This window comes from Macaca nemestrina, chromosome 18 (assembly GCF_043159975.1).
Source record: "Macaca nemestrina isolate mMacNem1 chromosome 18, mMacNem.hap1, whole genome shotgun sequence".
Classification (NCBI taxonomy): domain Eukaryota; kingdom Metazoa; phylum Chordata; class Mammalia; order Primates; family Cercopithecidae; genus Macaca; species Macaca nemestrina.
This window is the reverse complement of record NC_092142.1, coordinates 88,534,522-88,669,314: the sequence shown is the minus strand read 5'-3', so window position 1 is coordinate 88,669,314 and position 134,793 is coordinate 88,534,522. Positions and strand designations below refer to the sequence as shown.

General features: G+C 57.4%; 7 protein-coding genes and 1 long non-coding RNA gene across 45 annotated transcripts in view; 4 read left to right on the top strand and 4 right to left on the bottom strand.

The window, feature by feature from the left end:
- Positions 1-12,054, top strand: part of LOC105488872 (VPS9 domain containing 1) — a 13,573-nt gene extending 1,519 nt beyond the window's left edge. The window contains exons 2-15 of one of the 3 annotated variants that reach the window (XM_011753372.2): positions 362-437; positions 2,516-2,608; positions 2,715-2,877; positions 6,378-6,489; positions 6,574-6,636; positions 6,988-7,040; positions 7,118-7,205; positions 7,719-7,804; positions 8,125-8,549; positions 9,290-9,419; positions 9,729-9,937; positions 10,220-10,319; positions 10,638-10,742; positions 11,214-12,054. In XM_011753372.2, coding sequence (XP_011751674.2) covers positions 362-437; positions 2,516-2,608; positions 2,715-2,877; positions 6,378-6,489; positions 6,574-6,636; positions 6,988-7,040; positions 7,118-7,205; positions 7,719-7,804; positions 8,125-8,549; positions 9,290-9,419; positions 9,729-9,937; positions 10,220-10,319; positions 10,638-10,742; positions 11,214-11,307 — 1,797 coding nt within the window. In that variant the 3' untranslated portion in view covers positions 11,308-12,054. Of the gene's footprint in view, positions 1-361; positions 438-2,460; positions 2,609-2,714; positions 2,878-6,377; positions 6,490-6,573; positions 6,637-6,987; positions 7,041-7,117; positions 7,206-7,718; positions 7,805-8,124; positions 8,550-9,286; positions 9,420-9,728; positions 9,938-10,219; positions 10,320-10,637; positions 10,743-11,213 lie in introns of those variants that run through there. The other 2 variants (XM_011753371.2, XM_011753375.2) reach the window with 2 other exon arrangements.
- Positions 12,055-15,821: 3,767 nt separating this feature from the next.
- LOC105488868 (spermatogenesis associated 2 like) lies at positions 15,822-21,495 on the top strand. 2 transcript variants are annotated; one of them, XM_011753367.3, is made up of 3 exons: positions 15,822-16,442; positions 16,689-16,992; positions 19,594-21,495. In XM_011753367.3, exons 2-3 carry the CDS (start codon positions 16,690-16,692, stop codon positions 20,563-20,565), a joined length of 1,275 nt encoding a protein of 424 aa, XP_011751669.2. In that variant the 5' UTR covers positions 15,822-16,442; position 16,689; the 3' UTR covers positions 20,566-21,495. The 2 variants fall into 2 exon arrangements, with proteins under 2 accessions (XP_011751669.2, XP_011751667.2); XM_011753365.3 differs by having other exon boundaries at positions 15,827-16,305.
- A 2-nt stretch (positions 21,496-21,497) lies between these two features.
- Positions 21,498-58,808, bottom strand: LOC105488864 (cyclin dependent kinase 10). 31 transcript variants are annotated; one of them, XM_071085145.1, is made up of 15 exons: positions 47,232-48,604; positions 45,011-45,293; positions 43,749-43,955; positions 28,238-28,310; positions 26,938-27,009; positions 26,139-26,241; positions 25,800-25,881; positions 25,401-25,468; positions 24,417-24,469; positions 24,268-24,337; positions 23,511-23,570; positions 23,020-23,143; positions 22,823-22,944; positions 22,528-22,580; positions 21,498-22,267 (listed from the first exon to the last, which is right to left on the bottom strand). In XM_071085145.1, the coding sequence occupies exons 2-15, from the start codon at positions 45,128-45,130 to the stop codon at positions 22,170-22,172; spliced, it is 1,305 nt and encodes a 434-aa protein (XP_070941246.1). In that variant the 5' UTR covers positions 45,131-45,293; positions 47,232-48,604; the 3' UTR covers positions 21,498-22,169. The 31 variants fall into 31 exon arrangements, 11 of the variants coding, with proteins under 11 accessions (XP_070941246.1, XP_070941242.1, XP_070941244.1 ...); XM_071085141.1 differs by lacking the exon at positions 25,800-25,881 and having other exon boundaries at positions 22,805-22,944; positions 26,139-26,356; XM_071085143.1 differs by lacking the exon at positions 25,800-25,881 and having other exon boundaries at positions 26,139-26,356.
- On the top strand, positions 31,648-37,060 carry LOC105488865 (uncharacterized). The gene is made up of 2 exons (XR_011616721.1): positions 31,648-31,786; positions 36,517-37,060. It is a non-coding gene; the product is annotated as an uncharacterized lncRNA (long non-coding RNA).
- Positions 48,756-58,999, bottom strand: LOC105488866 (spermatogenesis associated 33). 2 transcript variants are annotated; one of them, XM_011753361.3, is made up of 3 exons: positions 58,897-58,999; positions 58,340-58,513; positions 48,756-48,987 (listed from the first exon to the last, which is right to left on the bottom strand). In XM_011753361.3, exons 2-3 carry the CDS (start codon positions 58,455-58,457, stop codon positions 48,776-48,778), a joined length of 330 nt encoding a protein of 109 aa, XP_011751663.1. In that variant the 5' UTR covers positions 58,458-58,513; positions 58,897-58,999; the 3' UTR covers positions 48,756-48,775. The 2 variants fall into 2 exon arrangements, with proteins under 2 accessions (XP_011751663.1, XP_011751662.1); XM_011753360.3 differs by having other exon boundaries at positions 58,815-58,972.
- A 25-nt stretch (positions 59,000-59,024) lies between these two features.
- Positions 59,025-71,126, top strand: LOC105488867 (charged multivesicular body protein 1A). Of its 2 annotated transcripts, none has more exons than XM_011753364.2 (7): positions 59,025-59,181; positions 62,565-62,584; positions 64,467-64,544; positions 67,094-67,240; positions 68,291-68,419; positions 68,902-69,089; positions 69,542-71,126. In XM_011753364.2, the coding sequence occupies exons 1-7, from the start codon at positions 59,175-59,177 to the stop codon at positions 69,561-69,563; spliced, it is 591 nt and encodes a 196-aa protein (XP_011751666.1). In that variant the 5' UTR covers positions 59,025-59,174; the 3' UTR covers positions 69,564-71,126. The 2 variants fall into 2 exon arrangements, 1 of the variants encoding a protein (XP_011751666.1); XR_011616720.1 differs by lacking the exons at positions 59,025-59,181; positions 62,565-62,584 and adding exons at positions 63,535-63,817; positions 63,932-64,052.
- Positions 71,127-76,384: 5,258 nt separating this feature from the next.
- LOC105488863 (dipeptidase 1) lies at positions 76,385-98,341 on the bottom strand. 3 transcript variants are annotated; one of them, XM_011753353.3, is made up of 11 exons: positions 98,239-98,341; positions 83,590-83,799; positions 78,793-78,925; positions 78,411-78,543; positions 78,125-78,275; positions 77,874-77,943; positions 77,429-77,605; positions 77,261-77,345; positions 77,106-77,181; positions 76,842-76,977; positions 76,385-76,764 (listed from the first exon to the last, which is right to left on the bottom strand). In XM_011753353.3, exons 2-11 carry the CDS (start codon positions 83,691-83,693, stop codon positions 76,603-76,605), a joined length of 1,227 nt encoding a protein of 408 aa, XP_011751655.2. In that variant the 5' UTR covers positions 83,694-83,799; positions 98,239-98,341; the 3' UTR covers positions 76,385-76,602. The 3 variants fall into 3 exon arrangements, with proteins under 3 accessions (XP_011751655.2, XP_011751656.2, XP_070941236.1); XM_011753354.3 differs by lacking the exon at positions 98,239-98,341 and adding an exon at positions 92,249-92,337; XM_071085135.1 differs by lacking the exon at positions 98,239-98,341 and adding an exon at positions 92,071-92,203.
- A 15,151-nt stretch (positions 98,342-113,492) lies between these two features.
- On the bottom strand, positions 113,493-134,139 carry LOC105488896 (copine 7). The gene is made up of 15 exons (XM_071085134.1): positions 133,919-134,139; positions 132,267-132,449; positions 126,520-126,594; positions 126,191-126,265; positions 125,529-125,612; positions 124,896-124,985; positions 124,661-124,759; positions 123,783-123,869; positions 123,428-123,487; positions 121,554-121,687; positions 120,388-120,442; positions 119,108-119,159; positions 118,907-119,040; positions 115,487-115,723; positions 113,493-114,209 (listed from the first exon to the last, which is right to left on the bottom strand). Exons 1-15 carry the CDS (start codon positions 134,090-134,092, stop codon positions 114,072-114,074), a joined length of 1,677 nt encoding a protein of 558 aa, XP_070941235.1. The 5' UTR covers positions 134,093-134,139; the 3' UTR covers positions 113,493-114,071.
- Between the last annotated feature and the right edge of the window lie 654 nt (positions 134,140-134,793).

Sequence of the window (134,793 nt, the reverse complement as noted above, 5' to 3'; positions counted from 1 at the left end):
AGTGAAAAATGACAGCAAACTGCTGAGGTCACTTCCCCAGGCCCACTGAATGAGAACATCAGTTCCTGTGGAGAGAAAGGCAGTGAGAGGAGAAAGTGAGGTCCAGCTCGTCCCTGGCTCGCTCTCTCTCTCAGGTTCTGATGTGTTTTCCAAGTCTGCAGAGCAGTGATGCTGCCTGTGCCCCAGGCAGAAAACCGTGTTCCGGCTGCAGCCAACCACTGCAGGCTCAGTGTCTCTGGTCTATCTCAGAGATAAGCAGGTGGTGGGTGTTCCTTGCTTATCCCACAAGGGGACCCGGAAGGAATGATGGAGTCACTTCCCTCCACAGGCCTGACCCCACTGTTCTCTTTCCTGGACACAGGAGGCATACACAGAATACCTGAGGACCATCCACTATATCTCCCAGGCGTTACTGGAAGAAGTGGAAACCACTAAAGGTACGGCTCAGCCGGCCGGGCGTGGTGGCTCATGCCTGTAATCCCACCACTGTGGGAAGCAGAGGCGGGCGGATCACCTGAGGTCAGGAGTTCGAGACCAGCCTGGCCAACGTGGCGAAGCCCCGTCTCTACTAAAAATACAAAAAGTAGCTGGCCGTGGTGGCGGGCACCTGTAATCACAGCTACTCGGGAGCCTGAGGCAGAAGAATCACTTGAACCCAGGAGGCGTAGGCTGCAGTGAGCCGAGATCACCCCATTGTACTCCAGCCTGGGCAACAAGAGCAAAACTCCTTTTCAAAAAAAAAAAAAAAAAAAAAGTCATGGCTAAGGCCTGCTGCTCCCTCCATGCTGGACAAATTGTGGGCGGCCTAGGCTGGGCGCGGTGGCTCACGCCTGTAATCCTACTACTTTGGGAGGCGAGGCAGGTGGATCACAAGGTCAACAGATCGAGACCATCCTGGCTAACACGGTCAAACCCTGTCTCTACTAAAAATACAAAAAAGCCGGGTGTGGTGGCGGGCACCTGTTGTCCCAGCTACTCGGCAAGCTGAGGCAGGAGAATGGCGTGAACCTGGGAGGCAGAGCTTGCAGTGAGCCAAGATCACACCACTGCACTCCAGCCTGGGTGACGGAGCCAAACTCCATCTCAAAACAAACAAACAAACAAAAAAAAAATTGTGGGCAGCCGAGCCATTGATGAGTGCCAGGCTTCAGGGGGGGCTCCTGTATCCTTCCAGCCTGACCATCTGTAGCAGGTGGACCGGCCCACACTCAGTGTGATATAGTGGCAGGAAGGGACGAGTGTTGTGGGTAAGAGGATGGAGATTGGGGTGTGGCAAGACACTGGCTCCAGTGAGTGGCACAGAGGTGGGGCAGCATTCCAACAGTGGGGTGTGCAGAGGCCCTGAAATAGGAGTGGGCGGGGTGGGGCTGTGTGCATGCCTTGGGTGGAACTGGGGCTGTTCTGGTGTGAAGGAAAACTTGAAGAGGCTTTGAGGGAGAGACCAGCCTGGAAGCGGAGCCTCAGGTGAGGACTGAGGATGGCGGTGGCCGGACCACCCAGGATGGGAGCAGTAAACGGTCTGGAGATGTGTCCTGAGGGTGGAACAGAATAGACTTGCAGGAGGCACATGGTGACAGGAGCAGACTGGCGAGGGGGGGAACAGAAAGTTCCATGATGAACACATTAAGTTTGAGGGGGCCACCAGCCACTGGATATAGCAGCACAGAGGTCAGGGGGAGCTAACAGTTGCCCCAGCTCCCTAGGGAACCAGTGAGCTCAGCTGAGCTCTGGCGCTCCAAGATTGAGGAGTTGGGTGGAGGAGTGGCAGAGGATCCCCTGGGGAGAGCAAAGTCCCAGAAGACAGAGGAACGCCTGTGGCCCACCACATCTGGCAAGGTGGGGATGGGTAAGGGCAGTTTCCGAAATCGGGGCCAGATAAGAAAATGGGAGTCTGTGAGAAGTTTTCTGTGAAAGGCAGCAGGGAGGTGGGTCAGGCGCTGGGGCAGTGGGTCCAGGGGTGAGTCACAGAGGCAGCTCCCATGTGTGCAGAAGGGCTGTGTGAGCAGGCCCGTGGTCACATGCAGAGGTGCTCCATGCCAAGCCTACAGGAAGGAAGGACTTTAGGGACACAGCCAGTGGGAGACGGGTGAGGCAGTTCCCCTCAGCACGTCCTTGTCTCTGTAAAACAGCCACTTCCCATTTAGGGTCTAGGCTCTGACAGGCCTTGATGAGGGACACACAGACTTAGCAGGCTCAGGAGGCAAAACCAGGGCAGATGATTAGAGATGAGTGGGTGGGGGGGCTTGCCCGGGGTCCACGGTGGGGCAGGGGGCTTGCCTGGAGTCCATGAGGGATAGTGGGCTTGCCCGGGGTCAGTGGGGAGTGGAAGGGGCAGTGGGCTTGCCCAGGGTCCATGGGGGGGCAGTGGGGGATGGGGGGGCAGTGGGCTTGCCCAGGGGCAGTGAGGGGTTGGGGGGCAGTGGGCTTGCCTGGCTTTTCCATTGCCTCATTTTATCTCAGCAATAGGTAACGGTGATAGAGCCAACTGTGACCAGCCTTCTTGTCCCTCCTCCAGAAGCTAGGGAGACTGTGCCCCCGGACACCTCCAAGATGCTGAAGCTAGCGCAGCAGTGTCTGGAGAGGGCCCAGTCAACGGCCACCAAGCTTGGTGGGTCTCCTGCAGTAGGCGGCTCTCCTGGGGCATCCCCCAAGCCTGCATCTCCTCTGTGGGATGTGGGCCCACCGCTTGACCTCTGGCTACCAATGGCTTGCAGGGAAAACACGCCTGAAGCCAACCATGCCTGCCGCTGCTCCCATCCCCCAGCCTGCCGGCAGACACCGCCGCGTCTACTCCGACGAGGGAGGGAAGCTCTCTCCTTTTCTGCCACCCGAGATCTTCCAGAAGCTTCAGGGGGCAGAGTCACAAAGCTCTAAGAAGTAAGATGGGCAAGACGGGAGTTGGGCTGAGCCTGGGATTGGGTTTTTGAGGCTGAGGAAAATGAGGTGATCACAGTGAATTTTTTAAAAATGAATCCCAGAATGGGAATATCCTCTTACCTGATACAGCCAAATGCAGGCTGGGCACGGTGGCTCATGCCTGTAATCCCAGCACTGTGGGAGGCCAAGGCGAGCAGATCACCTGAGGTCAGGAGTTCCTGACCAGCTTGGCCAACGTGGGGAAACCCTGTCTTTACTAAAAATACAAAAATTAGCCGGCTGTGGGGGCGTGCACCTGTAATCCCAGCTACTTGGGAGACTGAGTCAGGGGAATCACTTGAGTCTGGATGGTGGAGGTTGCAGTGAGCCGAGATCACGCCATTGCATTCCAGCCTGGGCAACAAGAGCAAAACGCCATCTCAAAAAAAAAAAAAAAATTAGGCATAGTGGTGTGCACCTGTAGTCCCAGCTACTAGGGAGGCTGAGGTGGGAGGGTGGGAGGCTCACTTGAGCCTGACAGGTTGAGGGTGCAGCCGTAATGGTGCCAGTGCACTCCAGCCTGGGCAACAAAACGAGACTCTAATAAAAAAAAAAAATTAGCTGGGAACAAGAATAAATTACATATATATGTCTAAGTACACGCATATGTACAAAAGTGAGCACACAAGTTTATAATAGCATAGCAGACATAGCTGAAGAGCAAATTCATGTATTGGAAAAAAGGTCAAAAGATATCCAGAATGAATCACAGAAACAAAAATTAAAGACAGAAAACAAGAGATGGAGCTGGGCGCGGTGGCTTACACCTGTAATCCCAGCACTTTGGGAGGCCAAGGCAGGCGGATCACAAGGTCAGGAGTTCGAGACCAGCCTGGCCAATATGGTGAAACCCCGTCTCTACTAAAAATACAAAAATTGGCCGGGCGCGGTGGCTCAAGCCTGTAATCCCAGCACTTTGGGAGGCCGAGACGGGCGGATCACGAGGTCAGGAGATCGAGACCATCTTGGCTAACACGGTAAAACCTCGTCTCTACTAAAAAAAAATACAAAAAACTAGCCGGGCGAGGTGGCGGGCGCCTGTAGTCCCAGCTACTTGGGAGGCTGAGGCAGGAGAATGGCCTAAACCCGGGAGGCGGAGCTTGCAGTGAGCTGAGATCCGGCCACTGCACCCCAGCCTGGGCGACAGAGCGAGATTCTGTCTCAAAAAAAAAAAAAAAAAAAAATTAGCCGGGCGTGGTGGCGGGTGCCTGTAGTCCCAGTTACTTGGGAGGCTGAGGCAGGAGAATCGCTTGAACCCAGGAGGCGGAGGTTGCCATGAACCTAGATCATACCAGTGCACTCCAGCCTGGGTGACAGAGTGAGACTATGTCACACACACACAAAAAGAGAGAGATGGAAAGCCTAACGTGTTCACTGGAGTTCCAGAAAGAAAATGGGAGAGAGGCATTATTAGACGTTAGAATGGCAGACAGTTGTCTAGAACATCATGATGAAAAATACAGACACAAATGCAAAAAGCCCAATGAATCCCAAGTGGGAGAGACAAGAAGGGCCCACTCTGTCCCTGCTGTGGTGGCGCCTGGCTTCCCAGTCACCTCGTTTCTGCAAGTGTGGCTTCAGGGCAGGGTGGCCAGGAGCCAGGCTCTGTCTTTCCTCCTCCTTGTCCCCACCACCACCCTCTACTGTCCCTGACAGTAGGAAGGTAAGAGGGACGGAAGCTTTCAAGGTGGAGTGGCTGTTAGGAACTGTCTAAAGGAGGCAGAACGCTTCTTCCTTTCACGGGTCACAGACTGTTCTAGCCGTTTGACCCATATAGTGCCTTTAAAGCAGGGGTGTCCAATCTGTTACCTTCCCTGGGCCGCGCTGGAAGAACTGTCTTAGGCCACACATAAAACACATTAACACTAACGATAGCCGATGAGTTTTAAAAAAAAATTGCAAGGCCGGGCTCAGTGGCTCATGCCTGTAATCCAGCACTTTGGAAAGCCAAGGCAGGCGGATTACCTGAGGTCACGAGTTCGAGATCAGCCTGGCCAACATGATGACGCCCCCATCTTTACTAGAAACTATAAAAATTAGCCGGGCGTGGTGGCACACACCTGTAATCCCAGCTACTTGGGAAGCTGAGGCAGGAGAATCACTTGAACCCAGGAGGCGGAGGTTTCAGTGAGCCGAGATTGTGCCACTGCACTGCAACCTGAGCAACAGAATGAGACTCTGTCTCAAAAAAACAAACCAAAAAAATTGCAAAAAAACAGGGTTTTTTTGTTTTTTTTTTTTGAGACACAGTCTCTGTCATCCAGGCTGGCATGCAGGCACGTGCTACCACGCCCGGCCAATTTTTGGTATTTTTAATAGAGACTGGGTTTCACCATGTTAGCCAGGATGGTCTCAATCTCCTGACCTCGTGATCTGCCCGCCTTGTCCTCCCAAAGTGCTGGGATTACAGGCATGAGCCACTGTGCCCAGCCCCCAGTGATGTTTTAAGGAAGTTTAGGAATTTGTGTTGGGCCACATTCAAAGTTATCCAGCCCTCGGGTTGTTGCACAAGCGTGCTTTAACAAGATTCATGGCCGGGCGCGGTGGCTCAAGCCTGTAGTCCCAGCACTTTGGGAGGCCGAGACGGGCGGATCACGAGGTCAGGAGATCGAGACCATCCTGGCTAACACGGTGAAACCCCGTCTCTACTAAAAAATACAAAAGACTAGCCGGGCGCGGTGGCTGGCGCCTGTAGTCCCAGCTACTCGGGAGGCTGAGGCAGGAGAATGGCGTGAACCCGGGAGGCGGAGCTTGCAGTGAGCTGAGATCCGGCCACTGCACTCCAGTCTGGGCGACAGAGCGAGACTCCATCTCAAAAAAAAAAAAAAAAAAAAAAAACAAGATTCATGCTGTTGCCAAACACGTATAACTGATCTCCATAGAAGTCCAGTGGTCCAGCTTCTCTTGAAAAGCCAAAAGTCCTGGCAATACCAAAACCTGTTTTTTTGTTGTTGTTGTTTTTAACGTTTTTTGTTTTGGTTTTGGTTTTTTGAGACAGAATCTTGCTCTATCACCCCGGCTCAAGTGCAGCGGCCAGATTTCGGTTCACTGCAACCTCGCCTCCCGGGATCAAGCAGTTCTGCCTCAGCCTCCCGAGTAGATGGGATTACAAGCGTGCACCATCAAGCCCACTAATTTTTGTATTTTTAGTGGAGATGGGCTTTCACCATGTTGGCCAGGCTGGTCTCGAACTCCTGACCTCAGGTGATCCGCCTGGCCTCAGCCTCCTAAAGTGCTGGGATTACAGGCAGGAGCCACTGCACCTGGCCAAAATCTGGGTTTGGGAAGAGGAAGCAAGAAGGGGCAGATGTTGCAGCCCAGGCCAGATAGCTCCCCTCCTCTTCCTCCTCACCTCCTGGCCTCAGAGCAATCCGGGAGGATGAGAGAGGCTCCTCTGGTGGCCAGACACCACTGGGCTTCCTGGGGTCTAGAGGTCTAGACAGCAGCTGTCACATTTCCAGAGAGCTGACGCCACTGGAGGAGGCCTCCCTGCAGAATCAGAAGCTGAAGGCTGCGTATGAGGCCCGAATGGCCCGGCTAGACCCCAGCCAGGCCATGCAGAAGACGTCCCTGGTGAGTGCGGGCTGCAGAGGGCCTGGGGGGGCGTCGGCGCGGGGTGTGGGGGGCGTCGGTCTTACTCCCTCCTTCCCCGCCCAGACCCTCTCTCTACAGCGGCAGATGATGGAGAACCTAGTGATCGCCAAAGCCCGGGAGGAGACAGCACCCTTTCTGACCACCCGAGGGGAAACTCGGTGTGGCTTTGAGCCAAGGGCAGAGAAGGGGACAGCGAGGGGGGCGGAGGTTCCAGGGTCGGGGTACAGGGCTGAGGGGCTTCCCGCTTTGCAGAGGCATGGCCTCAGGGGAAGGTCCTCACCCCCATCCCCCAGGCTCTCTGGCTCGGCTCTCCTGGCTTGAGCGCAGGCTACCTTCTGCCCCAGAAGCCTCACCTGGGGACAGCCCCTCATTGAGGGGGGGGTCCCTGTGACGTCTCGGCCTCTCGGAGTGTGGGACGGGGTTGGGAACCGAGGGCCCGCTCAGATCCGACGCTCGGCCCCTTGACTCTGCACCCAGCTCCAGAGAAAGATGGAGGAGCGCCGGCTGCGGCTCCAGGAGGCCGCCAACAGGTGGGATTCCTACCCGCCCCTGGGGCGGCGGCGGGGAGGGCCTGGCCCGGGGACCCACCACGTGCCTTTCTCCCCAGGAGGTTTTGCAGCCAGGTCGCCTTGACCCCGGAGGAACGGGAGCAGCGGGCCCTTTACGCCGCCGTCCTGGAGTACGAGCAGGACCACGTGCGTCCCCCTCCGGCCCAGGCTTTGTAGGAGGATCCCGGCGAGGGGGCGGGGCCAGAGCCGAGTGGGAGGGCCCAGTGAGGGGGCGGGGCCACAGTCGCGTGGGAGGGCCCAGTGAGGGGGCGGGGCCAGAGCAGAGTGGGAGGGCCCAGTGAGGGGGCGGGGCCAGAGTCGCGTGGGAGGGCCCAGTGAGGGGGCGGGGCCAGAGCAGAGTGGGAGGGCCCAGCGAGGGGCGGGACCAAGGCTGCGTGGGGGTGGGGTTTAGCGAGGGGGCCAGACCAGGGGTCGCGTGGGAGGGTCCCAGCGTGGGAGGTCCCAGCAAGGGAGCAGGGCCAGGTTCACCTAAGGTCTCCCTCAGGTGGGGGCGGGTGCGGGGCGCGGGGCGCTGGCGCTGGGTTTCTTGCACCCAGGACGGGCTCCCACAGTCTCTAGGGGTCGGCATTGGTGGGAGGTGAGGCGCGTCCGGTCGTGGCGGACCCACTGTGCTTTCCTTCAAGGCCACTTGTCCCATAGGACTGGCCGAAGCACTGGAAGGCCAAGCTCAAGAGGAGCCCGGGGGACCTGTCACTCGTGACCAGCCTGGTCTCACACCTGCTCAGGTAGCTGGGCCTTCAGGCCCCGCAGAGCCCCTGCGCACCGGCCTTGGGCGCCTCTCCCTGGTGCCAGGTGCGGGAGAGGGGCTGGACTGACCCAGGGACCCTGTGCCCCGGCCACGTGGACACCGCAGCTCCCTTTGCGCCGAGGGCGGTTCTCGGCTTCTCTAACCTCCCCAGCGCGGGCGGGGGCAGACTTTCCAGCATTCACGGTCAGGAGGTAACGCGAGTCACTTCTCTGAAACCGGGCGTAGCGCAGCGCAGCGCCTGTGGATGCCACGGGGAGGCCGGGGCCGGCCGCGTTCTCACGCCCTCCTCTCCCGCAGCCTCCCCGACCACCCGATCGCGCAGCTCCTGAGGCGGCTGCAGTGCGCCGTGTACAGCGCCCTGTACCCCGCCGTGAGCAGAGCAGCCGCGCCAGCCCCGGGCTGCTGCCCCCCGACCCCCAACCCCGGAAGCCGACGGCTGCGGCCCTCGCAGAGCCTCCATTGCATGCTGTCCCCGCCGGAGCCCAGCGCGGCCCCGCGGCCCCAGGACTGCCCCCCCACGCCCCCACTCCAGCCCGGCCCCGTGGGGCCTCCCTCGCCCCTGGGGGACACCGCATCTGGATTGCCGGACAAGGACAGCTCATTCGAGGACCTGGAGCAGTTCCTGGGGACGTCTGAGCGGCAGGGCCAGGGCCGTGGGGTGCAGCCGGAGCCCCAGCTGCAGCAGCTGAAGAGCGCGGTGGAGGAGATCCACAACGCCATCGGTGAGGCCAGGCCCTCGCTGGGAGAGCGGCCGCAGCTCTCCACCCCTGCTTGCTGGTCCATTTCAAACTTGTTTGGGGAAGGGTCTGTCGATCAGAGCCTCTGATCAGACTCATGTCCACCCAGCCTACGCCTCAGCCCTTCTCATTTTGGAAATAGACTGGTAGCGACGGGGTTTCACCATGTTGGTCAAGCTGGTCTCAAACTCATGACCTCAGGTGATCTGCCCACCTCGGCCTCCCAAAGTGCTGAGATTACAGGCGTGAGCCACCACGCCCGGCCTAGAGTTTTCTAAGAACCAGTGAGGGCCCCCGACAGCACCCCCAGCGGCGATCTCGCTGTGCTGCCCACACACTGAGGAACTTGGCCAGGGTCCCCACCCACAGGGGTTGATTCTAAAGTCTCCCCTGGTCCCTGCGGTTTTGGGTAAAGGCCCTTTTGAGAAAGGGATCGTTCTCCGGTGTTTTCTCAGGCTGCTGGCCCAACAGGGCAGCAGCCGTAGATGACAGTTTCTGGTCCCAGACTCCCTGCCCTGGGCCAGGAGGGTCAGGGGTGGGTGCAGGAGGCTTGAAGGCGGTGGAAAGAGGACCAGACAGGGCCCTCTCCCCTCTGCTCCTGGACACTGCCAGTTGGTCTGCCTCTCAGAGAGCTTGCTTGGGCGGAAGAAGGCCCCATGGCTTAGAGCCACTTGACCCGGCAGGGGAGGAACCTATGTGGACGTGTCTGGCTCTGTTCCCAGCAGACAGGCTGCTCTCGCTGACCCTTCTGGCCTTTGAAGGCCTAAACACAGCTGCCTCCAAGGACCGCTGCCTGGCATGCATTGAGGAGCCCTTTTTCTCCCCGCTGTGGCCTCTGCTACTGGCCCTGTACAGGTATGGGCCCAGCCGTACAACCACTCGTGTGGCCTGGTGTCTCCCAGGAGGCCTGCCCTGCTCCCTGGCACTGTCTGCTCCCCTCAATGCCCCCTAGCCTGTGGCTTTCCCTGAGGCCATCCTCAGGCGCTTCCAGTTTGCAGGTAGGACTGTGGGCACCCTCCCGTGCCTGGCATCTTGCGAACACTGGAGCTCTTTGCTTGGGATACATCGTCAGTTTTCTCCAGGCCTGAGCTCCAGCCACAGCCCTGCTTCTGTCCCTGGGGCAAGGTCCCTGGGGCAGCTTAGCCTGGTCTCTCTCTGCCCCAGGAGTGTGCACCGAGCCCGGGAGGCTGCCCTGAGCAGGAGCATGGAGCTCTACAGGAATGCACCCCCCACCGCCATTGGCATCCCCACCAAGCTCCTCCCCCAGAACCCTGAGGCCAAGGGGGCCATTGGCTACCCCTACTGCGCTGCGGCCCAGGAGCTTGGACTGCTGGTCCTGGAGAGCTGCCCCCAGAAGAAGCTGGAGTGCATAGGTCAGCAGGGGGAGGGGCAGGCTCCCATCCCAGTAGGTGACCTGGAGCCTGTGTCTTCATCACTGAGCTTCTCTTGTCACGTGCCGGTGGGGAGGGGGGAGACCAGGAAAAAAGTGGAGTCTGAGCAGTGTCCCCAGGGTCACCGCAGCTCTTCCCAGTCTCAGCAGTGTCCCCAGGGTCACCGCAGCTCTTCCCAGCCCTGCACACCAGGATGTGGGCGGGTGGGTGGGCGAGGTATCAGGGGTGGCTCAGGCTGCTCCTGAAACGCTGCCTGTGGTGCAGTGCGGACCCTGCGGGTCATCTGTGTCTGCGCGGAAGACTACTGCCCCACGCCGGAGGCCACACCCCAGGCCGGGTCCCAGCCCATCGCTGCAGCTGCCATGTGAGTCCCAGGAGGGTGAGGTGTGGCCAGGCAGGAAGGGCCATAGAAAGGCAATGGTCACAGGAGGGACTGTCTTCCTGCCCCTTAGCCTCGTGCCAGCCGGCTGCACTGTACAAGCAGGAGGGGCCGTGTGGGCCCAGCCCTGGCTCCGCAGTGCAGTTTAGGGACAGCCTCACCACACCCAGGGGGCTTCCTGTGCCTCGGGACAGGAAGGCACAGAGATTGCGGCCAGCACGGCCAGGATGGCTCCACAGCTGCTGGGTTTGTGGAGTGAGAGGCCCCTGGCCCCAACCCACGGCCACTGTGCCCTCCCCACAGTGGTGCCGACGACCTGCTGCCCATCCTGTCCTTCGTGGTGCTAAGGAGCGGCCTCCCTCAGCTGGTGTCAGAGTGCGCGGCCCTGGAGGAGTTCATCCATGAGGGGTAGAGTCCGGCGGGGGCAGGGCAGGGGTCTCTGTGGGAAAAGCAGGGACCTCATCCCTCAACCTAAACGGTGGTTGTCAGTGGCATCTGGGAGGGCAGTGTGTGGCTCCGTCACAGCCACGCCTTTGGACAGCCCCTGTGGGTCTACCTGCAGAGTGCCTGCTGCCACATGTCCCGTGCCTTCGCTTAGCTCAGCCTCTCCCCAACAGCAGGAGCTGGGGGCTGCCCCAAGCAACATCTGCCTGGGGAGGGGACAGTCAGGGGATCGAGGGGCATCCCTGGCTCTGCCGTCCAAGGACAAGCACAGAGTGGCTGGGAAAGGCCCCCTCTAGCCCAGCCGCCCTGACAGCCCCACCTGCACACCCTCAGCACCCAGATCCTGAACTGGGAGGGCAGACACTGCCGTCTGGAGGGCCGGGGTTGTCCCTCTGTTCCTCCAGATGACACCGGCTGCCCCTGCCATCCGTGCAGGTACCTAATCGGAGAGGAGGGCTACTGCCTGACATCACTGCAGAGTGCCCTGAGCTACGTGGAGCTGCTGCCCCAGGGAGGCCTGGCCAAGTAGTAGAGCCAGACCCCAGGGCCCCTGCAGGGCCCGGCCTCGCCTCCCAGGGCCATCTCTCCTGCACCTAGAGCCACGGGGTCTACTGAGGACCATCCTGGAGCCTCACGCTGCTCTGCACACGGCGGGGGCTTGTCCACTGTGGTGTACTCTCCGGCTCTTGCCCCTTCCCCACCTCACATCTAACCCTGGAGCTTGGGGTTGGCACCTCTGCCCCAATAGAGTGGGGCTGAATCAGCTCCAGGAGGAACCTGCTCACCTGTGCAGGCCTCAGAGAGGCCCCGAGAAGGGAAGCTGCGGGCTCCGGTGGGTGCGGGCTCAGCGATGAGCATCTGGCTGGGTTTGCTCAGCGCCTCACTGGGGCAGCTCCTGGGGAGCGTCAGGGAAGAGGGGTCCCTGAGCCAGCCAGCGGTGGAGACGGCAGTCCAGTTTCTGTCCCCTGTGACCCCTAGAAGGGGAGTTGTAGCCCCATGAACTAGTTTCTTGTCTGGATCAGGAACAAGGGCCGGCTGGTGCCTGGGGTGCACCTGGTGGGAGGCTGTGCTGTTCGCTGATGGGCGGGGACATCCCTGCAGGGTCCAGGGCTCTGAGCCCAGGACATTCCCTGCCCCTTGCTCACCTTGCCTGTGGGCTGTGAACATTCCGGGACCCTGGGCATCTTCTCCAGGTCCGTGCAGCCCAAGGGTCAGCCCTCTTTAACTGTCACATGCTGCCCCCACCCAGCCTGAAATAAAGAGGTCACTGCTGTGCTTTGCCGTGTGGCTCCCTGAATCCCCACCCCACTGGCCAGGCAGCACAACCACCCCTGCTGCCCATGGCAGAGGCCGCTGAGGATGTGGGGGAAGGAGCCACAGCCCAGCCCCAAACCAAGCCTGGCGCCACCTCTTGAGCATCTGTCAGCCTCCAAGACCCTCTGGATAGAAGCAGGATCCTCTTGGGGCTGTTCCTGGCCAGGCAGGTGTGGGTTTCACCCTCTTGGACAGGAGAGCTCCGCAGGGCATCAGTGGGTGGGAAGGAGGGAGGTGAGGCTGGGGTCCTAGGTCATCACTGGGGACCTAAGCCCAGAGCAGTCACCCGAGGGTCTTGGGAATCATCACCGTTCTGTGCATGGGGACACAAATGCTCTGAGGTGCACAGAAGGCCGCCGTGGACAGCATCTGCCGGGGGGTGTGGGCAGATCAGGATGTAGTGTTCCTCAAGAAAGGCACCGCCAGCAGCTTCAGATGACATGAGGAGGCAGGTGGCAGGGCTGGTGGGGTGGAGGTCCCAGCCCTCGATGCTACCAGAAGCTGGCTGTGGGGCAGTGTCGCTGTCCTCGGAAACAGTCTTAAAAGCAGTAGCTGTGGACGTCGCTCAGATGCTCTGTGCTTGCACCCTCAGGAGTGGCTGGTTTACCCCCGAGGACCCCGTGGGGAGACAGAAGAAGTGTCTCTGGGTGGGGGCAGAGCTGGAGCATCTGCCCCAGCCCTTGATGTGAACCCCAGCTGGCCATGGTGCCTTGGAGCTTGGGTAGGGTCCCTGCTCCGGCCTCAGTGTTGGGTGTCTAGAAGAGGGGATTTTAAAGCCTGCTTCATGGAATGGTGGAGATGAGCTGTGTCTTGAACAAATCCTGGCGTGGGAGCACCTGCTGGTTTGGCATCGGGCCACACCTGCAGCCTGAGCACTTTGGGGGCCGGGAACGTCCCGGCTCGGCCGTCTCCCTGGCACTGAGAGCCGGCAGACGTGTTCAGGTGCTGCTGCTTGCTGCGCAACTTTGCCCTCTCTGAGCTTGCGGCTCCCCCGTAAGACAGGAATGAATAATATAATTCCTTTTAGAAATCCTACAAATAAAGAAAAAACTAAGAGCCCCAATGAGAAAAACAGCAGAAGCTGGCCAGGCATCGTAGCTCACACCTGTAATCCCAGCACTTTGGGAGGCCAAGGTGGGCGGATCACGAGGTCAGGAGATCGAGACCATCCTGGCTAACAAGGTAAAACCATGTGTCTACTGAAAATAAAAAATTAGCGGGTCATGGTGGCAGGCGCCTGTAGTCCCAGCTACAGCTACTTGGGAGGCTGAGGCAGGAGAATGGTGTGAACCCAGGAGGCGGAGCTTGCAGTGAGCCGAGATCGCGCCTGCACTCCAGCCTGGGCGACAGAATCATGTCTCCCTAAATTCCAGTGTTGAGATCTGAACCCCCAGGACCTCAGTGGGACTGTGTTTGGAGACAGGCTGTCTACAGAGGTGATGATGTTAAAGTAGGTCACCAGGGTACCTGCTGTCTATAGTTGGTGCCAACTGTCGGCTGGGACCTCAGGGCTGTCAGAACAACAACCTGAGGACTGGATGGGTCTCCAGCAGCTGCCGAAACGACCACAAAATGGGTGCCTTACAACAGCAGAAATGTTCTCTCTCACCATTTTACAGGCCTGAAGTCAAAATCAAGCTGTCAGCAGGGCTGACTCCCTCTGGAGGCTTTAGGGTAGAATTCCTTTTGCCTCCAGCTTCTGGTGGCTCTAACACAGCTTGTGTTACCTTAGCTCACGCTCCCTCGTCCCATTTTGCCTCTGTCTTTAGGCGGTCTTCTCTCCAGTGTGTTCATATCTAAGTTTTCCTCTTCTCATAAGGACACCAGTCATATTGGATTGAGAGGCCATGCCAACCCAGAACAACCTCATCTTATCTTGATTCTGTCTGGAAAAGCTACTCCAAAAAAGTCCCAGGAATAGGCTCCAGGTGAATGTGAATTTGCAGGTGGAAGTTTGCAGCCCAAAACCTCCGCACACGGCTATGGCCTTCTCACTCTCGTGGCTGGGTTCTGAGGGTATGTGTTAGTCTGTCCTCATGCTGCTGTAAACAGCTGCCTGAGGCTGGGTAATTTATAAAGAAAAAAGGTTTAATTGACTCACAGTTCCACATGGCTGGGGAGGCCTCAAGAAACTCACAATCATGGCAGGAGACGTCTCCTCACAGAGCGACGGGAGAGACAACGAGTGCCAAGCAAAGGGGAGAACCCCTCATAAAACCATCAGATCTCGTTCCTTTCACTATCACGAGAACAGCATGGAGGAAGCTGCCCCCATGATTTAATTATCTCCACCTGGTCCTGCCCGTGACTTGTGGGATTACAATTCAAGATGAGATTTTGGGTGTGGACACAGCCAAACCTTATCAGAGGCTAAGTATCTCAACACAAGGCCGGGGTGTGACGTGTTTATGATCTAGCCTTGGAATTCACTCCAGCTCTATTCCATGGGTTGAGGCAGGTGCAAAAACCGGCCCAGGCCCATGGGAGGAGAGCTAGGCCCACTGCTGATGGATGGGCTGGTGCCACCAAATTCAGGGAGGACGAAGGCAGAGCAGTTACCTCCACCCTCCTCCGCATCAGAAGAAGAATAAAATAAAGGAGTTGAGGCTTACGAAGTTAGCTGCCCCGAGAACTGGTGTGGACTCATGGTGGCACTGGACACCAAGGCTGGGTTCAGTAAACTGTAAGTAAAAGAACTCCCTGTCAAGAGGTGGCCACCTACATAGGGAGATCCACCGACTCCATTACAATTTTTTTTTTTTTTTTTTTTTTTTTTTTTTTTGCAGACGGAGTCTCCTGTCACCCAGGCTGGAGTGTAGTGGCGCAATCTTGGCTCACTACAACCACAACCTCCGCCTCCCAGGTTCAAGTAATTCTCCTGCCTCAGCCTCCCAAGTAGCTGGGATAACAGACATGAGCCACCACGCCTGGCTAATTTTTTTATTTTTAATAGAGACGGGGTTTCACCATGTTAGCCAGGCTGGTCTCGAACTCCCGACCTCAGATGATCTGCCTGCCTCGGCCTCTCAAAGTGCTGGGATTACAGGCATGAGCCACCGCTCCACGATCACAATATTTCTAAGATGCCAGCAGGGAACTAACTGCCAAATAAAAATTCTAAGAAAAAGCGGGGACCTCGCCGCCCAAGCCCAGAGAAAGTTTCAACAAACTTGGGCCTTGGTTTTGGTGGCCTGGAGAGGTGAGGGACACAGACGTGAAGGAGCAGAGCCTGTCCAAAGCGGGGGTGTGGGGTGGGGGTGTCTCGGCTGGGACCTCCAAGGGTCTCCCTCATCGTCCTCTACTTCTGGGCAATGCGAGAAAGTGCCTTTAGCACAGAACAGAGGAACCCGAGCGAAGAAAACGTCCCCGGGAAGCCGTGGCCCAGATTTAGCCTGGATGGATCCGGGGCCCAGGTCAGCTTTTAGCTTAGAGAGGGGGCGGCTTCGCCCTGCCTCAGAGACCCGCCCAGACGATGCTCTCAAGGGCGGCAGATGGCAAGTGCAGGAGGAGGCCGGGAAGCGGAGCCAGCAGAAATAGAATCTGAGGTCCCCGCACCCACCTGAGGCTGCTGTTTCAGACGAGGCTGAAAGGCTTGTCCTTGCGCCCACCTTCCGCGCCGCGGGCCCCTCCCGCAAGGGGATGGCCCCGCCCGACAGGGGAGGCCCGCCCCCGGGTCCGGCCAATCCCCGCCAGGTAGTGCAGGTGGCCCCGCCCCACAGGACGGCTCTTCCCAGGATCCAGCCAATCCCCGTCAGGTAATGCCTGCGGCCCCGCCCCACAGGGGACGAGCCCGCGCACCTGCTTCCTCGCGGCCGAGGCGCCCGGGGCTGCGTCCCCGTCTCGTGGGGAGGAGCGGCCCAGGCACAACGTTCACTGAGCGCCTGCCATGAGCCCGCAGCCCTCGACCCAGGGGCGTCGTGAACGATATCGGTCCCGTAAGGGGACGGGCGACGCGGTGACAGGAGGCTCTCGGGGTGCCTCGCGCAGGTGCTCGGCCGGGCGGGACGCCGCCGCCTCCCTTGCTTCCACCAGGCCCCGCCCAGGCGCACAGGCCCCGCCCTCCTAAATTAGCCAGAGGCGGGGCCTGTGCCAAGCCCCGCCCCTAGCGTCACGGCCGCGGACCCCGGGCGGAGCCGGCTCCCGGCGGAAGCGCGCGGCGCGCGGGGAGGCCCGAACTGAGCGGCGGCGGCTGGAGAGCGCTGGGGACAGACAGGTAGCGCCGTCGCCCGCGGGGTCCGCAGCTCTGTCTGCCGGGCGAAGGGGCTCTGGTCGGGAGAGGGCTCAACGGGCGGAAGCGCGTGTCTAGAGAAGGGTGCGGTCGATAACCGGGGGCGCCCCTGGAAGGCCGAGGTACCCGGGCTGGAGGGAGGGGCTGGAGGTGCGGGGGCGCCCGGCTGGAGGGACCTGGATCGCTGGGTGGGCGGACAGCTGATGGGGCCGAGGTCTCCAGGGTAGGGGGTGCCGAAGGTACCGGCGGCGCCCAGCCGGTGGGGGGGGTCTCCAGGCTCGAGGGGTCCTGGGGACGCTGGGTGGGGGCCCGGGGAGAGAGCGGCTGGCGGGGCGCGGCCGTAGGTCCCTGACCCCCGCCCCCCGCAGGATGGGCAGCAGCTCGCTGTCCGAGGACTACCGCCTGTGCCTGGAGCGCGAGCTGCGACGGGGCCGCGCGGGCGTGTGCGGGGACCCCTCGCTGCGCGCGGTGCTCTGGCAGATCCTGGTGGAGGACTTCGACCTGCACGGGGCGCTGCAGGACGACGCGCTGGCGCTGCTCACCGACGGGCTGTGGGGCCGCGCCGACCTGGCGCCCGCGCTACGCGGCCTGGCCCGCGCCTTCGAGCTGCTGGAACTGGCCGCGGTGCACCTGTACCTGCTGCCCTGGAGGAAGGAGTTCACCACCATCAAGGTAGGCGGAGGTCAGGAGGAGCGCGCCCCTCGTCCTGGCCTGCGGGTCGCGGGGCCGTCGACTGTGCGGGACCACGCCTTTCGGGGGAGAGGTATCCTCAGTGCCCGGTGGGCTTCTCAAGGCTCCGAGCGCTGAGGGGTCGTGGGCGTGTGGGGGCACCCACTCCTAGGGCTGAGATCATGGGGTGGGCGAGGGCAGGCTGGGTGCTCCCTACGGGGTCCTGCCCTGAGAGCTTGCGTCAGTGTCTTCCCTAAGAGGCCTCGCGGCTCCAGTTGCCATGGAAATATTAGGACAGGGGCACAGAAGGGATTTGAGGTCTCGTGGTCATCCTAGTTCCTCTAGGATATGGGCCAATCCCATTTGCAGAGGAGGACAGCAGATGGGTGCATCCCTGTGAAGTCTCAGGGCTGGCACAGACCTAGTGAACTCCTCGGCCTGGGGCCGGAGGCTGTGCCCAGGGCTGGAGGCTGTGCCCTATGGCTGGCCTGGCCCCTCTAGGTGAGCTCCTGGCGGCAGGAGGGGGCAGGGCCGCCGGGAGCTCTGAGCTAATTCGGAAGAGTAGGAAGCCGATGACGTTACTGCGCACGTGGGCGAGCTACGCCTCCGCCGGTTGCCATGGCAGCGGCCGTCTCTCCGCGGCTCCCCGGGGACACCTGCTGGTCGGAGGGGCCAGGACTCTCATTCATGAGGGAGACGGACAGGCCCGCCCTTGAGGCCTCCCAGCGGGGCAGGGCAGGGGAATAACCGGCTTCAGTGCTGGGCAGCCCTGGTTTGGACCTAGTCCTGCTGCCTCCTGGCCTCGAGGCCTTGGCCAAGTTAGCTAATCTCAGCCCCTTTCCTCCCCTGAGACAGGGACACAAGAACAGTCCAGTTCATGGGGCCAGAGGAATGAATCGAAGCCCCGAGCTGAGTGCTGCAGGCCCTGGGTGTTCCACACATGGGCCGTGTCATGCCATTAGATGCTGGGAGTGCCTGAGTTAGGGAATTTTAGTGAGGAGACGCCCGCAGTGATTGTCCTGAGGTTCCTTTAGTTCTTCACTTAACTGTAGGCTAGAAAGCGCTCACCCTGGGCCGGGCGCGGTGGCTCACGCCTGTAATCCCAGCACTTTGGGAGGCCGAGGTGGGCGGATCATGAGGCCAGGGGTTCGAGACCAGCCTGACCAACATGGTGAAACCCCATCTCTATTAAAAAATACAAAAATTAGCCGGGAGCGGTGGCTCACGCCTGTAATCCCAGCACTTTGGGAGGCTGAGACAGGCGGATCACGAGGTCAGGAGATCGAGACCATCCTGGCTAATACGGTGAAACCCCGTCTCTACTAAAAATATAAAAAGAAATTAGCCAGGCGTGGTGGCGGGCGCCTGTAGTCCCAGCTACTCGGGAGGCTGAGGCAGGAGAATGGCGGGAACCCGGAAGCCAGAGCTTGCAGTGAGCTGAGATCCGGCCACTGCACTCCAGCCTGGGCAACAGAGCGAGACTCCGTCTCAAAAAACAAAAAACAAAAAACAAAAATTAGCCGGGTGTGGTGGTGGCGCCTGTAACCCCAGCTACTCAGGAGGCTGAGGCAGGAGAATCACTTGAACCTGGGAGGTGGAGGTTGCAGTGAGCCAAGATAGTGCCATTGCACTCTAGCCTGGTGACAGAGCGAGACTTCGTCTCAAAGAAGAAAAAAAAGGAAGCACTCACCCTTCTGCTATCCCATGGCTGTCAGCCCAGTGCACAGACAGCCTCTGTAGGGCTCTGAAAACAGATGCTACACCCCCGTGGTGGAATACTACACAGCAGGGGAAATGAATGCTACAGCTTCCGTCCTGATCTTCTAGAATATAATGGAAAAGAACAAAGTTCAGAACAACACGTTTAAGAGGCTACCTGTCTAGCTTTGGTTAGAAACCTTACAAAGAAAAGAGGTGAAAAAAAACGGGGGTGGGCTACCTCATAAAAGGGGCAAACAAAATCTGTATGGGCAAATACATTCAAAACTAGATTAGGCCATCTCCACGGGTGAAGGGAGTGGTGGGAACCCAGAACAGTGGAATTTCTCAGTAAGCTCTTTAGTTTGTTCTGATTCGTGAGCCAGGTTAATGTATTAGTTGTTTTTTCCATTAAATTTTAAGAAATTCGGCCGGGCGTGGTGGCTCACACCTGTAATTCCAGCACTTGGGAGGCCAAGGCGGGGGGATCATGAGGTTAAGAGATTAAGACCTTCCTGGTCAACATGGTGAAACCTCGTCTCTACTAAATATACAAAAATTAGCGGGGCGTGGTGGCGTGCACCTGTAATCCCAGCTACTCGGGAGGCCGAGGCAGGAGGATTGCTTGAACCTGGGAGGCAGAAGTTGTAGTGAGCTGAGATTGCACCACTGCACTCCAGACAGTGCACCAGTGGTCTGCACTTTTGAGACTCTGTCTCAAAACAACAACAACAACAACAAATTCTCGTGTTTGGGCCTGGCCCAGACTGACTAAGCCTAGTCTCTGGGGTTGGGCCTGAGCATCAGAAGCTGCCAAGGCCTGAGCCGACAGATCCCGGACCCACTGTATCCTAGGGTCCGGCCTATGGGAGGGTGGGCAGCACTGACCAGGCCGCTCCCTTGCAGACATTTTCCGGGGGCTACGTGCACGTGCTGAAGGGTGTGCTCTCAGACGACCTCCTCCTGAAGAGCTTCCAGAAGATGGGCTACGTGCGCAGGGACAGCCACCGGCTCATGGTGACCGCCCTGCCCCCCGCCTGCCAGCTGGTGCAGGTGGCCCTGGGCTGCTTCGCTCTCCGGCTGGAGTGTGAGATCCTGGGCGAGGTGCTGGCCCAGCTGGGCACCAGTGTACTACCAGCTGAGGAGCTGCTGCAGGCACGGCGTGCCAGCGGGGACGTGGCTTCCTGTGTGGCCTGGCTGCAGCAGCGGCTGGCCCAGGATGAGGAGCCTCCACCCCTGCCCCCCCGAGGCTCCCCTGCTGCTTACAGGGCCCCGCTGGACTTATATCGGGACCTGCAGGAGGACGAGGGGTCGGAGGACGCCAGCCTGTATGGGGAGCCGTCACCAGGCCCTGACTCGCCCTCGGCAGAGGTGGCCTACAGGCCGCCACTGTGGGAGCAGAGTGCCAAACTGTGGGGCACTGGGGGCCGGGCCTGGGAGCCCCCAGCTGAGGAGCTGCCACAGGCCAGCAGCCCACCCTATGGGGCCTTGGAGGAGGGGCTAGAACCAGAACCCTCCGCCTTCTCCTTCGTGTCTCTGCGCCGTGAGCTGAGTAGGCCTGGGGACCTGGCCACCCCTGAAAGCTCTGCAGGGGCCAGCCCGAGGCGTATTCGGGCAGAGGGGGTACCGGCCTCAGCCTATAGGTCTGTCTCTGAGCCCCCAGGCTACCAGGCACACAGCTGCCTGTCCCCTGGCGCCCTGCCCACCCTCTGCTGTGACACCTGTCGCCAGCTGCACGCTGCCCACTGTGCAGCCCTGCCCGCCTGCCGCCCGGGCCACTCGCTGCGTGTGCTGCTTGGTGACGCCCAGCGGCGCTTGTGGCTGCAGCGTGCACAGATGGACACTCTGCTCTACAGTAGTCCCGGGGCCCGGCCCTAGGCCAGCGGGGCCCCAGGTCAAGGGCTCTTGGGAGACAGCTCCCGTGGTGCTTTTCTCTTTGCTGGCGAGGGGTCTGGGCCTCTGGTCACCTTGTCCCTGGGGGAGTTCTGGGCACAGCAGGGGGTTGAAGAGTCCTGGCCAACCCCTGCTGGAGGTGGGACTCTCCATGGAAAGCTCCAAGGGCAGCAGGCCTAAGCTGGCCCGCAGGAGCCTTTCCACATTTCCCCGCCCTCGGAACCCAGATGCCCACATGTGCTGGGCAGAGGGGTCCAGCCTGTTCCAGCCAGTGCCTGAACCTGTCTCTGAGAAGGACCCTGTGCCCCAAGGCCTGCGGCTCCGGGCCCGCTCCCTGCAGTATGGGGCTCAGGACTTGGTCCTCCATGTGTCCCAGGGATTCTCCACACGGGTGTCCTCAAGGGCCTGTTGGTGACACTGAGGTCCCCCTGCCAAGCTCTGCTGGGGCCGATCTGGGGGGCTCTGCTGGGTGCATGGCTGACCTGGCTTCGGGGACCCCAGCCCTCCCCTTGGGTGGCTCAGCAGCTGGGCCCACAGACAGGAAAGGACCTGACCTCAAACCAGATGTGGAGGTGCCCGAGAGCCGCAGGAACAGGCAGCAGTAGATGGCTGGGAAGGCCTGAGCGTCCCTGCTGCTGGGCGGAGGGGCTGTAGGCAGGACACCCAGGCGGCTGGGTCTTGGTCAGTCCAGTGGTAACGATGCCCCTCCCCTCCCCTTGGGTGCAGCCCACAGGCCGGAGAGAAGATGGCTCTGCCCTAACCTCGGGTCTGGCGAGGGAGGGGGCAGGGTGCATCCACTGGAAGCTGAGCCTGCTCTCCCTACCCTCCTCCCCACCCTCTTCCTCCCCACCCTCTTCCTCCCCAGCACACAGAGGGATGGTCAGCATCAGAGCACATTAAACGCTGGTGAAACCATGTCTGTTAAGAAAGCTTTTATCCAACAAGAGCCTACAGTTTTGCTCAGCATCTGAGCCATGACCCCCTGTTGGGGCCCCCGTGGGGAGCAGGGATATAGCTCAGCCCCCAGCCCAGGGCTCTCAGTGGTCTTGGGGCATCCTCAATTGTGGCTCCCACCCCACACCTTGTCCCTCTTGTCCTCATCTGGAGTCCTGCCAGGCCCACCTGGGGTCACCACAGCCGACCCATGCACAGGGCACCCCAGGCAACTGAGGGGGGATACAAAGGTCTTCCGGGCCCGCTGATCCCAGGCCAGCATCCACCACAACTCGAAGACAGTGGGGGGACTGCAGCCGCCACTCCTCCCAGGAAGCAGTGGTCCCGTGCTTCCAGTACAGCGAGGAGGAGAGCCGCACGAGACCCCTCAGTGGTCCCATGTTTCCAACACAGCAGGACCCCTGCGGCCACAGATGGGGCCGCCAGACCCGCCCTTCCAGGGTGCCCCCGTGTCACCCTGCATTCATGCCCTGCCTGTTTTTGGGAGCAGTAGTGGGTTCAGGGTAGACAGTGGGAGGAAGTCAGTCAAGGGGATGAGCTGGGTCCCAGGCACCTCGTCAGCTCCTAGCACCCTTCACGGACACCGCCGCCCGAAAGACATGGTGTGGGAATACAGGCGTATGCCAGGCCCACCGTCAGGGTTTACAGCGCTTGCTCTGGCCTTCAGAGGTGGCCGGGGCGGCCCGCTTGTTGCGGTGGTGGGGGAAGGTGGGCATGAGCTCCGGCTCACAGGCTGCAGGGAGAAGGGTGGCTCAGTGCTGGGCGGGGCAGGGCCCCAGATAGGGGAAGCAGGCCCAGGTCTGAGTCCAGCTCTGCCTCTGGACCTGGCCCTCGGCTGTCTGTGCCTCCACATGCCCCTGTCCTCTTACCCTAGAAAGGGGGTGCCGTCAGTGAGGGCACCAGGCCAATTCTCCACCACCCACCCCTGGCGAAACGGGCTCCCAGCCGTTTTTGCTCCCCGCAGAGCGAGTCTGAGGAACCCTGGACACTCACGTAGGGGCTTCTCCTTGAAGTAGGAGCTCTCCAGGCAGTCCCCGGCCGTCGCCCTGGAGGAGGCAGCCTGCATTAGTGCGACTCGTGAGTCCGGCTTCCTCGTCTCCCACCCAGCTGAGCAGCTGTGATTGAAGTTCTCAAAGGAAGCCTGGTGGCCAGAAACCGCTGAGCGGCTGTGCCTGGGGAGCGGCCTCTCCGCCGCAGTGAGGCTGGGCTCTGGGAAACGGCCTCGACAGTGCGGGTGGTGGGGGCCCTGCCCCCCGGGCAGAGACAGCACCTTTTCTTCGGGTCGTACATGAACAGGAAGTGCAGCAGGCGCAGACCGGCCTCCGAGAGCCACGGGAACTTGTGCTTCAGGTTGTTGTAGGGCTGCTTCCGGAGACTGTACTGGCCGACCAGCGGCAGCTTGGAAAAGCCCTATGGGAGGCAGGAGCTGAGGCGCAGAGGGCGTGGGCACGGGCAGGGGGCTGCGGGTCTGCCCAGGACACCCACCGGCCAGATGTTCTCACTGGGCGTCCCCAGCAGCTGCACGATCAAGTCGATCTGGTGGATCTCAGACGTGCCAGGGAGAAGGGGCTTGTGCGCCAGCAGCTCGGCCAGGATGCAACCCACGGCCCTGCGGAGAACAGCGGACCTCACTGCGGCCAGACCTCTGCTGACCCCGCCAGCGCGAGGCACGCTGGGTCAGGGACACTGTGAAGGATAGGCAGGGACCACTGGCTCCCCACGCGGGCCCTGCAGGCCTCCCAGGGTGACAAGGGCAGAGGCAGGCGTGCCTGCTGCAGACCTCTGTGCTCCACAGCAAGCTAAGTTCTCACACCTCCTCCTGGGTTCCCAGGCTCAGGCCCACCTCCCTGGGAGTGGGAGGCTGGCAAAGACCCCACTGCAGTCCTGCCCCTCCCTGAGGCTGAGCTCAGGAACCAGGTGCCCCAGCTCCCGTCCCAGCCCTTCCAGAGGACCCGGGAGCAGTAACCGCTCCTCACCACATGTCGATGCTGGTGGTCTGCGTGGTGGTTCCCAACAGCAGTTCGGGGGCTCGGTACCTGCACAAAGCAGCACCCACCTCAGTACGGCCGGCTCCTCTCCCCCAGCCCAGGCCTCCACAGGACACAGCCTCCCTGAGAGCCTGTGGTGACCTGGAAACCTGTCCCAACTGGGAGCACCCTCTGCCCCAAGCCCTGCAGATCTAGGTGGCGCACACAGCAATGGCTGCCGGTGGCGGCACGTGCAGCGGCGTCCTGAGAGTCGCAGGGACCACAGACCCTCAGCACACAGCCACACCAGCCACCACCAACCTGTTCTCAGATGGGGACGACACGACGTGGCGTCCTGACCTATGTCTGACCAACTCTGATGTTCAGCCCTTGCTAAGCATGACCCTGTCTGGCTGAAAGTATCCAAGAGGAAGAACCAGGGAAACCATGCAAGCTGCCCATCCTTCAGTCGGAAGCGGCCTTCCCTCCAGAGACGGTTTCCCGGCCACAGTGCGTTTCTGGCTCTCAGGGCGAGGTGTGTCTCAGCTAGGCAGGTCCCTTGACGCCACTGAGCCCGGCTCTCACCATTTTGTGGGACAGCCCTGCTGTGTCCTGGAGACTGTCCTAGACCCAGCGTTTATGAGTTTGCACAAACCCTATAGCTTAACATTCCCAAGGCCATTTGCGGCTTCAGACTGACGTCGCAAGGAGCCCTCCACCAGGCAGGCCTGGTCCCCAGGGGCCACCACGCTTCAGAAGGACTTACCAGAGAGTGACCACCTTGGGGGTCATTGGCTTTACTGGGACGCCATAGGCCCGGGCCAAGCCGAAATCCGCTGTAGCAGAAAGGGGAGTGTGTGTCACCAAGTGAGAGCTGACAATCTAGGGACAGGGCCTGGCACAAGTTGCACCCACCTGTCTTCACACAGCCCTTGTCAGTCATGAGCAAGTTGGAAACCTTCAGGTCCCTGTGATAGAAAAACAGTGGCAGGTGGTTCCCAGAGGGCGAGGGTCACCGGGGGGATGAGACCTCCCCCACGGCACTGACATGCCACACCAGAGGGCGAGGGTCACCGGGGGATGAGACCTCCCCCACGGCACTGACATGCCACACCAGAGGGCGAGGGCCACCGGGGGGATGAGACCTCCCCCACGGCACTGATGCCCACACCAGAGGGCGAGGGTCACCGGGGGATAAGACCTCTCCCACAGCACCGATGTCCATAGACTTCCTGCACATTTTCTCATGTTTGGGCTTTTTAGTATCTTTTTTTTTTTTGAGACAGAGTCTCGTACTGTTGCCCAGGCTGGAGTGCAGTGGTGCGATCTCGGCTCACTGCAAGCTCCGCCTCCCGGGTTCACGCCATTCTCCTGCCTCAGCCTCCCGAGTAGCTGGGACTACAGGCGCCGCCACCGCACCCGGCTAATTTTTTTTTTTATTTTTAGTAGACGGGGTTTCACCGTGTTAGCCAGGATGGTCTCAATCTCCTGACCTCGTGATCCGCCCGCCTCGGCCTCTCAAAGTGCTGGGATTACAGGCATGAGCCACCGTGCCTGGCCTAGTATCTTTATTATTTTTATTTTCATGAACCCATACATGCTCTTAATGTTTGAGCCTTTTAAAACTGGGAGTGCATGACCAGGCGCGGTGGCTCCCACCTGTAATCCCAGCACTTTGGGAGGCCGAGGCGGGTGGATCACCTGAGCCCAGGTGTTTGAGACCAGCCTGGGCAACACAGAGAGACCCCTTTTCTGTTTCAGAATAAAACACAAATGGAGTGGGCAGTGGGCAGCTGCTGCAGCTGGGAACCCTTGAGCTTTTAGTAACTTTCCATAGGAAGCAGCAGAGTCAGGCCTCAGCGGAATCTGTGCTTCCGACTCTGGCAGGCCGTCACCCACCTGTGGATGATGAAGTTCCTGTGCAGATACTGGAGGCCCCGGAGCACCTGCAGCACGATGCACTTGACCTGTGTAGAGGGTCAGAGGTGCCAGGTCAGGCTGAGCCTGCAGGGAAGCCCGGCCCGGCCCGGCCACACCCACAGTGGCCAGCAGGACTGGCAGTCACAACAGCCCAGGAAACCAGTGCCCTCGCAAGGCTCTCGGCCCCGGGGCCGCATGCTCCCACCAGATGCCCCCACCACAGGAATTCTACCTCGCTGAAGCTCACTGACACACTGGGAGGCGGAGGCAGAGGCAGCAGCAGCTCTGCAAATCCCCAGGTGGCCCTGTTTTGTTATAAATGTGCACCACAAGGGCCCATGAAGCCCATTCCCCCACCCCAGGCCCTCTGCCACGCACTTGGGCCTCCGAGAAGGGTGTTGGCATATTCTCCAGGAGGCTGGCCAGGTCCTGCTCACAGTAACCCATCACCAGGAAGATGCTAGAAGAAACAGAAGATGCATACCACCCTCCGGCCTTCTAAGGGGTCAAAGTGGACCCTCCCCTGCTGCAGGAGGGGACATGGGCAGGACAACCTGTGTCCGCCTCTGACAACGGGCTGGGCCAGGCAGTGAGGTGGGGCCATCTCTTCTCTGACAACCTCGTGCCCAGTGACACTCAGTCCTCACTCTGTGCGACACCTCTAGCCCAAGATACATGCTCCCTGGGGCCCGATGCACAGAGCAGGAGACCGCGTACCTCTCCAGGTGGTTCCCCACAACCACCTCCTTCAGCTCCACGATGTTGGGGTGACGCAGGCGGAGCAGCAGTGTGATCTCCCGCAGGCTGCTGATGGGGATGCCTGGGGAGGGAGGCGGCCTCAGCGAGCCCCACCCCAGTGATGACGGGGACCCCCGACCCCAGCCACTCCCGGGGCTTCATGAACACCTGATGCCAGTCGCTGCAGCTGTCCCCACCTCAGGGAAGATCAGGGAGACCCCAATAAGCACTTTTAACTCTTTCTTGACCAAATACGCATCAGCACCTCTAGCCACCATGGACATCCGTCTGGGGCGTGGCAGGGCCCTGCCTACACAGGCAGGTGCTGGGGGTGGAGGGGACAGCAGAGCTGAGCCTGCAGGAGGAGGAGGGGATGGAGACCACAGAGCCCTCCCGGCAGACAGCTGAGGCCGCGTGTGGACCTGGGGGTGACGCGCTGGGCCACGCCAGAACCCGCCCAGAGGATGGCCCCCTACAGCCACCGTGCAGTCGCTCTGAGGAAACTTCAGGTAACTCACACCTTTCTGCCTCCTCCCAGCGTGGGGTCCCAGCACCCCATCCTCCTGCTCACCATCCTCCTCCTTGTCACACCTTTCTGCCTCCTCCCAGTGTGGGGTCCCAGCACCCCATCCTCCTGCTCACCATCCTTGTCACACCTTTCTGCCTCCTCCCAGCGTGGGGTCCCAGCACCCCATCCTCCTGCTCACCATCCTCCTCCTTGTCACACCTTTCTGCCTCCTCCCAGTGTGGGGTCCCAGCACCCCATCTTCCTGCTCACCATCCTTCTCTTTGTCCATCCGTACCTTCTTCAGCGCGACAATCTCATCTGTCTGGGTGTCCCGGGCCCGATCTGCAATGGAAACGCGTTGGTGACGACGTCCATCTCGATGCCCCTCGTGGGCCCCCTAGTGCTGCACAGGAACCTCTCCATGAGCCACAGGGGTCCCCGTTCTCTCCTCTGACAACCTCCTGCCCGTGACACTCAATCCGCACTCTGTGCAACACCTGCAGCCCGAGACACCTGCTCCCTGGGGGGGTTTCCTCATTGGAACTGCGCAGGGGGTGCCCAGCTTTGCTCTGTGCTGGACCCTGGCCTCCAGCCACTCAGTTCTGTGGCTCCAGGCTCTCCCTGTGCGCCTCCTCGGCACGCAGATCACAGCTTTGAGCTCTTGTAATGTCCTAAAAGCAAGCAAGGTACTCTATGTAGAAAAAAGTGAACCTTATTTTGTGTGAAGATGGCTCTACACAACACCGTGCCAATGTGTGCAGCTTCCAGAATGATCTACGCCAATTTCACAGCTGTTATGAGCTTCAGTTGTGTGTGGTGGTTTTGGTTTTTTTGAGACAGGGTCTCCCTCTGTTGCCAAGGCTGGAGTGCGGTGGCGCGATCACAGCTCACTGCAGCCTCAAACTCCTAGGCTTCGCCGGGTGCAGTGGCTCGCACCTGTAATCCCAGTGCTTTGGGAGGCTGAGGCAGGAGGATCATTTGAGCCCAGAAGTTCAAGACCAGCCCGAGCAACATAGGGAGATCCCATCTCTACCAAAAATCAAAAAATCAGCCGGGTGTGATTCTGTACTCTTGTGGTCCCAGATACTCAGGAGGCTGAGGTGGGAGGATCACTTGAGCCTGGGAGGTCGAGGCTGCAGTGAGCTGTGGTGATGCCACTGCACTCCAGCCTGGGCAATAGAGCAAAACCCATCTCAAAAACAAACAAAAGGAAAAACCACCTGGGCTCAGGTGACCCCTCCAGAGTTGCTGAGGTTATAGACATGAGCATCGTGTCCACCTCCTGCCGCTTCTGGAAAGTTCTGTATTTGATTTCTCTGACAGTTCTCTCTACTCTGCGTGACACATTTGGTTTATGGGCATTAGCAACTGGATGCTTCCGTTTATCCAGAAATGGTGTAACATTTGTGATGACTACACCAGGAATTAAAGTTGCGAACAAGTTTCTGCCCTGGTTTAGAGTACAGGGTCTGAGTCCCATCCAGCCCAACGCAGCTGCCGCTTCAACAGTCTCATCCCACACTGTCACAGCCACGAGTTGCGGCTACACGCTCTGGCCTTGGCCACTCACACACAATGCCGTAGGTACCCTCTCCAATGCGGTTCAGCTTCTCAAACTCCTTCACACTGCGGCATCGTCCCAGCTGAAAAAGAACGGTGTTGCCAGTGTGGAAATCTGGCAGCTGATGGAACAACTGAGGAAATTTCAAATGGAATTTGTACCAGGGAGCCCACTCACGTCTTGCTCACCAAGCAGAAAGGCAACCACATGCTCAGGCTGTTTTTTTTTTTTTTTTGAGACGGAGTCTCACTCTGTCACCCAGGCTGGAGTGCAGTGGCGTGATCTTGGTTCACCGCAAGCTCCTCCTCCCGGGTTCCCTCCATTCTCCTGCCTCAGCCTCCCGAGGAGCTAGGACTACAGACACCCACCACCCTGCCCAGCTATTTTTTTTTTTTTTTTTTGTATTTTTACTAGAGACGGGGTTTCACTGTGTTAGCCAGGATGGTCTCAATCTCCCCTGACCTCATGATCCGCCCGCCTCAGCCTCCCAAAGTGCTGGGATTACAGGCGTGAGCCACCACGGCCGGACTTTTTTCTTTTTTTGAGACTGAGTCTCGCTCTGTTGCCCAGGCTGGAGTGCAGTGGCAAGATCTTGGTTCACTGTAAGCTCCACCTCCTGGGTTCAAGTGATTCTCCAGCATCAGCCTCCTGAGTAGCTGGGACTACAGGCACGTGCCACAACCGGCCAATTTTCTATTTTTAGTAGAGACGGGGTTTTACCATGTCAGCCAGGATGGTCTCGATCTCCTGATTGTCATGCACGTCCGTGTGAAGAGACCACCAAACAGGCTTTGTGCGAGCAATAAAGCTTTTTAATCACCTGGGTGCGGGCGGGTTGAGTCCGAAAAGAGTCAGCGAAGGGAGATAAGGGTGGGGCCGTTTTATAGGATTTGGGTAGGTAAAGGAAAATTACAGTAGAAAGGGGGTTGTTCTCTGGTGGGCAGGAGTGGGGGTCACAAGGCGCTCAGTGGGGGAGTTTTTCAGCCAAGATGAGCCAGGAAAAGGAATTTCACAAGGTAATGTCATCACTTAGGGCAAGGACCAGCCATTTTCACTTCTTTTGTGATTTTTCAGTTACTTCAGGCCATCTGGGCGTATAGGTGCAAGTCACGGGATGCAATGGCTTGACTTGGGCTCAGAGGCCTGACACTGATTCACCCACCTCAGCCTCCCAGAGTGCTAGGATTACAAGCGTGAGCCACCGTGCCTCGCCTCTTGGGTTTTTCTGATGAGAAAAGGTGGTGACGATACTGGGCCAATGCTTTGCAAGAAATATCAGAGGCGGCCACTCAGATACTCCCTTTCAATCCCATGTACAAAACTACATCTGCGGCAGAGGCTGCTGTCCCAGCATCCCTATGTCACTACCTCCTGTAAGATATGAAACGCTACCCAGTGGCATCTGGCCTTGGGATGTGAGCTGAAGGGACTGTGTGACTTCCAGGTGAAAGGAAGCTTTCACCTCTCCTCGCCTCAGTGACGGGAAGACAAACAGAACCAGAATGCCTGGCCCACCTGTGCAAAAAAACTGCTTCTCTCCAGAATGTTAGGGGAGAGTGAAGAAAGGCATCATCTTAAGGCCCTATATTTTGGGGTCTCTGTCCTAGTAGAGTCTGTGCCGTTCTCCATGGATCTAACAAGCACATGTAGGCGGGGGGGACGTGGCTCATGCCTGTAATCCCAGCACTTTGGGAGGCCGAGGCGGGCAGATCACGAGGTCCGGAGATGGAGACCATCCTGGCGAACATGGTGAAACCCCATTAACTCTATTAAAAATATGAAAAAATTAGCCGGGCGTGGTGACAGGCACCTGTAGTTCCAGCTACCCGGGAGGCTGAGGCAGGAGAATGGCGTGAACCCGGGAGGTGCAGCTTGCAGTGAGCTAAGACTGCGTCACTGCACTCAAGCCTGGGTGACAGAGCGACTCCGTCTCCAAAAAAAAAAGAAAAAAGCACATGTAGCAAAGTCTGAAACCTCACGGCCCCATTTCCCGGCTTCCCTTCTCTTAACCCTCAGTCTCAAACCTGGGCTCAAGCAATCCTCCCACTTCAGCCTCCCAGACTGCTGAGATTACAGGTGTGAGCCACTGGCTGGCCTTTGTTCTCATTCTGATTCTTTCCTGACACCTGGAGACCGAGTCAGAAGCATCTGGCCTGGCACTCACTGATGGCCTAGCCTCAACCTCCCTTTCCTGCCTTAATCCCTCTTCTCACATCCTCTGCTTGTGCTCTTCTCCACACCCTTCTTATTTCTGGGTGTCCAAATCCTTGTCACATTTCCTGAACACAAAGAAAGGCCATGCCAGGCCGGATGCGGTGGCTCACGCCTGTAATTCCAGCACTTTGGGAGGCCAAGGCGGGAAAATCACTTGAGCCCAGGAGGCTGACGATGCACCGAGCCCTGATCATGCCACTACATTCTAGCCTGGGCGAGAGCGCGAGACTCTGTCTCAAAAAACAAAAAAGGATAAGGCCAAATCACTACTTCACCCGAGTCCAGCACGGGACTCAACGCGGTGAGCGCCTGCTGCGCGTCTGAATGAGCCAAGTGTGGCTCCTGTTGTCATCCAGCCACGATCTGTTAATGATTCTTACTGAACACGTGGCTTGTCCTCTCAGAGCACCAGCCAGCAGTTAAAACACAAACCAGCGGCCAAAGTTCAAGCCTGTCCGCCCCCACCAGCCGTGCACCTGGGCGACATCGCCCAACGCCCCGAGGCTCCCTCCTGGTCTCTGCAGACGGAGGCACCGGCACCTCTGCAAGGGCCGCGCGCCAGGGCTCGCGTGAAGCCGCCAGGCAGCGCCGGAGCCCGCCCGATGCAGCCCAACCCCAGCGGGAGCCTTCAAGCCCCAACTCGTCGCGCGAGTAAATTTTTCACAGAAGCAAGCGGCTCGCGGCTCAGCCTGCAAAGCCCGGCCCGGGCGCTGAGCTGGAGCCCGGAGCCTGCTCTTCCCACGGCGCGGGCCCGTCTCTCTGCGGGCGCGAGGCATCCCCGAGCCCGCCCCGGCCCCCCGAGATCTCCGGGGACCGCCCGTCCGAGTCCCGAGCCCGCCCCGCCCTCCGCCCCCGCCGCGGGGAACTCTGGGACTGTCGCTCCGGCCCGTGCCGGAAGCTTCGGCGCGGCAGCGCGACACGAGACTCCCCAGTTCCGGCCAAGCAGTGCCGCTAGCGAAGCGCGCAGAGCTGCCCGGGTGGCCCCCCGCGCACCCTGTGTTCCGGAGGCACCGTGAAGAAGCCCTCCTTACGAATACACTTCAGACGGATCTGCTCCGACTCTAGGTCTGGCTCCGCCATGCCCAGCGCTGGCCACGCCTCCTGTGCGCGCAGGCGCAGACGCGGACGGCCCCGCGGCGCGTGCGCGAAAGCTCCTTTCCGGGCTTCCTCTCCTTACCAACGGTTACCAAGAGACGCTCCCGCGGGTCCGCCCTAGGCGCTCCGCCCCAGGGACCCGCTCCGACTGCTGCAGTTCGGGCCTTATTTTAGGGTGAAGCCCGGGCACCCGACCCGGCTGCGCCGTAGTGGGAGGCCACGGCGATTATTCAGATGAAGGTCTTCCAGGTGAGATGGGGTCCCCCAGGTAAGAGGGTCCTCCAGGTGGGAGTCCTTCATATGGCGAGGTCCTCTAGGTAGGGGTGAGAGGGTCCTCCAGGTAAGAGTCCTCCAGGTAAGAGGGTCCTCCAGGTGAGGGGTCCTCCAGGTGAGGGTCCTCCAGGTGAGAGGGTCCCCCAGGTGAGGGGTCCTCCAGGTCAGAAGGTCCCCCAGGTGAGGGGTCCTCCAGGTCAGAGAGTCCCCCAGGTTAGGGGTCCTCCAGGTAAGAGGGTTCTCCAGGTGAGGGGGTCCTCCAGGTCAGAGTCCTCCAGGTGAGGGTCCTCCAGGTGAGAGGGTCCCCCAGGTGAGGGGTCCTCCAGGTGAAGGTCCTCCAGGTGAGGGGTCCTCCAGGTCAGAGGGTCCCCCAGGTGAGAGGTGAAGGTGAGGGTCCTCCAGGTGAGGGTCCCCCAGGTGAGAGGTGAAGGTGAAGGTCCTCCAGGTCAGAGGGTCCTCCAGGTGAGAGGTAAAGGTGAAGGTCCTCCAGGTGAGGGTCCTCCAGGTGAGGGGTCCTCCAGGTCAGAGGGTCCTCCAGGTGAGAGGTAAAGGTGAAGGTCCTCCAGGTGAGGGTCCTCCAGGTGAGGGGTCCTCCAGGTCAGAGGGTCCTCCAGGTGAGAGGTGAAGGTGAAGATCCTCCAGGTGAGGGTCCTCCAGGTCAGAGGGTCCCCCAGGTGAGAGGTGAAGGTGAGGGTCCTCCAGGTGAGGGCCCCCCAGGTGACAGGTGAAGGTGAAGGTCCTCCAGGTGAGGGTCCTCCAGGTGAGAGATGAAGGTGAAGGTCCTCCAGGTGAGGGTCCTCCAGGTGAGAGGTGAAGGTGAAGGTCCTCCAGGTGAGGGTCCTCCAGGTGAGAGGTGAAGGTGAAGGTCCTCCAGGTGAGGGTCCCCCAGGTGAGAGGTGAAGGTGAAGGTCCTCCAGGTCAGAGGGTCCTCCAGGTCAGAGGGTCCTCCAGGTGAGAGGTGAAGGTGAAGGTCCTCCAGGTGAGGGGTCCTCCAGGTGAGGGGCCCTCCAGGTGAGAGGTGAAGGTGAAGGTCCTCCAGGTGAGGGTCCTCCAGGTGAGGGTCCTCCAGGTGAGGGTCCTCCAGGTGAGAGGTGAAGGTGAAGGTCCTCCAGGTGAGAGGGTCCCCCAGGTGAAGGGTCCTCCAGGTGAGGGTCCTCCAGGTGAGAGGTGAAGGTGAAGGTCCTCCAGGTGAGGGTCCTCCAGGTGAGAGGTGAAGGTGAAGGTCCTCCAGGTGAGGGTCCTCCAGGTGAGAGGTGAAGGTGACGGTCCTCCAGGTGAGGGTCCTCCAGGTCAGAGGGTCCTCCAGGTGAGAGGTGAAGGTGACGGTCCTCCAGGTGAGGGTCCTCCAGGTCAGAGGGTCCTCCAGGTGAGAGGTGAAGGTGACGGTCCTCCAGGTGAGGGTCCTCCAGGTCAGAGGGTCCTCCAGGTGAGGGGTGAAGGTGAAGGTCCTCCAGGTGAGGGTCCCCCAGGTGAGAGGTGAAGGTGAAGGTCCTCCAGGTGAGGGTCCTCCAGGTGAGGGTCCTCCAGGTGAGGGTCCTCCAGGTGAGAGGTGAAGGTCCTCCAGGTGAGGGTCCTCCAGATGAGGGTCCTCCAGGTGAGGGTCCTCCAGGTGAGGGGTGAAGGTGAAGGTCCTCCAGGTGAGGGTCCCCCAGGTGAGAGGTGAAGGTGAAGGTCCTCCAGGTCAGAGGGTCCCCCAGGTGAGAGGTGAAGGTGAAGGTCCTCCAGGTGAGGGTCCCCCAGGTGAGGGGTCCTCCAGGTCAGAGGGTCCTCCAGATCAGAGGGTCCTCCAGGTGAGGGGTGAAGGTGACGGTCCTCCAGGTGAGGGTCCTCCAGGTGAGAGGTGAAGGTGACGGTCCTCCAGGTGAGGGGTCCTCCAGGTCAGAGGGTCCTCCAGGTGAGAGGGTCCCCCAGGTGAGGGGTCCTCAGGTGAGGGTCCCCCAGGTGAGGGGTCCTCCAGGTCAGAGGGTCCTCCAGGTGAGAGGTGAAGGTGAGGGTCCTCCAGGTGAGGGTCCCCCAGGTGAGGGGTGAAGGTGAAGGTGAAGGTCCTCCAGGTGAGAGGTGAAGGTGAAGGTCCTCCAGGTGAGGGGTGAAGGTGAAGGTCCTCCAGGTGAGGGGTCCTCCAGGTGAGGGGTCCTCCAGGTGAGAGGTGAAGGTGAAGGTCCTCCAGGTGAGGGGTCCTCCAGGTCAGAGGGTCCCCCAGGTCAGAGGTGAAGGTGAAGGTCCTCCAGGTGAGGGTCCTCCAGGTGAGGGGTGAAGGTGAAGGTCCTCCAGGTGAGGGTCCTCCAGGTGAGGGTCCCCCAGGTGAGGGTCCTCCAGGTGAGGGTCCCCCAGGTGAGGGTCAGGTCACTTGGTCCAGGGTTGTGGGCTTCAGCACGCATTTGGGTGCCTCCTCTGTGTTCAGGACATGGGGACTCCGGGAGACCGAAGGAAACAAGCGCTGATGTCGATGCTGTCAAGTTCTGTGACAGAAATAAGCAGCAGCAAGTGAAAGACAGGAGAGAAGCTCCGTTGAGGGGTGGCATTTAAGCTTAGCTTCTGGGCGGGAAGAGGTAGCTATGTCAGCATTCCCTAACAAGGTGCTGCAAAGTAGATACCTCCCCTCACTCATGGAAGACCTGACCTCTGAAGCTGATAGAAGCCATTTTCACAGGCACCTTCCTCTTCAATCTCACAGCCCAGCCCTGGAAGGTGGAGAAAGAAAAGTCGACGTGGAACGTTTAGGAAGTGCCGTTGGTCCAGGTCCAGGATCAGGGGCAGCCAGCATGTCCACTAATCTGGCTTCACTGTTGAAATCCAGTTGAGCAAGCAGGGCCTAAACCACTGCCCACTGCTGAGACCAGCTCGGTCGTGGAGACCCTAACCCAGCGGCACTAGAGGAATTAAAGACACACACACAGAAATACAGGGTGTAGAGTGGGAAATCAGGGGTCTCACGGCCTTCAGAGCTGAAAGCCGCGAACAAAGATTTACCCACGTATTTATTGACAGCAAGCCAGTGATGAGCATTGTTTCTGTAGATTATAGATTAACTAAAAGCATTTCTTACAGGAAATAAAAGGATAGGCCAAAATAAAGGGATGGGTCTGGCTAGTTATCTGCAGCAGGAGCACGTCCTTAAGGCACAGATCGCTCATGCTAAGTTCAGGAACGCCTCTGAGCGGTTTTCCTCCCTGGATGAGCCTCATTCCAGTAGACGGATAGCCTTCCAGCATGGGCATCATGGCCATCATGAGCATGTCACAGTGCTGCAGAGATTTTGTGATTTTGTTTATGGCCACTTTTGGGGCCAGTTTATGGCCAGGTTTGGGGCCCTGTTCCCAACAGCCCAAAGCCAGACCTAGACTCCATTCAGATTGGTTTTGATCAGCATGTAGAAAATGGGGGAGTTCAGTGTGGTATAGAAAATGGGGGTGTTGGCCGGGCGCGGTGGCTCACGCCTGTAATCCCAACACTTTGGGAGGCCAAGGCGGGCAGATCACGAGGTCAGGAGATTGGGACCATCCTGGCTAACACAGTGAAACCCCGTCTCTACTAAAAATACAAAAAATTAGCCAGGCATGGTGGCGGGTGCCTGTAGTCCCAGCTACTTGGGAGGCTGAGGCAGAAGAATGGCATGAACCCGGGAGGCGGAGCTTGCAGTGAACTGAGATTGCGCCACTGCACTCCAGCCTGGGCAACAGAGAGAGACTCCGTCTCAGAAAAAGAGAAATAAGAAAATGGCCGGGCGCGGTGGCTCACGCCTGTAATCCCAGCACTTTGGGAGGCCGAGGCGGGCGGATCACAAGGTCAGGAGATCGAGACCACGGTGAAACCCCGTCTCTACTAAAAATACAAAAAATTAGCTGGGCGCGGTTGTGGGCGCCTGTAGTCCCAGCTACTCGGGAGGCTGAGGCAGGAGAATGGCGTGAACCCGGGAGGCGGAGCTTGCAGTGAGCCGAGATCGCGCCACTGCACTCCAGCCTGGGCGACAGAGCGAGACTCCGTCTCAAAAAAAAAAAAAAAAAAAAAAATGGGGGTGTTGGCCGGGTGCGGTGGCTCAAGCCTGTAATCCCAGCACTTTGGGAGGCCGAGACGGGCGGATCACGAGGTCAGGAGATCGAGACCATCCTGGCTGACACGGTGAAACCCCGTCTCTACTAAAAAAATACAAAAAACTAGCCAGGCGAGGTGGCGGGCGCCTGTAGTCCCAGCTACTCGGGAGGCTGAGGCAGGAGAATGGCGTGAACCCAGGAGGCAGAGCTTGCAGTGAGCCGAGATCTGGCCACTGCACTCCACCCTGGGCGGCAGAGCGAGACTCCGTCTCAAAAAAAAAAAAAAAAAAAGAAAATGGGGGTGTTGTGACTGGGCACAAAAATTGTATCACTGAGAAAATTATGCCAGTTGGGGAAGATCTGATCTAGCCAAACCCCCTTTGACCTTTAGCTTTCAAGCTGCCTTCAGTTATTCTTGGGCTAACTTTGGGAGATGTTTATAGTTTAAATGATAATGGCCCCTCCCCAAAACTCAACTGTATTTGTAAAACTAATGAGGGGCCACCAGGCTAGGGAGAGGAAAGGAGCCTGAATTCTGCTAAGATGTAGACATCAACAATTGTCAGCCATTATTCCAGAGGTCCTGCAGATCACAATGCTATTGGAACCTAAGACTGGCCTTTTGCAATATCTCTCAAGGGTTTTTTGCATGTCTCGTACCTACGGTTCCAACAGGACCCACTGGCTGATGATGGCTTCACTGGACCTGCCAACTACTCCTAGAGTCCCACCCAGAAGTGACTCAGCAAAGGAGGGTCCTGTCTCACCTTACGATGGCCCCCCCAACCAGCCAGCAGCAAGCACCACAACCAGCCAGCAGCAAGCACCACAACCAGCCAGCAGCAAGCACCACAACCAGCCAGCAGCAAGCACCACTGCCCGGCTACCCTACCCTTTCCCCCAAACGACCTTTGGAAAACCCGTCCCTGAGTTCTTGGGGAGACTGATTTCAGTAATAATCACTTGTCCATGTGAATTAAACCCTTTCTATATTGCAGTTTCCCCACCTTGATCAACTGACTCCATCTGGGCAAGAAGAACCTGCCGGGCGGATACAGTATGAAGCCAGTTTTCCCAAGGGCTTTTATGGGCTCTATAAGTCAACCTGGATTGCTTAAAGCAGCCTGTTTATATGTGAAAGCATACCATTCCAGTCAAAGCCTTGGTGAAATATGCAGGGTCTCTAATTATGTCCTATTATAAGAGAAAACAGATTGTACTGCACTTGTGCACATAATTCTATTGACATTAGAATACAGATAGGGGAAAGGAGAAGAAAACTTTTTTTTTTTTTTTTTTAAATAGTGCTCACAAATAGTTCCCAATTTTTGGAGAAATCAGAAAGAGATATGCTACTCAAGCAAAATTTAAAAAATATATATATATGTTCCAAATTTTTCTCACAGGAGTGTACTTTACTCAATTGCTAAAAGCTGCAAATAGCTCAAAGTTAAAAAAGTTTTCTTGGTTCTGAAAGAACAGAAAGGATCAGTAATGTTTTAAGCAAAAATGTAAAAAGATTATTTCAGTCTTATATTAGTTTAGTCCATAAAATTAACTCTTTTTGCCCAATACTGGATGAACAATCCTCATGAATATAGCAGCTGTCAATGAGAGTCTTGGAAGTTTTTCACTCTATTCTAATGGCACAATCTCTAAAGTGATCAGAAACTTATATTGAAGAGTACCTTGGAGTTCTATAGCTGACTATAAACCGCCGTATAAAAGGATCAGAGTAAAAAAACAATTGTGGATGACAAAATCTTAGCCACAGTTAAAGACATAATTGAGGCCGGGCACAGTGGCTCATGCCTGTAATCCCAGCACTTTGGGAGGCCAAGGCAGGCAGATAACTTGAGGTCAGGAGTTTGAGACCACCCTGGCTAACATGGCAAAACCCTGTCTTGGCTGGGCACAGTGGCTCACACCTATAATCCCAGCACTCTGGGAGGCTGAGGTGGGTGGATCACTTTAGGTCAGGAGTTCGAGACCAGCCTCATCAACATGGTGAAACCCTGTCTCTACTAAATACAAAATTAGCCAGGCATGGTGGTGCATGCCTGTAATCCCAGCTACTTGAGAGGCTGAGGCAGGAGATCTGCTTGAACCCAGAAGGTGGAGGTTGTAGTGAGCCGAGATCGTGCCATTGCACTCCAAGCCTGGGCAACAAAAGCAAAACTCTGTTTCAAAAAAAAAAACCTGTCTCTACTAAAAATACAAAAATTAGCTGGCCGTGGTAGCATGCACCTGCAGTCCAACTACTCTGGAGGCTGAGGTACAAGAATCGCTTGAATCCAGGAGGCAGAGGTTGCAGTGAGCCAAGATTGCACCACTGCACTCCAGCCTGGGCCATAGAGCAAGACTCTGTCTCAGAAAAAAGAAAAAAAAAAAAAAAAAAAGACATAATTGGCAAGCAAATTTGGTTACTTATGTGGCACACAATAATTTTACATAATAATCATAACTACTGCTAATCCCATATACTAAGACATCAGAATCACAGACATACAATTTTGGAACACACACTAACAACACATTTATAAATATAATCCCAAGAAAAACACCATTTCACATTTAAAAATGCTTCCTGTATGATTTCGTTATACCAAATAAGCCATATATCTCTTTTTGGACATCAGGGGACGTAATATCAAAAAATTGCCAGGCACGGTGGCTCACGCCTGTAATCCCAGCACTTTGGGAGGCTGAGGTGGATGGATCACAAGGTCATGAGATCAAGACCATCCTGGCTAACACAGTGAATCCCTGTCTATACTAAAATATACACAAAAATTAGCCAGGTGTGGTAGCGGGCGCCTATAGTCCCAGCTACTCGGGAGGCTGACAGGAGAATGGCGTGAACCCGGGAGGCGGAAGTTCAAGTGAGCTGAGATCTTGCCACTGCACTCCAGCCTGGGCGACACAGCAAGACTCTGTCTCAAAAAGAAAAAATAAATAAAAATTAGCCGGGTGTGGTGGCAGGCACCTGTAGTCCCAGCTGCCCGGGAGGCTGAGGCAGGAGAATCGCTTGAACCCAGGAGGTGGAGGTTGCAGTGAGCCGAGATTGCCCACTGCACTCCAGCCAGGGCAACAGAGTGAGACTCCATCACAAAAAAAAGAAAAATAAAAATTAATGAGAACTGAAGAAAGAATCTGATTTTGGAAAGTTTGTCAAATATAAAAAGTTTAAAACAGTTGCTATCACTAAATAGGATCACAGGACACTGAAAAATAAGTCACTTAGCCACAGTGGTAACTCACAGATTCCTCTTTTTTTATTTTCTTATTTTTTTCCTGTTTTTACCTTTTTTTTTTTTTTTGAGACGGAGTCTGGCTCTGTCGCCCGAGCTGGAGTGCAGTGGCCAGATCTCAGCTCACTGCAAGCTCCGCCCCCCGGGTTTACGCCATTCTCCTGCCTCAGCCTCCCGAGTAGCTGGGACTACAGGCGCCCGCCGCCTCGCCCGGCTAGTTTTTTGTATTTTTTAGTAGAGACGGGGTTTCACCGTGTTCGCCAGGATGGTCTCGATCTCCTGACCTCGTGATCCGCCCGTCTCGGCCTCCCAAAGTGCTGGGATTACAGGCTTGAGCCACCGCGCCCGGCCCTGTTTTTACCTTTCTTACGGTGCTGAGATAACTCAAAAGATTTCAAAAAAAAAAAAAAATGTAGAAACCTTTATTCTTTGAGAGAATTTCTCAAATGATAAAGACAGCATAAGGTCAATTAAATCTCTAAACTTTTATAAACGAATCTATTAAATTGTAATCATCGTGACCATAAGGTATAATTTTCAGGCCAGGCATGGTGGCTGACGCCTGTAATCCCAGCACTTTGGGAGGCCAAGGCAGTCAGATCACTTGAGGTCAGGAGTTCTAGACCAGCCTGACCAACATGACAAAACCTCGTCTCTACTAAAAATACAAAAAGTAGCCAGGCATGGTGGTGTGCGTCTGTGATCCCGGCTACTTGGGAGGCTAAGCCAGGAGAATCGCTTGAACCCGGGAGGAGGAGGTTTCAGTGAACCGAGATCACACCACTGCACTTCAGCCTGGGTGACAGAACGAGACTCTATCTAAAAAAATAAAAATAAAAAAAATAAAATAATTTGTAATGCTGGGCATGGTGGCTCACACCTGTAATCTCAGCACTTTGGAAGGCCAAGGCGGGTGGATCACCTGAGGTCAGTAGTTCAAGACCAGCCTGGCCAACATGGAGAAACCCCGTCTCTACTAAAAATACAAAAAATTAGCCAGTTGTGGTGGCGGGCGCCTATAGTCCCAGCTACTCGGGAGGCTGAGGCAGGAGAATGGCATGAACCCAGGAAGCAAAGCTTGCAGTGAGCCGAGATTGCACCACTGCACTCCAGCCCAGACAACAGGGTAAGACTCCGTCTAAAATATACATATATGTGTATATATAAATCTTTTTACAAACTTTATCACAACTTACACAAACCATTTATAATATACTTGGTCTTCCTGTTTTATCCTGAACATCCCTCTTTCCAAAATAACCAGCCATTTTAGAACAAAAATTTAGCATACAAGATTCTTTCCCATATGAAAGTATTTTCCTTTTAACTTTTCCTACTAAAAATACCTCCTTATAACTATCTTTACATCTGTAATTTTTTTTTTTTTAATTTTTTTTTGAGACAGTCTCGCTCTGTCACCCAGGCTGGAGTGCAGCGGCACAGTCTCTGCTCACTGCAAGCTCCGCCTCCTGGGTTCTTGCCATTCTCCTGCCTCAGCCTCCTGAGTAGCTGGGACTACAGGCGCCCGCCACCACGCCCAACTAATTTTTTGTATTTTCAGTAGATGGGGTTTCACCATGTTAGCCAGGATGGTCTCAATCTCCTGACCTCGTGATCCACCTGCCTCGGCCTCCCAAAGTGCTGGGATTACAGGCGTGAGCCACTGCGCCCGGCCATATATTTGTTTTTTAAAGACAACTCACTATGTTGCCCAGGCTGGTCTCAAACTCCTGTGCTCAAGCAATCCACCCAGCTTGGCCTACCAAAGTACCACTAGGATTACACGCATGTAATTACAGGCATGTCACCATGCCTGGATAATTTCTGTATTTTTAGTAGACATGGGGTTTCATCATGTTGGCCAGGCTGATCTGGAACTCCTGAACTCAAGTGATCCACCTGCCTCGGCCTCCCAACCTGCTGAGATTACAGGCTTGAACCACTGCGCCTGGCCTGTTTCCTTTTCATAAGAACATTTTTTAAGAAACATTTTTTCCTAAAATATAATTGTTTTTAAGGAAAATTAGAAATGACCTAGACATTTAATGGGTGTCTATTATTTAATATAACTTTTGATTTGAAATTATTACAAGTTTATTTACAGGTATATATTCCATTGTATTTACCTGATTAACTTTTAAAAATAGTTCACCTAGATTACTTAAGAAAACTGTGACAGGCCGGGCGCGGTGGCTCACACCTGTAATCCCAGCACTTTGGGAGGCCAAGACGGGCGGATCACGAGGTCAGGAGATCAAGACCATCCTGGCTAACACAGGGAAACCCTGTCTCTACTAAAAACTACAAAAAACTAGCCGGGCGCCTGTAGTCCCAGCTACTCAGGAGGCTGAGGCAGGAGAATGGCCTGAACCCGGGAGGCGGAGCTTGCAGTGAGCTGAGATCCGGCCACTACACTCCAGCCTGGGCGGCAGCGAGACTCCGTCTCAAAAAAAAAAAAAAAAAAAAATGGAGAATGGCGTGAACCCGGGCGGCCGAGCTTGCAGTGAGCAGAGACTGCGGCACTGCACTCCAGCCCGGGTGACAGAGCGAGACTCTGCCTCAAAAAAAGTTTATATTTTCCTGATACAGTATTTAAGTGCTTTTTTTCCTTTAACCGAATTAATTAAAACCCTTTTATATATTTTTGGTAGTGAAACATTGTACACACGACTCATAGATTCACAGTTGTATTAGACACACAGAAGATGCCTAGGACCCTTTTGTTCTTGCTATTTTAAACTTCCAATTTCTTTCTTTCAATCTTTTTTTTTTTTTTTTTTTTGAGATGGAGTCTCACTCTGTCACCCAGGCTGGAGTGCAGTGGCATCATCTCAGCTCACTGCAACCTCCACTTCTTGGGTTCAAGAGATTCTCCTGCCTCAGCGTCCTGGGCAGCTGGGATTACAGGTGCACGCCACCACACCCAGCTAATTTTTGTATTTTTAGTGGAGACAGGGTTTCACCATCTTGGCCAGGCTGGTCTCGAGCTCCAGACCTCAAGTGATCCACCCACCTCGGCCTCCCAATGTGCTGAGATTACAGGCGTGAGCCACCGCGCCTGGCTGCTAATTTTTGTATTTTTAATAGTGACAGGGTTTCACCATGTTGGCCAGGCTGGTCTGGAACTCCTGACCTTGTGATCCACCCGCCTCAGCCTCCCAAAGTGCTGGGATTACAGGCCTGAGCCACTGTACCTGGCCTAAACCCAATTTCTTGATAACCTGTTTCATTGTCCTAGGCAATTTTCAGCTTGATAGCCCTAAATTCACATACCACAGGAAGAACTCTTAGGTGAAAAATCAGCAAAATCGACATCTCAAAATACAGAGGGAGAGTCTGAGTGTGCTAGAGGGACATTAAAAATGAATGCCACCTGTAATCCCAGGACTTCGGGACGCCGAGGCAGGCGGATCATGAAGCCAGGAGTTCAAGACCAGCTTGACTAACATGGTGAAACCCTGTCTGTATTAAAAATACAAAAATTAGCCAGGTGTGGTGGGCACCTGTAATCCCAGCTACTCAGGAGTCTGAGGCAGGAGAATCGCTTGAACCCGGGAGGCGGAGGTTGCAGTGAGCCGGGATCGCGCCACCGCATTGTGGCCTGGGTGACAGAGCAAGACTCCTTCTCAGAAAAAAAAAATGCCAAGTCAAACATAAAATTATAAGCTGTGCACGGTGGGGGAGTTCAGTGGGGGCCTACCCAACTTTGAGTAGGGGGCTGCCCACTTCAGTTCCCCTCTCCACTGAGAACTGTTCTGTTGCTCAACAAAACTCTGTCCTGTCACCCTCCGGTTGTCTGCATAACTTCATTTTTCTTGGACATGGGAGAAGAATTTGGGACTTGCTGAATCACAGATACAAAAGGAGGGTGACGGCTGGGCGCGGTGGCTCACACCTGTAATCCCAGCACTTTCGGAGGCTGAGGTGGGCGGATCATGAGGTCAAGAGATCAAAACCATCCTGGCCAACATGGTAAAATCCCGTCTCTACTAAAAATACAAAAAATCGGCCAGGCGTGGTGGCGCACGCCTGTAATTCCAGCTACTCGGGAGGCTGAGGCAGGAGAATTGCTTGAACTTGGGAGGCGGAGGTCCTGGTGAGCCAAGATCACGCCATTGCACTCCAGCCTGGGCAACAAGAGCGAAACTGTCCAAAAAAAAATTAGCTGGGCGTGGTGGCAACGCACCTGTAGTCCCAGTTACTCAGGAGGCTGAGGTAGGAGAATCGCTTGAACCCAGGAGGCAGAGGATGCAGTGAGCCGAGACTGTGCCACTGTACTCTGACCTAGCGACAGAGTGAGACTCTGTCTCAAAAAAAAAAAAAAGAGGCCGGGCGCGGTGGCTCAAGCCTGTAATCCCAGCACTTTGGGAGGCCGAGACGGGCGGATCACGAGGTCAGGAGATCGAGACTATCCGGGCTAACACGGTGAAACCCCGCCTCTACTAAAAATACAAAAAATTAGCCGGGCGTGGTGGCGGGCGCCTGTAGTCCCAGCTACTCGGGAGGCTGAGGCAGGAGAATGGCGTAAACCCGGGAGGCGGAGCTTGCAGTGAGCTGAGATCCGGTCACTGCACTCCAGCCTGGGGGACAGAGCGAGACTCCATCTCAAAAAAAAAAAAAAGGGGGGGGGGTGACACTGTAACACACCCCACTCACCAGACCGCATGCAGTGGGAACAATGACGCTGTGGCATCCTTGGCTCTGCGGCTCCCAGCATCTCCACGTTTTGGGTGCCTGCACATTCCCCCTCTCCAGACACCAGTGCCCAAGGCAGAAGCAGGATGTGGCAAGCGCAGTCCAGTCACGGGCTGAGCACAGATCCCACGGCCGGGCTAGGTGGGCGGGATACATCCAGTGGCAAGCCTGGAGCCCAGCGAGACCCAGGTAGGAGCACCACTGGCCACACAGGCCTCCAGCTGGAGAAGCAGCACCCCAAAAAGTCCTGTGTCAACTATTTTAGTAAAAAAAAAAAAAAAAAAAAAATGAAGGCCGGGCGCGGTGGCTCAAGCCTGTAATCCCAGCACTTTGGGAGGCCGAGACGGGCGGATCACGAGGTCAGGAGATCGAGACCATCCTGGCTAACACGGTGAAACCCCATCTCTACTAAAAAATACAAAAAACTAGCCGGGCGTGGTGGCGGCGCCTGTAGTCCCAGCTACTCGGAGGCTGAGGCAGGAGAATGGCGTAAACCCGGGAGGCGGAGCTTGCAGTGAGCTGAGATCCGGCCACTGCACTCCAGCCTGGGCGGCAGAGCGAGACTCCGTCTCAAAAAAAAAAAAAAATGAGGTAACACAATACAATAGCAAGCAATTTAAGATCTGAGAGGAACGTGTTTGTTTCCACTCTTGGGGTTCCGTAAGAAAAACAGAACTTTCTCCCCAAAAAGGAGTCTGGTGCCTTCCCTTCTACACAGGGGTCTGTATATGCGTATGTGGCATACGGACTTAATTAAGCTAATATGTCGGATATTAGCTTTAAGTTTACTTTTGACCATTAAACCCTTTTAAAAATCCTCTTGGCTGGGCGCAGTGGCTCATGCCTGTAATCCCAGCAGTTTGGGAGGCCAAGGAGGGTGGATCACAAGGTTAGGAGTTCATGACCAGCCTAGTCAAGATGGTGAAACCCCGTCTCTACTAAAAATACAAAAATTAGCCAGGTGCAGTGGCTAGTGCCTGTAATCCCAACTACTTGGGAGGCTGAGGCAGGAGAATGGCGTGAACCTGGGCGGCAGAGGTTGCAGTGAGCTGAGATCACGCCACTGCACTCCAGCCTGGGCAACAGAGTGAGACTCCGTCTCAATAAAAAAAAAAAATTCCTTTTAAATCTTTAAATCTCACTATCTTATTTCAGCTGGGACAAATTGCTGATATTTCAAAAGTAACACAAATTTCAAACCAGAAACGGTGTAGGAAGCAAACCTGGGCTGTCCTGGTGGAAAAACGGCCGACTCTACCCACTGAACTGCAGCATGAGGTGATGGCACTTACTCTTCGGGCTTGGCTGGGAAAAGGTGGCCTTGTTATGCAAATAAAGCCCATCAGGTGGTCAAAATCTTGTTTTCCCTTTTTCTGGCTTTTTATTTTTCCTTTTTCCCAGCTGTGGGAATTCAGTTAATTCAGAGGCCTCGTTTCCCACAATTTGGAAGTTTCCTTCAGATCTGACCAAGTCTAACAGAGTTCATCAAATCCAATGGGAAAAAGACTGAAACAGCAAAAATAGCAAACACAGAAACAAATAAAAAGCAGTTAAGCAAAACAAACAATCCCACAATTTATACATTTACTGAGCATACTAATAGTAAGAAATTAAGACCAGCCAGTTGTTCATCTTAGCTTTAGTCATTGAGGACTTCCAAGACAGAACCCCAATTCTGCTACTTACCTAGGAACGGGGCCCAGGCTTTAGACTGCTCTCTACCATCCTGGAATCAGGAAACACTCGAGTTGTTTCCGAGCTGAAACTCCAGGGAACTCTCCTGCTCCCCATCATTACGGAAGCAGGAAACTCGCCTTCTTTGTTGGAAGCAAGTGAAACACCAGAAAAGGGAAAGGCGTTGTACGCAAAATAAACCTCAGACCTCAACCAAGTTCCGGGAGATCAGAGATTCTCTGCAGGGTGGCGGGGCCCCCAATCTCAGCCAATTGTCCCATTGTCCTGAGCAATAAATATTGAAAGCCCAAACTCGTCCTAAGCACCAGCAGAAACTCTGTCAAAGGGCGGGGCCACCTCCACTCTGAGTCCCTGCATGGTCGCCAACTTGTTAAGCCAACAAGTATCTGAGACAGCTCTCAGTCACCTTAGAGGTTTATTTGGCCAAGGTTAAGGATGTGTGCATGACAGCCAAGTCTGTACCTTCCTCCAAAGATGATGCTGAGGGCTTCAGTGTTTAAAGGGGCTGGAGGGGAAGGAGGGAGGGCATGGTACCTCCTTGAATCCACGTGTCACAAGACAAAAGGAGTCAATTATGTATTTGTCTCATGCTCAGTAAATTGGCACTTCACCCACTTTTTGATGGAGTGGGTGAAGGATATGAACAGACACTTCTCAAAAGAAGACATTCATACAGCCAACAGACACATGAAAAAATGCCCATCATCACTGGCCATCAGAGAAATGCAAATCAAAACCACAATGAGATACCATCTCACACCAGTTAGAATGGCAATCACTAAAAAGTCAGGAAACAACAGGTGCTGGAGAGGATGTGGAGAAACAGGAACACTTTTACACTGTTGGTGGGACTGTAAACTAGTTCAACCATTGTGGAAGACGGTGTGGCGATTCCTCAAGGATCTAGAACTAGAAACGCCATTTGACCCAGCCATCCCATTGCTGGGTATATACCCAAAGGATTATAAGATGTAAGGATCATGCTGCTATAAAGACACATGCACACACGTTTATTGCAGCACTATTCACAATAGCAAAGACTGTGTGTGTGTGTGTGTGTGTGTGTATACTACACAATGGCAGTGCTGGTTTATTACTATTAGTTTTGGAGATGGAGTATCGCTCTGTCACCCAGGCTGGAGTGCAGTGCTGTGTTCTTGGCTCACTACAACCTCCGCCTCCCGGGTTCAAGAGATTCTCCTGCCTCAGCCTCCCAAGCAGCTGGGATTACAGGCTCCCACCACCATGCCCGGCTAATTTTTGTATTATTAGTAGAGATGGGGTTTCTCCATGTTGGAACCAACCCAAATGCCCATCAATGATAGACTGGATTAAAAAAACGTGGCATATATACACCATAGAATACCATGCAGTCATAAAAAAGGATGAGTTCGTGTTCTTTGTAGGGACATGGATGAAGCTGGAAACCATCATTGTCAGCAAACTATCGCAAGGACAGAAAACCAAACACCGCATGTTCTCCCTTATAGGTGGGAATTGAACAATGAGATCACCTGGACACAGGAAGGGGAACATCACACACCAGGGCCTGTTGTGGGGTATGGGGAGTGTGGAGGGATAGCATTAGGAGAAACACCTAATGTAAATGACGAGTTAATGGGTGCAGCACACCAACATGGCACATGTATACATATGTAACAAACCTGCACGTTGTACACATGTACTGTAGAACTTAAAGTATTAAAAAACACATTGGCACTTCACACAAGGTGAACAAGGAGTAGCTACCTGTGGAGAGACTTTAACTTGTTATTTGTAGCTCTCTGCTTAGGAACAAAAAGGAAGCAGTTTCTTGCGTGACTCATCTTTCAGCTTATTTTTTTTCTTGTGGCAGAGTGAAATTAGCGTCCCAGGTTTTGACCGGCCTTTCCCGATTCCTAAGGCTCTGTGTATGTGTGTATATACTACAGAGGCCTGTATGGATTAGAAATTGTATGTGTGTGGCAGGCAGCAGGCTCCCTCCCGCTGGCACCTGACAAGTCTGTGTCCAGGACTCTCCGCTGGCCACTGAAACAAGCCAACGGGAGACTGCATGGGAAGCTTGTTGGCCAGACTGGAAACTAATAAAGCGACCACACTGTCACTAAACGCATCAGGCTTCCAGACAGGGCAGAGCCTTCTCAACACAGGGGGAAGTCTAGCCTGAGCTGAGGGTTGCTGGAGAGGGTGCAGCCACCTGATAACTTGTCTCATGCCGTTGTACTCAGGTCCCTTCCACGGCCTTCCACACTCAGGAGCCCTCATCTGTGGGCAGAAAGACAGGACAGCGTTGGCAAGGCCACTTCCAAAGCCTCAGTGCTATGGCTATCCCATGCCCCCAGCACACACTCCACATTCTTCTTTAGGGCCTTTTAATAAGCTGAGTCAGATTACAGTCAAGCAAGGAGCCCTGGGGCCCGTTAGTCGACTTTGTACCTCTTTGTTCTGGAACATTACATCTTAATGTTTAGCTCTTAGAATCTGACCTTTTCCTCAAGTTTGGGGGCATCTTATTCACTATAACTTCCAAGTATTCACATCGTCTCCTTCTGAAACAAAGGCAAGTGTTTTAACTGTCCACCACGAATCAGAATGTAAGATGCCATCTGCTGTCCATCACTCTGCACAGCCAGCCACTTCCAACATGAACATACTAATTTATTCATTTATCACCACAAAGCTTGCTCTCTGAGCCAGTCACTCTTGCCTCGACTGAGCTGTAAGCAGCTTTGGGGAAGGCAGGACCAAACGGCACTGGAGAAGGGGCCGCAGCTTCTCCAAGGCGGGGCGGGCCTGGTGCCACCCTCCCCGAGATCACTGGAGAAGGGGGCTGTGGTTTCTCACAGGTGGGGCAGGCCTGGTGCCACCCTCCCTGAGATCACTGGAGAAGGGGCCTTGGTTTCTCACAGGGTGGGGCGGCCCTGGTGCACCCTCCCCGAGATCACTGGAGAAGGGGCCTTGGTTTCTCACAGCCAGGTGGGGTGGCCCTGGTGCACCCTCCCCGAGATCACTGGAGAAGGGGGCTGTGGTTCCTCACAGGTGGGGCGGGCCTGGTGCCACCCTCCCCAAGATCACTGGAGAAGGGGCCTTGGTTTCTCACAGGTGGGGCAGGCCTGGTGCCACCCTCCCCGAGATCACTGGAGAAGGGGGCTGTGGTTTCTCACAGGTGGGGCAGGCCTGGTGCACCCTCCCCGAGATCGCTGGAGAAGGAGCCTTGGCTTCTCACAGGGTGGGGCGACCCTTCCTGAGACGCCTATTGCAGGGAGTAACGAGTGCCATGCAAGGGTGCTTGTTTATTCTTTGAGATGTGAACTGTAGGCATCTGCTGTGCTGGGGTTCCTGTGCCGCCGGTAGGGGCCCCAGTCCTCCTGCTCCCGAATGGTTCTCTGTTGGTCACTCCCGCTGGAACTGCCGCTGGTGAGTGTCTCGTTTGACGCTCGCGTGATGATGATCTGTGGAACGACCACTTTCTTCCTGCTGGACTTTTGCTTTACATCAGGTTTCTCTAGAGGAAAAAACATCCAGGCATTTAGTAGATGTGTGGAAAGCTCCTTCCACCTCCTGCCATTGGTCAGAGGAAAGGAATTAGATGTATGGTTAGCAGAAGAAATGGGTGAGTCCAAAAGTGATCAAAACTGTCCATGAACATTCCAGGGCTTCATGGATTTGCAACTCAGCCATGAGGGTTGCTGATGCTGGACACCCTTTTTCAGGGAAGAAAACGGGAGAAACATTTCCACCGTCCGCGGCAGGATGGCGTCAGGGTGACCGGCACCGGAAGGAGAGAGGGCACATGTCCCGGCAGGGGCCGCCTCAGAGCTCAAGGTTCAGAGACATCATTTCCACTTCAAAGCTTTCTAATTCTGGTAAAGCCCTCTGTCCAGAACTTTATTCATTAGAATGTTCTAGAAATGGACATTTCTGATGTTGCTCACATTTTCTTTTTTTTTTTTTTTTGAGATGGAGTCTGGCTCTGCCGCCCAGACTGGAGTGCAGTGACCTGATCTCAGCTCACTGCAAGTTCCGCCTCCCGGGTTCCTGCCATTCTCCTGCCTCAGTCTCCCGAGTAGCTGAGACTACAGGCGCCCGCCACCTCGCCCGGCTAGTTTTTTGTATTTTTTAGTAGAGATGGGGTTTCACTGTGTCAGCCAGGATGGTCTCGATCTCCTGACCTCGTGATCCGCCCGTCTCGGCCTCCCAAAGTGCTGGGATTACAGGCTTGAGCCACCGTGCCCGGCCTCTCACATTTTCTGAAACTTGTTAAGGTTACAAGGAACGCCTGACACCTGTGAAACTGCTGAGCCTGCCGAGCATTGCCAAGTGCGAAGCGGAAGTGCTCCTTCGCCGGCTGCTCTCCTGGCTGGCCACCCGCCCCCTTCCTGGACTGTCATGCTACGGACTTCTGGGAGGGCAGGACGGAGCTCGCTCGCTCTGCACACGTGTGTGTGGTACAGGGTTAGAAGACTCACAGTCACCTTTTCACAGAAACATAACTACAGTGGGTATGTTGTTCTACAGCTTTGTGGGGACACTTGACAGCTCACGAACCTGGATGCGAGGTAGGATGGACAGCTGGCAATGGCAGTGCCGGTTTATTATTTTATGATTAGTAGTTTTTGAGACCGAGTCTCGCCTCTGTCACCCAGGCTGGAGTGCAGTGGTGTGATCTCGGCTCACCGCAACCTCTGCCTCCCGGGTTCAAGTGATTCTCCTGCCTCAGCCTCCCGAGCAGCTGGGACTACAGGCTCCCGCCACCACGTCCAGGTAATTTTTGTATTATTAGTAGAGATGGGGTTTCTCCACATTGGCCAGGCTGGTCTCAAACTCCCGACCTCAGGTGATCCACCGCCTCGGCCTCCCAAAGTGCTGGGATTACAGGTGTGAGCCACCACGTCCGGCCGACAGTGCTGGCTTTTTATCGTGTACCTGTTGTGAGCCCTAGAACAGTGAAAAATGACACACGGCAGCTTCTGCTATAGTCTCTGACAACCCACATTTCACAGACAAAACTGAGGCACAGACAAGCCAAGCCACCTGCCCAAGGCTCGTCAGACTGGGGAGCCACAGAGGCCAAGTCGCCTGCCCAAGGCTCGTCTGATGGGGTATTCAGGCCTCGGCCTCTCCCTTCGCCTGCGGTGCTGTGTTACAGAGCCTCATCGGTGTCAGCTGCCGAATGCCCCACAGCTGCATTAAGCACTGAGAGATGTCCCTTTTTCTTTTTTTGAGACAGGATCTTGGTCTGTGGCCCAGGCTGAAATGCAGTGGCATGATCATGGCTCACTGAAGCCTCAACTTCCTGGGCTCAAATGATCCTCCCACTCCAGCCTTCCGAGTAGCTGGGACCACCAGCATGCACCACCACACCCAGCTAATTTTAAAATTTTTTGAGGCCGGGCACGGTGGCTCAAGCCTGTAATCCCAGCACTTTGGGAGGCCGAGACGTGAGGATCATGAGGTCAGGAGATCGAGACCATCCTGGCTAACACGGTGAAACCCCGTCTCTACTAAAAATACAAAAAATTAGCCGGGCGAGGTGGCGGGCGCCTGTAGTCCCAGCTACTCGGGAGGCTGAGGCAGGAGAATGGCGTGAACCCGGGAGCTGGAGCTTGCAGTGAGCTGAGATCGCGCCACTGCACTCCAGCCTGGGCCACAGAGCCAGACTCGGTCTCAAAAAAAAAAATAATAAAAATAATAAAATAAAATTTTTTGTACACTCAGGGTTTTGCCATGTTGCCCAGGCTGGTCCCAAACTCTCGGGCTCCAGTTATTATTCTTCCACCTCACCCTCCCAAGGCGCTGGGATTACAGCAGCCATGAACCACTGTGCCAGCCCTTTTCTGCCATTTTTACAGACAGGGTCTCACTCTGTAGCCCAGGAAGGAGTGCAGTGGCTATTCGTAGATGTGATCATAGCAAACTACAGTCTTGACCTCCCAGGCCCAAGTGATCCTCCTACCTCAGCCTCCTGAGTAGCTGGGACCACAGATCTCACCTGTGGGACCGTATTATTCCCACACCACCATACCTGGCTCACTTCTTTTTCTTTTCAGTAGAGATGAGGTCACCTTGTGTTGCCCAGGCTGGTCTCAAACTTTTGGACTTAAGGGAGCCTCCTGCCTCAGTTTCCAAAGTGCTGAGATGATAGGTGTGAGCCACTGCGCCCAGCCTAGTCCCAATTTTTATCTTTTTCAGACAGTGCTACAGTGAACATTCTTGCATTTATGTGTTCACACTCTTTGGAGGGTTTATCTTTTGGTAAATTCCTAGAACTTCTGGGTAAATGGGTATAATTCACTTCAAATTTTGGTAAATACTGTCAAACTTTTCTGTAGAGACTACGTCAACTTACATTTCCACAAAGAGACTATGAACTTAGAAAGGTGTTCCCTATTCCAAACTTATAAAAACATTTGCCTATTTTCCACTTTTTCTCTTTTTTTTTGGGGGGGGGGTCAGGGTCTCACTCCGGTGACCCAGGCAGTGAGGGCAGGCGCAGCCCACCTGGAGCAGCCACTGCAAAGGCACCAGCTGCAGCAGACAAGGCGTGGCCAGGGCTGCGTGCTCCACAGATCCCACGGGAGACAGGAACAGGCAGGAGCCTCCCCCGTCCTGAGTTGATGCGGCAGGGGCCCAACCCAGCCACAGCCATGGCCCTGGGCATCCCTGTGCTCTCAGGGCCGAGGAAGCACCCCCAACCCCTGCAGGCTCAGCAGTGCCTGCTCCCACTGTCTGGTCTCTCCCCACTTCCACTGCCCACTCCAATTCCCACTGCCAACTCCAATTCCCACCACCCGCTTCGACTCCCACCGCCCGCTCCGACTCCCACTGCCTGCTCCAATTCCCACTGCCCACTCCAATGCCCACTCCAATTCCCACTGCCCACTCCAATGCCCACCGCCCGCTCCGACTCCCACCGCCCGCTCCGACTCCCACCGCCCGCTCCGACTCCCACCGCCCGCTCCAATTTCCACTGCCCACTCCAATTCCCACTGCCCACTCCAATTTCAGAGCAAAGTTGAGGCCAAGCCCAGGCACTGCCATGACCTGGCCAGGTGTACATGCACTCAAGGCAATGCTGACAAGCCAGCCCCCACCGTCTCAATCCCCCTCCAGACTTCAGGTCCTGACGAGCATGGGGAGAAAGGTGAGAGGGACCTGAGGGCAGTCCAGCCTGAGCCTGCAGGCATCCCTCACCGCGAACAGCCTGGACACCATGGACAACACGATTAATGGCAGCAGGAGGCAGAAAGGCTCTTGGGCAGAAAGGAGCAGGCCCCAGTGAAGCCCCACCTTTAAGCCAGGGATGGCCTAAAGCCTGGCTGTGCGCAGCGGCCGGACCCCACACTTGCTCTCCCACACACCGCTCACTGTTGTCTACCTGGCTCGCCATTTGCAGGTGTGGGATCTGGACTAGGAGTGTGAGCCGAGTGCAGTCTGCTGGCTGAGTGGACAGTACAAGCCCAGCAGCTGTGAGCAAAACCCAGGCAGAAGTGCTGCGGTCACAGAGGTTTCCGGCAAAGTGACACCCGAAGGCTCCCGTGACAGCAGCAGGTGGTGGCACGACCAAGACTCAACAAAGCCCCAACCACCCAGACTCAAGTGATCCTCCCACCTCATTTAAAATTTGTTTTGGGCCGGGCGCGGTGGTTCACGCCTGTAATCCCAGGACTTTTGAGAGGCGGAGGCGGGAGGATCGCGAGGTCAGGAGATCAAGACCATCCTGGCTAACACGGTGAAACCCCGTCTCTACTAAAAATACAACAAAAAATAAGCCAGGTGTGAGGGCAGGCACCTGTAGTCCCAGCTACTCAGGAGGCTGAGGCAGGAGAATGGCGCGAACCCGGGAGGCGGAGCTTGCAGTGAGCCGAGATCGCGCCACTCACTCCAGCCTGGGCGACAGAGCGAGGCTCCGTCTCAAAAAAAGAAGAAATTGAATCATACAGCATGTGACCTTCTGCAATTGGCTTTTTTCACTCAGCATGATATTTTTTAATAGCTCATAGAAGTGTTCCATTTTTCTTCTTATTCAAAATTTTCTTGCAATCAAGCATACTCTACCTTCATAAAAATGTTACAGGCCGGGCGCGGTGGCTCAAACCTGTAATACTGGCACTTTGGGAGGCCGAGGCGGGCGGATAACAAGGTCAGGAGTTTGAGATCAGCCTGTCCAATATGGTGAAACCCCATCTCTACTAAAAATACAAAAATTAGCCAGCCATGGTGGCGGTTGCCTTAAGCTGAGGCAGAAGAATTGCTTGAACCGGGGAGGCAAAAGTCTCAAAACAAACAAACAAACAAAGTTACAAAAGTGTTTAAACCAGCTGGGCACGGTGGCCCATGCCTGTGATCCCAGTACTTTGGGAGGCTGAGGCAGGTGGATCAGCTGAAGCCAAGAGTTCAAGGCCAGCCTGGCCAATGTGGCAAAACCCCATCTCTACTAAAAATACAAAAAAATTGGAGGGGCCGGGCGCGGTGGCTCAAGCCTGTAATCCCAGCACTTTGGGAGGCCGAGATGGGCGGATCACGAGGTCAGGAGATCGAGACCATCCTGGCTAACACGGTGAAACCCCGTCTCTACTAAGAAATACAAAAAATAGCCGGGCGAGGTGGCGGGCGCCTGTAGTCCCAGCTACTCGGGAGGCTGAGGCCGGAGAATGGCGTGAACCCGGGAGGCGGAGCTTGCAGTGAGCTGAGATCCGGCCACTGCACTCCAGCCTGGGCTACAGAGCGAGACTCCGTCTCAAAAAAAAAAAAAAAAAAAAAAAAAAAAAAAAAAAATTTAGGTGGGGATGGTGGCGGGCACCTGTAATCCCAGTTACTTGGGAGGCTGAGGCAGGAGAATCTCTTGAATTTGGGCGGCAGAGGCTACAGTGAGCTGAAAGCTGAGATCGCACCACTGCACTCCAGCCTGGGCAACAAGAGTAAATAAAACTCCATCTCAAAAAAAAAAAAGAAAAAAGAAAGTGTTCAAACACACAAGAAAATAGAATATTTTCTATTGCACCTAAGCAGCGCTCAGCCTCAATCAGTATTTTCTTGTCTTGTTCTTTCTTCATTTTTTTCCTATCTTTTTTTTGAGATGGAGTCTCGCTCCATCGCCCAGGGATGATCTTGGTTCACTGCAACCTCTGCCTCCTGGGTTCAAGCGATTCTCCTGCCTCAGCCTCCAAACTAGCTGGAATTACAGGTGCACACCACCACGCCCAGCTAATTTTTTTGTATTTTTTGTAGAGACGGGGTTTTGCCATGTTGGCCAGGCGAACTCCTGACCTCAAGTGATCCGCCCGCCTTGGTCTCCCACAGTGCTAGGATTACAGCATGAGCCACCGCGCCCAGCGTCCTGAGTATCTTTAAGTAATTTCAGACATGATTTTACCCATAAATGTTGCAGTATACCTCTTTATCAGATAGGGATTGTGTTTTAGCATAACTACAATAGCACTGCCACATCTAAGAAAATTAACACTGACTCATCCCCAAATACCCAATCTGACTGTCTCAGGAGTGACTGAGCCCAGGTTCTAGGTCTCTCAGGTTTCCTTCTAACATTTCCTTCCTTTTTCCCCAAGTTCTTTATTTGTGGTAGAATTTCCAACACTGTGGAATAAGCTGACTGTAAATCTGTGATGTGTTAGATCTGTTTGTATGTTTGTGAATTTTGTAACGCAAAAATTTAAGCATATACAGCAGTGGTTATGATAACAGTATAATATATCTGTATCGGTCCATTTTCATGCTGCTAATAAAGACATACCAGAGACTGAATAATTTATTCAGGAAAAAGGTTTAATGGACTTATAGTTCCACATGACTGGGGAGGCCTCACAATCACAGCGGAAGGCGAGGAGGAGCAAGTCACGTCTTACACGGATGGCAGCGAGAAGAGAGAGCGCTTATGCAGGAAACTCCCGTTTTTAAAACCATCGAATCTCGTGAGACTCATTCACTATCACGAAAACAGCATGGGAAAGACCTGCCCCCATGATTCAATCACTTCCCACCCAGTTCTTCCCACATGTGGGAATTCAACATGAGATTTGGGTGAGGACACAGCCAAGCCATATCAATATCCCAACAGCTGCCACAGTGATTAGCTCATGGCCAAACTGTCTCCCCATCATGGCCCTTCCGTTCTGGTCACTACTGCTCCATAGTAATTTACCCCAAGCCTCAGCAGCTTAAAACGACTACTTGCTTTTCTCTGGATTTTATGGGTTCAGGACAGGTTTGGCAGGACAGGTATCACCTGTGGTTGCCCAGGCAGCTGCAGGCATCTAAAGACTCACTGAGACGTCCAGGGCGGCTCTTGGGGCTGGACACTGATGCTGGCTCCCCCTGAGGTGCACACCTCAAGCTGAGACGACTCCAGGATCCAGCCAGAGCCTGGAATCACTGACGGCTTGTTCACTCACAAGTCTGGCTCCTGTAGGAAGGGCTTAGGGACCAGGACTGCTAACTGCACTGCTTCCCAGGTTCAGATTCAGGTTAAACCACTTCCATCACCCTCCAAAGTCCCCAGGACGGGCTTAGGGACCAGGACTGCTAACTGCACTGCTTCCCAGGTTCAGATTCAGGTTAAACCACTTCCATCACCCTCCAAAGGCCCCTTGTGTTCAGCTGTGGTCGACTCCCATTCCTGCCCAGCAACCACTCATCTGCTTCTCTCTGCAATGTGTTTGTCTTTTCTGGACATTTCATGTAAAGGGAATTGCAGTATGAGTGGTCTTTCCTCTGGCTTTTCTCACTTAGCGTCCCACCTTCAGGATCCTTCACGGTGTGGCAAAGGAGTCAGCAGCCTGCTCCTCACCGTCGTGCAGCCCGTCACCGCGCGGAGAGCGTGCACACTTCATCTTCTCTCCTGAAACTCTGTCCTCACTCTGTTGTTTTCCCTTCATGTCCACCTTCCTCCCACACCTCTGGTGTGACAGGCACTGCTGGCGCCTTTCCAACAGGCGGTCCTCCTTCCCCCACTTCCGTTGCTGGTAGAGGTCCTGCCCACTGCTGTGCTTCACAGCTCCCTCCAGCCCCTGCGGAATCTGCACTGTTGAGTGTGTCCTAGAGAGGCTGGGCAGGCGAAGCCTGGGAAAGGTTTCCTTGCTAATATAAAGCAAGGAGCAACACCTTTGAAGTAGACGCAGTCCTGCCTGTGTGTGGGGGCTGTACACTCACTGGGGGCTGTGGACACTGAGAGTGGTCAGGAAGAGACATGCAAAGCCCTTGATGTCACGGCTGTGCTAACAAGCCAACCTGGAAGCCCTGCCTCTGACCCTTCATTTGTGAGACATTAAATCCCTGCGTTAAAACTGTGTTTACTTAGCTTTTCTGTAACTTTCAGCTAAAAGCACCCTGACAGACAGGTAGCATTTTCCAAACCGCCACCCTAAGGTGATGCTATTCCTGCAGACTTCCACCCTCTAGCGAGGGGTTTCAAAGCTAGGAATTCAAATCCAGGGCTTTGTTCCAAGTCCAAGGCCCAGAGCCTCCTACTTCCAGCTCTTGATCCCACAAGCCTATCTGAACCAGTCCAGACCCAGCTCCTCTGCCTAGCAGGCCAGTCATTCCCGACACTCTTTCTTGTCTGACCTGAGTGGTTCTTTTTTTTTTTTTTTTTTTTTTGAGACAGTCTCACTCTATAGCCTAGGCTGGAGTACAGTGGCGCGATCCCGCTCACTGCTACCTCCGCCTCCCAGGTCCCGGTTCAAGCAATTCTCCGCCTCAGCCTCCTGAGTAGCTGGGATTACAGGCAGATGCCACCATGCCCAGCTAATTTTTGTATTTTTAGTAGAGATGGGGTTTCACCATGTTGGCCAGGCTGGTCTTGAACTCCTGACCTTAAGTGATCCACCCACCTTGGTCTCCCAAAGTGCTGGGGTTACAGGCGTGAGCCACCGTGCCCGGCCGAGTGGTTCATTCTTGTGATGAAACTGAAACACTTCCTCCTCGCACAGGCCCCCAATCTCCTCAGATGCCAGGCTCTGCGGGTTCTGCCTGCTTGACCCTTCTGAAATTCTTACTGCAAGGCCTTGCTGGCTCCCACTGGGCCAACAGCAATGGGTCTCTGATGGGGCCACCTCCCCTGGGAACTTGCTTCCCTGTTGGTAGGCACAGACCCCATCATGCCGCCCTCGTTTTTTATTTTTAAATATTTGTTTTTTGTAGAGACAGGTCTCACTATGTTGCTCAAACTGGTCTTGAACTTCTGGGCTCAAAAGATCCTCCTGCCTCAGTCCGCCAAGTAGCTGGGACGACAGGTTTAACTGCGCCAGGCAGCATCTCCGTTGTTTAAACTATTTAACACTTCCAGCTCCATGTGGTAAAACTGATGGAAAACTTTGTATTCTAGCTTCTTCCTACTGTTAGGGCCTCATCTTCCCCACACACACCCAAAGGTCTGGTCACACCAGGCTGTTATAAAGGACGCCTTTGTCGCACCCAGGTTCTACCCCTCAGTCACCCTCCACAATGTGCTTGCGCCAGCAGCCCTCGGAGAGCTACGCTCCAGCCTGGGACGGCCTCCCAAGGCTCTGTTCCAGCGTGCGGAGGCTGAGGGATTCCCGGTGGCACCACCATACCCAGCCCTCCAGGAGAACCTCAGGTGAGACACACGCACACTGCTTCAGCCCCTCGACCACCTGGTACACACTTATCACTCGGGAACTGACTTACATTTTCATTAAACTTATGTTTTCAACCAAGAATTCTGGATATTTACCTCCTACATAAAGTTCCTAAAACAAACCAGTTTCAACTTTAGGGCGCGTGCCTGCTACTAGTGTCCATCCGGTATAGGCTCCTCACCCCAGCCCCAGATCCTCCAAGCCGCTGACCTCGCTTCGCTCCCTCCCGCCGTCTCCTACCTTCCTGCGAAGCTGCCGGCGACAGGTGCTTGGCTGTCGCGGACCCCGGGTGGAGGCTGTCCACAGGCTTCTCCGACTCCCTGTCTGCCTGCCTGGTTTCCTGCGAATGCTTCTCCATCAACTTATCCTTAGATTTTGGAACCGAATAGACGGATTCCTTCTTTTGCTCCTCACCTGAAACATACGGATCACGCGTCAGACCCGGGACTTACCGAATCCAGGGCAGTGGGTCCCATCGTCTTCAGTCGCCTGTTTGGGTCTAGAATAAGCTGGCTTCAGTCTCGAGTCTCTCCGTTTCCGTAACCGCCTCAGGCGGGAAGACACTTAAGGCGCCGTCCGTGGCGGACTCGGCGGCAGGAACGGTTCGCCCCGGGCCGAGGTCGGCGCCTGCGCTCGCGCCGCCCCGCCCAGCCCCGCCCCGGGCCCGCGCCGAGGGGCGGAGACGCGGGGAGCCCAGCGCCTGCGCCCCCTTTACCTTTCCTGGGTTTCTGTTTGCTTTTGGAAAGGCCCATAGGTGAGCCCACCGCCCCCGCCGGCGCAAGCCCGGGTCCCCGCACCTCCGCGGCCGCGCAGCCCTGAACGACCGACAAGAAGTCCTCGCGGCCGCGGCGCGCGTCACCATGGCGACCGCGCGCCGCGCAGCCCCGCCCCGCTCCTCTCGCGGGACCGGCCACCATCCTCTCGCGAGAGCAGCCCGTGCGACCGGAAGCGGGGCGGTGACCCCGGAAGTCCCCGCCGGGTGCAGGTTGGTCGGTTCGATCGCAGCCGGGACCTGACGCCGCCCGGAGTCGCCGTCCCTTCTCTCTCTCCGAGTGCTGCTCCTGTCATTGTGGCCATGGACGGTAAGAGATCGCGGCCGTCCTCCGGGGACTCGCGCGCGGGGCGGGGCCGCTTCTCCCACTGGCGTGGGCTCCGCCCACCTGGGGCCGCGGGCGGGGCTCGGGAGAGCTCTCGGGCCTCGACCCTCGATCCCAGACCCGGGACCCCTTCCCCAGGGCCTCGACCACCGACCCGGAACCCCTTCTCCTGGGCCTCAACCCCCGATCCCCGACCCAGACCCCTTCCCCGGAGCCTCAACCACCGACCCGGGACCCCTTCCCCCGGGCCTCGACCCTCGATCCCCGACCCGGGACCTCTCCCCTGGGGACTCGACCACCCACCCGGGACCCCTTCTCCCGGGCCTCGACTCCCGGCCGCCGACCGGGACCCTTCCCCAGCCCCTGACCCCCAACCCGGGATCCTTTACCCCGGGCCTCGACCCTCGACCTGGGACCCCTCCTCCCGGGCCTCGACCCCCGACCCCCGATTCGGGACCCCTTCCCCCAGGCCGCCACCCCCAACTCTCAACCCGGTACGCCTTCCCCGGGGCCTCGACCTCCGACCCCCAACCATGGACCCAAGACCTAGACCCCTGACCCACGATCCCTTGCCCTGAGCCTCGACCCCTGACCACCGACCCAGGACCCTTCTCTCCGGCCCTGGCACTCTTCAGCGTCAGGTGCCCTTCCCCGCCAGCTCGGTAGAGGGGACTGAGCGATGCCTGTTCGGGCTTTCGAGCCCTGGAATATCGGGCCAGAGGGCACAAGAAAAAGTGACAGTTGCACCCCCTCCCTCCAAACAGCATCAGGACGAATGAGAAGAGCTCAGACAAAAGTGTTCCCTAAGTGCCAGGCCCTGGTCACAGCAGCTCTTTGTGTCCATTCTCCAGATGGAGAGGCAGAGGTCTGAGCAGGAGCCAGCCCAAGGCAAGGGGCTCCAGGCAATGGAACACCCTGGTTCTGACCTTCTCCACCTGGGGCCGGCTCTGTGCTCAGGGATACTAAAGAACAGGATGAATCTGGCAGAATGAAGTCCTGCATTTGCTGAAACGTTGGGCTGGTGTGATGGGCATGCTTTTAAAAATACTTTTTGCAGGACCCAGTGCAGCGGCTCAGCCTGTAATCCCAGCACTTTGGGAGGCCTTAGGCGGGCAGATCACAAGGTCAGGAGATCGAGACCATCCTGGCTAACATGGTGAAACCCCGTCTCTACTAAAAATACAAACAGCTGGGTGTGGCGGTGGGCACCTGTAGTGCCAGCTACTCAGGAGGCTGAGGCCAGAGAATGGTGTGAAACTGGGAGGCGGAGCTTGCAGTGAGCTGAGATCGCGTGAGGCACTCCAGCCTGGGCGACAGAGCGAGACTCTGTGTAAGAAAAAAAAATACTTTTTGAAGTATGAGAAGCTATAGTACCACCGTGTCATCATGAAGGAAATGTGTAGAGATTTTCTACAGATTGCCTTGAGAGAAGATGAAAGATAGCATCTACCTCCCGCCACAAAAAAATATGCTGGCCAGGCCGGGTATGGTGGCTCAGGGCTGCAACCCCGGCACTCTGGGAGGCCAGGTGCGGTGGCTCAGGGCCCCGGCTCTTTGGGAGGCCGAGGTGGGTGGATCACGTGAGGTCAGGAGTTTGAGACCAGCCTGGCCAACATGGTGAAACGCCATCTCTACTAAAAATACAAAAATTAGCTGGGCGTGGTGGCAGGCACCTTTAATTCCAACTACTTGGGAGGCTGAGGCAGGAGAATCACTTGAAACTGGGAGGCACAGGTTCAGTGAGCCGAGATTGCGCCACTGCACTCCAGCCTGGGTGACAGAGCAAGAATCAGTCTCAAAAAAAAAAAAAAAATGTGACTTTTCACTCCACAGCTCACTCAGCTCTTTTGAGGGGACTTCTCTCAAGCCCATGTCAGATTTCCACAGAGTCAGATTTTGCCTTAGCTGGGTTTTTGTGCTGCCGCACACGGCTGGAGAAGAAAGCTGGGGTGAGGAGGGGTGGTTTGGCCAGCATCCCACGGTGAGTTGGGTGGGAAGGCCTGCGTGGCCTGCACTGTGTCACCTGGGTCAGGCTGGCTGTTTTCCAGTCACAGATAACCTTGGCCTTGACCACACTGCACTGATAGATGACAGATTGAACTTGGCCTTGACCACACCTGCACGGACAGGCGATAGATTGAATGATGCCCGAGCTCACTGGAACCCCAGGAGTCTCGTCTTGGAGCCTTGATTTGCATTTGTGAACACTCCGTAACCTCACTCTCTTACAGGTTCCATTTCCTCATTCTGGCTGGTGTGGTGAAGCCCTTTCAGGAATCAGGGGTCACTCTCCAAATTTAGCAGTTGAATGAATTCAGATCAGTCCTACTTTTTAAAAAAATATATTTTTTTCTCTCTTTTTTTTTTTCAGACAGAGTCTTGCTCTGTTACCCAGGCTGGAGTGCAGTGGCCGGATCTCAGCTCACTGCAAGCTCCGACTCCTGGGTTCACACCATTCTCCTGTCTCAGCCTCCCGAGTAGCTGGGACTACAGGCACCTGCCACCATGCCCGGCTAATTTTTCGTATTTTTAGTACAGATGGGGTTTCACCATGTTAGCCAGGATGGTCTCGGTCTCCTGACCTCGTGACCCACCTGCCTCGGCCTCCCAAAGTGCTGGGATTACAGGCGTGAGCCACTGAGCCCGGCCAAAAAATATTTTTTTCTAATAGAGATGAGGTCTGACTACATTCCCCAGGCTGGTCTTGAACTTCTCACCTCAAGTGAACTGCCCGCCTCCACCTCCCAAAGTGCTGTGATTACAGGCTTGAGCGACTGCCCGGTGGAAATCAGCTCTTTGATGCCTAAGAGTTACCACCTTGCTATTTTTATCCATTTACCTTTGGGGAGAAAGAGTCTAAAAAGTGAACTGTCAAGTACTGAACTTTTAAATTGGCCCAGGCTGGCCTCAAACCCCTGGCTTCAAATGATCCACTGGCCTCGGCCCCCCCAGAGTGCTGGGATTACAGGTGAACTTTTAAATTGGGAAAGAATCCCAAGGGGCTTTTGCAAAGTTGCATTAATTATAAACCACCATCTTTTGGTTTATAAAAAAGATGCTGCATCCACGACCTCTTCCGTCCTCACACTAACCCTCTAAGATTGACTGGTGCCGTCCTCATGTTCCTAACAAGGCAATGGGGAGGGAGCGTCTGCATTCGCTGGGCCCTGTGGCTAGCAAGGGGCCAGGGCTGGCACACGAATCTGTCTTGTGCCTCCCTTGTTGGGGGGCTCCCCGAAGGCCCCAGGCAGGTGTGGTCTGTGTCTGTGTTCTAGCTCCTGGTGTCTAGAAGGATCCGAGTAAGTCCCGCCTGCTAGAAGTGTAACATCCCATTCCCAATCCTCAAACCATTCCCTCTCTCTTTGCAGATACCCTGTTCCAGTTGAAGGTATGTACCGAACGGCCGTTCACCCCAGCCCTGTTCTGGTGAGGACAGATAGTGTAAGCCACACTCACTCAGAGCCACAGAAACAGCTGGGCAGATGATGTAATAGTTGAGTGACCACCACACAGGGCTCAGACTGCTGACCAAGGAGGGGATTATTGAGCCAGCTTGGTGACATATTAGCTCTTTTCTTATCAGGCTAAGTGGAGGCAGATCCTTAGGGTCATGTATGAAAGACGGAGTGTTGGCCGGGCGCGGTGGCTCACGCCTGTAATCCCAGCACTTTGGGAGGCCGAGGCGGGCGGATCACAAGGTCAGGAGATCGAGACCACGGTGAAACCCCGTCTCTACTAAAAATACAAAAAATTAGACGGAGTGTTACCTTTTTTTTTTTTTTGAGATGGCATCTCGCTCTGTCGCCCAGGCTGGAGTGCAATGGTGCGATCTCGACTCACTGTAACCTCTGCCTCCCGGGTTCAAGTGGTTCTTCTGCCTCAGCCTCCTGAGTAGCTGGGACTACAGGCGCCACCACCACGCCTGGCTAATTTTTTTTTACATTTTTTTTTTTTTTTTTTGAGACGGAGTCTCGCTCTGTAGCCCAGGCTGGAGTGCAGTGGCTGGATCTCAGCTCACTGCAAGCTCCGCCTCCCGGGTTCACGCCGTTCTCCGGCCTCAGCCTCCCGAGTAGCTGGGACTACAGGCTCCCGCCACCTCGCCCGGCTAGTTTTTTGTATTTCTTAGTAGAGACGGGGTTTCACCGTGTTAGCCAGGATGGTCTCGATCTCCTGACCTCGGGATCCACCCGTCTCGGCCTCCCAAAGTGTTGGGATTACAGGCTTGAGCCACCGTGCCCGGCCTACATTTTTAATAGGGACAGGGTTTCACCATGTTGGCCGGGATGGTCTCCATCTCTTGACCTCGTGATCCGCCCACCTCAGCCTCCCAAAGTGCTGGGATTGCAGGCATGAGCCACCACGCCCGGCCCGGAGTGTTATCTTAAGAAAGACAACTTGGATATTAGGCCTTGGCGTTCCGCTGTGTGGACTCATTCTTTGAGATCATTTGAAGGAGAGCTTTCTGAGTATTCCTTCCATGTGGGGTGGTGGTTGCAGCTTCCAGTAATCCCGGGCAGGTTTCTGTGCATTTCCCTGGGATATGCTCCTGGCTGCTCCTCCGTGGCCAGCTTCATCTTGCCTTGTCGATGGCTCTGAGCTCCTGGGATCTTCTGCCATCATGGTGGGTCTGTCAGATGCTGCTGGGCGCAGAGGGGACCCGCTGAGGCCTGCTTGTGTCCTGAACCCTGTGGCGCTGTGCTGGCCATCCTGAACCCTGTGGCGTCTGTGGTTCTAGATGGGTCGCCAGAGGCCCTGTTTCCTTGTTTTGCTGGCAGAGCAGTTAGGCCCCCAGCAGCTGTGTGTGCTGCCCAGCAACCTGTTGCATCCACAGCATTCTCTCAAGATAACATTTTCAGGTGTGTTTTTACCTGGAATTCCATCTTACGACTTGGGGGTAGCCTGAAATGAGTTTTCTTGAGTCTTTCTTTTACGTTGAAATCCATCTCTAAGCAGGGGATGAGACCAGAGCGAGAGGTTTCGGACCCTTCGCTCTGGAGGAGGCCTTGGGTGAGGGTGTTCACGGAAAAGAGACACTGGAGAAAACCCAAACAGCACCTGAGGCAGAGCAGACAGCTTCCTCCTCCAGCTGGTGCTCTCTCGCCACCCGGGATGCACGTCCGCAGGCTTCGTGCCTTCCCTGCCGTGTGCTGGGCCCAGGCTGGCTGATGGGTGCTTAGAACCTGTGTGGGCACAGGTGTGGGGGTGTGGAGAGCAAGGCCTGGGGGGTGGGCTCCACGCGTCTGACCCAGGACGTTGTGGCTTCTGCTCAGTTCACGGCGAAGCAGCTGGAGAAGCTGGCCAAGAAGGCGGAGAAGGACTCCAAGGCAGAGCAGGCCAAAGTGAAGAAGGTGAGACCCTGGGGGCCGTGGGGTCATGACTCTCCTGGTCTGTCTTCTGTCCTCTTCTGCCCTTATTTTTGTGTTCTGTTTTGTTTTGATGCCTTTTGGGGAGGGGCAGGGCACTTTCTACATCATAATTTAATCCTCACCTTGATATATATATGTGTGTGTATGTGTGTTTGTGTGTGTATATATATACGTTTTGTTTTTTTTTTTTTGAGACAGAGTCTCGCTCTGTTGCCCAGGCTGGAGTGCAGACGTGCGATCTCATCTCACTGCAACCTCCGCCTCCCGGGTTCAAGTGATTCTAGGGCCTTACCCTCACAAGTAGCTGTGATTACAGGCTTGCACCCAGCTAATTTTAAAATTTTTTTGTAGAGACAGGGTTTCGCCATGTTGGTCAGGCCGGTCTCGAACTCTTGGCCTCAAGTGACCTGCCTGCCTTGGCCTCCAAAAGTGCTGGGATGACAGGCATGAGCCACTGTGCCCAGCCTAATCCTCACCATGATTTCTCAGCCTCAGAGTATTTGCTTCTCACATGAGACAAACAGGAAGGGAGGTGCTGTGTGTGGTGGAGCCCGGAGTGGCTTCTGTCCTGCTCTATAGCCCCCGCCAGACCTTCCCAGCCCACCGAGGGCGTCCAGAGCATAGAGATGAGTGCATTGCCTTCATTCTTTTCCTTCTTTCCATTTCCAACATTCTGAACTTGATTTTGCCATAAAGTACAGGAAGAGGGCTTCTAGCTAGCTGCCTGCCACGATCCTATCTTTTGGTTTGTTTTTGTTTTTGTTTTTGTTTTTTTTGAGATGGAGTCTCACTGTCACCCAGCTGGAGGGCAGAGGTGCATCTCAGCTCACGGCAACCTCTGCCTCCTGGGTTCAGATGATTCTCCTGCCTCAGCCTCCTGAGTAGCTGGGATTACAGGCTTGAGCCACCAGGCCCGGCGGATCCTATCATTTTTCTCTCCCTCCTCCTTACAGAGCTGGTGCCTAGGGCATCATGGGGTGGGAGGGGGCAGGAGGCTCACAGGGGTGCCTCTCCAGGAGGGGCCCCCTCCCCATGATGGACAGGGCAGAAGGAAAGGAGGGATCTAGGCCGGGCGCAGTGATTCACACCTGTAGTCCTGGCTACTCGGAAGACTGAGGCGGGATAATTGCTTAATCCCAGGAGGTGGAGGTTGCAGTGAGCGGAGATCACACCGCTGCACTCCATACTGGGCCACAGAGCAAGACTCCACCTCCAAAAAGAAAAAAGAAAAGAAGATGGGATCTTGTGCAGCTCTTAAGACTGCATAGGCCGGGCGCGGTGGCTCAAGGCTGTAATCCCAGCACTTTGGGAGGCCGAGACGGGCGGATCACGAGGCCAGGAGATCGAGACCATCCTGGCTAACACAGTGAAACCCCGTCTCTACTAAAAAAATACAAAAAAAAAACTAGCCGGGTGAGGTGGCGGGCGCCTGTAGTCCCAGCTACTCGGGAGGCTGAGGCAGGAGAATGACGTAAACCCGGGAGGCGGAGCTTGCAGTGAGCTGAGATCCGGCCACTGTACTCCAGCCCGGCGACAGAGCGAGAATCCGTCTCAAAAAAAAAAAAAAAAAAGACTGCATAATCGGTGAAGTAGGTCCCAGGGTATTGGACTTCAATAATTCTTCACCCACAACCAGGTTCCTAGGGAGAAAGGAGCTCGGAGAACTGCCTGCCACAGGCTCTGGGTGTCGCCCGCTGTGTCCTGTGCCCAGTGGAATGCTGAAGGGGTGCAGCAGGGAGCAGAAGCCTGCTTGTGGGGCTGGGCTGGGGCCTGAGTGTTTGCATTTTTAGCTCAAACATCTCTGGGGAGGCCGGGCGCGGTGGCTCAAGCCTGTAATCCCAGCACTTTGGGAGGCCGAGACGGGCGGATCACGAGGTCAGGAGATCGAGACCATCCTGGCTAACACGGTGAAACCCCGTCTCTACTAAGAAATACAAAAACTAGCCGGGCGAGGTGGCGGGCGCCTGTAGTCCCAGCTACTTGGGAGGCTGAGGCAGGAGAATGGCGTGAACCCGGGAGGCAGAGCTTGCAGTGAGCTGAGATCCGGCCACTGCACTCCAGCTCGGGTGACAGAGCGAGAATCCGTCTCAAAAAAAAAAAAAAAAAAAAACATCTCTGGGGAGAGGCCCGCCCACCCTAGCCAGTGGCGTCCAGGAGCAGTTAACACTGGGCTCCTGCGGCCGGGCACCGTGGCTCACGCCTGTAATCCCAGCACTTTGGGAGGCCAAGGCAGGCAGATCACGAGGTCAGGAGATTGAGACCATCCTGGCTAACACGGTGAAACCCCGTCTCTACTAAAAATACAAAAAATTACCCAGGTGTGGTGGCGGGCGCCTGTAGTCCCAGCTACTCGGGAGGCTGAGGCACGAGAATGGCGTGAACCCGGGAGGCGGAGCTTGCAATCGCGCCACTGCACTCCAGCCTGGGCGACAGAGTGAGACTCCGTCTCAAAAAAAAAAACCCACTGGGCTCCTCTGCAGGGGGCACACATACCACCAAGTTCTTCCAGCCGCTGTTTCCCCGTGTTTCAGGCCCTTCAGCAGAAAAATGTAGAGTGTGCCCGTGTGTATGCCGAGAACGCCATCCGCAAGAAGAACGAAGGTGTGAACTGGCTTCGGATGGCGTCCCGCGTAGACGCAGTGGCCTCCAAGGTGCAGACGGCCGTGACCATGAAGGGGGTGAGTGCTGGGCCCTGGTGCCAGGTGGGTGGCATCTGCCAACTGAGGCAAACATGGGCTCTGCGGTCTGGATCTGGGGCAGCTCAGAGTTGCGGGAAGCTGGGTCAGCATGGGGTGGGCAGTGCCGGCGGGGACACGGGTGAGGCTGGGTCAGCATGGGGTGGGCAGTGCCGGCGGGGACACGGGTGAGGCTGGGTCAGCATGGGGTGGGCAGTGCCGGCGGGGACACGGGTGAGGCTGGGTCAGCATGGGGTGGGCAGTGCCGGCGGGGACACGGGTGAGGCTGCACCCTCACTTGCACCCTCACTTGCACTGATGCCTCAGGAAGGACCTTTTGATAGGACCTGGGCTTTTTTTTTTTAATATTTTTTTTTAGAGACTCTCTTGCTCTGTCACCCAGGCTGGAGTGCAGTGGTTCAGTCTCAGCTCACTGCAGTCTCAACCTCCTGGGCTCAAGCGATCCTCCTGCCTCAGCCTCCCAGGTAGCTGAGACCACGATGTCAGGCATCCACCACGCCCGGCTGATTTTTTTCATTTTCATGTAGAGACAGGGTGTCTGTGTTGGCCACGCTGGTCTCAAACTCCTGGCCTCGAGCAATCCTCCCACCTCAGCCTCCCAGAGTGCTGGAATTGTAGGCGTGAACCACTCACTGTCACTGTGCCCGGCCAGGCCTCGGTCTTGGCAGCTGCCACAAGAGACGGAGCCTGCATGGCCAGGCTCATCTGCTGGGTCAGGGGACATCACAGCAGAGCCTTCGCTGTTGCAGGCATTTCCTTCCCACAGTGCGGGTGGCCAGGAGAGCACAGCGGTCCAGGAAACCCCACGTCGTTAGCTTTTTCTCCGGGGACCCCGCCCTGGGTCTCCACAGCCTTTTCCGTGGAGTTGGTCTTTCCATAGGACCCAGATGATGGCTCAGCCCAGAGCTGGGGTTTTGTGGGTCAGGGCTGGGGTGCCGCAGCTCTCCTATCAGAGCCCAGGGGACCCATCCCTCGTGCGTGAGCTCCGCTTGCCTTTCATCCCGTTCCCTCTTGCACCCTCTCCTATTTCAGGTGACCAAGAACATGGCCCAGGTGACCAAAGCTCTGGACAAGGCCCTAAGCACCATGGACCTACAGAAGGTCTCCTCAGTGATGGACAGGTTCGAGCAGCAGGTGCAGAACCTGGACGTCCACACGTCGGTATGTGCCCTGCCCTTGGGCTGTGGCCTGGGGACATGGAGGTGTGTGGGCAGCTCATGGGGGGTGGCCCACAGGCTGACGTGCTGTCTCTGCATACCTGTGGTTGCTCCCTGACGTCACCAAGCATCCTCTGTGCTGGGTCCCTGCCAGGACCCTGATGGGTAGGGTGGGCAGGGTGGCAGCGGCCTCCTGCAGGCACCTGGCTCCTTGTGGGGAGGCTCAGATAGCAAACAAGCATGCAGAGGTGTAGAAAGATGTCCAGCCAAGGCAGCAGGCATGGCGCAGTCAGAGGGTGGGGCTGGGTGTGGGGGCAGGAAAGGCTCCTGGCGGAAGGTGAGGCAGAGAGAGTCACTGAGAGAACAGGGCAAGAACGTGGCTGGCTGTGTGAGGGAACGAAAAGTGTGGTCGGACCCTTGTGAAGCTGAGTGGGGCCTCGTGGGCCTGGGCCCCACCTGTTGTCCAGAGCGTGCCCCTGCCCCCAGGTGATGGAGGACTCCATGAGCTCGGCCACCACGCTGACCACACCGCAGGAGCAGGTGGACAGCCTCATCATGCAGATCGCTGAGGAGAATGGCCTGGAGGTGCTGGACCAGCTCAGCCAGCTGCCCGAGGGCGCCTCTGCTGTGGGCGAGAGCTCCGTGCGCAGCCAGGAGGACCAGCTGTCACGGAGGTAGGGTCGGTCCCCGAAACGCTGTGTGCCCCGCACTCTGGTCCTGTGGGAAGGGAGAGGGCATTGGGGGTTAGAGGCTGGAGGAGAGCTTGGGCTAAGGCTCCGACCAGCGAGCCCTGATCTCAACTCAGAGGCCCCGGCCGCAGCTGCCCCCGAGCCAAGCCGCCCGCTGCTGCCCCATCCTGCTCCAGCTGGCTTGGAGGCTTCAGTGTGTGTCGGGCGTGGCGTCTACGCACATCTGCAGTGCACTTTAGAATACTGCGCCCTTCCTAACGGATCAGGTAAAAGTGGGACGGGCATGTCTGTTTCCAAGGCCTGTCACTCGTTCCCTCAGGAACTGAGGAGGAAAAGGGTCATTGCACACCACACGGAGGGGACACCTTTACCGGGAGCACGTGCTGCTCACAGACCCCTTTCCCCGCCCTGACCCGAGTCGTGTTGTTGGTTTCCAGGTTGGCCGCCTTGAGGAACTAGCTGTGCCCCGCCGCAGTGCACCACCTCTGCCCCGTGGTGTGCTGGAAGGTTCCCTGTCCTCTCCCCACCGCGTCTTGCCTTCGTGCTGGCCCTGCGGAGCTGTGACCGGCAGCCACTCTGTGTGTCTCACCTGCCAGGCCTGCGTGGCCGCAGGGTGTTCCTGTTCCTTTAGGTTGGGCGGTGGGTCTGCGTCCTGGTGTTGAGTTTCTGCAAATTTGTGGGGGTGATTTCTGTGACTCTGGGCCCACAGCGGGGAGGCCAGGAGGGGCCCTGTGGACTTTTACCCAGCACTGTGGGGGCCTTCAGACTCTGGGGCAGCGGACATGCTGCTTCCTCATCAGCCAGAGGGGGTCAGGGCTACCCTGTTGCCAAGCAACTCCCTGAGGCCTCTCCACACCCCCTCAGCGGGCAGGAGGTCCCACCATGTGCACAGACATAGCCCAAGGAGGTACCACAGGCCTGTGTGTGCTGGGGGATGTCAGGTGCCACCCCGCGCCATCCTGGTGGCATTTACAATGACACCCTCCTCCTCCATGATTCCAGGAGTGGGGTCTCGGCTGCCCCTACCAGCTGGCTGAGCCCCTGGTCTCCTGCACTCCCTCAGTTCCTAAAACTGCCCAGTCCATGGGGACAGAACTGTCACCCAGATCCACATCCAAGTGTGCCCACCCTGCCGTCTTCATCCTCACCAGCTGCTGCCTCTGGAGGTGCCTTTGGCCACGTGGGCTGTGCTGTCTGTCTCCTCGGCAGAGCCCCTCCGCGGGCTGGCGCAGTCTGAGAGGATGTGTCTGCAGCTCCTCCCAGTGGGCAGCCTGGGTCTCCCAGAGGACCTGTCCCCGGGGCCTCGCTTCGCAGGATGCTGCCTGTGTCGCCTCTGCCGTCTGAACGACGGGGTTCCTGCCCAGCGTGGAAGCCACGGCAGCTGGTGAAGGGCGCTCAGGAGAGCCGTCTTCAGCTGGGCTGGGGTTGGGGCTCCTTTGAGGACAACCTGCCAGTGTGGCCCTGGAGAGCTGCCAGCAGCTCTTGGGACGGACTTGCTGGGAGGCTGAGGGGCTTTGGACCTGCTGTCTTTTCCATTTCCTAGAGTTTACGTCATTGTCTTGAGGCTTCCAGGATTTTTTGTTTTTTTGTCAAAGTAGAAAAGGCAGGTGGTGGGCGGCTGGTGGGGAGTGTGGTCCCCGCCCCCTCAGTCCCGCCCGTCCCTCGCAGCCCACACGGAGGCCGCAGCGGTGTCGTGGCTGTTACGTGCAGGAACGTGGAGACCCCGACTTTGGCTCACTGCGTTTGGTGTTTTTTTTTTTTTTCAGAACTTGGGAGCCCCAGGGAGGGGCTGGTGTTTGTAGGTCCTGGATGTGGTTCCCTCCAGCCTCCCCAAAATCAACCCTGGCGTTGAGAGAACGTCCTGTCCGTCGTGGGTAACAGCCTTGGGGAGGGCTCAGAGCTCTGCAGAGCCATGGCCGGGTGGGGGCTGCCTCAGTCCTGTCCTCTTGGGCACTGGGGAGAGGGGCCTGTTCACCTTTTTCCTAGAATGCTGTTGTAAATAAACAAATGGATCCCTGGAAACTTTCTCAATCTTTGCTTTGGAGCCTTGGGTGAGCCTCTGGATGTGGCCATCTCCCCACAACTGAGGACGGGCTCCTGGAGTGTTCACTGCGGGGGGCTGGGCAGACGGCAGCGCTCATTCTCAGACCCCGTCCAAACCGACAGAATCTCCTGTGTTAGGTTCTTACTTTGAAATAATTTAAAATTTGTATAACATGGTCTTTGTGCGCCTCGGCCAAACCGGGACACTTGCTGGGCACCGTGGTGCTCCTGACAGTCTCTGGTCTGACGTCCCCGCCGCACGTCCTGGTGCTGCCACCTCCAATCTGGAACAGCTCCTCGGTTTTCTTTCGTGACCTGAATGGTTTGAAACCTGCTGGCTGCTGTTTTGTAGAATTGTCCTCTGCCTGGGGGTGCGGTTTTCCCACGACGTGAGGAGGTCTTCATGACTTCTCGGTGGCAGGGGTGTGCGTCCCTGTGTCTTGGTGCAGGTGAATTTGTGACCTTCACCACTGGGTGCAGCGGCATCCTCAGGCGTCTCCGCTGGGAAGTTAGCTTTTTCCCTTTATTACTTTTGAGACAGAGTCTCACTCTGTCGCCCAGGCTGGAGCACAGTGGTGCAATCTCGGCTCACTGTAAACTCCGCCTCCCGGGTTCATGCGATTCTCCCGCCTCAGCCTCCTGAGTAGCTGGGATTACAGGCGTGCGCCACCACACTCGTCTAATTTTTGTATTTTTAGTAGAGACGGGGTTTCACCATGTTGGCCAGGCTGGTCTCGAACTCCTGACCTCAGGTGACGTGCCTGCCTCGGCCTCCCAAAGTGCTGGGATTACAGGCGTGAGCCACCGCGCCTGGCCTCATTTTCCCTTTTTAATTCATGTTCCTCTTGGGAAGATCCTTGAAGGTCGTGCAAACCTCAACCCACTTTGCCCTGGGCGTCAATGAAATCACTGGTTCTATTTGGGATTCTAAGGAGGACCCCTCCCCCACTCTCCATTATTTATATCTGGACCTGTTTGTTTCTTGGCGTGGGCTGCAGTGGTTGCTGTTGCTGACTTTGTGACTCGAAGTGTCGTACTGACGGCATTTAGGTCAGCCTCCCCCACCCTGGCACGGGCTGACCCCCAGCACTGCAGGAGGCTCTCGGCTCATCTTGGTCCCTCCCTGCCCCAGCCCCGGAATCAGCCCTTTCTCCAGGAAGCTCCGCTTCCTTTGAGTCGGGGAATGGTATTTAGAAAACCAGAATCTGGAGGCTGGGTGTGCTGGCTCACGCCTGAAATCCCAGCAGTCCAGGAGGTAAGGCAGGAGGGTCCCTTGAGCTCAGGAGTTGGAGACCAGCTTAGGAAACATAGTGAGACCCCCATCTCTACAAAAAATAAGGTAAGCCAGGCATGATGGCATGCGCCTGTGGTCCCAGTTACGTGGGAGGCTAGGAGGTTGAGGCTACAGTGAGTGAGAATCACACCACTGCACTCCAGCCTGGGTGACAGAGCGAGACCCTGTCTCAAAACAACCAGAAAACCAAGACCTGGGTACAAAGTCTGGGCTTCAGTGCTGCGTGCCGCTAGCCAGAGGCGTCTGCAGCCACCACGGTGCACGGTGGTACAGCCCTCTGCATGCACTAGAGCCACAGGTCCACACCGTTCTGTAGAATTCGGTCCAGTCTCCCCCTCATTTGTAGCTTCTCTGAAAATTTGGCTCTGGCACACTACCTTTCTGCTCATTTGTGCACCAATTAGTTTCAGAATTGCCAGCCACACTCCTGTGAAGGCCCCTAGCTAGAGAATGGCTCTGGGCTGGTGCGGCGGCTCACGCCTGTCATCCCAACACTTCTGGAGGCCGAGGTGGGCAGATCACCTGAGGTCAGGAGTTTGAGACCAGCCTGGCCAACATGGAGAAACCCTGTCTCTACTAAATATACAAAAAGTTAGCCGGCGTGGTGGTGCACACCTGTAATCGCAGCTACTCGGGAGGCTGAGGCAGGAGAATCGCTTGAACCTGGGAAGCAGAGGTTGGGGTGAGCCAAGATAGCGCCACTCCAGCCTGGGCAACAAGAGCGAAAATGTGTCAAAAATAAAAACAAAAACAAAACCGCTCTAAGCACTCCCCACATCCTTTCACAGTGGCTATTACGTGGTAGGTCCACGGTTTTGAATTCCAGTAGTAATTAAGATGCCACCATCCTGATAGGTTTTCATTAGTACTTTTTGGGTGTGAAGCGTCACTGTGGATGTGGATGTGGACTGGGAGGGGTTGCGTCCCTCCCCTCAGCTCCAGCCACGGAGCCAGCCCCGTCGCTCCCAGGCACGCCTCCCACGTCCTCACGGTCCACGGAGTTCGAGGGGCTTCCCAGAGAGAGAGGGCCCAGAGGGGTGGAGCTTGGGGTCTGCCTGCACCCCAGGATGGGGGTCTGCACCGCGGGGAGGCTCCAGCTCCGCCTCCTGCCTCCGTGTCACCTCTTGCCGGAATTCCCAGCCCTCCAGGGTTGGGCATGCTCCTTCCCAACCTCCTCTGCACAGGTCTGTGACCGGCACGCGGGAAGGACTCTGGGAAGCAGGTACGTTCCTGGGATGGCAATTAAGGTGCTGTCTTTCTGGACACTTTGGTGTGGATTTAATGTTGTTAGGATTATTTTCAGACTAGGATTAAAGCTCTTCTCATGAGAAAATACTTGTGGGCGGCAAGCCACGCAGGTGCCAAGGCGAGAGACCGAGGGCACGAGCTGTTCCAGTATCATAAAGAAAATACATAAGAATAGTTATACTAGAAATGGATTATAGCTATGATGATGTTATTAATAATCAGTTTGTAGCATTACTCTTTATTCTAATATCATAATAATCCTTGCTCTTACTCCCCGGGGGGGTTAGAGAAGACTCTGCTCCACACCTCTTGTGGAGGGCGGACATCAGTCAGGCCCGCCCACAGCCCTCCGGAGGCCTGACCGTCTCCCTGCGATGCTGTACTCCAGCGGTCACGCTCCTGTTTCACTTTCATGTTCCACCCTGTACACCCGGCTCCACCTTCCAGATAGCAGCAGCAGAATTAGTGAAAGTACTAAAAGTCTTTGAAATGCAGAGAAGAAATAATGGCGTGAGCTGTCCTCTCTCTCTGCCTTGGCTGCTGAACAGGGGAGGGCCCCCGTCCAGTGGACACGTGACTCGCGTGACCTTACCTGTCATTGGAGACGGCTCTCACTCCTTACCCTGCCCCTCTTGCCTTGTATCCAATATCAGCGCAGCCAGGCATTCGGGGCCACTACCGGTCTCCACGTCTAGGTGATAGTGGTCCCCCGGGCCCAGCTGTCTTTTCTTCTTTGTTTTGTGTCTTTATTTCTATGATCTCTCATCTCCACACATGAGGAGAAAAACCCACAGACCCTGTAGGGCTGGACCCTATAAATACTGTTAATAAAATTAGTCCTAATACCCCTGCAGCCCAGCAGGGACCCCCGGAGTCTCCAGTCCCAGAAGGAAAATGCCAGGCTGGGAGGGGAACCGACAGGACGATTATTGATAAGGGGATCCTGGAAGATCAGCACAGTCCCTTCTGGAGGCTTCAGAGCCACCTGCGGGGGCTGCTTCTCCATGGAAGGGCACAGACGCCGGAGCCCCCTGGTCCCCGACTCAGGGCCCCCAGCCGAGGCCTGGCCAGTGGGGAGTGAAGCCTCTCACCCGCCCGCACCCCCGATGCCGTGGTCGCCCCGCCCACACCCCCACGCTGTGGTCGCCCCACCCGCACCCCCACGCTGTGGTCACCCCGCCTGCACCCCCACGCTGTGGTCGCCCCGCCTCCACCCCGGATGCTGTGGTCGCCCCGCCTGCACCCGCGATGCCGTGGTCACCCCGCCTGCACCCCCACGCTGTGGTTGCCCTGCCTGCACCCCCGATGCTGTGATCACCTCCACCCAACCTTCTCCCTACAAAGTCAGATCTGGAAGTGACCTGGGCCCAGTGGCTTCACACTTCCTCACTAACGGAAGCTGAGGGAGATGGGGGCTGTGCGGGCGGTCCCCTCACCCCCAGGGCCCTCCAGGGTGGGGCAGCAGCAGCGTGGGGGATCCTATCCTGCCCTGTGTGCATTTCAAGACAAACCCTTAGAGGCCCATATGGGAAGGCATTGAGCCCTAGGCTCCACCTAGGAGGACCTGGTGCTGGGCAGCTCATACCTGGACCACATCTGTCCTTGTGGTCAGCCTGGTTCTGCTGCCCACAGTGGAAGGGAGCCCTGGGGCCACCCTGATTCAGACCCTGCCTCCCCATTTGCCAGAAGAGGCTGGGCCGGGCACAGTGGCTCGCGCCTGTAATCCCAGCACTGTGGGAGGCTGAGGCAGGCGGATCACCTGAAGTCAGGTGTTGGAAACCAGCCTGAGCAACATGGTGAAACCCTGTCTCTACTAAAATTAACTGGGTGTAGTAGGGCACATCTGTAGTCCCAGCTACTCAGCAGCCCGAGGCAGGAGAATTACTTGAACTTGGGAGGCAGATGTTGTAGTGAGCCAAGATCACACCACTGCACTCCAGCCTGGGCGACAGAGCAAGATTCCATCTCAAAAAAAAAAGGCTGGATAAAGGGAATGGTTCTGCCAGTACAGATTCCTAGGCCCTTAGCCATGTTTACAGAATCAGAATGAGCAGGGGTGGGGTGTGTGTGCAGGGGTGTGTGTGCAGGGCTGGTGTGCATGTGTGCAGGGGTGTGTGTGTGCAGAGATGTGTGTGCAGGGGTGTGTGCAGGAGTGGGTTGTGTGTGCAGGGGTGTGTGTGTGTGTGCAGGGGTGTGTGCAGGAGTGGGGTGTGTGCAAGGCTTGTGTGTGTGCAGGGCTGGTGTGTGTGTGTGCAGAGGTGTGTGTGTACAGGGGTGTGTGGATGGGTGGGGGTGTGTGCAGGGGTGTGTATGCACAGGGCTGGTGTGCATGTGTGCAGGGGTGGGGTGCGTGTGTGCAGCGGTGGGGTGTGTGCAGGGGTGTGTGCAGGGGTGGTGTGTGCAGGGGTGGGGTATGTGCAGGTGTGTGTGTACAGGGGTGGGGTGTGTGTGTGTGCAGGTGTGTGTGTACAGGGGTGGCGTGTGTGTGTGCACGAGTGCATGGCTGGAGATGGCTACTGGAGCCTAGATTGTGTCCCGAAAGATGTTCAAGCAGCATCTGTACAAAGCCCTCTCCACAGCTCCTGGGTCCTTCTGGCCGGAACCGAAGACTCAGGCCCTCCTGCACCCCAGGTCCAGCCAGGAGCCGTTTCCACACCCCTCCTGGGCTGGATGCCGACGACACGCACCCCCGATGTGAAGGGATGTTGCTTTTATTGAGGGCCTGTGTGTGTGTGTGTCCTGAGCTGTCCCCAGGTATCCTGCCCCCCAGGTGAGGCCAGACACCCGCTCAGGAGATGCTGGTCCTTGCGTGCGGGCAGAAGGGTTCCTGGCGTCCGGAGTCCTGGATGGGCAGGTCTTCCCTGAACTCCAGGAGCCCTAAAGGGGGCTCTGGTCTCCCAGCTTTCACAGGAGTCACTGACAGAGGACCAGGGCAGCGAGGGAGGCCAGCAGGAACCCCCACTGGCGATGGAGGCTGGAGGCCCCGGAGGGGTAGCCGTAATGCGTCCTGCAGGAGCCGCCCAGCTCGTCCCGCGGGATGGGCTCCTCCTCGGGAGCCTGCGTGGGGTTGCTGGCCTGGGGACAGACACAGGTGGGGCAGCCTGTCGGCTGGTGGTTGGGGGGGGAGGCTCAGGCGGCCACCCCATCCTCACCTGCTCCACAGCCTCGAAGACCCTCAGCAGGTTGTTGGCCAGTGCACCCTTGACCTCCGCCTCTGTCCAGTTCCTCCTGAGCAGCTCAGCGATCAGGTCTGGATACTTGGAGACGTCCTCCAGCCCCTCAGGGACCCTGTGTTGAGGCCAGGAGAACCCGGGCCCCCACACTAGGACACACGTCCCTCCTCCAGCCGCCTCATCCCTCTGACGGGGTCATGAACCTCCCAGCTCATCCACGGGACAGAGCTCTCACCCCCTTACCTTGGAACACCATCAAAGTCCCCACCAAAGCCCACAGCTCTGGCTCCTGCCACCTCCTTGATGTGATCCAGATGGTCTGTCCAGGGAGCAGCAGGTATGGGTCCCGAGTGAGGCCCTCCCGCTTCAGCCCCCTTGGCCACTCACACCCCACCTACCAGCCACTTGGGACAGGTTGGCCTTGTTGGTGCAGGAAATGTAATTGTTGTAGAAATTCACCATCACCAGGCTGTCTGTCTGTTTCTGCACAGGAAGACAGGGTGGAGCTGAGAGCTGGGAGGGCCTGTCCAGGGAGGTGGGGTGGGGGTGGCTGCCTCGGCCCTCACCACCAGCCTCAGGACGTCGTCGGGCACGTTGCGCCGGCTTGCGCACACGCTGTAGGCCGAGGAGTGGCTGAAGATGACGGGGGCTCTGGACAGCTGCAGGGTGGCCTTCATGGTGGCCACAGACACGTGAGCCAAGTCAATGAGGACTCCCAGGCGGTTCAGCTCCTTCACCACACGCTGGGAAGACAGGGCTGCGTCCACCCTCACAGCCCCCAGGGTCGGGGCTGAGGAGGTGGACAGGCTGGACCAGGTGTGAGTCATCGTCCTTCATGGCTGGAAGTCTGGGGCCACTCAGGGCTCAGCACCCACCCTGGGGGGATGGCTGCCAGCTCCATTTTACAGATGAGGACACTGAGGTCCCACGTGGGGAGATTCATTGTTCCGGTCACCCTCCAGGGCCTCTGCCTTCTCCTCGGGGGTGACTGGCCCCTCCCACCCCACTCACCTGCCCAAAGGGTGACAGGCCTTGGCTCTGGGGCTTGCTGTCTCCCGTGTCCACCAGCCAGTTGTCAGCCCTGCGGGAGCAAAAGGCAGGTGCTCAAGGGGTGGCGCGGTGGTCTCGGCCTCCCATCAGCCCAGCAGGCGAGGCCCGGCCCGGGACTCACAGGTGGAGGGATGGGCTCAGGAGGGTGGCGGGGAGCGTCTGCCCCTCCCTCCTGACCGAAGCCCGGGGGCCTCCCGTGGGGAGTCACGCACCAGGGCGTGTTGCAGTTGTGGGTGAGGGTCAGGTACCGCATGCCCAGCTGATAGAGCGCCCGCAGGACGCCCAGACTGCTGTCAATGGAGTGGCCGCCCTCCACACCGATCAGGCTGGCCACCTTCCCTTCCTGGAAGGCCTGCCGGATGCCTGCGGGGAGAGTCGGGGTGCAGGGGAGTGGGCACCTGGCGTCTGGAGGGGAGGTGTCCTGATCAGTACCTGCTGCTCAGGATGAGGGCTGCGTGGGAGGATGCAGGACCTGGAGGGCCCAGGTCAGGACCCCACCTGCACTGCTGGTGACATACAGGAAGGTCTCAGGGTACATCTGGCACATGCGGTGGACCACATCTATCTGCTCCAGCGTCCTCCGCACAGCGTCTTGGTTCTGGGTGTCGCAGGGCGTGTACACGGACCAGAACTGGGGGCCACAGGGGATACCAGGAGCTGATGCGGCCAGGTCTCAGCCCACCCCCCACATGCCTGTGGGAGTCTGGTTTCCCACCCCCTGGGAAGCCCTCCCTCGGCCTGGTGTCTGTCTCTACAAGGGCCTGTGGCACTGAGGGACCCTGGAGGAACAACGCCACAGGGACGGCCACACTGTAGCCAGGCCCAAGGTAGGAGACGGGATGACCCCACGCAGGGTGAGTGAAGGCAGGGCGGGCGGTACCTGACCTCCTACGAAGCCAGCCCTCAGCTTGGGGATGTTGGTGTGTGTGTTGGCCAAGGTGGTCAGGTTGGCCCTCGTGTCCTGCAGCCGGTTGTTGAACATACTCAGCAGCTGCCAGGGCAGGTCGTTGTGCCTGGAGTCGCCGGGGGCAGGCCAGGCAGTCAGGGAGGCCACTGGGACCTGGGGGCTTGTGAGCTACTGAACTCCGGGCTGTGCTCCCCACTTCCTGCTCCTCACAGCAGGCGCCGGACTGAAGTCCAGGCCGCAGGGGTGACGGATCATTGGCCACCACACCTGTGCAAGGCTGCACTTCCCACCTGTGCCCACCCCCAGGGCAGGGAGCCCTGAGCCAGGAGCTCAGGGAGCTGGGTAGCCCATCCCCTCCAGGGCCTTTCTCTGTGGACGAGGCTGGCGGGAGGACACGTTGTCTGAGGGTGGGACACAAGCAGTCAAATGACCTCAATGGACAGGATTGGAGACATGGGCAAAGGGGCAAGGGCCTGGGGGTGATACTGTTTCTGAGAGTTTTCAGTTTAAAAATCCAATTGCCTCTTGGGGAATACGGTGGGTGGCTGGATAACTGGAATGGCCTGTCCTCGGGGGGCCTGGCACTCCCATCCTTCTGGGGAGCAGGGCGTCAGGTACAGGCTTTGGGGGCCACCCAGGCCTCTCTGCTGCCTCTGTCTCCAGGGAAGAGCCCTGCACCCAAACTCCAATCAGATCCTTCTAAACTTCCAAAGGACTGAGGCTCTCCAAGGTTTTCCCAGGAGCTGGCGGCGAGGGTAGGAGTTCTGGTAAGGAGCAGGAAGGGGAACACAGAGGAAGGGGGAGCTGGCACTGTCAGAGCTGGTGACTGAGTGAGGGCCTCAGAGGGTCCGAATCCAGCTGCCCAGCAGTGCCTGGCAGAGACCAGGAGCAAAGGGAATCCACTCTCGTTAGAAACGCAATTCTCAGGCCGGGCGCGGTGGCCCACGCCTGTAATCCCAGCACTTTGGGAGGCTGAGGCGGGCAGATCACAAGGTCAAGAGATCGAGACCATCCTGGCTAACACGGTGAAACCCCCTCTCTACTAAAAATACAAAAAATTAGCCGGGCGTGGTGGCGGGCGCCTGTAGTCCCAGCTACTGGGGAGGCTGAGGCAGGAGAATGGCGTAAACCCCGGAGGCGGAGCTTGCAGTGAGCCGAGATGGCGCCACAGCTCTCCAATCCGGGCGACAGAGCGAGACTCCATCTCAAAAAAAAAAAAAAAAAAAAGAGAGAAAAAGAATCACATCTCAGGCCCAGGGCAGGCTCTCGGTTATGATCTGTATTTCAACCAGCAGATCTGACTCCTGGGATCGACCAGGCCCCACTGCAGCCCCGACAGCCCTCGTCCCTGATCCCGTGACCCGGAGGCTGCAAGAAGGTTGGGAAGAGGCTGGAGCCTGACCCCCAACCCTGGGCAATGCTTGGGGTTCCCCTTTCCCGTCACTGGGTCTGGGGCCTCAGACTCCTTCCTGTGATGTGGGCTGCGCCCCGTCTCGGGGAGACACCCTCGGAGGGTGTGTGCTGGGATGGGGCCGCCAGGGCTCCTCCATATCCAGTTTCCAGACCCGCCCCTCTGTGCCTCAGTTTCCCCATCTGGAACATGAAGGTGTCTTGGTGCCTTCCTTGCAGGGCAGCTGGGAGAGGCAGAGGACTAACAGTGTTCATCGTTTCCAGCCGTGGGCCCTGCTCTCAGTGACCCAGCCCAAATCTACAGGCCCACAATGAGCTTTTCCAAGGCAAATGCACCACGGAGCTCCTCGGGGGAAATGAGGGGAGGGCTCTGCCCTTCCTGGGTCCCAGTCGCTCCTGACCTCCCCTGGGCTGGTGCCCCCAAGCCCAGCGTGGCACACTTTCTGGCCCCGCCCTTGGGCAGATGGGTGGGCACAGGCCTGATGCTGGTCTAAAACTCCTGCAACAGCGAGGTTGTCTCTGGCCACAGCGGAGTCCACATGACAGCCTGCACTGGCACGCGCCTCTGCCCAGCCCTCGGCACAGAGCAGGTGCTCAGGACGCATTTGCTGAGGGCAGTGGGAATGAGCTCCAGCCAGGGACCCTGCCCGGGCAGCAGCCTCATTGCTAGGGTGCAGCCCTACACTGGGCACTGTCCTGGGCGGGGCTAGGCAGGGTTCCCAGGAGGCTTTACTCCTTGGCCTGAGGACACAGGTGGCCCATCTCAGACATTAGCCTGGGATGGGCAGGAATTCCCAGCAGCCGCCCTTGGAGGGAGAGGCTACAACGGGGCAGCTGTCTGCTCTCCCCTCCCTCCTCCTCCTGCAGCCCCTCCTTTTTTTTTTTTTTTTTTGAGACAGGGTCTCGGCCGGGCGCGGTGGCTCACGCCTGTAATCCCAGCACTTTGGGAGGCTGAGACGGACGGATCACGAGGTCAGGAGATGGAGACCATCCTGGCTAACACGGTGAAACCCCGTCTCTACTAAAAATGCAAAAAATAAGCCAGGCGTGGTGGCGGCGCCTGTAGTCCCAGCTACTCGGGAGGTTGAGGCAGGAGAATGGCGTGAACCCGGGAGGCGGAGCTTGCAGTGACCCAAGATCGCACCACTGCACTCCAGCCTGGGCGACTGAGCGAGACTCTGTCTCAAAAAAAAAAAAAAAAAAAGAAAGAAAAAGAGACAGGGTCTCACTCTGTTGCCCAGGCTGGAGGGCAGGGGTGCAGTCACAGCTCACTGCAGCCCCCAACCTTCTGGGCTCAAGCGATCCTCCCACCTCAGTCTCCCAAAGTGCTGGGACCACAGGTGTGAGTCGCCGTGCCTGACTGGAGAAAGCGATGGGAAGGTGGGGCCTCTGGTTTCTCAATGGGACACGGGCCCTGCCTGCCTCATGGCCAGGTCAAACTGCAGCTAATCAGACCCACCCTCCTTATCTGGGCGGCTGGGGCAGTGCCCTTAGCTGGGATATGGAATCCTTCATCCTGCTCCAAGGAGTGCTGGAAAGTGCTGGAATTGCAGCAAGCACACACTGAGGCAGCTGTTTGTGGGGGAGACTGCTGGCTGCCCCCGGGACCCATTCTCCTGTTTTACTTTGTAACTTGAAAACCCCCCATTTTTAGCGGGCACACAGCCGTCTGGATTGAAGTTACTTCCTGCCCCTGTGTCGCTGGCCGCGGCCAAGGGATGAAGGTGGGTCCTGTAACAGCTTCTAACAACTGACCCCTGGCCGGGCGTGGCGGCTCACACCTGGAATCCCAGCACTTTGGGAGGCCGAGACGGGTGGATCATTTGAGGTCAGGAGATCGAGACCAGCCTGGCCAACATGGTGAAACCCCATCTCTACTAAAAATACCAAAAAAATTAGCGGGGCATGTTGGCGGGCACCTGTAATCCCAGCTACTCGGGAGGCTGAAGCAGGAGAATCACTTCAACCTGGGAGGTGGAGGTTGTAGTGAGCCCAGATCGTACCATTGCACTCTAGCCTGGGTGACAGGCGACAGAGACTGTCTCAAAACAAAACCTGACCCTGACAGTCACCTGCTGCTTGTCCTTTTCCCCTTCCTTATCTCTCCTTCCTCCCTGCTGGCCGGCATACAGATGTGAGGGCTGGAGCTGGCGTGACCATTTTAAACCATGAGGATGCAAGGGACCACCCTCGACTCCCTTTCTGGAGCTGCCTCTGCTCCCTTAAGTGTTTTAAATTTGAGACGGAGTCTCGCTCTGTAGCCCAGGCTGGAGTGCGGTGGCCTGATCGCAGCTCACTGCAGCCTCTGCCTCCCGAGTTCAAGTGATTCTCCTGCCTCAGCCTCCTGAGTAGCTGGGACTACAGGCGCCGCCACCACGCCCGGCTAGTTTTTTGTATTTTTAGTAGAGAGGGGGTTTTGCCATGTTGGCCAGGATGGTCTTGAGCTCCTGACCTCAGGTGATCTGCCCGCCTTGGCCTCCCAAAGTGCTGGGATGACAGGCGTGAGCCGCCCAGCCTGGCCTGTTCCCTGAAGTTCTTACACAACAAGACGTCAGGTTTCCCTGCTTTGTTCAGAGTGTTTCCCCAGCAAAGCCCAGAGGCATCTTCCAGGGGGAGACACCGTGCCAGACACAGGGCGAACTCTCAGTGACCCTCCTGCCCCAACGCGGAGCCAGTGTGGACCCCGATCTGGAGCCTGGGAGCAGGAGGCCTCCATGGAGACCCCGTGTCAGGGCGTTGGGCCAGGAAGGGGCGGGGAGGAGGGTCAGATTCCCGGGCAGTGGGAATCTCCACCCTGCGGAGACCAGGAGAGAAGCAGGTGACCCCAGCACCCCAGCGAGGTTGGGGTGGGGCCAGGCGGGCACTCAGGGCAGCACAGACAGGGGCCGAGCCGCACGGGCCTCCCCCGGGAGAAGGCAGGCCAAGGGGAGTGGGAAGATGGCCAAAAAGATGCTGGCTGAGAGGGCCTGTAGGGCACCACCCACGTCTGCAGCTTTCGGGAGAAGCTGAGGCACAGGGAGAGACGGGGCGCAGGGCCTCAGCGTCCCCAGGCGCAGAGCTCACGCTGAGCTTCAGGGCGAGGGAGCTGGGGCCTTGCCTCCCTCCTGCCCTGACCCCACAGACCTTCATCTGTCGAAGTCTTTGGTGGCCCTGAGAGACCCCACAAAGAAGCAGGGGCCAGGAAAGGCAAGGGCCCCAGTACCATCGCAGAAACTGAGCCCCAAGCCAAGGGCACACCCCCGGCTCCCAGCCCGGCTCCCCAGCCCCGGCTCCCCCAGCCCCGGCTCCCCCAGCCCCGGCTCCCCCAGCCCCAGTTCCCAGTCCTGGTTCCCTAAGCACCTGGCTTAGGTGGGCACTCACCCATCAATGACAGGGGAGTCCCTCATGATCCTCTCTGCCTCGTCCCGAAAGAAGTCTGCAGTGCAGACGGCCACAAGGGGCCAGAGCCACCATCTGTTCCACATGGCGGGGTGCCCGGGGACCTGCGTGCGCTGCTGCCCTGGTGCCTCTGTGCTGGCCTGGCCGGCCCGTGCAGGAGGACGAGTTTCAGGCTGTGAGAAGTCGCTCTGCCTGCCAGAAGAGGCCCCAGAGGCGTTGGGTGGAAGTGATGATAGCTGGCCGTTGTCCTGTTTATAGCTTCCCATGTTCAATAAGTAACCAGCACATTCCCTGCCAGCGTGGGTGGGATGGAAGGCCGGACACCCAGTGACTGGGCGTTGCTGTCTGGGCTAGGCGGAGGCATAGTAAGAAGTTGGGAACCCAGACCCAGGGGTGGGGCTAGAGCCCAGATGAAAGGACAGCAGGCTGAGAGCAGGCCCAGCACAGGATGATGGTGAGTGGCTGTCAGCCCTCGCTGTGCTGCTGTTATTTATTACTACCACCTCCCTCAGGACCCGGGGCCTAGATCTGCAAGCAAGAAAACAGTCATTCAAGTAGTGCATTCTCATGAAGCACCTCTTTCCGCGTAAGAATCATCTCGCGTGGCTTGCCGTAGGGGAAAACGTGGGCGTTTCAGGACGCTGCTGCACAGCCCAGGTGTGCCCCTGACGCCTGCTCTAACGCTGAGGGGTCTGCACCCCGCCCTGCAGCCCTCCAGCGTCACAGGGACCCACACTGTGGCTACAGACTTCAGGCCAAGCAGCCGGACATGTCCTTAGAACCGGGGCCTTTCTAGGCCTCGGCAGAGCACACTGAAGTCGTCCGAGGGCTCCTGGAAACACAGTTCCCAGGTGGTGCCCCGTCCGAAGAGTCTCCATCCCGGGGCTGGGCGGTGTCTGGGGTTCTGGGGGACGGTGGGCTGAGCACTGGGGCTAACCCAGGCCTGCCGGGAGGAGCAGGAGGGACATTGGTCAGAGGCTTCACGGCGCGGAGACCAGCAGGGAGAAGGATCGCCCGGCTGGAGCGCGGTGGCTCCGTCTCAGCTCACTGCAACCTGCACCTCCAGGGCCCGAGCAATCCTCCTGCCTGAGCCTCCCGAGTACCTGGGACCACAGGTGTGCACCACCACGCCCGGCTACTGTTTGTATTTTTTGTAGAGACAGGGTCTTTCCCATGTTTCCCAGGCTGGTCTCCAACTCCCGGCCTCAAGCAATCTGCCTGCTTTGGTCTCTCAAACTACTGGGATTATAGGCATGAGCCACTATGCCCAGGTCATGATAAATAGTGTATTTTCTTTTTTTTTTTTTTTTTTTTTTTGAGACGGAGTCTCACTCTGTCGCCCAGGCTGGAGTGCAGTGGCCGGATCTCAGCTCACTGCAAGCTCCGCCTCCCGGGTTCAGGCCATTCTCCTGCCTCAGCCTCCCGAGTAGCTGGGACTACAGGCGCCCGCCACCTCGCCCGGCTAGGTTTTTGTATTTTTTAGTAGAGACGGGGTTTCACTGTGTTAGCCAGGATGGTCTCAATCTCCTGACCTCGTGATCCACCCGTCTCGGCCTCCCAAAGTGCTGGGATTACAGGCTTGAGCCACCGTGCCCGGCCGATAAATAGTATTTTCATTCAATATTTTTAAAACATCAGAATTCATGTAAAAAAAAAAAAAGTCCATAATGAACAAAGTACAAAACTTTAAAACAGCTGGGCACAGCGGCTCACACCTGTAATCCCAGCACTTTGGGCGACCGAGGCGGGCGGATCACGAGGTCAGGAGATCGAGACCATCCTGGCTAACACAGTGAAACCCTGTCTCTACTAAAAATACAAAAAAATTAGCCGGGTGTGGTGGCGGGCGCCTGTAGTCCCAGCTACTCGGGAGGCTGAGGCAGGAGAATTGCTTGAACCTGGGAGGTGGAGGTTACGGTGAGCCGAGACCGTGCCACTGTGCTCCAGCCTGGGCAACAAGAGCGAAACTCTGTCTTGAAAAACAGCATCAACAACAACAACAACAAACAGATCTTGTGAGAACTTGCTCACTACCACGAGAACATGGGGGGAACGGCCCCCACCTCCAGCTGGTCTCTCCCTTGACACGTGGGGGTTATAATCTGAGATGAGATTTGGGTGGGGCACGGAGCCAAACCGTATCACTCAGCTTCATCATTCAGGGCCCAGTGCAACATGAAAATGCAGCACCCGGCTCAAGCCTGTAATCCCAGCACTTTGGGAGGCCAAGACGGGCGGATCACGAGGTCAGGAGATCGAGACTATCCTGGCTAACACGGTGAAACCCCGTCTCTACTAAAAAAATAGAAAAAAAACTAGCCGGGCGAGCTAAGATCCGGCCACTGCACCCCAGCCTGGGCGGCAGAGCGAGACTCTGTCTCAAAAAAAAAAAAAAAAAAAAAAAGAAAATGCAGCACCCTTCTTCAGACATCACAAGAATCTCAGGGCCTCGCAGCAGGGGGTGGGGTGGGGGTAGAAGCAGGTGCATGTCTTCCGAGCACCAGACGGGGGTCGAAGACCCTGCATGGGCTGCATTTTGCACCATTTCTGAGGCTCAAAGCCACTGACTTAACAAGAGGGTGTCCTGGGGGCTGGGCCTGGTAGGCTGTGGGTTCCCGTCTCACGGCCACCGTCCAAGGGCAGCGTGGGTGAGCTGGTTAGATTTCTCGGCCTCAGTCTCTTGTCCGTAGAAGTCACGGAGGTACCTACTTTACGACAGTCCTGCCGTGAGCGCGAAGGCACCAGCCACTCAGAACCAGCCTCAGATCAAGACCTTAAACCTGTCTTTCCCATGGGGTTTTACAGTCTGTCCCGGAGTTTCCAGTTGCCTTTCTTCTCCTGCCCTACACGGGGTGTCCTTATCTTCCATCTTCCAAGTCTGGACTCTGCAACCTCCCTCGCTGCCCCCAGAGCCTCCCTCGTCCAACCTGCTGCTCCCAGCTTGGAATCTCCGTGCCCACTTAACGTCTGCACGGAAGGTCTCCCCCTTTGTTTGGTTTACAGTCCTGGTGGAGTTTGAACGCTTGTCCAAATCTCACGTGGACACTGGATCCCAGTGTTGGGGGGTTTGGGGTCATGGGGACGGGCCCCTCATCAATGGCTCGGTGCCGTTCTGGAGGTAATGAGTGAGTTCGGAAGAGAACTGTTAAAACCAGCCTGGCACCTCCCCCGTCACTCTCTGACTCCCTCGCTGCCGGTGATGACTGTGAACAGGAGAACAGGCTCTGGGGGTAGCGAACTTAGGCCAATTCGTGCGGAATCAAGGAAAAACAGCGAGGCCTGGGGCAGGGAATGGGACGCTAATTTGTGCTGACTTCCCAAAAGAGAAGACACCAAGGTCAGGGGGGCGAGAGTCCGAGGCCAATGCACGGTGGATCCAGGAAAAACACCGAGGTCTGGGGCAGGGAACCCAGGGCCAATTAACAATCAACTTCCAAAAACTGCACCATAAGGAAAAGACCCACGCCCAGCAGCAAAGGATCAAAGGCTGCTCTCCCTACAGCCCCCAACCCCCACCATGTCCCAGATGGCAAGGAAAGTGCTGTGGACTGACTGCGGGCCATCGTTTCACCTGCAGACACCAGTTCACCGCAGCTTTGATTAGCCATGGACCAAATCTTTCATCCAGATAAGGGGGATAGGAATCATGAAAGGTGAACTTAAGACCCAGAAAACTGGCCGGGCGTGGTGGCTCACACCTGTCATCCCAGCACTTTGGGAGGGTGGGGTGGGCGGATCACCTGAGGCCGGGAGTTTAAAACCAGCTTGGCCAACATGGAGAAACCCCGTCTCTACTAAAAACACAAAAATTAGCCAGGTGTGGTGGCTACTCGGGAGGCTGAGGCTGGAGAATTGCTTGACCCTGGGAGGCGGAGGTTGCAGTGAGCCGAGACGGCGCCAGTGGACTCCAACCCAGGCGACAGGCGACGGTGTGAGACTCCCTCTCAAAAAAAAAAAAAAAAAAAAAAAAAAAAAAACAGAAAACTTTGTAACAGCGCCCACTCCCACCCTACTCCAAGCTTTCTGGCTTTAATAACTCCCTGCTTTCGCAGCTTCCTTCCTGTGTTTTGTTCTTTCTTTGTATGTTTTGTCTACTACTTGTTTGTTCAAGCACCAAGGACATGCACAATTACACTCCAGGCCATCCTTCCTGTGACACCTGCTCCCTCCCCTTCTGCCGTGATGGGAGGCTCCCTGGGGTCCTCACCAGAGGCAGATGCTGGTGCCACGGGTCCCGCTTCCCGTACAGCCTCCACAACCATGAGCCAAACCCACCCCTTTTCTTTATAGATCACCCAGCCTTGGGGATTCCTCTGGAGCAGTGCAAAGCAGACTAAGCCCTGTTCCATTAGTGGGCCCTGCAACCATCCCCTCACTGTGGGTCTGCGGGAATTCACTCCCCAGTCCTCCCGTCCGTGTCTTTATTCTGCCCTCATCACAGATCAGTAGTTTCGCTGAATGTGCACTTTGGGTGGTAAACCTTTTTCCCTCAGGAGGTGACCGCGCCACCGTCTGTCTGTGCATGCTTGGTTGATGGGAGCCACATCGCGCCCGGCGTTGTGAGGGCAACCCCTCGTCCCCCAGAACACCGTGACTTCATATTTTGTTGTTGTTGTTGTTGAGACGGAGTCTCGCTCTGTCGCCCAGGCTGGAGTGCAGTGGCCGGATCTCAGCTCACTGCAAGCTCCTCCTCCCGGGTTTACGCCATTCTCCTGCCTCAGCCTCCCAAGTAGCTGGGACTACAGGCACCCGTCACCTCGCCTGGCTAGTTTTTTGTATTTTTTTTTTTAGTAGAGACGGGGTTTCACTGTGTTCGCCAGGATGGTCTCGATCTCCTGACCTCGTGATCCACCCGTCTCGGCCTCCCAAAGTGCTGGGATTACAGGCTTGAGCCACCGCGCCCAGCCAACTTCATATTTTTCACTCCCTGGGGCTGTCCCTCTGCCTCCAGTCCAGGGAATTTCCAGTCGCCGGTATTCCTTCTCCCCTCCTTTCTGAGCTCCGTCTGGCGAGGGTTTCAGGCAGGGGTTGGACTGTTTGAGCTTCCTTTTTGCCTCCTGTCCTGGGTTTCCTCATGCTTATTCCGTACACTCCATTTCCTCTGTTTTGTCTCCCAGCACGGTTCTTTAGTGTTTTCTTGGGGGTTGTGCGTCTGGGTCTCCGGAGGGCGGTTTCCAGGCTTTGCTGTGTCCTGTCCTGCCCCGCTCCCATCAGGGCAGCCGAGCTGCTTGGGGTCCGCTGCATTCTGTTCTCTTCTGTGGTTTACCCAGTGGAATGCAGGCGCGTCTCCCATTGTTCATCTGGACCTTTTGCTGCGTTTGCAGACTTCCCTCGGCAGCTGGTAATATTTGTCACCTCGAATTTCTTATTTAAAAATAAAGCGACAGCAAGGTGGGCAGTGCCGTACGTGTGAGCGGGCTCTCGACCCCAGGCTTTGTGTGGGCCGAGCTCCAGAGACGCCCGGTTACCAGGAGCCCTTGAAGCCAGAATGCAAGCATGAGCATTTTTTTTTTTTAATGAAATGGGGTCTTGCAATGCTGCCCAGGCTGGACTCCAACTCCCAGGCTCAAGCGATCCTCCCACCTCAGCCTCCCAAGTAGCTGGGTCCACAGCAGCTACTTTTAAAGTAACTGCCACCGCGCCCAGCAGCGTTTTTTAAAATAGCTACCCCGATTCTCAAAAACATGTTTAGGGAAGGGCCTCCTGACCTTCCTCTGGCTGTAGGGGGGTTAGGGGGGTGTGTCTGTCTGGGTGGTCCTGGGGCCAGTTCTTCCAGCTGGGAACAAACCCCGACCTCAGTGTCCTCCTCACTCCCGGCCCATTGTGCCCGTGACGTCTGAGCTGAGCTCCTCTCTGGCTCCCTGGTCTCTCGCTGGAACACTCTGGAATGTTCCCAATGGGCCCTCCAGTCCGCCTCACAGACACACTCTTCCGTTAACTTCCTCATTCCCAGAAATGGGTCGGAATCTGTGCCTACAGCGGAGACCTTTCTATTGTCTGACGAGTGTGTTAATTTTTTTTTTTTTTTTGAGACAGAGTGTTGCTGTCGCCCAGGCTGGACCGAGTGGCGCAATCTCAGCTCACTGCAACCTCCGCCTCCCGGGTTCAAGCGATTCTCCTGCCTCAGCCTCCCAAGTAGCTGGGACTACAGGCACCCATCACCACGCCCGGCTAATTTTTGTATTTTTAGTAGACACGGGGTTTCACCATGTTGGCCAGGATGGTCTTGAACCCCTGACCTCATGATCCACCACCTTGGCCTCCCAAAGTGCCGGGATTCCAGGTGTGAGCCGCCGCGCCCGGCCCGAGGGCGTTATTCTTTTTTTTTTTTTTTTTGAGACGGAGTCTGGCTCTGTTGCCCAGGCTGGAGTGCAGTGGCCGGATCTCAGCTCACTGCAAGCCCCGCCTCCCGGGTTCACGCCATTCTCCTGCCTCAGCCTCCCGAGTAGCTGGGACTACAGGCGCCCGCCACCTCGCCCGGCCAGTTTTTTTTGTATTTTTTTTTTTTTTAGTAGAGACGGGGTTTCACCGTGTTAGCCAGGATGGTCTCAATCTCCTGAACTCGTGATCCGCCCATCTCAGCCTCCCAAAGTGCTGGGATTACAGGCTTGAGCCACCGCGCCCGGCCCCGAGGGCGTTATTCTTTTCTAATTCCTTTCCTCTCACCTTCGTGGACAGGAGCAGGAGGAAGTGCTTGTGCCTTGGCTCACATCTTGACACAGAGGGTGCCGCTGGCAGAGTCGCGGTGGGAAAGGCTCAGGGTGTGTTTAATTCTGTTTCTTCCGCCAGTTCTGGTTGTGCGTCTTTCATGTCCCTGACTGACCAGGGCCCTTCGTCCTGCCCAGGCCCTCCTGCCCCTCCCCTCCCCTGGCCATAGTGAGGCTCAGGGAGAGAGCCGGGGTTCGTAGTCCTGGGAGACCCCGGGGGTGGGAGCAGTGCTCTGCGAAGAGCGTGGGCTCCTGCATCAGAGTCCTGGGTCCATCTCCAGAGATCAGTGCACCGAGGCCCCCACCTCGAGGCTCTCCTCGCAGGGTGGTGCTGACCTGGCTCTGTCGAGAGGCAGGTAACAGCCTCGCCGGAGTGAAGGCGGCGGGTCAGACGCAGAGTGACGTCTGTGTTTCCACCCGGCCCTGTCCCCCAGAACTGCACATCAGCCCCATCCACAGCCAGCACGCAGACGCCTCCACGGCCATGTCGGATGTTACCACTTCTGCACAAGTAGCCACAGGCAACACGCCCCCCACCACAGATCATCGCAGACGAGAATACACGGACACATCCCAAGCCCACGTGGTTGGACACGTCCACGTACCGAGAACAGACACACGCAGACTTTCCCACGTGATGAGTAAACGCACACTCAGGCACCTACACATGTGCACACAGACATACACAGGTACCTACACGTGTGCAGACACACTCAGGTACCTACACGTGTGCACACAGACACAGTGCACAGACGAGCCGCACACGTGCACCTGCTCATGTGAGCCCCTCCTTGCACGTGCGAGGGACGGGAGCCCACACTCAGCGTGGGGCCCATCTGACCACCCACGAGGCCTGGGACAGGGGCCCCCAAATGAGCCTTGAGGAAGGAACATCTGGGAACCTGCGGCTCCACAGGGAGCCCGGCCCTGTCTCACTCCCTGGGAGGCCCCGGTGGCTCACAGCAAGTTCAGCAGCCCTGGACTCTCTTCTGGCTCCTGACCAGGCTGATGTCTGCACTGGGGGAGTCCATAGGACCCTCAAACTGCAGGCCCAGCCGCGAGGCCGGTACCCCACTTCTGCCCCCAACGCCTCCCTCCCAGCGTCCAGCCCACCCTGAGGCTAGTGGCTTCCCCGCATCCCTCCTCGCCTGCCCAGGCCCCCCCATGGCTGCCCCCATCACTCTGACCCCCACAGCCCACATCTGCACCCAGGCGTGAGCTCTTCTTCCCAGTGAGTCCCAGGGAAGTACCTCTCAAGGACTCCCCAACAGGCTCCTGGCTCCCATGAGGTCGGGGCCCCTCAGCCTGGCCTCCCCACCCTCCCTACCCCACCCTCCAGACACAGTCACCCCAGAGGCCACCCTCTCACCCCTGCCTGGAGCTGAGCCCCCACCCCCGGTTCCATCCTCTGAGACCCTCACCCTTCGCTGCCCGCAATGGCACGAGCTGAGACCGCCCCCTCACCAGTTCCATCCCCTGAGACCCTCACCCTTCGCTGCCCGCGATGGCACGAGCTGAGACCGCCCCCCCACCGGTTCCATCCCCTGAGACCCTCACCCTTCGCTGCCCGCGATGGCACGAGCTGAGACCCCCCTACACCAGTTCCATCCCCTGAGACCCTCACCCTTCGCTGCCCGCGATGGCACGAGCTGAGACCCCCCTACACCAGTTCCATCCCGAGAACCTCACCCTTCGCTGCCCGCGATGGCACGAGCTGAGACCCCCCCCCACCGGTTCCATCCCCCGAGACCCTCACCCTTCGCTGCCCGCGATGGCGCTCCATGCTATGCGCCTGCTCACTGAGGTTCTCCCCACTGATGGTGGATCGCAGGCAGTTGGAGAGGGGCTTTCCGCCCTCATTACAGCCCTGGCCCCAGCCTTGCTCCACGCTCCCCAAAACCACAACCCCCGGCTCCTGGCTCCCCGAGACTCACCACGAGTGGGACAGAATGCTGAGTACCTTGGCTCAGCCACCCCAGGCCCAGGAAGACAGACCCGCCTCCTGCCTCCCAGGTCACCCCAGGCCCAGGGAGACAGACCCGCCTCCTGCCTCCCAGGTCACAAGGCTCGGGGGCTGTTTCTGGTTTTCAAGCTCAGTCCTGCCACCCACAGAGCTCTCCAGCTACAAAACAGCCACCTCCTTAAGAGAGGGCCTGCACAGGACCCCAGGGAGAGCCGGGCTAAAGCCTCGCGCACGTCAGCTGGTTCTTGTTTCCGAAGATACTCGTGCCCTCAGTGAGGCCGTGAGCATCCGGCCAGCCCGGGGGCTTCTGGGACTCGGTCCCAGGCCAGGCAGGAGAGCTTGTGCTCCGTGACCACCCTTTGGGGCCCCCCAGGCAGTAGTGCAGGGTATCACCCTCAGGCCGCAGCAGGCTGGGAAACGGAGAGGAGGGGGCCTGGGAGCTTGTGCCCATCCCAACGAACCCAGAGTCTCAAGCGGCCTGGGGGTCCCAGGCCATGTGTTCTCTCCCCACTGGCAGACCCCAGCCACCTCCCTGACTCCCTTGAGGGAGACTGGCCCTGGCCCCAGAGCCGGGACAAACTCTGTCCTCAGTTTCTCTATCTGTAAGTGCGATGGGTTGATCTCCCTCCGTCCCCAGCCACGGTCAAGGATCGGAATGTCCTCTGGCAAAGCCACAGGGGCTTTCGAAACCAGAGGAGGGTCTGCGTGTGGACTGCACTGAGCTGGAGACCGGGCTGGCTTTGGAATTCTGAGGCTGCAGTGGGAGGGGGGCATCCTCCGTGGGTTCCAGCAGGCGGGGGGAGGCCAGGCCTGTCCCTGACCCTACCCGGGGGTTGGAGACCCAGGGCTGCTGCTGGGCCAGTCACAGGGACCCTTGGAGTCTGACGTCTTCAAGCAGCCAGTGGTGGGGAGCAATGGGAGGAAGAGTGGGAGCTGCAGAGAGGGGAGGGGCTGCAGGAGGCTGCAGAGGGGGAGCAGGGGATGTGCAGGGGGCTGCAGGGAGGGGAGCAGAGGGAGGCAGAGGCTGCAGAGGGGGAGCAAGGGGGGCGCAGGGGGCTGCAGGGAGGGGAGCAATGGGAGGAAGGGTGGGAGTTGCAGAGAGGGGAGGGGCTGCAGGAGGCTGCGGAGGGGGAGCAGGGGGCGCAGGGGGCTGCAGGGAGGGGAGCAGAGGGAGGCAGGTGCTGCAGAGGGGGAACAAGGGGGGCACCCCTATGGAAGCCAAAGGTAGAGGGTGCTGGTGGGATGTGCACATGTAAAGACCAAAATAAAACCAGCTTTGTGCAGGGTTCCCACTGTTCTGGTAAGAATAAAATATATATTAATCTATAAATTACAAAATGTGAATTGTGCAATTTTGCCCGGGGAACAGTGCTGCAATCACTTAAGCTTGGGAGTCTGAGACCAGCTTGGGAAACATAAGGAGATCTCATCTCTACAAAAAATAAAAAGACTAGCCAGGCATGCTGGTGTGTGCCTGCAGTTGCAGTTACTTGGGAAGCTGAGGTGGGAAGATTGCTTGAGCCTGGGAGGCTGAGGCTGCACTCCAGCCTGGGCAACATGATGACAGCCTGTCTCAAAAGTAAATATATAAATAATGTAGGCCAGACCTGGTGGCTTGTGCCTGTGATCCCAGCACTTTGGGTGGCCAAGGTGGGAAGATCGCTTGAGGCCAGGAGTTTGAGACCAGTCTGGGTAACATAGGGAGACTCTGTCCCTACAAAAAATACAAAAATTAGCCAAGCGAAGTGGCACACACTGTGGTCTTGGCTACATAGGAGACTGAGGCAGGAGGATGGCTTGAGCCCAGCAGGTTTAAGCTGCAGGGAGCTATGATCTCACCACTCTAGCCTGGCTGACAGAGCAAGACCTTGTCAAGATGGATAAATAAACTAATAAACTAATTACAATAAAAATGCAAATTGTGCAATTTTGGAGATTCAGCACGAGTTAAATCTTTTTTTTTTTTTGAGACAGAGTCTCGCTCTGTCGCCCAGGCTGGAGTGCAGTGGCCGGATCTCGGCTCACTGCAAGCTCCGCCTCCCGGGTTCCCGCCATTCTACTGCCTCAGCCTCCCGAGTAGCTGGGACTACAGGCGCCCGCCACCACGCCCGGCTAGTTTTTTGTATTTTTTAGTAGAGACGGGGTTTCACCGTGTTAGCCAGGATGGTCTTGATCTGCTGACCTCGTGATCCACCCGTCTCGGCCTCCCAAAGTGCTGGGATTACAGGCTTGAGCCACCACGCCCGGCCGAGTTAAATCCTATAAACACATGCTAATAATTTAAAATTTTAATTTTTCTTGACTTAGAATGAATTTTTTTTTGAGACTGAGTCTTGCTCCATCACCCAGGCTGGAGTGTGCAATCTCAGCTCACTGCAACCTCCACCTCCCGGGTTCAAGTGCTTCTTGTGCCTCAGCCTCCTGAGTAGCTGGGATTACAGGCGCGCATCACCACACCCAGCTAATTTTTGTATTTTTTGTAGAGACAGGGTTTCACCATATTGGCCAGGCTGGTCTCAAACTCCTGACTTCAAGTGATCTGCCCGCCTCAGCCTCCCAAAGCACTGGGATTACAGGCGTCAGCCACGGCGCCCGGCCGCCTTCCAGCGTTTCCAGGCACAGACGGGCACGGGCGTGGGCTCCTGGCCTTTGCATGCTGTTGGTTTCTGTTGACCAGACGGCCTGGAGACCTCCCAGCGTGGATGTTTCCACCTCATTCTGTGCAACACGTGCACAAGCCTCAGAGCTCACGTCACCTGAGCAATTCATCTACACAGGGACCGTGCTAAGGGAGCTCCCGTGGCCTCGTGAGGTACGAGCAGTTTCCCCCTCACCTCTCAGGGCCCCCGGGCCTTGGTGCCTGCCTCCCTCTCCTACCTCAGCCACAAGTCTCCATGCCGTGCCCCTGGGGCTTCACGTGTGAGCCCTAAGCACCTCACCTCTCTGCTACCCCCTCTCCCTTGTTCTAGCTCCACCCCGTCTCAACTTCTGGCAATTTCAGTAAGAGGGAATTGTCCCCAGCCCTGGCCAAGCAATTCCCTGACCTGCAATGACCTGTGCTACTCCCACCTTGCTCGGGCGGGGCCTGACCTTCACTGCAGTCCCTACAGCCCACCCCTCCTTTCCCCTTCTGCTCCAGGGCCCACCTGGGACCCCAGCCGCCTGCCCCATTCCCTGCCAGACTCCATCATCTCCTCTGGAGCCGTCAGGCCTCTCAGTAAAACCTGGCCACTTCCTGCCCGCTTCCTGCCCATTTCTTGCCAGCTTTGCGTTTGCGCTGCCCTTCACTGAGTGTGCTGAGGGGAGAAGGCCCAGCTGTCCCGATGGGTGCTACTTTGAATTCAGGATCACAAACCTCAAGGAACCTCTTTAAACCACCTGGGAATCCTGCTGCAGCTCCCAGTGCTGGGACTAGAAGCATCCGCGCCCTCTGGGAACATTCTGGTGGAGCAGTTGCCCTGTCCTCGAGGTCAGCTGCGCACGCTGGGTCTTCACTGTCCCGGGGGTGCGGATGCCTCACGGCGACCCCCTCCTCCATCCAACGACCCCTCGTGGCACAGCTCCCAGCACAGCCGCTGTCTCCCCTCCTCTCCGCCTGTCTCTCTCTGATCCTCTCACAGGAGGCTGGGCCATACTGCTCCCTGAAACTGTGCTCAGTCAGCCTCTCAGTGGGTGACCCCTGGACCCGCTGCCTCCGTCCTTCCAGGGCACAGGTCCCAGCCTCTCCTGGCTTGCCTGTCTCCAGGCTCTGAGCCCCATCCCCACAGCACTGACTCCTCACCCACCGGAACCCCCAGCCCAGCCCCCGAAGCCCCGTGGACCCAGCCTCTGCTGCACACCCCAGCTGGATGTTAGGGAGCATTTTAAATTCAGTTTTTTTGTTTTGTTTTGTTTTTTGAGATAAGTCTTACTCTGTCACCCAGGCTGGAGTGCAGTGGTGTGATCTCAGCTCACTGAAACCTCTGCCCACCAGGTTCAAGCGATTCTCCTGCCTGGGGACAGGACACGTGGGGGATGCCTGAGCCCTACGCCTTTGGGCCTCAGTATCTGTGAAATGGGTGGACACTCAGGGGCCAAGGCGGGCCTCGGGCTTGGTCCCCCTCCTCTCCCATTCACACCCCACGGCTGGCCAGGACAGCGGGTGGCCCCCGTGTTGACCGCCTGCCTGGCTGCTGCAGCCGCTGCCCTCTGGTGGCCAAATCCCAACCAGCCTCCGTGGGGCCGGTTCGCTGGGGCCTGGCGGGGTCCTGCAAGGCGGGGTCCTGCAAGGCGGGGTCCTAGGGGCTCCCTTCACCCAAGAACCAGCCGCTCATCCCTCAGAGCGGGCTCCGAGGACCTGGGAAGGCGGAGCAGGTGCTCGGAGTCACCACTGCCTCCATGGCTGTCCTGCCCTTTAACTCACAACCTGCCACCCCTAAGAGCAAGGCAGCTGCTACCTGTCCCCTAGTCTTGGAAACTGAGGCAGAAAAGCCAGGCCCAGCCCGCCTGGCTCATGGGAGACGGAGCCGGGATGCACACACTGGACACAGGTCCAGAGACTCCAGGGCTGCGTGTAGACAGGCACCACTGCCCTGCCAGGCCCACCTGCCTGCTCTGTCCCCAGTGGGAGCTGGGAGCCTCAGCCCCACCTCTGAAGCCACCCCTCGGGGCAGCTCTGAGGCTGCTTTGGGGCTCAGTGTCCATCCACCGCAGAGACGTCCTCCCCGTGAAGCGCTCGCAGGGACTGAGGGACCCTCCCCGTCCGCGGCTGGCCTCCGCCTGGGGATTCGCCAGTCGAAGCTGAGGCCCAGCGGGAGGCATTTTAGAGACATGTACACATTTGGAGGCCCTATGACACCCACTGAGAGGCTCCATGGGGTCAGACGCCAATCGGCAAGAATTCACCAAGAGATGTACGGGCTACTTGACCCTCACCATGAAAATGGCTTTGCTGTATGAGAGCCATTGGCCGAAGCAGGGTCCGCCCTTCACTACTCCCGCCACAACTCCAGACTCCAACGTCCCCCGTGCCCGAGGCTTTCTCTCTAGAATGTCCTGTGATAACCCTGAAGCTCCCCCAACCCCAACCAGGGCGCAGATTTTTTTTTTTTCTTTTCTTTTTTTTTTTTTTGGTTACAGAGTCTCGCTCTGTGCCCAGGCTGGACTGCAGTGGTGCGATCTCGGCTCACTGCAACCTCCGCCTCCCGGGTTCCCGCCATTCTCCTGCCTCAGCCTCCCGAGTAGCTGGGACTACAGGCGCCCGCCACCTCGCCCGGCTAGTTTTTTGTATTTTTAGTACAGACGGGGTTTCACCGTGTTAACCAGGACGGTCTCAATCTCCTGACCTCGTGATCCACCCGCCTCGGCCTCCCAAAGTGCTGGGATTACAGGCATCAGCCACCACGCCCGGCCACAGCTTTGATTTTCATTCAGCAAATTCTTTCCACCTGGAAGAAAAATGTGGGTCCGGACAACGGGGCCCTGCTCTCAGCTGGGCAGGAGGGCAGATGACTGCGCACAGAATTCCAAAACAGAATAAGTCCGGGGCCTGGGCGCTCCTCACACAGCCTCTGGGAACTCCCTGGAGGAAGGGGCACGTGAGCTGAGTCCCAAGGGTGCCTAGGACTGCACCGGGGTCCGCAAGAAAGGAACAGCCGGCACAGTGGACAAGCGGGGGTGTGGGGCCTCTGGAGGGCCCGGCGGGTCCAGACCTCATCCTAGGGACCACGGGGAGGGCCAGTGAGAGGACAGCGGCGGGTCTGAGAGCAGCTCTCTCACCTCCTAGAATCCCAGAGAGCCGCCGCGTCCCCTGCCCCGCACACCTGGTCCCAGCCTCCTAGAATCCCGGGAAGCCGCCGCGTCCCCTGCCCCAAACACCTGATCCCAGCTTCCACCCGCAGTGGTGTCCTGGGGTCCCCGGGCCTGTACCACCCCAGGTGGGCACCCCAGTACCCTGGCCCACCAACTCCCCAGTCCACTCACCCTGGCCTCTGCGATGCAGGCTTGCTCCCCAGCAAGGCCCCAGCCTAGGCAGCTCCCACGCCAGCCTCACAGCTGGGCTGGCCCTACTCGGCCACCTGCTGCCCCTCCCAGGCCCCTCCTCAGGAAGGTGAAACTGCCCCATTTCCTGCAGGAACCCTGTGTTCTCTGAAAGTAGAAAGAGGAGGGAAATGGAGGAGGGGAGGGGAAGGTTGGAGAGAAAGGGCCAGGGGTCGGAAGGAAGGGCTGGAGGAGGGAGAGAGGAGGAGGGAACTTTGCTCCAGGAGATGGCTCGGCGTCTTGACCTCCCCCAAGGCTAGAAACTTCTTCAGCAGGTTCCTCATTTCCTGAGAGTGCCCTGAGATGTCCCGGCAGTGTTTTTCCCTCATGTGTGGACGTGCCACCTCGCAGCCAGGGCCGTGTGTGCACAGCTGTGCTGTTCAGCTCTGTGATGTCAGAGCTTAGAGAATGCTACACACCAGCACACGTAAGCCATCCGTGTCCTTTTTCTTATGCATTTTAGTGGTGAAAATACAACATATATACCAACAAGTAAGACAGATAGGTGTTGGGAGGGAAACTGAGGCAAGGCTTGCATAAAGCCCTCTGGAATGTGTCTAGACTTGCTGGCTCCTTGCTTCTAGCCCTCCTAGGCTCCTGTTCCCGTTCTCTCAAGTAGCAGAACCTGCTCCATATAAATGCTAAACCGTCTCAGCTGTAAGTCATGTGCTTAATGCAGCGTGCTCTTTTGATCTCCACGTTCTCACCACCTGTTTCTTTGTTGGATTACCAGAAAATACCGTGGGCTCCCACAGCTTGGGCCATCACCGCCTCCGTGATAGCGATGGTCCCCTGGAGTCCCGCCTTTTTCTGTCTCAAAGTTTTGCTCGATCCTTTGAGTCTGCCGGACTTTGTCACCTCCACGACCTGTGTTGGGTCTCATCACCCCAACACATAGCTACGTACATTTACACAGAAACAACACCGGTGTTTGTAGCAGGACAATTTAATATAGCCAAAATGTGGAAAGAGCCCAGATGCCCACAGAGGGACAGATAAATAAAATGTGTCTCTTCACGCGGTGGAGCATTAGCCATAAAGAAGAGTGACATGCTGACACAAGCTATAACATGAAGAAACAGGAAATGAATGAAATGAAAATTTTTAAATTAAAAATCTGGAATTAAATAGTGGTGATGACTGTGCAATTCTGAATGTTCTAAAAACATTCAACTGTACACACTAAAGGGATGGATTTTACGGTGTGTGAATTGTCTCAATAAAGCTTCCATAAAAATATAAGTACAGTTGGTTGGGCACAGTGGCTCATACCTGTAACCCCAGCACTTTGGGAGGCCAAGGCGCGTGGAGCACGAGGTCAGGAGATTGAGACCATCCTGGCTAACACAGTTAAACCCAGTCTCCACTAAAAATACAAAAACAACCAGGCGTGGTGACGGGCGCCTGTAGTCCCAGCCACCACTCGGGAGGCTGAGGCAGGAGAATGGCGTGAACCCAGGAGGCGGAGCTTGCCGTGAGCTGAGATCAGGCCACTGCACTCCACCCTAGGTGACAGAGCGAGACTCTGTCTCAAAAAAAAAAAAAAAAAAAAAATATATATATATATATATACACACACACACACACACACACACTCACACACAGTTTAAGGAGTTATTAGGGTGAGCTATTACCCAAGTCAAGACACAGTCACTAGCCCCTGGAGCCCCCCATGAACCTTTACCTTTTGTAACTCCCCCCTCCCTGATTTTTTTTTTCTGTTTGTAACTCCCCCCTCCCTGATTTTTTTTTCTGTTTGTAACTCCCCCCTCCCTGATTGTTTTTTTTCCGTTCGTATCTCCCCCTCCCTGATTTTCTTTTTTTCTTCTTTTTTTTTTTTTTTGAGATGGAGTCTTCCTCCATCATCCAGGCTGGAGTGCAGTGGTGCAATCTCAGCTCACTGCAACCTCCGCCTCCCGGCTTCAAGCACTTCTCTACCTCGGCCTCCCAAGCAGCTGGGATTACAGGCGCCGGCCACCATGCCTGGCTAATTTTTGTATTTTTGGTAGAGATGGGGTTTTACCATCTTGGTCAGGCTGGTCTTGAACTCCCGACCTCAGGTGATCCACCTGCCTTAGCCTCCCAAAGTGCTGAGATTCCAGGTGTGAGCCACCGTGCCCAGCCCCGTCTCTGATTTTCTTTGCGGTTCCATGAGACTAGAGCTGTTCGTGTTGGGTGCTGAGCTACAGTCCATGGTCCGGACATTCTTGTGCTGTCTGGTCTCTGATGCTGGGCCTTTGGGTGAGCGAGGGTGACCACAGCCACATCACCCGTCCCAGCCGTGCACCTGTAGGGAACCTTGACACTCCTCCATGGGGGAGAGAGTCTGTGTCCCTCTGTGTGGGTTTGCGACTTGCCTGTAGCCTGTAGGATGTGGAAGGATTGACTCCCAGTATCAAGGCAGAGCCCGTGCTATGGATGGAATGCTTGTGCTTCTCCAAAATCCATGCATGGACGCTCCGGTCCTCAGCTTTATGGCGTCTGGAGATGAGGCCTTCGGGAGGTGATCAGGTTATGAGGGTGGAGTCTCACACTAGAATTAATATCCTTATATCCTGAGGTCAGGAGTTCAAGACCAGACTGGCCAACATGGTGAAACCCAGTCTCTATTCAAAATACAAAAAATTAGCCAGGCATGGTGACAGATGCTTCTAATCCCAGCTACTCAGGAGGCTGAGGCAGGAGAATCGCTTGAACCTGGAAGGTGGAGGTTGCAGTGAGCCGAGATTGTGCCACTGCACTCCAGCCTGTGCAACAAGAGCAAAACTCCATCCCCCCCACAAAAAAAAAAGAAAAAAGAAATGACGGTTTAGGGGTATTCTGGCCAGTAGTCCTGCTCCGCCAGGAGCAGTATTAAAAAATAAAAAAATAAAAAAGAGGCTGGGTGCAGTGGCTCACGCCTGTAATCCCAGCACTTTGGGAGGCCAAGGTGAGCAGATCACTTGAAGTCGGGAATTTGAAAACAGCCTGGGCAACATGGTGAAACCCCATCTCTACTAAAAATGCAAAATTTAGCCAGATGTGGTGACAGACACCTGTAGTCCCATCTACTCAGGAAGCTGAGGCAGGAGAATTGTTTGAACCCAGGAAGTGTAGGTTGCAGTGAGCTGAAATCGTGCCACTGTACTCCAGCCTGGGCAACAGAGTAAGTCTCTGTCTCAAAATAAACAAATACATAAAAATAAAAAAAAAGAAATTATGGGCCAGGTGTGGTGACTCACGCTTGTAATCCCAGCACTTTGAGAGGCCAAGGCAGGTGGATCACCTAAGGTCAGGAGTTCAAGACCAGCCTGGCTAGCACAGTGAAACCCCATATCTACTAAAAATACAAAAATTAGCATGGTGGTGGGCACCTGTAGTCCCAGCTACTCGGGAGCCTGAGGCAGGAAAATGGTGTGAACCCAGGAGGCGGAGCTTGCAGTGAGCTGAGATCCGGCCACTGCACTCCAGCCTGGGCGACAGAGCGAGACTCCGTCTCAAAAAAACAAAACAAAACAAGCAAACCTGAAAATAATGAAAGATCTGATGAGAGTTCATTATAAAAACAACACACAACAAATTCTGGTGGTTTTTGTGACATACGATGTTTTAAATAACAACTGAAATCACGAACAGTAACATAGAACAGATCAGATAACAAGGGCATTGACAAATGTTTAGGAAATTTATATAATTGCTGAAAGAGCAACATTTTAACTATATAAATACAATGTAGGGAAGGTGAAGTGGTTCTTCTTTCACAATGTTCTACAAAATAAACCGAATTAGTTTAACATCTCTCTTTTAACAAGGTGGTAAAACAAATCCTTTGAAACGGTCAAAGATTTGAGGTTTGAGATTTTCCAGGGACCCTCTAGAAAACTTCAAAGTCAGTTTGAGGTCAGAAGATTTAATTTAGAATTTGATTTTGATTTTGGGAAGTGGTCAAAGATATCAAAAGATGTGAAAACTCAATAGGATCATATGTCATTGTGAAACAATATTTCGTTATCTGTTTAACCAAAGTGACAATAAAGATTTCAAAGGCAAATAAAGGAGATAACATAAAAAAGATAATAAACTAGCACATGTATAAGAGGAAAAGAGTGTGAACCACCAAGGTCCATCTGGAGGATAATTGCTAAAAAAAACCCAAAAAACCCATGGGTTGGATCCACTGGCTCACGTCTTTAATCCCAGCACTTTCCCATTTTTTTTTTTTTTTTGAAACAGAGTCTCACTCTGTCACCCAGGTTGGACTGCGGTGGTGTGATCTCGGCTCACTGAAACCTCCACCTCCCGGGTTCAAGCAATTCTCCTGCCTCCACCTCCCAAGTAGCTGGAAAAACAGGCATGAGCCACCAAACCTGGCTAGTTTTTTTTTTTTTTTTTTTTTTTTTTTGAGACGGAGTCTCGCTCTGTCGCCCAGGCTGGAGTGCAGTGGCGCGATCTCGGCTCACTGCAAGCTCCGCCTCCTGGGTTCACGCCATTCTCCTGCCTCAGCCTCCCGAGTAGCTGGGACTACAGGCGCCCACAACCACGCCTGGCTAATTTTTTGTATTTTTAGTAGAGATGGGGTTTCACCGTGGTCTCGATCTCCTGACCTTGTGATCCGCCCGCCTCGGCCTCCCAAAGTGCTGGGATTACAGGCGTGAGCCACCGCGCCCGGCCCACCTGGCTAGTTTTTGTATTTTTAGTAGACATGGGGTTTCACCATATTGGCCAGGCTGGTTTTATTTATTTATTTATTTGTTTATTTATTTATTTATTTATTTATTTTTTTTTTTTTTTTTGAGACGGAGTCTCGCTCTGTCGCCCAGGCTGGAGTGCAGTGGCGCTATCTCGGCTCACTGCAAGCTCCGCCTCCCGGGTTTACGCCATTCTCCTGCCTCAGCCTCCCGAGTAGCTGGGACTACAGGCGCCCGCCACCTCGCCCGGCTAATTTTTTTGTATTTTTAGTAGAGACGGGGTTTCATTGTGTTAGCCAGGATGGTCTCGATCTCCTGACCTCGTGATCCGCCCGTCTCGGCCTCCCAAAGTGCTGGGATTACAGGCTTGAGCCACCGCGCCCGGCCTATTTATTTATTTATTTATTTATTTATTTATGAGACGGAGTCTCGCTCTGTCGCCCAGGCTGGAGTGCGGTGGCTCGATCTCGGCTCACTGCAAGCTCCGCCTCCCGGGTTCACGCCATTCTCCTGCCTCAGCCTCCCGAGTAGCTGGGACTATAGGTACCTGCCACCTTGCCCGGCTAGTTTTTTTTTTTTTTTTTTGTATTTTTAGTAGAGACGGGGTTTCACCATGTTAGCCAGGATGGTCTCGATCTCCTGACCTCGTGATCTGCCCCTCTTGGCCTCCCAGAGTGCTGGGATTATGGGCATGAGTCACTGCGCTCGGCCGCATCTCTGTTTTAAATAAATGTATAAATTAATAATAAAATAAACGTGACCAGGCACGGTGGCTCACGCTTGTAATCCCAGCACTTTGGGAGGCCGAGGCGGGTGGATCACGTGAGGTCAGGAGTTTGAGACCACCCTGGCCAACGTGGAGAAACCCCGTCTCTACTAAAAATATAAAAACTAGCCGGGCGAGGTGGCGGCGCCTGTAGTCCCAGCTACTCGGGAGGCTGAGGCAGGAGAATGGCGTGAACCCGGGAGGCGGAGCTTGCAGTGAGCTGAGATCGCACCACTGCACTGCAGCCTGGGGGACAGAGCGAGACTCCGTTCCCCCAGCAAGAAAACAACAACGAGGCCGCTCCCTGTACCCTGACGGGCAAGTCTTCAGGACGTTGACTGCAGGCAGCACCGTGTGGAATACGGAGCTTCGTGTCCGCAGTGTCGCCTAACAAGGCATGGCTGGGAACACACACGACCCGGGTGTTAGTGAGGGACGGACCGAGAAGACCGGTGTGCCCCGTGCTCCAATCTTCACGTCGCTGTGCCCCACGTGAGGCTCTTACTGGAATCACCACTTGGAACACATACATTTAAAAATTATATAAGGCTGGGCGCGGTGGCTCACGCCTGTAATCCCAGCACTTTGGGAGGCCGAGACGGGCGGATCACGAGGTCAGGAGATCGAGACCATCCTGGCTAACACGGTGAAACCCCGTCTCTACTAAAAAATACAAAAAACTAGCCGGGCGCGGTGGCGGGCGCCTGTAGTCCCAGCTACTCGGGAGGCTGAGGCAGGAGAATGGCGTAAAAACCCAGGAGGCGGAGCTTGCAGTGAGCTGAGATCCGGCCACTGCACTCCAGCCTGGGCAACACAGCGAGACTCCATCTCAAAAAAATAAAAAATAAAAAAATAAAAATTATATAAAAATCATGGTTCTAGGATGGCAGAGGCAAACCTGCGTCTGTCCTGAGGACGCCGAGAAGGTGGACCCACCTCTGACGCCCACGCCACCCTGAGTCAGCAGCATTTTCCTAACAGGAAACCAGTGTTATCTTTTAGAAATCAAAGACACTCAAGCGTTGCTAACATAACACCTGCACTTTGGCCTGGCTCTGGGTGTCCCGGGCTCTGGGTTGCTCTGCTTAATTGTCCTAGGAGGGGTCACATTGTGTTAATGAGTAAAGTGAGGCACAATAACTTTTTTTTTTTTGAGATAGAGTCTCGCTGTGTTGCCCAGGCTGGAGTGCAGTGGCGCCATCTCGGCTCACTGCAAGCTCCGCCTCCCAGGTTTACGCCATTCTCCTGCCTCAGCCTCCCGAGTAGCTGGGACTACAGGCGCCCGCCACCTGGTCCGGCTAGTTTTTTGTATTGTTAGTAGAGACGGAGTTTCACCGTGTTAGCCAGGATGGTCTCGATCTCCTGACCTCGTGATCCGCCCGCCTCGGCCTCCCAAAGTGCTGGGATTACAGGCGTGAGCCACCGTGCCCGGCTTTTTTTTTTTTTTAGAGACAGGGTTTCACCATGTTGGCCAGGCTGGTCTCAAACTCCTGATCTCAGGTGATCCGCCCGCCTCGGCCTCCCAAAGTGCTGGGATTACAGGCGTGAGCCACTGCGCCCGGCCCACAATAATTTTTAAAGTGTTTGTTTAGCAAACAGCAATTAATGACCCAGGCAGCTCCAAACCAGCAGTGGTCCCGGATGTCACTGAGCGACTGCAGAGGGAGCCAGGATGGACAGGGCAGAGCTAAGACAACACTTGGCTGGCAAAGGTGGCAGTGGCTGCGTTGCTTGGTTCCCTTGGAGGCCACGCGGTTCCAATTGACCCTCTGAGTTTGTGGGTTCCCCATGTGTGGAGTCAACCAACAGATTGAAACTTTTGGGAAAAAATTCCAGAAGTGTCAAAAAGCAAAATTTGAATTTGCTGCATATCTGTCCTAAAGTGCCGTGCGGGTGTCCCGCTGGCCATGAGCACCTCCGGTCTGAAGATGACGGGACACACAGAGACAGTTACGTGCAAAAATGGCACAGTTTCTGTCAGGGACTTGAGCATCCACGGATTGTATGATCCACTGGGGTCCTGGAACCCGTCCCCACAAACAGCAAGGGCCCCCTGTGCCGAGACCAGCTCTGTCGCGGAGACCCTAACCCAGCAGCACTAGAGGAATTAAGGCAAAGACACAGGAATATCGTATAAAGTGGGGATCAGGGGGCCAGCAGCCTTCAGAGCTGAGAGCCTTGAACAGAGCTTGACCCACACATTTATTGACAGAAAGCCACTGATAAACATTGCTTCTATAGATTATAGATTAGCTAAAAGCATTCCTTATGGGACACAAAGCATTCTCAGCGAGGAACAGAGAAACAGGCTCTGGCCGATTATCTGCAGCAAAAATATGTTGTTAAGCCCAGGCCACGCCTGCTGTCGTTTGTGGTTTGAGCAGTTTTCTGCTCCGGGTGAGGCCCGCTGTTCCTTGACCTGCTCCAGTAAACCAACAACTTTCTTTTTTTTTTTTTTTTTTTTTTTTTTTTGAGGCAGAGTCTCGCTCTGTGGCCCAGGCTGGAGTGCAGTGGCCGCATCTCAGCTCACTACAAGCTCCGCCTCCCGGGTTCCCGCCATTCTCCTGCCTCAGCCTCCCGAGTAGCTGGGACTACAGGCGCCGCCACCTCGCCCGGCTAATTTTTTGTATTTTTAGTAGAGACGGGGTTTTGGTCTCGATCTCCTGACCTCGTGATCCGCCCGTCTCGGCCTCCCAAAGTGCTAGGATTACAGGCTTGAGCCACCGCGCCCGGCCAACAACTTTCATCAGTGTGCATGACAGTCACCACGAGCATGTCACATTGCTGCAGAAATGCTGTTTATGGCCATTTCTTTAAGGCCTGTTTATGATAGGCTTAGGGTCTCTGTTCCCAACACCACTGTATACACATACTGGCTGCTTCTGATGCGTTAAGCCTAAGTCCTATTCTTCTAGCTCAAGTAAAGTTTCAATTATGTTTACAAATCAAACAACATTGAGGTTACTTATGAGGCCTAATTGGTTCTCTTGGTGCAGGATTCTTCAGGCCTGGTGTCCCTTGTGATTTAATAATTTTCACCTTCGGCCGGGTGTCGTGGCTCCCACCTGTAATCCCAGCACTTTGGGAGGCCAAGGCGGGTGGATCACCTGAGGTCAGGAGTTCGAGACCAGCCTGGACAACACGGTGAAACCCCGTCTCTACTAAAAATGCAAAAAAATTAGCCGGGTGTGGTGGTGTGTGCCCATAATCCCAGCTACATTTTTTTTTTTTTTTTTTTTGAGACAGAGTGCCACTCTTGTCACCCAGGCTGGAGTGCAGTGGCACGATCTCAGCTCACGGTTCAAGGAATCTCCTGCCTCAGCCTCCCAAGTAGCTGGGATTACAGACGCCCACCACCACGCCCAGCTAATTTTTGTATTTTTAGTAGAGACGGGGTTTCACCATGTTGGCCAGGATGCTGTCAAACTCCTGACCTTGTGATGCACCCGCCTCGGCCTCCTAAAGTGCTGGGATTACAGGCGTGAGCCACCGTGTCCAGCCAATCCCAGCTACTTTGGCTGAGACAAGAGAATCGTTTAAGCCCAGGAGGTGGACGTTGACATGAGCCGAGATCACGCCACTGCACTGCAGCCTGTGTGACAGAGTGAGACTCTGTCTCTAAATAAATAAATAATAAATAATTCTTACCTCATCCTGGCAGGCGGGTCTGTTTTCTGCCCCTCCTGGAGCAGAGCTGACACCCAGGGCTAGGGGATCGGCCCCAGAGGCGTCACAGATCCTCCCCCCGCGCCCCGCCACCGAGCCTTCTGACCCAGGTTAGTCCAATCCCATCCCTCCCCACTCTGGCCCTGCCCCTGCCTCGGCCACCACCTGCTCTAGGGCTTTGTGGCACAGACGGTTCCAGAGACGAGCTTTCTGGGCACGGCCGGTGGAGGTGACCTGGTGGTGAGTGTGGGGACCCGACCTCAGGCGCCCGGGCTGTTTTGCTCTCCTCCCTGGAGGCAGGGGAAGGGGAAGGCAAAACAGGATGAGGCCTGATGGTAGGGGCTGCCTGGGGCTCCAGACCCACCACTGGCTGCAGGACCCCCTCACGCCAGCCCAGGCCGGGCAGCGGCTACGTGAAGATGGATGGAGGTTTCTGCCTGGGAGGTGAGGACTGTGGTAGAATGTACAACGGCCGCCCCACCGCGGCTTTGAGGTTTCTGGGAGGGAGACAGGCACTCCCAAGGGCCCTTCCCACAGAAGGCCCACACATCCCAGCCACTCCCGTTGGCCACTGAAGAGCAGCCTACAGGGGCTGTGGGTGGTGCCAGCAGCGGAATCCCAGAGCCCTGGGGCCTAGCAGGCACTCGCCCAGAGCACCGTCTCTCCTGCTGAGGTGAGGTCTGCCCTGGCCAAGGCGGCAGGCAAGGCTGACGAGGGCCTGAGGCTGGGCCTGGGAGGGCACCTGAATGTGGGCCTCTGCTTGTATTTAACGGTGGTGATGGCGGAGCTGGTGTCCACCTGCTAGAACCTGCCTGGGCCTCTGGTAGGGCGGGTGTGGCTAACAGACCCCCCACAGAGCCCTCCGGCTGCACTCCCAGCCTGTGCCGCCCAGCAGGAACTGACCCCCGGCAGAGGAGGCAGCAGACAGGGACATGGTCCAGGCCCTCACCCGCACCTGCTTGCCAGAGAACGTGCGCGCCCAGGAGTCCTGGGAGGACGCACGTAACTTCTGATCCAGCACACCAACGTCCACCTGCTGACATTGCTCAAGTCGGGTGAGGCGCGGCGGCTGGGGTGGGGCCTGGGCAGGACGGCTCACACTACTCCACCATCCACACCGCCCCAGCAGGCCTCAGTCCCCCCAGACACTAGGGAGTGAACCCCACCACCCGAACCCCCTCATAGGCGTCTGTGCAGCCAACGGGAGCCCAAGGGCTGCCTCTCCAGCCTTATAAGAGAAGGGCCTTCTAGATAAGGCAGGACGTCTGCCGTGGTCAATGTCAGGCACCAGTCAGCACCCAGGGCCTCCAGAGCCTTCACGGTCTCCCTGGCAGCACGTCCCCACCAACCTGGCCGCCGAGGCCCGACTCTACGGCCGCAATATCCTCACCCTGGGCCACCAGCAGCCCTTGCTCCCCACCGGACCCGCTCCTGTGTGTCTGTTGGCCCATAAGTCTGTCTGGACTTTTGTGTGGACACGGACGTGTATCTGTGTGTCTGCAGGAAGGACGTGAACTGGGTGTGTGCCCAGAATCGGGGGTCCCAGCGGGCATGGGGTTCCACCTGTGGCTGTGAAATGGAAACTTTTTGGGCTGTGGCTGTCCGAGGAAGGCCCTGTGTGCCCAACCTGAGGCCCTGGCTTTCACCCACGGGATGAGAGAACAGTCCCTTCCAGCCTTGGCCTCCAGCCCCCAGGGCTTCCCTCCCACCCCCAGGGCTTCCCTCCTGCCCCCACTGCTTCCCAGAATCCCCCAGGGCTTCCCTCCCACCCCCAGTGCCTCCCAGAATCCCCCAGGGCTTCCCTGCACAGTGGGATGGTAACGTACTGTCCCCATGGAGTAAGGGAGCACCCAGACCTTGCGCGTCACATGCTCTATGTGGGGTCTGGATGCTGACTGCCTGGGATGGGGAGGGCTGGCAGTGCGGCCAAGTCCCAGTGCAGCGGGGGCTCCTAAAGAGGTTTCAGTAAAGCAGTGAGGACAAAAACCCCCACTCCAGCCTCTCCCACATGCACAGAGCAGCACATCTACACCTGTGCACACGTATGCACCATACACCCATGCACATGCATGCACATGCACACACCTATATGCACACACAGAGCAACATGTGTACACCTGTGCACACGTATGCACCATACACCCATGCACATGCATGCACACACACGCACACACCTATATGCACACACAGAGCAACATGTGTACACCTGTGCACACGTATGCACCATACACCCAAGCACATGCATGCACACACACGCACACACCTATATGCACAGAGCAACATGTGTACACCTGTGCACACGTATGCACTATACACCCATGCACATGCATGCACACACACACGCACACGCCTATGCACACACAGAGCAACACATGTACACCTGTGCACATGTATGCACCCATGCATCCATGCACACATACATGCCTATGCGCACACACACACGTCTAACAAACACACGTACATGTGCTCAGCCAGGACCTGGGGGCTCCAGGCTGAGTCCTGGGAACCCAGGGACCAGGCCCAGCTCGCCACCCTGCCCTGCCTCCCCGCAGTGCACCTAGGGTTTCTCTGAGGTCGGCTGTCCCTTCAGTGAGATGCACTCACCAGTCAGCCAGGTGGGGCTGTTGTGGGAACTTAGCTCAGTGAGTACTGGAATACTCAGTACTCCTGGGCTGTGGTGGGTCTTGGTGGGGTGGGGGCAGGGAGGCACCTGCTGGACAGGGGTCCTGGCTGGGCTCCGATGGGGGTGGGGCCCCAGTGCAGGGACAGGTGAGGTGTGAGGTGGCAAGGAAGACAGCTTTCGCCCACGGCCCTGCTGTGCCAGGGGCTGGCAGTGCTCCTGTCTGACAGCCCTGCCACAGCCCCCGCACCAATTACAAGCACTTAGTCACAACTTCCTGCCTGTGCTCGCCTCGGCAGCGGGAGAAAGAACAGCCTAGACGCCGAGCTGCTGCTCTTCCCACTCCCTCCAGCTGCCCCCCCGACCCCAGTCAGAGCCCCCGTCCCACTCTGCGAATGGGTGGGCAGGGATTGGCCCTGAGTCTGCAGCCTGTGAGGCCCGGGCAGCCGGTGTCCAGCAGGACAGGGTGGGGGAGATCAGCATAAAAGGATGCAGCTGTGACTGGCAGTCCCTGAGAATGAGGAGACGTGGACTCTGCTTGTGAAATTGACACCTGTCAAGCCGGGCTCTGCATCCCTCATTCAGTCCTTACAGGATCCCTGGGAAAGAAGATGCATGTTACTCCTGCTCTACGCCTCATCACCCCCAAACTGAGTGGCTTCAAACAGCAACCACGGGTTAGCCTGGGCCACGACCTGGGCCAGGAATCTGCACGAGGACTTGCTGTGTGGCTCGGGCTTTGGCTCAGGCCTCTCATGAGGGTGCAGGAAGGGCTGCGGCCCCCAGAAAGCAGGAGCTGCTGGAGGTGGTGCACGCACATGGTGGCCCTGGCACTGGCTGCCAGCCGGGAGCTCAGCTGGGGTGGGGGGTGCTTGGACTTGCCGGCAGCACAGTGAGGTTCCCGGGAGCCCCGTCTCCTGAGCATGGGAGCAGCGCCCAGCATCCTTACCGCCCAGCATCCTTACCGCAGAGCGTCAGAATCCACGTTGGGGCCGGGCGCAGGAGCTCACGCCTGTAATCCCAACACTTTTTTTTTTTTTTTGAGATGGAGTCTTGCTCTGTCTCCCAGGCTGGAGTGCAGTGGCGTGATCTCGGCTCACTGCAAGCTCCGCCTCTCGGGTTCACGCCATTCTCCTGCCTCAGCCTCCCGAGTAGCTGGGACTACAGGCGCCCGCCACCTCGCCTGGCTAGTTTTTTTTTTTTTTTTTTTTTTTTTTTTGAGACGGAGTCTTGCTCTGTCGCCCAGGCTGGAGTGCAGTGGCGTGATCTCGGCTCACTGCAAGCTCCGCCTCCCGGGTTCACGCCATTCTCCTGCCTCAGCCTCCCGAGTAGCTGGGACTACAGGCGCCCACAACCGCGCCCGGCTAATTTTTTGTATTTTTAGTAGAGACGGGGTTTCACCGTGGTCTCGATCTCCTGACCTTGTGATCCGCCCGCCTCGGCCTCCCAAAGTGCTGGGATTACAGGTGTGAGCCACTGCGCCCGGCCAGTTTTTTGTATTTTTTAGTAGAGACGGGGTTTCACCGTGTTAACCAGGATGGTCTCGATCTCCTGACCTCGTGATCCGCCCGTCTCGGCCTCCCAAAATGCTGGGATTACAGGCGTGAGCCACCGCGCCTGGCCTGATCCCAGCACTTTGGCAGGCCGAGGAGAGTGGCTTGCTTGAGGCCAGGACCCGCCTGGCCAATACAGTGAAACCCTGTCTCTACTAAAAATACAAAAGTTAGCCAGGTGTGGTGGCGGGCGCCTATAATCCCAACTGCTTGGGAGGCTGAGGCAGGAGAATCACTTGAACCCGGGAGGCGGAGGTTGCAGTGAGCTGAGATCCCGCCACTGCACTCCAGCCCGGGTGACAGAGCAAGACTCTGTCTCAAAAAAAAAAAAAAAAAAAAGAATGCTGGGTGCGGGTGGCTCACGCCTGTAATCCCAACACTTTGGGAGGCCGAGGCAGGTGGATCACCTGAGGTCAGGAGTGCGACACCAGCCTGGCCAACATTGTGAAACCCCGTCTCTACTAAAAATGCAAAAATTAGCCAGGCATGGTGGTGTGTGCCTGTAATTCCAACTACTCGGGAGGCAGAGACAGGAGAATTGCTTGAAACCGGGAGGCGGAGGTTGCAGTGAGCCGAGATCGCACCACTGCACTCCAGCTTGGGCAACAGAGCTGGCAGATGCCATCCTGTCCCTGCTGCCCCTCGATAGTCTCACACACACCCCAGACACCCAGCAGCATGGAGACCAGGGCGGCCCAGCCTGCCCACTGGCCTGACCCCAGGGCTGCTGCCTTCCGCCGTGGGAGGACGGCAGGAGAAGAGAGGGTGGGAGGCGGGCTGGGCGTGCCCACATCCCTGTAAGGCAACGGCTCCGGGACGGGACGCTCCCTTCGGGGCGCCAGCTCACCAAGTGACCTGCCCATCCCTGTCCAAGGGCAGCTCCCTGGGGCCCCACTGGGGCTGCCCCAACCCTGTTCTGAGGTAACTCCTCGGCACCACCTGCTTCCTGCTAGGATCTCAACTGACCAACACCCCTCGGCTTTGAGTCAGCCCAGAAACTGTCAGACACTTTCTGGCACAAGAACCACACGCGGGTGGCACAGGGCACCGACACTCACCCTCTGCCCAGCCCGAGACCCCCGACCCGCTCAGGGCCTGAAGCCTTCAGATGTGGATGGAGGGGTGACCTCTGGGCCTCTCCATCCCCAAAGAGACCAACATCGATCCTTCCGAAATTCAGACTGGCCAGGTTACCATGGTGATATCCATGCTGAACCAAGAGCTAAAAATAGGCCCCAGAGAGGATGGACGGAGGGATGGAGGGATGGACGGATGGGTGGGTGGATGGATGGAGGGATGGATGGATGGGTGGACAGATGGATGGAGGGATGGACGGATGGGTGGACAGATGGATGGAGGGATGGACAGATGGGTGGGCAGATGGATGGAGGGATGGACGGATGGGTGGGCAGATGGATGGAGGGATGGACGGATGGGTGGGTGGATGGATACATAGGGGGATGGGTGGGCCTGGATTCAGGATTGGGACAATTTGTTTTTCTCTGACAAGATAATTCAGGGGAAATCTCAAATTCAGGGCGAGGAGGTTCCAGCAGGTGGGAGATGTCCTGGCTCCATAAGCATCTCACGGAGGCCTCACTCAGTGCCCCCAGCCCAGGTCCCTGCGGCGCAGGCCATGTGGGAGGCTCCTGGCACCCCTGCATCATGTCCACAGTCCTCACCGAGCGGGTTTCAGGCCTGGGGAGTCCCAGGAAGCCGAGCGGAACTCCTTCAGGGGTGGAGGCAGCCATGGTGTGGTCCCCGCTCCCTGCCCCTGGCAGCCTGTGCGTCCCTGCATCCCTCCCTGAACCCATTCAGTCCTGGTGGGCTGGGTCTGGGAGAGCCCCTGCCTCAGAAGTGGGCACTCCGGGGGCCGGGCCCAGCCCTCTGGGGGGTTGGGGGAGGGACTGAAGGCACAAGAGAAGTACAAGGGTAAGGTGACACTTTATTACTCCTGATGCCCCCCCGGCAGAACCCACAGGCCAGCCAGACCCCGCAGACCCCACGGACCTGGGTGCAGAGGCTGGACGGCAAAAAACACAAGGTGGGTGGGGGTGGGGGCACGAGCAGGGACAGAAGGAGGCTAACTGTGGGGACAGGGTGTCTGGGCACCCTGGGCTTTCTCGGGGGCTGGGGTGCTGCCTTGCTGGCCCTCCCCCACAAAGATTAGATGCAAAGCAGAGCCCCCAGTCCGTGCCCCTTCTCGTCGGGGCAGGGTCTCCCCTGGATGAGCTCCCAGGCCCCTCCAAGTCCTTCACGATCTCCCTCCAGCCACCTGGCTCAGGCAGGGCCAGGCATGGAGGCCTGTATTTTATCACCCTTCGGCCTCGGGGGCCCCAGACCCGGGCCCAAGCCAGCAGGATCCCAGGAGGACTGGGAGTGGGGCCTGGCGGGGACTGGAGGCTTCTGGGAGGTCGGAGGGAGCTTAAGAGACCCCAAAGGTGCTGGAGACCGAGGCTCCACAGACCCACTGCTCACTGCCCCTCCCCATACCCTCCACGTCTTCATGGGGTGCAGCCTGGGCTGACCTCTCCGGCAGGGACGTCCAGGCCTCTCGGGGCCAGGCCTCTGTGGCTGTAGTACTCCACCACCTGCTTCGGGACCTCGGCCAGCACGCACTTGGCCAGCGCTGCAGGGGATGCCTGGAGGCAGGACAGCTCGGTTACATCTGGGACCTTCGAGATGGAGATCATCCGTCTCTGCACCTGGGTTACATCCTCCAGAACCAGGTGGTGACACCCCCACCAGAGGCTCACCCGGGGCCAGGCAAGCCTTGCTGAGGATGCTGGCCACACGAGGCTGCACATAGGTCATTCCAGTCCCCCAAGCACGGACACAAAAAGTGCTGACGTGGCAAGCGAGGCCACCTCCGGCCCAGACCCTACCCACACTTCCCCAGCAAAGCCCAAGCGTGTCTGTGCGACGTGACTCACCGCAGAGCTTCACGTGTCTGTAACATGCATGTTTCACTGCATAGAATGTCACGTGTGTCTGTCTTCATGCAAGTCTGATGTCTTGCTGTGTAGAACTTCACGTCTGTGTTGTGTGCATGTCTTGCTGTAGGGCACCACGTGTGTGACATACGTGTCTCACCAGGCAGAACCTCGCGTGTGTGCTGTGTGTGTCTCACCAGGGAGAACCTCGCGTGTGTGCTGTGCGTGTCTCACCGGGCACAACCTCGCGTGTGTGCTGTGCGTGTCTCACCGGGCAGAACCTCGCGTGTGTGCTGTGTGTGTCTTGCCAGGTAGAACCTCGCGTGTGTGCTGTGTGTGTCTCACTGGGCAGAACCTCGTGTGTGTGCTGTGCGTGTCTCACCAGGGAGAACCTCCCGTGTGTGCTGTGTGTGTCTTGCCGGGTAGAACCTCGTGTGACATGCATGTCTCACCAGGCACAACCTCGCGTGTGTGCTGTGCATGTCTCACCAGGCACAACCTCGCGTGTGTGCTGTGCATGTCTCGCCAGGGAGAACCTCACGTGTGTGCTGTGCGTGTCTCGCCAGGGAGAACCTCACGTGTGTGCTGTGCGTGTCTCGCCGGGGAGAACCTCACGTGTGTGCTGTGCGTGTCTTACTGGACAGAACCTCACACGTGTGCTGTGTGCGTCTCACTGGGTCGCAGAGGTTGGCAGCGATGGGGGAAACTGCGTGGTGGACCCCAGGAGCCCCTTGTGCTGTTCTCTGCTTGTGTGTAGATCTGACGTTTCATAATGGGGGCCGGGGGGTGGTTCAGGTGCTCAAAGTCCCGGCTTCAGATACTGCTGTCGATTTCGGGGGAAACAGCCCGGGACCCCTCAGACCCCCCAGACCGAAGACGGGACCTGCCACGTCCTCTGGCATGAGCCCGGCCTGGGGGGGTCTTGGGCAGTGGCATGAACAGGGACCCCCAAGTCGGCCTTGACTGAGCCCCTCCAGGACACTCACATTTTTCAGCTCCCGGAAGGGCACAAACTGGACGATGTCCCGGAGCGCGGGCTCACCCCGCGGGGAGCGCAGGACGCCGTCATCGCCGTCCAGGACCTGCATGTCGGTGAAGTCGGCGTTGCCCACGCCCACGATGATGATGGACATGGGCAGGCGTGAGGCGCGCACAATGGCCTCCCGCGTGTCGGCCATGTCGGTCACCACGCCGTCCGTCAGGATCAGCAGGATGTAGTATTGCTGGGGGCACAGGGAAGGCGTCAGCAGCACCACCCCTGCCGTGACCCACGCGCCCCGCAGCCCACGGGCCCCCAGACAGCCCAGAGCGCCTCCAGGCATCCGTTTCCTAGAACCGCCTTCGGAGCGCGGTGCCTGCGTCACAAACATCACGAACAACAGTGGGTCAGAAGCCCCTCCGTGGTGGGCACTCTGTTCTGGGCCTTCTGTGCCCCAGCTCAGGAAATCTCCGTGAGTCTCAGGGATGGCTCTGGAGCGGGTCTACGAAGTCCACATTTTACTGATGAGGTCACAGTGCCCGGCTTGGAGGTCTGAGGCCAGAGGAGAAAACTGCAATCCCAGGAGCCAGACCTGGAGCCCGTACACCCTGCTCCAGTCTCTCCAGGGTGTCCACTGTGCCACACGAGACAGAGTAGAGGCCGGGCACGGCGGCTCACGCCTGTAATCCCAGCACTTTGGGAGGCTGAGGTGGGCAGATCACCTGAGGTCAGGAGTTTGAGACCAGCCTGGTCAACATGGCGAAACCCCATCTCTACTAAAATTACAAAAATTAACCAGGCGTGGTAGTGAGCGCCTGTAGTCCCAGCTTCTTGGGAGGCTGAGGCAGGAGAATTGCTCGAACCTGGGAGGCGGAGGTTGCAGTGAATCGAGATCGCACCACTGTACCCCAGCCTGGCGACAGAGTAAGACTGTCACAAAAAAAAAAAAAAAAAAAGAATGAAACTCAAATAAAATCCATTTCCATTGTTTAAAAAAAAAACCCACTCAATAATCTTGCCCAAACTGTGGACAGTGGGAAACAAAGAGAAGGAGGGCTGGCCTGAGCAGCTGCCTCGGGGGGCTGGAACGGCCCTGTCCCCAGGAGAGTGGGAGCCCACAGCAGCCTCCCCAGGGCTGGCCCTGACTGAGCCCGTCCCACTGAGGGCAGATGTGTCCTGGAAACGAACAGGGGCCCCGGGACCCTGCTCAGAGTCACTTTCTCCGAGAGGCTCTCCTTTTGTGCCCTCCCCATCTCCCCTCTGAGCCCCACACCTGTGGGAAGAATTACCTGTTTGCAAGGCGGTCTCCAGTCCAGGCCCACAAGCACCCATGGCTGTGCCCAGCCTGGCTCTCAGCCTTCAGATAAACAGCCCATCCTCAGAAAGCCCCCCACCCCCTCCCAACCCCAGATGACGCCCCCACCCCCGCTGCCAACTGTGTGAGCACCAGGCCCCAAAACCCACTGAGGGGCCCTGCGAGGCCCGGGGCTTCGTGTCCAGGAGAGGGACCGAGGGCTCAGCCGATCACGTTTGAGTCCTGGTTTCAACCCAGTTCTAACCACAGAAAACCATGTCACGGAAACATAAACACCAGAGGGACGTGCAACGCCAGGGGTGGCGGTTTAGGCGCGGTCAGGTGTCGTGGCAGCTTAAAAAGAAGCCTTATCTTTATTAGCGGCTGACACTGATATTTACAGATGAAACCGTCTGAGACTCGCTTCCAGACAACAGAGGAACATGACGACTGAACACAATCCTGACTCCAGGCTGGGTCCCGTGCCAGGAATAATACTGCTTTGAAAGTTACGATTGTGTCAATTAATGAAATTGGAATATAGTCTACGTATTAGATAAAAGTATTGTTATCTAAATTCAATTTCCTGAAATCTGTATTTGTGCTATGGTTATATAAAAGAGTATCTTTGATCTTAGGAAATATACATTGAAATATTAAGAGGTAGGCCGGGCGCGGTGGCTCACGCCTGTAATCCCAGCACTTTGGGAGGCCGAGGCGGGCGGATCACAAGTTCAGGAGATCGAGACCATCCTGGCTAACATGGTAAAACCCCGTCTCTACTAACAATACAAAAACAAAATTAGCCAGGCTCGGGAGGCCGAGGCAGGAGAATGGTGTGAACCTGGGAGGCGGAGCTTGCAGTGAGCCGCACTCCACCTGGGCGACACAGCGAGACTCCATCAAAAATAAAAAAATAAAAAAAATTGAAAAATTGAAAAAGAAAACATACAACAACTACACAGACATGAGCAGAAGTGCAACATGTAAGCAGCTGGTGGCCTCACGGGCTGCAGGACCTCAGAGCTCTTGCAACTTTTTGGTGAGTTTAAAATTATTTCAGGCCAGGTGCGGTGGCTCCCACCTGTAATCCCAGCACTTTGGGAGGCCGAGGCCGGTGGATCACTCGGGGGTCAGGGGTTTGAGACCAGTCTGGGCAACAAGGCGAAACCCTGTCTCTACTAAAAATACAAAAATTAGCTGGGCGAGATGGTGGGCAGCTGTAATCCCAGCTACTCGGGAGGCTGAGGCAGGAGAATCGGGGAGGCGGAGGTGCAGTAAACGGAGATCGCACCATTGCACTCCAGCCTGGGTGACAGAGCGAGACTCTGTCTCAAAAAAAAAGAAGAAAAAAAGAGGCCGGGCGCGGTGGCTCAAGCCTGTAATCCCAGCACTTTGGGAGGTCGAGACGGGCGGATCATGAGGTCAGGAGATCGAGACCATCCTGGCTAACACGGTGAAACCCCGTCTCTACTAAAAAATACAAAAAACTAGCCGGGCGAGGTGGTGGGCGCCTGTAGTCCCAGCTACTCAGGAGGCTGAGGCAGGAGAATGGCGTGAACCCGGGAGGCGGAGCTTGCAGTGAGCCGAGATCACGCCACTGCACTCCAGCCTGGGCGACAGAGCAAGACTCCGTCTCAAAAAAAAAAAAAAAGAAAAAAAGAAAAAAAAAAAAAAAAAAGGAACAGGCTGGTTGTGGCCCCAGCAACACATACAGGGCCACAGAAACGGTGGCAGAGTAGAGCCCAGCACGGTTCTCGGCACCCTATCATTCATGCAAAGTAAAGACACACAAACAAAATGACAATGCATGTACAGCCAAACAGTAGACACGTGTGCGGCCCTGCGGTGCCCAGAGGAAGAGGAGGGGGCAGCCTCGCTGGACCTGTGGCTGTGACCCTGTGAGGCGATGGACAGCCCTGTGCCCGAGACACCCGCAGCTTTGATGCAGACGCAGTCAACCAGCTGGGCCCCCCCCCTCCTGAGTTGTTCTGCCTCGGGGCCTCTGTGCTGGCTGTTCCCTCTGCCTGGCTGCCTCCCTAATGTCCAGGCGTTGGTGCACACATAGCCGACCCCACACCACGCATACACCACGCATGCACCACGCATGCACCACGCCCCCCGGGCACCTACAGAGGCTTCCCCAGTGCGTTCCTCGGCCGCCGCCACGCGTGCCACCTTGGAGATGATGGGCGCCACGTTGGTGGGGCCGTAGAGCTGGACCCTGGGCAGACAGTTCTGGTAGGCCTCCACCACGCCCTGGATGCCTGTAGGGGGCAGGGGGTGAGCCCGGCCCCCTTGCACCCCCTCCCCAGGCCTGCCTCGAGCTCCTACCTTCACACTCGTCATCCTCAGGGTTGAAATTGATGGCAAAGTCATGGGACACCTGGGTGGGAGCAACAGGGCTCGGTCATCTGCTCGTTGCAACCCCTCCCTACTGGCCCCACGTCTCTCGGTCAGCTGCTCCCCCCCGGCCCCCATGTCCCCCACCTACTGAAGAGGGCTCCGTCGGCTGCTCCCCCACCCGGCCCCCATGTCCCCAAGTCGAGAGGTAGGCTTCGACTTTCTAGGGAAGCCGGACCTGTGGGTGGCCATGTTCTGCAGAGTCATGAGACAGAGGGGGAGGCAGACCCCCCTGGCTTCAGCAGTGCCTGATGCTTACATTAGCCAATAAATCCCCACACTCCATGTTTTCTGTTGAAGCCAGTTGAATTTTTTTGTTTCTTTTTTTTTTTTTTTTTTTGAGACTGAGTCTGGCTCTGTCGCCCAGGCTGGAGTGCAGTGGCCGGATCTCAGCTCACTGCAAGCTCCGCCTCCAGGGTTTACGCCATTCTCCTGCCTCAGCCTCCGGAGTAGCTGGGACCACAGGCGCCGCCACCTCACCTGGCTAGTTTTTTTTTTGTATTTTTTAGTAGAGACGGGGTTTCACCGTGTTAGCCAGGATGGTCTCGATCTGCTGACCTAGTGATCCGCCCGTCTCGGCCTCCCAAAGTGCTGGGATTACAGGCTTGAGCCACCGCGCCCGGCTTCTTTTTTTTTTTTGAGCAGAGTCTCGCTCCATAGGCCAGGCTGGAGTGCAGTGGCGCAATCTCGGCTCACCGCAACCTCTGCCTCCTGGCCTCAAGCAGTTCTCTTGCCTCAGCCTCCCAAGTAGCTGGGATTACAAGCGTGTGCCACCACACCCAGCTCATTTTTGTATTTTTAATAGAGATGGAGTTTCACCATGTTGGCCAGGCTGGTCTGGAACTCCTGACCTCAGGTGATCTGCCCGCCTCAGCCTCCCAAAGTGCTGAGATTACGGGTGTGAGCCACCGCACCTGGCCGAAGCCAGTTGAATTGTTATGTGCATTAGAGGATTCCAGACTAATGTCCTTCCCTGTCTCCTGAAAGAACATGGAGCTGGCCTCCAGACACCCCTCAAGCTAACAGGTCCTAGGAGGTTAAAGGTCAGCCTCTCTGGCTGGAAGCCTGGAGTTCCCACTTCGCACCCCAATCCCATCCTACAGTCGCCAGTTCCCAGCAGGCAGCCAGGGCTCCCCGGGCCAGGCCGCCCTCTGCCTGGGAGGGCATGGGAAGGGCACAGCTCGGAGGTCCCGGGCTCTGGGTTCTCCTACCTCATACTTGGGCGGGATCCGGGCTCCAAACCCCAGAGCAGAAAATCTCTTGTCGCTGTAAGAGAGGCAGGCGGTCACCGGGCCCGACCTCTCCTGGCTGCAGCAGGGGCTGCTTCTGAGGAAGCACAACTAGTGCCCAAAAGACTAGGGCGGGCCCAGGCCTGGGACCGTGGCAGTAAGCACCTGCCAGAGGAGACCAGGGCCACGCGGGCCCAGGCCTGGGACCACAGCAGCAAGCACCTGCCAGAGGCGGGGAACTGAGGCCCGGGGCGGCAGAGGCACAGGCCAGTGTACAGGGCACGGTCCTGCTGCCGGTGAAGCTGCCTCCCAACTCCATGCCTGTGCACACGCCGTCTCCCTGCAGACGCCTCCTCAGGGGGCTCCCAGACCCCGGGAGGGGTCCTGTGGGGCCAAGGCACCCACTATGGCCCTCATCAATCCAGACAGAGGGGTCTGTGGGGCAGGGAGCTCAGGGCATCCTCTCAAGCCCCAGGCCAGGGGTCTGTGTTGTGGTGAGAAGCTCAGAGCACAGCGTTTTGTGCCAGGCCCTCCCTGGTAGAGCATCCACGAGTGAGCCCCGTGCCCCTGTGACCTCAGTTTGCTCCTCTGGCAAAGCAGGACACAGACGTCCCCCCAGGACCACGTGCAGTCCGTGCGGCAGCCTCCAGTAGGGCTACCCAGCCCTTCCTCACAGAATCTTTTCTTTCTTTCTTTCTTTTTTTTTTTTTTTTTTTTTTGAGAAGGAGTCTCGCTCTGTCACCCGGGCTGGAGTGCAAAGGCATGATCTCAGCTCACTGCAACCTCCGCCTCCCGGGTTCCAGCGATTCTCCTGCCTCAGCCTCCTGAGTAGCTGGGATTATAGGCGCCTGCCACCACGCCCAGCTAATTTTTGTATTTTTAGTAGAGACGGGGTTTCACCATGTTGGCCAGGCTGGTCTCAAACTCCTGGCCTCAGGTGATCGACCCGCCTCCGCCTCCCAAAGTGCTGGGATTACAGGCGTGAGCCACCGCGCCCGGCCCCTCGCAGTCTGACAAAGTCACAGTGCCCACCTCATGGGGCCCCCAGGCCTGAACTGGAGCCCAGGGGGATGAGGGGAAGGCAGCGGGGCACACCTGCCATAGCTGACCTGGAGCCCAGGGGGTGAGGGGAAGCCGGCCGCACGCACCTGTCATAGTCCTGGCAGATCTCGCCCACGGACACCAGCGCCTTCAGGTACTCATTGGGCTGGTAAGGGTTGATGTAATGCAGGGAGCAGCTGTTCCGCGGGTCTCCGTTGGAGGCGGTGAAGTCAATGGCCACCTGCAGCGGGCCGGGAGCCAGGAGCTGTGCTGGGCCGGGGCTCCCCGAACCCGCTCCTGACAGGTAGAGAAACCGCACCCAGAGCGGCCGGGACTCAGGGTCAGGGGCCGCGTGCGTGGGTGGGGCTGGGGGGCTGCTGGGGCCACCTCACCTGCTACACAGGGCAGGAGGGGTCTCCTCGAAACCTGCCAACCCCTAGGCTGCCTGGATCCCTGGGAGGACGCGCCACCGGGACCACCCTGGCCTTGTGGGGTCCCCTAGGCTCCCTGGATCCCCGGGAGGACGCGCCACCGGGATCACCCCGGCCTTGTGGGGTCCCCGCCCATCCTTCTTAGCGACCACCCAACCCCTCTACCACCCTCCCCGGCAGGGCCTGAGAGGACCAAGCCTGGGTTGGGTCTCCTCCAGGTTTCCCACTTGCTGGCTTCTCCCAAAGCCATTCTGGGGCTCATTCAACAAAAACATGAACCAGCACATCTGCAAATGACACAAGGGTGACACAGGTGACACGGGGGGCCGTGTATCTGTGGGTGACACGGGGGTGATGGGGTGACACAGGGGTGACACAGGGGCCATGTATCTGTGGGTGACATGGGGTGACCCGAGGGGCTGTGTATCTGTGGGTGACATGGGGTGACCCGGGGGGCTGTGTATCTGTGGGTGACATGGGGGTGACCCGGGGGGCTGTGTATCTGTAGGTGACACGGGGGTGACACGGGGGCCATGTATCTGTGGGTGACACGGGGGTGACACGGGGGCCATGTATCTGTGGGTGACACGGGGGTGACCCGGGGGGGCCGTGTATGTGTGGGTGACACGGGGGTGACCCGGGGGGGCCGTGTATGTGTGGGTGACACGGGGGTGACACGGTGGCCGTGTATCTGTGGGTGACATGGGGGTGACATGAGGGTGACACGGGGGGCTGTGTATCTGTGGGTGACATGGGGGTGACCCGGGGGGCTGTGTATCTGTGGGTGACACGGGGGTGACCCGGGGGCCATGTATCTGTGGGTGACATGGGGGTGACACGGGGGGCTGTGTATCTGTGGGTGACACGGGGGTGACCCGGGGGGGCCGTGTATCTGTGGGTGACACGGGGGGCTGTGTATCTGTGGGTGACACGGGGGTGACCCGGGGGGGCCGTGTATCTGTGGGTGACATGGGGGTGACATGGGGGTGACATGGGCTGTGTATCTGTGGGTGACATGGGGGTGACATGGTGACATGGGGTGACATGGGGGGCTGTGTATCTGTGGGTGACACGGGGGTGACATGGGGGTGACACGAGGGTGACACGGGGGTGACATGGGGGTGACACGGGGTCGTGCCGGGCTCCTTGGATGACACGTAGCGCCTGTGGCTGGTTCACACCCAAACGCTCACTCCAGCTTCTCCTCCTCCACGTTTTGTCTGTTGTTAAATGTGTTTGTGGAAGGTAAACCCTGGTGATGTCACCTCCCAAGGGGGATTGGGGCTGCTTCCTGAACCCCAAGCCTGTTTCCTCGCCTGTACAAAAGGGGGGACCCCCAGGAGCCGCACATGGAGACACCGGCTCACGAGAACCGCCAGTGCCCTTTCACCCCCAGGCTGGGGACCCTCAGGAGCTGGGGGACTCCAGGTATCTGGCCTGGTTCCTTCTCAGGGTGGTTGGCGGGGGTGGGGGTGGGGGTGGGGGTGGGGGTGGGGGTGGGGAGGGCGGGGGCGGGGACGGGCGGGGGACAGGCGGGGCCGTGGACTCACGGTGAAGTGGATCTGGCAGCCGCCCATGATGTAGTCCAGGAACGAGTACACCCTGTGGAACTTCCGGCCAGCAGTGTCGGCGGCCACCCCGGCCAGGGACACCGAGGCCAGCGGCGTTGGCACCACCCCCACCAAAGACGCCGAGGCCGGTGCCAGCCGGGATCCAGGCCTCCCTCCCCCAGGCAGCCCAGTCCCTCTCCCTCCTCTCCTCTCCCGCATCCTCTCTCCCCAACCTGCCCCTCCCCAGACGTGCTGGGGCCCACCAGGCCTCTGGTTGAGGGTCCGTCCAACAATCAGAGGGGGCGGTGAAGCTCCTCCTGCGGGTTGGGAGGCTTCGGGCACGGCCGCCTCTCACCTTCAGGTCAGCCAGGACGACGGCCCCCGAGTTCTTGTAACTGCGTCTCTTCTGCTTGTATTTGGGATTCACACAGTCCCACTGGGCCTGGCGCAGGAACAAGCAGAGGCCCCCGAGTGGTAGCTCCGAACACCCACCAGGGAGACCCCACCCAAGACCGTCCTCAGCAGCGATGGCGAACCCCTGTGTGGGGAAGGGCAGGGCTGCTGCAGGGCAGCCGGAAGGGGCAGCGTGGGTCAGACACGAATGAAGAGGGACGGGAGTTGGACCCCCCACCCGGCACGGCCCCGTCATTAAGCCCAAGGACGCTGAGGCCCAGGGAGGGGGGCAGGAAGCAGGGCCCGGGGTGGCCTCCCCACTGCACCCTCATCTGGCTGCTGAGGGCTGGGCAGGCAGACACAGGGGAGGGCACCGCTTGACCCCACCTCCCACCACCCCCGTGCCCAGCTCCGCCGCTAGACGATTTCACAGACACAAGCCCCACAAGGGCCGGCCCGGCCCTGGATGGTGCCTGAAAATTTCCAGCTGAACCTGATGGGGGCCACGCCTGCTATGACCCCTCGGGAACCAGCACCAGAGTCCACCATCCCAGCCTTCTCTGGTTATAACAAGTCATTGTCGCCGCTCCCCACAACCCCGTCAGGACAGTGGGACAGGGTTTCACAGCCTCTGTGGTGGGGCCAACACAGGAGCAGCCCAGATGTGCCCCCGCTCACCCGCCCCTCCCCAGAGGCCCCTCCACTCCACCTGCCCCACCTCCCCCTCACCCGCCCCTCCCCAGAGGCCCCTCCCCTCCACCTGCCCCACCTCCCCCACCTCCCCCTCACCTGCCCCTCCCCAGAGGCCCCTCCCCTCCACCTGCCCCACCTCCCCCTCACCTGCCCCTCCCTGAAGGCCTTCTGCATCTCCTCGAAGGTGGTAGTAAATTCTCCGATGAAGTCGTGTTTTCCTCGAGAGTCGTAATCCCAGACCAGGCACTGGGGAGCCCAGTCCCCCTCAGCACTGCCCCTTGGGGGCCCCAGGACCCTCCCACCCCTGAGCCCGGGTGTCTCCATCCCCGGCCCACATCCAGGCCACCCACTCATTGCCCCCGTGGTCTGTCCCGTCCCCCACCTTCAGAGGCCTTGTCTCCTCGCAGCTGCAGAGGGAGCTCAGCGAGACTTTGAAGGGCTCCCATACGGGGTTCAGGTTGTTCTTCACCACCTGTGGGCCGGGAGGGGCTGGCTCAGGGGAGGCCCAGGGCCCCGGGATCCTTGGGGCGGACAGAGACCTGGGTGGAAGAGCAGTGTGAGGCGGGCACCGCTGGCCCTGCCCCTGCGTCACCCCAGACAGCGCCGGGGCCCTGAGCTGGGGCTGGCACCCCCTCCCCGCACGAAGCCGTGTTGGGACCCGGGAGCCGCATTTCTGAGCCCCGTGCCTCCGCCTTCGTAACTTCTGCCACCTCTGAGCCACCTGCACTGCTCTCCTCCTTAAACAGATTCATTTCCACTCAAGTTAATTTCTCTCAAAACAAAGCGCTCTCTCACTGCAGTCGCTGAAACCCCATTTCACCTGCAGAAGTGGAAGGGAGGCCTAAAAATAATCACAGCCACAACTACACAAGCCTGTTGGATTCTGGCTACAGCCACGTGGGCTCTGCGCCGGCGGCTCCCTGTTGGAGGCTGGAGCTCCTCCCGTGTGGCCAGAGATGCGGGAGGGCTGGGGACAGCCCCTTCCCCTCCCTGGTTGCCATCCCCGGCCGCTCACCTCCGTCCTGTACACCAGCTGCAAGCCCTGGTCGTCGTTGACCCGGAAGAGCTCCAGGAAGGGGTCGGACTTGCTGAAGAGGTCCTGGGGAGAGGCACAGGGGCTGCTGGGCCAGGCACGGTGAGCTCGGGCTTTGGATGGGAGCCGGCTTTGTCATTTCCCAGGGCTCACTTCACGCCACCAGCTGCTAATTCCTCAGGCACCAAACGAGGCAGCAAGTCTGCGCGGACAGCATCTCCTCCCTCCCTCCCACCCCCGGGGATCTGACCGCAGCGCGCGACTCCCCTCCAGGGAGACACCCTACACAGCAGGGTGGGACCCTGTTCTGAGCTGCTCCAGCTCCTCCCCTTTCAGGACGGTGGCCTGGGGGTGCTGGGCCTCTTTCCCCATCACTGAGCAGGGTCATGAGTGGTCGCCACAGTGGGGAGCTGCCCTGGTCCCAGCCCAGCTGCCAGGAGGGGCGGGAAAGCTAATGGCGGTGACAGTGACGATGGTGACCGTGACGGCAGCACGCCCAGCCCCACCCCACGCACACTCCGCACGCTGCACACACATCTCATACGGGGCACGGTCACGCGAGGTCAACGCTGGGCAGGGACCGGGTTTTCGAACTGGTTCCCAGACCTCAGCCTGAGCCAGGCATGCCCGGCGCCCGTACTCACCTTGTCATCCAGCTTCCTGGCCCGGAAGGAGAGCTCCACGTAGCCGTTGTTCCCCGAGATGTCCTCAGCGATCACCTGGCAGGGGTACGCCAGGGCTCCAGGCTTGGCCAGGCGGGGCCTGACCCCACCGTGGGGGACCCGAGGCCCCAGGCCAGCCGACCCCACCCAGCCGGGCCTGAGAGGAGGCGTCTGGGTGCCCCCAGGGCTGTGCAGCTGCCGGCTCCTGCAGACCCTCCCTGGACCGCACGCTGCCCCATCTTCCACTCGGAACACCCCGGGAGCCACAGCAGCAGGGCCTGCAGGCTGCGGCGGGTGCACCCGGGCCTCACCGTGATGGAGGACTTGCCGGCGTTCCTGCCAAACTTGAGCAGCAGCGGGCGGGTCACTTTTTTCTGGGCCACAATCTGTAAGTCAGAAGCATCAGGCAGGGAGGGGCAGGCAGGGACGGCTCCTGACCCTGGGGACCCCACCGCGCCCTCACCCCGACTCTCAGGCCTGGCCTGTCTCCCCGCCCCCCACCATGGGCTTCCCTGCCCAGGGCCCGGCGCCCCCTTTGCTGCTGCTCTCAAGCACCTGCCGTCCGTGTGTGTGGCCACCCCTGCACGGCCACCACCTCACGAGGCCAGCAGTCGCCCGGGGGAGGCAGAGGTCATCCCACCTATTTACCAGGTGAGAAAACAGGCCCAGGTGGAAGCCAGGTAGCAGCTCACAGCCAGTCGGTGTGCACCTCACAGGTGTGGTGGGAGCCCTCCACAGGTAAGCACGTCCGCCCTGACCCTCTCCAGGCCCAGGTGAGAACCCGCAGAGGCAGAGGCAAAGGCAAGGCAGGTCAAATGGCCCCGGACCCTCAGCCCAGCATGGCCATGTGGGCCCAGGTGGCAGAAAGGGTGTGAGTGAGGTGCCTGCCCGGGGCCCCACCGCCCACTCCTCTGAGAAGGTGCTGAGGAGCAGAGTCGATTGTCCGAGGTGGACTGGGGCTTAGACCCTGGGGCCTCCTCACGCAGCCGGGGCCTCCTCCTCCTCACCAGGCCCTGCAGGCCGTCCGCCCCATCAGCTCTGAGCCCCTAACTGGGGTGGGTGGCGGACGACAGGCCCAGGCCCCTGCAGCCACGTCACCTCCTCAGTGGGGAGCAGGGCGGGGGGGGTGCACATGGCCCTCCCAGGATCCGTGTCCTAAAGGAGGCGGTGATGACCCCGGCAAGCGGGCACCGCCATCTCCCCACACGGCAGTGTTCTCACAACCACCGAGTCACCCACTGGGTAGCAGGTGTGCGCTTCCCACCTGCCCCTCACCCCTGCTACTGCCTGGCGGATGCTGGGGGTCCCAGTGAGGTGCGTGGAATACAAAGCAGAGGGGGGCAGTCCCTCCACCCCCACCAGGGCCGGCCCGGCCAGCAGCTTCAGAGCACGCGGCACTTTCCACACAGAAGAGAAAACAGATCCCAGGTCAGGGCTGGGGAAGTCAAATCAGGCTAAGGGGTGGGAAGGCTCTCTTAGGGGTGCAAAGAAGGGGTCCTGGGTGCTGGGAGGGGGAGCCTCGGGCCAGGCCCCCCAAGATTCCCCGATTCAAAGGTTTCCTTCTGGGGTTCCAGAGCCAGGGCCTCGCCTCACACCTGGGACTCGTCTGCGGCCTGGTTTGCTTCCAGGGAGTGCGCAGAAAAGGTGGCCGCCCCGTTTCCGACAGAGCCGGTCCTCAGAAGAGAAACGGGCTTAGGCTAACATAACAGACTCCCCTGCCAGGAAGAGTGAGATCGCTGGTTTGTGCTAACAGCGTTTAATAAGCGCCTCCCGTGCGCCTGGCTCTGGGCTGAGTTACTGTTTACTGCAATCACATGAGGAAACAGCTGAGGCAGAAGTCAGGCGTCAGAGGTCGGGTCAGGCTCAAGCCACAGCACAGGACTGGGTGCCAGGAGCTTCTCCCTTGACCATGGTGCCCTGCAGGGCAGCAGAAGCCCACCAGGGGCCCTCCTCATTGCTTGAAGTTTGCACAGATACACAGCACACGTGCTCATACACACATTCATGTCTGCACGCAGGTGTCCACACGGGCCCCATGCGTGTGCTTATGTGGACAGGCGTAGGATGTCCTGTATGGATTATGATATACAAGTGCACCTGTGTGTACATAAAAAGGTGTCCAGGCCAGACACAGTGGCTCATGCCTATAATCCCAACATTTTGGGAGCCCAGGGTGGGTGGATCGGTGAGCCCCAGAGTTCAAGACTAGCTGGGGCAACATGGTGAGACCCCTGTCTCTTTAAAAAATGCAAAACTGGCCGGGCGCGGTGGCTCAAGCCTGTAATCCCAGCACTTTGGGAGGCCGAGACGGGTGGATCACGAAGTCAGGAGATCAAGACCATCCTGGCTAACACGGTGAAACCCCGTCTCTACTAAAACTACAAAAAACTAGCCAGGCGAGGTGGCGGGCACCTGTAGTCCCAGCTACTCGGGAGGCTGAGGCAGAAAAATGGCGTAAACCCGGGAGGTGGAGCTTGCAGTGAGCTGAGATCTGGCCACTGCACTCCAGCCTGGGCGACAGAGCCAGACTCCGTCTCAAAAAAAAAAAAAAAAAAAAAAATGCAAAACTTAGCCAGGTCTGGCGGCGTACACCTGTAGTCCTAGCTACTCAGGAGGCTGAGGTGAGAGGATTGCTTGAGCCCAGCATGTTGAGGCTGCAGTGAGCCGTGATTGTGCCACTGCACTCCAGCCTGGGCGACACAGTGAGACCCCGACTCAAAAAAAAGCGTGTCCATATTTCTGTGTCCATGCCATCCTCTTCTGTCTGTGCCCTCCCTAACTCCCGGTTTCCTTATCTAAAAAACGGGGAGGACAACAGGATCGATGGCAGGCCAGCTCCGACCGAGGCTGCAGTGGGATGAGTCACGCAGACATTATGTTGGGTAAAAGAATCCCACAGCAGGGAGAACACGCACTGTGATTCATGGACGTGGAATTCCAGAACAGACGAACCAGGTGGGGAGCTGGCGGCAAAGGGGCGGAGGGAGCTGGGGGTGATGGAATGTTCCGTGTGATGGGTGAAATGTTCTGTGTGACGGGTGATGGGATGTTCCGTGTGACGGGGTGTTCCGTGTGACAGGATGTTCCGTGTGACGGGATGTTCCGTGTGATGGGTGATGGGATGTTCTGTGTGACGGGATGTTCCGTGTGATGGGATATTCCGTGTGATGGGTGATGGGATGTTCTGTGTGACGGGATGTTCCGTGTGATGGGTGTTCCGTGTGATGGGTGACGGGATGTTCCGTGTGACGGGGTGTTCCGTGTGATGGGTGTTCCGTGTGATGGGTGTTCTGTGTGATGGGTGACGGGATGTTCCGTGTGATGGGTGTTCCGTGTGATGGGTGTTCCGTGTGATGGGTGACGGGATGTTCCGTGTGACGGGGTGTTCCGTGTGATGGGTGTTCCGTGTGATGGGTGATGGGATGTTCTGTGTGACGGGATGTTCCGTGTGATGGGTGTTCCATGTGATGGGTGACGGGATGTTCTTTGTGACGGGATGTTCCGTGTGATGGGATATTCCATGTGATGGGTGATGGGATGTTCTGTGTGATGGGTGTTCCGTGTGATGGGTGATGGGGTGTTCCGTGTGAGCAGGTGATAAGGATGTTCCATGTGACAGGTGATGGGGTGTTCCGTGTGAGCAGGTGATAAGGATATTCCATGTGACAGGTGACGGGATGTTCCGTGTGATGGGATGTTCCGTGTGATGGATGTTCTGTGTGATGGGTGATGGGATGTTCCGTGTGATGGGTGTTCCGTGTGACGGGATGTTCCGTGTAATGGGTGTTCCGTGTGATGGGTGTTCCGTGTGATGGGTGTTCCGTGTGATGGGATGTTCCGTGTGATGGATGTTCTGTGTGATGGGTGTTCCGTGCGATGGGTGTTCTGTGTGATGGGTGATGGGATGTTCCGTGTGATGGGTGTTCCGTGTGACGGGATGTTCCGTGTGATGGGTGTTCCGTGTGATGGGTGTTCCGTGTGACGGGATGTTCCGTGTGATGGGATATTCCGTGTGATGGGTGATGGGATGTTCCGTGTGATGGGTGATGGGATATTCCGTGTGATGGGTGTTCTGTGTGATGGGTGATGGGATGTTCTGTGTGACGGGATGTTCCGTGTGACGGGATGTTCCGTGTGATGGGATATTCCGTGTGATGGGTGATGGGATGTTCCGTGTGATGGGTGTTCTGTGTGATGGGTGATGGGATGTTCTGTATGATGGGTGTTCCGTGTGATGGGTGATGGGGTGTTCCGTGTGATGGGTGTTCTGTGTGATGGGTGATGGGATGTTCTGTATGATGGGTGTTCCGTGTGATGGGGTGTTCCGTGTGAGCAGGTGATAAGGATGTTCTGTGTGATGGGATGTTCCGTGTGATGGGATGTTCTGTGTGATGGGTGACAGGATGTTCCGTGTGAGCAGGTGACAGGATATTCCGTGTGACGAGTGATGGTCAGGTGTGTACAGTCACCTAAACTTGTCAGTCTCAACCCTTAAGATTTATGTATTTTGTTGTAAAATTTTTTTTTTTTTTTTTTGAGACAAAGTCTCACACTGTTGCCTGGGCTGTTGTGCAGTGGTGCGATCTCGCTCCCTGCAACCTCTGCCTCCCGGGTTCAAGCAATTCTCCTGCCTCAACCTCCCAAGTAGCTGGGGCTACAGGCACGCACCACCACACCCGGCTAATTTCTTTTGTGTTTTTAGTAAAGATGGGGTTTCGCCATGTCGGCCAGGTTGGTCTTGAACTCCTGACCTCGTGATCCCCCCGCCTCGGCCTCCCAAAGTGCTGGGATTACAGGCGTGAGCCACACCAGTCTCGGCAAGGTGTGAGGATTCAACGTGCAGCACGGGACGTGTTTAGCGCAGTATCCGGCAATGCCCTGCACATCAGCAGATACTCTGGTCATGACTTGCAGAAGTCACTTTTGGGCTGGCTGTGGAGGCCGTAACCCAGAGGGCATCACCAAGGGCAGTGGCCACCATAGGACCTGCTGCTCACAAGGAGGCTTTTCTTTTCTTTTCTTTTTTTTTTTGAGACGGAGCTCAATCTGTCATTCAGGCTGGAGTGCAGTGGTGACATCTCCACTCACTGCAACCTCTGCCTCCCGGGTTCAACTGATTCTCCTGCCTCAGCCTCCAGAGTAGCTGGGATTACAGGTGTGCGCCACCACACCCGGCTAATTATTGTACTTTTTGTAGAGATGAGGTTTCAGCATGTTGGCAGGGCTGATCTCGAACTCCTGACCTCAGGTGATCTGCCTGCCTCGGTCTCCCACGGTGCTGGAATCACAGGTGTGAACCACCACAGCCAGCCACCAGGAGACTTTGAGGTGCTGCTATGGAGCGATTGCTGCATGTCATGGAAGTGAAAACACAAGATGCAGAACAGGGAACATAATTTGTGTTTTTTTGAAAAAAGAGGAAAAGTGGGCCGGGCGCCGTGGCTCACGCCTGTAATCCCAGCACTTTGGGAGGACAAGGCGGGCGGATCACGAGGTCAGGATTTCAAGACCAGCCTGACCCACACGGTGAAACCCCATCTCTACTAAAAATACAAAAATTAGCCAGGCATGGTGGCGGGCGCCTGTAATTCCAGCTACTCGGGAGGCTGAGGCAGGAGAATTGCATGAACCCAGGAGGTGGAGCTTGCAGTGAGCTGAGATCGTGCCACTGCACTCCAGCCTGGGCAACAGAGCTAGACTATCTCAAAACAAAAAAAAAGAAAAGGAAGAAAAAAGAGGATAAGTGATAGGCTTGTTTGCTTCTGTGAGAATCTCTCTCTGGACAGTGTCCAGGGACCTGACAGCAGCTGGACGGGGCAGGAGGCAGGCACTCCACAGCCTTTTATACCTTCAGGCTTTGAAACATACGAATGCATTGCCCAGTTCAAAATTACATGTATATTTTAATCTAATAAGGACTGTTCAGGAGAAGCTGTGGAGGGGCAGAGCCAGGCTGGCCACCCCAGCAGGGTCTCTGCGGTGCTGGTACATCAGCCTTGAATCGGCTGTGGCCCCCACACCAACCGCCCTCCTCCCTCCGAGGGGACGGGGTACCCACCTGCCCCAGGGTGCATTCCATGCCCCCCAGGAAGTCGTCCTCCTGACAGCTGAAGCCGCTGGGCCCATGCGTGTCATATACCTCAAAGCGCAGCCTCTGCACCTCCTCGAAATAGTAGTCCACGGTGAAGACTTTGGAGAACACGGGATGCAGGCTGCTCCGGACCACCTCAGTTCTGCCCACCTGCAGGTGCACCCTGTGAGCTGACCCCACTCAAGGGGCTTCCACCCCAGGCTCCAGCCCTGTCTCCCCTCTGCCGCTTACCCACACCCACACACCCCAGGAGGACTCACACCCTGGGAAGACCTCCTCCTGCCTGCTCTCTGTCCATGGAACTGTACTCCCGAGGGCCACCCTGGGGGTCACCCCTGGCCAGCTGTGGGCTGCAGCTTCTCCGCTCACACCCACCACTGTCTGCTCCACCCTCAGATCACAGATGGGGAAACTGAGGCTCAGAGAGGATGAGAAGGACATGCTGACTCGGGGGCGAGATCAGATTCACACCCTGGGCTGGGCAACCCTGAAGTGCAGGACGCCGCCCAGCACCAGCTGAGTGGGGAGGGGGCGTAGGGTACAGGGGAGCCCTCCCTCCTGGCTGGGGTACCATGGGCTCACCAGCCTCTCCCGTCCGGCGCAGTTCCCTGGTCAAAATGCTCCCTAACGACAAGACCCAGCTAGGCCCGTGGGCTACTCATCTCAGAATCCCGAAAAATCCTGCACCTCAAACCAAGGGCAAGCACGGGCCACCCGTACAGCTCAGGCTCTGAGGGGCCGGCACGGGGCCTCCTGGGGGAGCCGGAGCCGCGGGGACAGGCGGTGGGGGCGGGGCAGGCCCTTCGCCCTCAAGGCCGAGGACCGGAGACGCCACCGGGTGACAGCGACCCAGGACCTCGCGACGCGTCCCCTCCACCGCCCGAGCAGCCGCTGGGGTCCCCCTGCCCACCGCGCCCGGGCCCGCGCTCTGGAGTCCGGAGAGACCCCTGCGCCGGGGAAAAGCGCTGGCGCGCCGCGTGGACCGGGGTTCGAGCTCCAGCTCCTCCACCCGCCGCGGCTTCGCGCCCCGCGTTTCTCACCCTTTCGAGGTGAAGCCACGCGTTTCACGCGAGATGGTGACCGAGGAAGCGCCCACCTGGCGCCGGTCCCGTGCCCCTTCCGACCCCAACCGCGGACACACCGGGGTCGCCTGAGACCCACGTTGGAGCGGGAGCCCCGGAGGCCCGAAGGTCCGCCCCGCAGCGCGCGCCCCCTCGGGCCTGCTCCCGCCCCGTGGTGAGGACCCGACCCCAGCCCAGTCTCCCCGCCTCGTCGGCCGGCGCCCCTCACCCCTCAATCTCCTCTGCGCCTCTTGGTCCAGCCCCCTGCCCGCGCCTCACGCCTGGACGCTTCACTCTGGCCCAGGGCCCCCTCCCCAAACCCTGGGCCGCACCCCTCGCCGCGGGGCACCCCCCTCTCTCCGAACCCCGCCCGCCGCCGCCTCCTCCAGCCCAACCCCTCCCCTCCGCTCTGGACACCCCCCCAGACCTAGCAACCCCCAACCCTGACCCCGATCCGAGCCCCAGCTCCGGGGCGCCCCCGCCTTGCGCCCCACTGGCCTCAGCGCGCCCGCTCGGGTCTCCGCATCCCCAGCTCGGCCTCCCGCGCCCCGGCCCTACCTGCACCCACTGGCCCTGCGCCTGCTGCAGCAACGCCACGCTGGGGTCGGACTTGGTGAGCGGGTCGCGGTCCAGCAGGTGCCGGCAGCTGAGCCGCAGTTCCACCTTCGAGGCGCAGGGCGCGGGCAACCCCGCGGGGGCCGCCGCCGCCCCGCGCTCCGAGCCCGCGCTCATGCTCCCGGCGTTCGGGGGCCAGGCTGGGCGCACGGAGGGGCCGCTGCCCGCGAGTCGGCGCCGCCGCGGCGCCCGGGAAATGGTGGCCGGCCCAGGCGTGGCCGCGCTTCCCTGAACGCCTGCCGGGCGCGGGCGCACGTGGCTCGGGCGGCCGCCGCGCGGGGACTGCAGGGGGTGGGGCGCGGCCGGGGGGCGGGGCCGGGGAGGGGCGCGGCGGGAAAGCGGGGCAGGGGGCAGAGGCAGGGGTGCCCCTTGGAGATCCCCGGGAGGAGACAGCTTCTAATTCCCCGGGGACCCCCCCACCAACTGATAGCTTTGGGGTTAGGTCGGGCGCGCCCTCCCCGGCTGTGCGCATCCCCGGCCCAGGGACCCGCTCCAGGCTGGAGGCTCCGAGCTGCGCGGGGCCTGAGCCCGGGTTCGGACCCAGGCAGACCCTGGGAGGCGAGGGGGGGACCCCAGCTTGGCACCAGATCCCCACACCCTTCCCGGTTCTCTCGGATCCCATCTCCAGGTTCCGTTGGTTTCTGGTACTCGCCACCTCCATCAACAAGCATTTAGTGGGCGCCTATTGTGTACAGGCGCCGCGCTCGTCTGGGGCTGGAAGGACCGTCCCGGGGGGGCCGAGGGCTGAATCGGGGTCTGACTCGGAGGGGTCCGCGGGGCACGGTCCACACCAGTTCCCCGAGGCCGGGGCGAGGCCA

What these genes read in the sequence shown, in the direction of transcription:
- LOC105488868 (XM_011753367.3), top strand. Translation starts at nt 16,690, where the DNA reads ATGGGCAGCAGCTCGCTGTCCGAGGACTACCGCCTGTGCCTGGAGCGC. An exon ending in AGGAGTTCACCACCATCAAG is followed by an intron (nt 16,993 to 19,593) that starts GTAGGCGGAGGT and finishes GCTCCCTTGCAG; the next exon opens with ACATTTTCCGGGGGCTACGT.
- LOC105488864 (XM_071085138.1), bottom strand. Translation starts at nt 45,130, where the DNA reads ATGGGCTTTATTTGCATAACAAGGCCACCTTTTCCCAGCCAAGCCCGA. An exon ending in TTTCCACCAGGACAGCCCAG is followed by an intron (nt 43,956 to 45,010) that starts GTTTGCTTCCTA and finishes GCTGGGCTCCAG; the next exon opens with GCTTGCCACTGGATGTATCC. An exon ending in AGGAACTTCATCATCCACAG is followed by an intron (nt 24,470 to 25,400) that starts GTGGGTGACGGC and finishes TTTCTATCACAG; the next exon opens with GGACCTGAAGGTTTCCAACT.
- LOC105488866 (XM_011753360.3), bottom strand. Translation starts at nt 58,851, where the DNA reads ATGGGCCTTTCCAAAAGCAAACAGAAACCCAGGAAAG. An exon ending in CAAACAGAAACCCAGGAAAG is followed by an intron (nt 58,514 to 58,814) that starts GTAAAGGGGGCG and finishes CGTATGTTTCAG; the next exon opens with GTGAGGAGCAAAAGAAGGAA. An exon ending in GCCGGCAGCTTCGCAGGAAG is followed by an intron (nt 48,988 to 58,339) that starts GTAGGAGACGGC and finishes TTTTTCCTCTAG; the next exon opens with AGAAACCTGATGTAAAGCAA.
- LOC105488867 (XM_011753364.2), top strand. An exon ending in AGCAGGCCAAAGTGAAGAAG is followed by an intron (nt 64,545 to 67,093) that starts GTGAGACCCTGG and finishes CCCGTGTTTCAG; the next exon opens with GCCCTTCAGCAGAAAAATGT. An exon ending in GAGGACCAGCTGTCACGGAG is followed by an intron (nt 69,090 to 69,541) that starts GTAGGGTCGGTC and finishes GTTGGTTTCCAG; the next exon opens with GTTGGCCGCCTTGAGGAACT.
- LOC105488863 (XM_071085135.1), bottom strand. Translation starts at nt 92,174, where the DNA reads ATGAGGGCGGAAAGCCCCTCTCCAACTGCCTGCGATCCACCATCAGTG. An exon ending in CACAACTGCAACACGCCCTG is followed by an intron (nt 77,944 to 78,124) that starts GTGCGTGACTCC and finishes TTGCTCCCGCAG; the next exon opens with GGCTGACAACTGGCTGGTGG. An exon ending in ACGACGTCCTGAGGCTGGTG is followed by an intron (nt 77,346 to 77,428) that starts GTGAGGGCCGAG and finishes CTTCCTGTGCAG; the next exon opens with AAACAGACAGACAGCCTGGT.
- LOC105488896 (XM_071085134.1), bottom strand. Translation starts at nt 134,092, where the DNA reads ATGAGCGCGGGCTCGGAGCGCGGGGCGGCGGCGGCCCCCGCGGGGTTG. An exon ending in AGGAGACAAGGCCTCTGAAG is followed by an intron (nt 124,760 to 124,895) that starts GTGGGGGACGGG and finishes TGGGCTCCCCAG; the next exon opens with TGCCTGGTCTGGGATTACGA. An exon ending in GCTGCCAGATCCACTTCACC is followed by an intron (nt 121,688 to 123,427) that starts GTGAGTCCACGG and finishes GGCCCGCTGCAG; the next exon opens with GTGGCCATTGACTTCACCGC.